The sequence below is a fragment of the Bubalus kerabau genome, chromosome 10 (genome assembly GCF_029407905.1).
Source record: "Bubalus kerabau isolate K-KA32 ecotype Philippines breed swamp buffalo chromosome 10, PCC_UOA_SB_1v2, whole genome shotgun sequence".
NCBI classification, from domain to species: domain Eukaryota; kingdom Metazoa; phylum Chordata; class Mammalia; order Artiodactyla; family Bovidae; genus Bubalus; species Bubalus kerabau.
In genome coordinates this window covers 64,697,348-64,813,663 of record NC_073633.1, presented here as the reverse complement: position 1 = coordinate 64,813,663, position 116,316 = coordinate 64,697,348, and the positions used below count along the sequence as shown (strand labels likewise).

Here is a 116,316-nt window from a genome sequence, read left to right as displayed (position 1 = left end):
GCCTGCGCGGCACGGGGGTGGGCGCTGCGGCCGGCCATGTGCGCGGCGGAGCAGCGGGCTGGCCACGCAGCCTGCCCGCTCGTTTCTGCGGGTCTAGGAGTGGGAGGCTGAAGTACGTGTGCTAACCTTCTGTCCCGCATGAGCGCTGAGATGAAAACATACATGTTCATGTAGCTCCCTCCCTCTTTTTTAAACATTGTGGTGGTTCCTTATACTTTGTAGATCCTAATAACTGCTCGCTGAATTCCCTTGAATTACTGTCAACTTAGAGGTAGAAGTCTTGTTTTTCCGGGGTTGGGATGTTAAGGTGTTTGTTGCATTTTATTAAGAAAGTAGCAAAAGTTTATTTGAGGGCGCTTACCTGGCGGCCCAGTGGTTAGCACTTTGCACGCTTCGGCTGTAGGGCGGAGGTTCGATCCCTAGTCAGGTAAATAAGCTCCTGCATGCTCCGCACCCCCCCCCCCCCCAAAGTTTATTTGAGAATGGTGATTTGCAAAGTAAGAGTCTTATGAGTTTAATTTACTTACAATGGTTAGCTAAGAAACCCATAACATAGATAAACTTCTTAACAGATGAGCCAGAGAGTGACTTTTCCAATCTTCAACCTTAACAATTTTTGGCATCTTATATCTATGAATTGGGAATATGGGAGAGAGCACGAAGATTTTAATTTAGAAGAGTTTACAAATGAAATACATATTGCCCACTGATTTAGGGTGGCCTCAGGTAAACAGTCTTTCTCCACCTACCTATTTGTAATATTGATGTAGAGATTTGTCTTTGTGTAACTTACAAAAATGTTGTGCCTAAAATAAAATGAATGACATAGGAGTCGTATTCTGTTTTTTTCTTTAGTATTTTCAGTGCTTCTTTGGATCCTCACATGCTTTTCTTTAACATTGATTTATCTGAGTAAACATTCAGTTAATGGTTGCAATAGAATCTTTGCTCTCGTTCTTATGCTGCAGAATGTGAACAAGGAGATAGACATCATCAGGAGTATAATGAGGGTAAACTGCTGAATGCTGTGAAATTTCATACAGGAGGAATCCCTTATTTACCTGTGAAGGAGGCATGGCATGTTGCAGGAAAAGCAGTTAGCTTTAGTAAGGGATTTGGGGAGACTTGCCAGACAGAAGTAATGAATGCAAAGGTTAGGAGACAAACACTAGAAATGGTTGAGTGTGCGGAAGATTTTTCACAAATCTTGTGTGCAGAAGATTTTTCAGAAATGCCTAGAGATGTATCTGAAGAGGTCTAGTCATAAAAGCCTTGAGCGCCGTGTGCAGAAGAGCTGAGAGCTTTTGAGAGCTAAGAGGAAGATGTTGAAAGATTTTAAGTAGAAGCATAGTAAGATCAGATTTGTATTTTAGATCACTATTAGGTAAAAGTCAGAGGCAGAGAGAACAGTCTGTGAGAGATTAATGACTTGAACTGAGTGGTGGCAAACAGGAGTGAAAAGTATGACCGAAGATGTTGCTAAGAGCTTGGTGATTTGGTTGACTGGATAGGGAATGACAGAGGGCTGTGTCAAAAATGACTCCCAAGTGTCTTGGAGGAGCAGTCTGAAGGATATCTTCATGGAGATTAGAAACAAGGGAAGAGGAATACATATTAGGGGAGGAAGATGGTTCTGTTTTGACCATGTAGAATTTGAAGTGCTTATGAGGCAACCAAGCAGGTATATCTAGTAGGTAGTTAGGTATTCTTTCATTTAAGTTGTTTCGAGAAAAACTGTAACTGGCACTCTGCTCGTTTGGGCAGATTAAGCAGGGAAAAGACCAACAAATTTCCTGCTCCTGTTTTCTGTGGAGGGAACAGACTATAAAGTTTTATAAAAGAAGAGGAAAGATAATATCACTATCTTTCATGAAGAAAATGAAAGGGTATTTGGATGAAGCATTTCTCTGGGAGAGAGAGCCAGCAGAATTTTGGAGCTTGTTCAGAAATGGCCTCTCTCAGAGTTCCCTGATAGCCTAGTAGCTAGGCTTTACTGAGTGGGCCCAGGTTCAGTCCCTGGTTGGGGAACTGAGATCTTGTAGGCTGCATGGCCTCTGAGAAAATATTATTTGGAGCTAAGACTGGAATGGGAATAAGTTAGTTGAGGCCAGTATTCAAGACCAAAGGAATAGTAAGGCAAAAATCCTAAGGTGAGAAAGCAAGAAAGGCAATGTGGCTCAAGTCTAGAGAGCAAAGAAAGGAATAGTAGAAGTTTACATCCTTAGTAAGTTTCAGAGCTTTAAAGCCATTGAAGGATTTTAAGGAATAGTGGTTGTTTAGTCACTCAGTCATGTCCAACTCTTGTCAGGCTCCTCTGTCTATGGGATTTCCCAGGCAAGAATACTGGAGTGGGTTGCCATTTCCTTCTCCAGGGGATCTTCCCAACCCAGGGATGGAACCTGCATCTCCTGCACTGGCAGGCAGATTCTTTACCACTGAGCCACAATGGAGTAACATAAATAGCAGTAGAGATAAAGTGAATGTATTGAAGAGATATTTTGTGATTAGACCTAACCTATATTGCTAATGAGTCAAACAGGGAAAGGGAAAAATCAGGAGATGTGGGACTTGATTATCTAGTCTAGCACTGTCCAGTATAAACATAACACAAGGCATATATGTAATTTTATAGTAGCCACATTGAAAAAGTTAAATGATTAAAAATTAATAATCTTTTATTTGACCCAGTGTATCCAAAATAGTACTATTTCCTGTGTGATCAATATTTAAAAGTATTAAATATTTTAAAGTGTTTTGCATTCTTTCTGTTATTACTAAGTAAGTGTTCAAAATCTGGTATGTTTTTTACATTTATAGTATATCTCAGTAATTGATTTCATAAAATTTACAGTTGAAAAAGTAGATTCACATACTCAAATCATTCCAAACATTTCAAAAATTGTGCAGTAATTGAATTATGTATAAGTTGTTTTCATTTTAAAAATTAAAATCTTACTTCCTAAATTAGCCACATTTCAGCTGTTCCATAGCCACTTGTGGCTAGTTGCTACTACATTGGACACTGTAGGTCTACTGGAATAAAGAATAGTAAAAAATGAGACCAAAAAAGTGTGGAACCAGTCTGGAAGGCCTTTGGTGTCATGTTAAAGGATTGGGATGTTACCCTAGAGAGAAAGGGAACAGTGGATAGTTTTTAAGCTAGGGAGTAACACAGCATTGTGCTTAAGGCTAGAAAAAGGCAGCTAGGTGACCAGCTGACGACTCAGGATCAAGAGCGACGCTTCAGATGAGTCCCCACATTCCAAGACCTGACCTCAGTCTCCAGAAGTCTGATTTTTGTCAGTGCACTGGAGCGGTGCTACCAAAAATGTGGGCCACAGGCTAGTGCCAATCGACAAACCCGTTGTTATTGATCCAAGACAAGGCATTTATAGAAATCAAGAGTAAGAATTTAGAAACTTACAGCCATTAGTGTTACACTAATTTTACATCTGTGGTTGTAATAAAAATTGAGGGTTTGTATTGTTGTATATGCCTTTGTTTTCTTTTTTCCCTTTTCTAGTCATTTATTTTTATATTTTATAAAAGCGTCTATGATCTTTCACAACAGATAAATTTTGAAGCACTGCTCTAGAGACACTCAGCTGAGGGGAGTCAGAATGACCAAGTAAGTTCCCAGGCGACTTATCTAAACTCATGATTTTTCTGTTTTTTTTTTTTTTTTTTTTCCACTTTATAGTGAGAACTATAATAGCTAAGAGGGCTTCCCAGGTAGCTCAGTGGGTAAAGAATCTGCCTGCAATGCAGGAGATGCAGACAGATGCCAGTTTGATCCCATGTTGGGAAGATCCCTGGAGGAGGGCATGGCAACCCACTCCAGGATTCTTGCCTGGAGAATCTCAAGGACAGAGGAACCTGGCAGGCTACAGTCCATAGGGTTGAAAAGAGTTGAACACGACTGAAGCAGCTGAGCATGCATTCACTCATAATGGCTAAGAGGGAAATAGATGTACGCTCAGCTGTTCCTGCCCTATCTAAATTGAAGACTACATGGAAATAACCAAATTTACAATGGCTACCACTTATTAATTATTCTTATTTGCCAGTCATTATGAGAAGCCTGTTAACATATTACTGTCTCATTTAACCTTCATAATAACTCTTAAAATAGGTATTATTAACCCCATTTTTCCAAAGAGGAAACTGAGTCTAAAACAGGTAAATAACTTGCCTAAAGTCACCAAGTTGGTAAATGTTAGAGACAGGGTTCTAATACAGGTCTCTTTTCAAAGCTATTGTCTGTAATCACTTTTTTTGCCATTATAATGCAAGTATCTAGCAGATTCCCTGGCACACATTGTTTTAGAGAGAATATGTGAAGTCAACTACATTACCTCCCAGAGAATCATTAGTGAAATTGGGGCCAAAGTAAGGGGAGTTCGTGGTATTCTAATAGTATCAGAAAAATGCATTCATTTTTATAATACAAATATGTGTTTGTTCCTATTCAGAATGTACTGACTCCCACAAATCAATAAAAAATAAAAAGACAACACAGTAGACACTGGTAAGAGATTTAAACAGTCACTTCAAAAAGAGGGTATCTAAATGGCCAGTAAACATATAAAGATGCTCAACTTCCATCACTAGGGAAATGTAAATTAAAATCATGAGGTACTGTTGCACACCCACAATAATGGTTAAAATGGAAAACACAGGCAATGTCAGTACGGGAACAAATGAAAATTTACACTGTTGGTGAGAGTGTATACTGGTATAGCCAATTTGGAAAATGCAAACTTAAAAAAAAACACATGAAACCAAACTTGACATAGAGATTTAGGCTTAGGTAGTAAAATCTATAAAGAAAAGAAAGAAAATGATTGTCTTTAGGTGGGGAGTGATGCCTAGGCGGGTATGTAAGGGCGCTTCTAGGGTGTTAGCAATGTTCTATTTCTTAAACTGGGTGAGGGTTGCAGGTGTTCACTTTTTTGTTGAGCTGTCTGTTTAGGGGTGAATGACTTCTCAACTACCAACTATTACCTTGCTGACTGAGCCAATCTTTCTGAGCCAAGCATTAAAATGTGAAAGATAAGGTAGGTCTGATTTCTGGGGATGGCAATGGTGAAGGAGAGGAGAGACAGATGCAAAAAAATACTGCAAAACATGAGGCAGTTTGAGAAGCTGAAAGGGGATGGCCGTTAGAGTAAGAAGCCCCAAGTTCAGGACTTAGCTGGTTTTTCAATCTAGGCTGTAACCACTCTAGCTTATGACCCAGGTATATCTCCTAACTTGCCTTAATTTCACTTTTCTCACCTGGGGCTGAGGGAAGTTTGATAAAATGGATGTTTTTGTTTTGTTTATACCACTTTGTAAGCTATTAAAATGCCATATAAAGTTTTGCAAATTTTTGATTCAGTGTGATCGGAAAGGGGAAGGAGTGAGGATGACTGAGATTTTGAGTCAGAGTGATAAAGGTTTTGGTAATAGCATGAACTAAATGATTTGGAAAAGATACTCTGTTTATGTGTTTATGCCAGAACATCAAGGTGGAATTATCAAACAGATTTAGAACCTAAGTTTTGGTACTCTGAAAAAAGGTCAGAATTGGTGAAAGAAATTAGAAATTACCTGCATAAGGTTAATAATTAAAGCCACAGGAGTGACTTCGTATCGTTGGAAGAGAATACAGAAAAACAGTACCGAGGACAGAAAACGGAGGAGGAGAGGAAATCAGCCTTTATTGAGCACCTACTGAACTGTATGCCCACTGGTCTACATTTATTGTCTCATCTATTCCCCTCAAATTCCAAGATAATGAATGAAGCCTCATTTGGCCAACTGCCTGTGTAGACTCACAATAAGGTAAAGAACCAACATTTCAAACCAGCTTGACTCCAGCTTGTATGGTGCACTACACCATTCCTAGAGCCAAGTGTTTCTCATAGAAGTCCTGGCAAAAATCTGAGTCAAGGAAGAATATGCTCTAGAAAAGACCATTGGATTTACATGATTTGTGACCAAGGAGTTTCTGGAACCCAGAGCAGTGTCTGTACCCCATCTGTTGTGCTTCTGTGAGCATGGTTAATCCAGACAAACATTTGTGTCCTAGACCTCTGGCAATAAGAAAAAAAGTCAAGATGGTAACTGTGAAAATTAGTGTAATAAAAACAAAGTCACTTATTAAAGCCTAGCTAGATACTCTTTTTGCCAAGTGCTTTAAATCATGCCGAAGCTTGAAAGAGAAATGGGAATAACTCAGACATGATTCAGCGTTGTTTGCTGCTTTGTTCATGTACTGCCGAGAACTATCTTGAATATCACCAGTAGTATGAGTCCTTCACTTTGGAAAACACTGAGAAGTTATACAATAATATTCACTGTTTGGAGTGCACTTTCAGTCACCTGAAATTTTAAGGAAAAAGATTGAGATGGCTTTGCCAGCCAAGGACATTATAACTTAGAATGAAAGGTAATTTTGCTGGTGATAAACACATGGCTTTTGGAAAGCAGCAATATCTCCTCAAAATTTAGAGTAATTCACTGTATCTATGAGGAAAACTTTTCCCTACTAAGTTTATTAAAACTATTTACTCTTGGAATAGCATCTTAACATTGAAAAAAAAAAAAAAGTAAAAGAATGTTCCACCCCAGTATAATTACTGGTTTCTTACTGCATGTTTTTAGATTTGCAGATGAATAATGTGTGCATTTTTGGCAGAGACTGCTGTGGAATTTTTGATTGCAGGAGCATGATGTCTTCTGTCTTTATTTACTCCCTCTTTCTGAGTTCTACAGAAGACCATATATATTATTCTGCTCTTTGTACTTAAGACATCTTGGGCTTTTCTGTGAAAATGCATAAAATGCATACTCTTTTCTTACCCCTGCAGATTATTTAACTAGTCATTATCCAATTGAAGGACGTGAGTTTCTAATTTTTCATGTTCTAATTAGTGTTTGGATGAATATCTTTGTATATACATCTTTTCTTGTATATTTAAGCATGTCTCATCTCAGTTCCCAGAGTGGATTTACTCTGCACAGGGGCATCTGGGATTTTTAATTTTGATAGGTACTGATGTCTTGCCTCCATGTACCAAATGTTTCTCCACAGAGCATTACCAAATTTTTGGATTTTTCCCTGTGAACTTTGGAAGGGTAGATTATTTCAAGTCCTACCTAATATTTTTCAGGCCCAATAACAGAATCCTTTGGTTAAACTGGGGGAAATGAGATTTGGTTTACACAATTTGTTCAGGGTGCAAATTCCTTGCTGCAGCTCCTGCAGCTACACACCCACAACTAGTAGAAACATGGTTGCTTATGCAGTCAAAGCAGCTAGCAAAACCTGGGAAAGTGCCAAGAATGACTGCAAACACCTCCACCTACACTTTTTTTGTGTGGCAAATTTGCAAGCTTAGCAGTATCTAAAATGTCCTTCAGCCTTTGAATTACAGAGAATCAACCTGGTAAGAGGGAGGGAGTTATTCATTTTGTGAAAAATTCCTCTAATATGATAGGAGCTGAAAATGATTTTTATTTCATTTTGCTTCAGTGCTGAAGTGGCACTGAGAGGAAGAAAGTAGAGCTATTAGGCTCTTAGCTATTAGCTATTAGGGTCCATCTGCACTGGGAGACACAGAAGAAAGGCCATGTGAGGACCCAGTGAAGAGGCCATCTGCCAGTCAGGAAGAGAGGAACTAAAATGGCCAGCACCTTGATCTTGGACTTCCCAGCCTCTAGAACTGTGAGGAATAAATTTGTGTTGTTTAAACCACCCAGTCTGTGGTAGTTTGTTGTGGCACCCAAAGTTGGCTAAGAGTATTTCTTTCGGAGCCTGGTAGGCTACAGTCCGTGGGGTCGCTAGAGTCGGATATGACTGAGCGACTTCACTTTGACTTTTCACTTTCACGCATTGGAGAAGGAAATGGCAACCCACTCCAGTGTTCTTGCCTGGAGAATCCCAGGGACGGGAAACCTGGTGGGCTGCTGTCTATGGGGTCGCACAGAGTCGGACATGACTGAAGCGACTTAGCAGCAGCAGCAGCAGCTCAGTCATGTCCGAATCTTTGTAACTCCGTGGACTGCAGTACACAAGGCTTCCCTGTCATTTAGTCTCCCAGAGTTTGCTCAAACTCATGTCCATCGAGTCGGTGATGCCATCCAACCATCTCAACCTCTGTTGTCCCCTTCTCCTCCCTCCTTCAATCTTTCCCAGCATCAGGGTCTTTTCCAATCAGTTGGCTCTTTACCTCAGGTGGCCAAAGTATTGGAGCTTCAGCTTTAGCATTAGTCCTTCCAATGAATATTCAGGATTGATTTCCTTTAGGATTGAATGGTTTGATCTCCTTGCTGTCCAAGGAACTCTAAAGAGTCTTCTCCGGCACCACAGTTCTGTATCTCTAGTTTTCCAGATTCATGAAAGTCCATCGGAAAGAAAATTGTCATAACTCTTAATAGTGTTCTGTCTTTCTTTAAATTGACTGCAAACAACACATTGTGTAGTTTTTGCAAAATTTGGAAACTGTTACCTCTTTAGGCATGGCAGGTAACTATTGGGAATTCTTCAGTTTATTTAATATACCCAAATTTGCATCTCAGGAGTGGCTTGCATCTCAGGAGTGGCTTGAAATTTGGAATTGTTAGGTAGGAAGTTAGGCATGAGCAAGGAGGGGGTGGAAAAAGGTGCAAGCTGATCTCTAAACCCCATCCCAGACACGTCCAGAAAAGCTCAGATATGCTACAAAAATAACCACAGAGACTTATCCAACTCCTGCACATGCACCCTAGGCACACAGTAGATACAAATTAACCACGGGGGCTTTTCCAACTCCCAACACACTAGCTCTAGGCATACAGTGGATACAAACTAACCACAGGGGCTTCCTCAAGTAACCTTAGGCAACTAGGGGCCCATGACTGGTTCATAAACATTGTTTACATACTTCCATCTGATTATCAGTTCAGTTCAGTTCAGTCACTCAGCCGTGTCTGACTCTTTGCCACCCCATGAATCACAGCATGCCAGGCCTCCCTGTCCATCACCAACTCCCGGAGTTCACTCAGACTCACGTCCATCGAGTCAGTGATGCCATCCAGCCATCTCATCCTCTGTCGTCCCCTTCTCCTCCTGCCCCCAATCCCTCTGACTGAATTATGGGAAGATGTGAACAACAAAGCCTGTTGTTATGTAGCTTGCAACTGTCAATTGGCCTTTAGCATATGTCCATTTGCATTCCCTTTCTTGACTGGTGGCAGGTATAAGACCTATTTTGCACAGGGCACAACCAAAAGGAGGAGACAGGAAGTAAGAAAAGGGTGATGCCAAGAGGGATCTTTATAACTCCTTTGGGGCTGGCTTGTTCCCATGTCTTGGGAGTACCTGTTTAATAAAAGATCTGTCTACTTAAACTGTAACTGAGCTGTAACTTTTCTGTTGGTTCAAACCCTTTAGTCCATCGTTCCGAATTTTTGTTGCAATGAACAAGGGAGAGAAAAATCAACCTGACAACCATTCTGTCTCTAGAGTTGAAATAAGAGGCATATAAATGCAGGTCTAAACTCATTCACTCGATGGACTATAAGTAGTGGTGCTGCTGCTGCTGCTGCTGCTAAGTCGCTTCAGTCATGTCGGACTCTGTGCAACCCCATAGACAGCAGCCCACCAGGCTCCCCCGTCCCTGGGATTCTCCAGGCAAGAACACTGGAGTGGGTTGCCATTTCCTTCTCCAGTGTATGAAAGTGAAAAGTGAAAGTGAAGTCGCTCAGTTGTGTCTGACTCCTAGCGACCCCATGGACTGCAGCCCACCAGGCTCCTCTGTCCATGGGATTTTCCAGGCAAGAGTACTGGAGTAGGGTGCCATTGCCTTCTCCGGATAGTGGTCTCAGTTCAGTTCAGTCACTCAGTCGTGTCCGACTCTTTGCAATCCCATGAATCACAGCACGCCAGGCCTCCCTGTCCATCACCATCTCCTGGAGTTCACTCAAACTCACGTCCATTGAGTCGGTGATGCCATCCAGCCATCTCATCCTCTGTCGTCCCCTTCTCCTCCTGCCCCCAATCCCTCCCAGCATCAGAGTCTTTTCCAATGAGTCAACTCTTCCCATGAGGTGGCCAAAGTACTGGAGTTTCAGCTTTAGCATCATTCCTTCCAAAGAATACCCAGGGCTGATCTCCTTCAGAATGGACTGGTTGGATCCCCTTGCAGTCCAAGGGACTCTCAAGAGTCTTCTCCAACACCACAGTTCAAAAGCATCAATTCTTCGGTGCTCAGCTTAACTGCAAAAGCTAGATGATGGATACAGGGTGTTCTTTGTATTCTTTTCTACGTCTGTATATGTTGACATTTTCTGTACTAAAATGTTGTTAAAATATGATTATGTATAACTAGTGACTTATACCTGCTGAAATTAACATGTAAAGAATCATCTATTCAAATGTCTTCTGAAGCATGGAAATTTAAATCCTGGCTATTAGCATGAATTGAACTTCACTTACCATGCATTTATCCAGCAGCCACTAAATGCTTTCCTGTAGATTTTTCTCATTTAATTTCTGCAAAGGTAGGTGTCATCCCCATTTTACAAAGGAGGGAAATGCAGACTCTAGATAAGTAATACACAGGTAGAAAATAGCATAATTGGAATTTTTCCTTCATTTAGTCCGTCTCCCCAAATTCATGTTTTATTTCTGCTATACCATGCTGCTTCTCAGACATATCTGACCACCTTTTCCTCCATGCTGTTTTTCTTTTAGTAGTGAAAGCCTGGCACAACAGGTGGACAAACGTGTGGAAGATTTCTGGAGTCTTTGTCCTCTCCTTTCCTGTTAAGGCAGCTAGAGGTCCCAAAAAAAGTGTAGGTGAAAAGTGAAAGTCACTCAGACATGTGTGATTCTTTGCAACCCCATGAACTATACAGTCCATGGAATTCTCCAGACCAGAATACTGGAATGGGTAGCCTTTCCCTTCTTCAGAAGATCTTCCCAACCCAGGAATCAAACCCAGGTCTCCCGTCTTGCAGGCAGATTCTTTACCAGCTGAGCCAGCAGGGAAGCCCTGAGTTCCAAAGCAGAAGTTAAAAGTTTACTGCACCTGAAGGAAACCATGAAACAAAGAATTGATAAAATTCTAGACCTAACTCACCAAGCTTTTGTTCTCCAAGAGTCCATTTGACCATTATTGCATACATTTGTGTCAGTTACTGTTCAAGATACCAAGCTGATATCCTCATCTCACTTTCGGAACATAAATTAAGAGCTCAGCCTTGAGGACTTTATGCTAACCTTGAGAGCATTATGCTAAGTGAAATAAGTCAGATAAAGACAAACTCTGTATAATCTCACTTAATATTTGGAATCTAAAATAACCAAACTCAGGGACTTCCCTGGTGGTCCCTTGGCTAAGACTCAACACAGGGGGCCCAGGTTCAATCCCTGATCAGGAAACTAGATCCCACAGGCTGCAACTAAGACCCAGTGTAGCCAAACAAACAAATACATACATAAATACCAAACTCTTAGAAATAGAGTAGATTTGCAATTGCCAGGGGTGTACTGAGGGGCAGGGGTGTGGTGAAAGAAAGAAGAATGGGTAAAGGTGGTCAAAGTGTGCATCCTTCAGTTATAAGATAGATGAGTTCTGGGGATCTAATGTACAGAATTGTGACTATGGTTAATTCTGTACTGTATAGTTGAAACTTACTAAGAGAATAAATCTTAAAAGTTCTCAAGGCAGGAAAAAAAATGGTAACTGTAAGGTGATGGATGTGTTAACTAAACTTACTGTGGAAAACACTTTGCAATATAAGCTTATGTCAAATCATCATGTTGTGTGCCTTAAACTTAATGTTATACATCAGTTATCTTTCAGTAAAGCTGGTGGGGACAGTGGTCTTAATCCTAACACAATTACCTCTCTCCTCCTCCCTAACATATCCCCACTCCAGCCTCAGTCGGAAGCAGCACCTACACAGTTCAGGAAATGGACAAGGTACAAGATAGGAATGGAGTAGCCTGTCCAGCCGCCCCTTGCTTTCTCCTTTCTCTTAGTAAGAACATACCAAGTTTGCAATCTAAGGAAGCTTGGGACAGCTCCCTAATTCCAAACCAGTTATTAACAGTGGGCCTTTAAGAATATGTAATATAGAGTGCAACACAGTTTAAAAGCCCCATCATAAAGTGTGTGGAGGAAAGAGACCAGATTTTGTAAACACTCCTGTTTAAAGCAAGACTTGAATCAAAGAAAGGCCTTATGTGGGATCTGGGTATTTACATTCCCTTTATTCTCCATCACCTACCCATCCTGCAAATAAAAATCACCATACTTAGGCAAATCTAGACTTACCTATGCTTAAAATAACCCCATCTGACTAGCCTACAGAGTGGGTCATGTGGGGTAGACTTAACTCCATGGTGTACTTTCCCTGCCCCTGGATTTCTGCAACTCTGGGCCAGAAAAACCTAAGATGACAGAGTAAGAGCACAAACTCCGGTTTTATCCAGAGAGCTGTCCTTTGACCTAGCAAGAATATACTGAGTCACCAGAGAAGCTATAACATATTTGATTCTTTTTAAAAAATATTAGATGCTTGAACCTTAAGAGTTGGAAAACTAAAATATGAGAAATTGAGAATTTCAAGTAAGAGTGAGAGAATACCTACAGATTATTTAAGGGCATAAACTCAAAAATGCCCCTGCCTAACCTATTGAGAAGGCTTTCAGTAGGATGAAAAGGTGAGAGCTGCCTTTTCCCCTGGCTAACACATCTCTCTAACAGCAGAAAATTAATAGCTGGGGTAAGGTATTATTTGGGACTTCCCGGGTAGCGCTAGTGGTAAAGAACCCACCTGCCAATGCAGGAGACAGAAGAAATGCGAGTTTGATCCCTGAGCTGGGGAGATCCCCTGGAGGTGGGCATGGCAACCCACTCCAATATTCTTGCCTGGAAAATCCCATGAACAGAGGAACCTGGAGGGCTACAGTCCATGGGGTCTCAATGAGTTGGACACTACTGAAGTGACTTAGCACACAGCACGAGGTATTATTTAGTAAAGAACTGAAGCCCATACCTTGATTTAAATTTAGATATTTAGTTTTTCACATGTACTAAAAACTGATTTTTCCATCCTTCTGCCATCTGTACACATGTGCACAAGATCTAGAAGGAAGTACTCAGGTATCCCTCTTCCCCTTGAGCTCTTCAAATGAAACTCATTTTGCTTTTCCCCTCCCCAACTTTTTTATCTTTAGCAAGGTACCGCCTTTTGTAAATAATCCAGGCTCAAAACTTTATCTTCATTTTTCCGATTTACTTTTCATTTCATAATCCTAAACTTAATTCTGCAATCCAACTAGACTAGGAGGGAAATAAGGAAACTACAGAACCCAAAAAGCTGCAGCACATGAATAGATGTTGAGTATTTTCAAATAGCCCAGAGATTATAGGATGGAGTGAAGAGATGAAGTTGGTGGGGTACACTCCTGAGCTACAGAAGGAATGGTACAGAAGCTAAAACACAAGTCATTTATTGGAGTTGTTCATTCGTGTATGCATGTTAAGTCACTTCAGTCGTGTCTGACTCTTTGTGACTCCATGGACTGTAGCCCGCCAGGCTCCTCTGTTCATGGGATTTCCCAGGCAAGAATACTGGAGTGGGTTGCCATGCCCTCTTCCAGGGGATATTCCCAACACAGAGATCAAACCTGCGTCTCTTATGTCTCCTGCACTGGCTGGTGAGTTCTTTACCACTAGTGCCACCTGGGGAGGCCGAGTTGTCCACAGTCAGCGTTAAAGAGCTTCTTGGTGGTTCTGCCATTCCCGGACCATAGCACTCCATGGCTTCCACGATATTCATGTCCTCTTCTGCCTTGCCAAAGACCACAGCTTTGCCATCCAACCATTCAGTCTTGACAGTGCAAACTGGGAACAGTTTGTGTCGGATCCAGTATTTGCCATGGAGAAGATGCTGGGACCCATGTGCTTCGGGATGAAAGTCTCCTCATCATATCTCTCCCCACAGATGGATTTGCCATTAGTGCCATTATAGTGTGTGAAGTCACCACCCTGGCACAATCATTCACAATCTTTTCACAATCTGTGAAAGCAGGAACCTTTTTAATGAAGTCCTTTCTCCCCAGTGCTCAGAGTATGAAAGTTTTCTGCTGTCTTTGCAACTTGGTCTACAAACACCTCGAAAAAGACATGGTCCAAGGGCTTATCACGCACAGCGTTATCAAAGAAAACAGCGGAGTTGACTGGCTGGGAGGTGGTAGTGTCTGCAAAGCCAAACTTTCTTCATTCTTTAGTGCAAATTGCTTGTCCTCCTGGAAAGGAACCTCTTTTGCATTTTAACCTTTATCTTCACAAGTAAGGACTTCAACTCAAACAACTCTTTACCATATTTCCTTAAGATGACTGAGTCTTATTGCCCTCTTTGAATTTAACCTTTCCTGTCTGCCCCGACTATCTTGCCTGACTTCCATTGTGATCGTCTTCAAATATTGCTTTCATCTTGAGACTCCTCTGAACATTACCCTACAGAGTGTCTAGGCCCTATCCAACCCTGGGTTTGAGCAGGCTTGTGGACAAGGATGATAGCATGTGAAAATACTTAGCATCATCCCTGGCATATAGCAGGCACTGTTGACTTCTTTTTCTTTTTATCGAGCTAGTTTCTTTACTGTCCCAAAGACTACCAGTGGTAGTCCAAGGCCTACCTTGGAGATATTGTAGATTTGGTTCCAGACCATCACAATAAAGTAAATCACATGAGTTTTTTGGTTTCTCGGTGCCTATGAGTTATATTTACACTATCCTGTAGTCTATGAAGTGTGCAAAGCATTGTATCTTAAAAATACATACCTTAATTTAAAAATATTTTATTACTAAAAAATGCTACCCATCGGGCTTCCCTGGTGGCTCAGTGGTAAATAATCCTCATTCCAATGCAGGAAACACAGGTTTGATCTCTGATCTGGGATGATCCCACATGCAGCAGAGCAACTAAGCCCGTGTGCCACAATTATTGAACCTGTGCTCTGGAGCCTGGGAACCAATACTACCAAGCCCATGCACAACTACTGAAGTCCAGGCATTGTGGAGCCCATACTCCTCAACGAGAGAAGCCAACACAATGAGGAGCCCACGCACCACAACGAAGAGTCGCCCTCCACTTGCCGCAACTAGAGAAAAGCCTGCACAGCAACAAAGGCCCAGGACAGCCAAAAATAAATTAAAAAATATATTTTTAAATGAAACCCATCATTTATGCCTTCAGCGAGTTGTATTAACATCAAAGATCACAAATAAAATGTGATCACCATAACAAATATAATGAAGGTTTGAAGCATTGCAAGGATACCAAAATGGGACACCGAGACATGAAATGAGCAAATGCTGTGGCAAAAATGGCAACAGTGCACTTGTTTGATGCCACAAGCCTTCAATTGATAAAAAACACAATATATGTAAATTGAAATAAAGCTCAATAAAATGAAATATATCTGTATTCTCCCTCCAAGAAGTGTATTCACTTCAACCTTCTGCCTCTCCAAATCTAGCAAATGTGAACAAATTCAAATTCTATGTTCAAATTTTAAAACTACCTTAAAGGTCACAGAAGTAGGAGCAAATGGAAAACCACACCTTATTTTTGGCTAAGAAATTCAACATCATAAAAATAATGTTATTTAACATGTCCAAAAATACTAATAAGGTTCTAGGAGGGACAAAAGAAATGGGAGGAGGGGAGCTAGCAAGGCTGATTCTAAAGCTCATATGGAAAAAATAAACAAGAATGGCCAGAAAACTGGCAAAGAAGAGTGATAAAGGGAGATGAGCATCTGGTAGATATAAGACCATAAAGCCTCAGTAAGGGCACTAATCCATCCTCAGGACCTAAACACTTCCCAAACATACCAGCTCCAAATACAAATGCATTGAGGATTAGGTTTCAACATAAGAATTTTGGGAGGACAAAAACTTAAGTCTGTAGCACCAAATGTCCATGGATAGGGAACTACAGAAGAAAAAAAAAGCAGTGATAGTATAATATAAACGATATATCATTAAGTTAAGAAGTAAGGTGTAGAAAGTGTATATACTGTGCTACTTTTTAATAAAAAGAGAAGCTATATAGATAAATACACATACCCACGAGGACAGTAATGCAAGCAGGACTTTTCAGTGTATACCTTTTGATACTGTTTTGTTTTTTAAACCATATGAGTAAAGTGTATTACTTTTTTTTTTTTTTTTTACCTTTTTTAAAAGAAGATAATGCCTTCCTAACTATAAACAGAAATTTAAGAGTTGGGAAGAGGACTTGTCTGGTAGTTCAGCAGTTGAGAATCTGACATCCATGGAAGGAGAAGTAGGAAAGGGCCTGCTCTAGGGCCTGGGAGCCTCAACTACTGAGCCCACACGCTACAACTACTGAAGCCTGCACACCCAGAGCCCATGCTCCACAGCAAGAGAAGCCACTACGATGGTTGGGGAACCAAGATTCCACGTGCCACAGGGCAACTAAACCCCTGCACCACAACTACTGAGTCCACACTCCGAAGCCCATGCTCTGCAACAAGAAAGTCCACTGCAATGAGAAGCCCACGCACGGAAACAAAGAATAGCCCCAGTTTGCTGCAACTAGAGGAAGTCCGGGCACAGCAAAGAAAATCCAGTGCAACCAAAAATTAATTAATTAAACTATTTAGAAATTACTATGTATAAAATATCAAGAATATATTAAATACCACAAGGAATTATATTCAATATCTTGTAATAATTTTAAATGGAGTATAATCTATAGAAATACTAAATCACAGGTTCCCCTGGTGGCTCAGTGGTAAGGAATCCTCCTGCCAGTGCAGGGAACATGGGTTCAATCCCTGGTCTGGGAAGAGACCACATGCTGCGGAGTAACTAAGCTCATGTGCCTCCACTATTGAGCCTGTGCGCTATGGCTCGGGAGCTGAAACTCCTGAGCCCATGTGCCACAACTACTGCAGCCTACGCACCTAGAGCCTGTACTCTGCAACAAGAGAAACCACCGCAATGAGAAGCTTGTGCATCACAACTAGAGGGGAGCCCCTACTCACTGCAACTAGAGAAAAGCCCATGCAGCAACGAAGACAAAACACAGCCTAAATAAATAAAAAATTTAAAAAATGACCAGATCACTATGCTGATATATCTGAAACTAATACAATAATGTAAATCAACTATACTTCAACAGAAACAAAAGTGTTTAAGACCATGCTTTCTATGCAGGGGCCACAGGTTCGATCCCTGGTTGGGAATTAAGATCACCACATGCCACAGCCAAATGGCACAACCAAATTAAAAAAAAACCAATTTTTTAAGAGAAAGACAGATACTGTGTAATCTTTTATTTGGGGAGTCTTATAAACTCACAGAGAACAGATTAGTGGTTGTCAGGGGCAAGGAGTGAAGGATGGGCAAAATGGATGAAGGAAGTCAAACAAACTTCCAGTTAGTTATAACATAAATAGGTAAGGGGAATGTAATGTACAGAATGGCAAATATAGTTAATATTGTATTGCATATTGAAAGTTGTTAAGAGAGTAAATCTTAAAAATTCTTATTGCAAGGAAAAAATATTCTTTATGTATGGTGATGGGTGTTAACTAGATTTATTTTAGTGACCATTTTGCAGTACATACAAATATAAAATCATTATGTTGTCCATCTGAAACTAATATAATATTTAATGTCAATTATACCACAATTCAGAAAAAGATAAAACTTGGCAAGTTTGTTTTTGTCCCTCAAAGAGTTCCTCCATATAAAAATCTGATAAGAAGCCTGATTCTTGGTCCTGGAAGGTTATGCTCCTCTAGACTCAAGGATTTCTCCAGTGGTTTCTCTAGAAACCTTCTGAGTATATCACATGATGAAGTGGGAGAAAGCTTACGCTTGAGACTCCTGTATATTGTTGTTGTTCGGTTGCTGAGTCATGTCTGACTCTTTGTGATTCCATGGACTACATCATGAAGGCCTTCCCTTGTGGCTCAGCTGGTAAAGAATCCGCCTGCAATGTGGAAGACCTGGGTTCGATCCCTGTATTGGGAAGATCCCCTGGAGAAGGGAAAGGCTACCGACTCCAGTATTCTGGCCTAGAGAATTCCATGGACTGTATAGTTCATGGGGTTGCAAACAGTCAAACACGACTAGAGCGATTTTCACTTCACTACAGCATGTACAGTCTTCACCTTCTTCCACTATCTCCTGGAATTCGCTCAAGTTCATGTCCATTGAGTCAGTGATGCTATCTAACCATCAGTCCCTTATACTACTGTCTTTCAAATCCTAGTTCTGTCAACAACCAGTTCCATGATGTTGAATATTTCAAATCACTAAAGCATTCTGGTGGCTGAGACCTTAATGAATCTGCCTGCAATGCAGGAGACCCAGGTTCAATCCCTGGGTCAGAAAGATCCCCTGGAGAAGAGAATGGCTACCCACTCCAGTATCCTTGTCTGGAGAATTCCATGGACAGAGGAGCCTCGCTTTACCATCCATTGGGTCGCAAAGAGTCAGACATGACTGAGTGACTAACACTTTCTAACAAACCAATCTGAGCCTTGTTCTCCTTATTTGTAAATTTAGAAATAATAATGCTCATCTCATAATGTTATAGTGATTTAGAGATAAGGCATGTGAAAATCCCTGATATGGTAACTGACCCAAACCCATCCCTCTTCTTATCCACAAAGTGATTTACAAATTGATGAAGAAACAAGTGAACAGCTTCCCCAAGCAGTAATATTTGCCTTATTTATCGAAACCTGTACTACCAGTTTCTAAACACAGGGGCAAACCAGGTCTCTTAGAAGTTTGCCTTGGCTTGTCTATAGCACTTTGGTTTTGAAACATTGTGCTCTTGAGGTGTGTCACACTATGTCCTGATTTTAAATGTTAAATCTGGCTTTGTCAAGGATATTTGGTTTGTAAGGATCTCTCAAGTTTCCATGAGGTCCTCAGGTATGACAAGGCAGAGTCTCTGCCCCTTACGTGATAACCATCTATAGAGAATATAAGATATTTAAATAAATAGCAGTTACACAAGGCAGAAAGTAATGTGTGTCTTAAGGACAAAAGAGATGTACATAGAAAATGCTATGGAGATTTAATAAGGAAAAATTACTTCCAACTGGAGACAATAAAAAATGGATTTACTCAATCTTTCGTTAGACATTTATCATAGATGTGTCTCTGCAAGGTATTAGGCTAGACACAGAATACAAAATTTAAATTTTATCACACTTGTTCTGGGGGAAGTAAGAACTAAGGGGGAAAGCCATAGGAAAAAACAATTGCAGTACTATGGGTTAGGGACTGTTTTATAAGAGGTATGTTCAATGTGCTTTGGAAGTAGAGATCAAGAGTGATTAACTCAGTGTACAGAGACTGAGCAAAAAATGATGTTTGAGCTGGTTTTTGAAGGATAAGGAGGAGTTTGCCAGATAGAGAAGATTGGAAAAGATATTTATTAAGACGTTGTCTTTTTATTTTGAAAAATGGGAAGACTCTAAATATTCAGAAGTAGGGTAAATCCAGAATTGATCAACAAAGATCAGAAAATCAGAAGAAAGTATGAAGTGAAATAGTTCTTACTATGATATGTGAGTAGAAATTGATGAATCTGATCCAGTTTATGGTGGGATTAAAGACAGTGAGGAACACTATTAAAGACATTCAAACTGGGACAGGATAAGGTTAGAACTTTGAATTAAGGATATTAAGTTTATAGTTGTATACAGGATAAGTTGCTTAAGGGTACACTAAGAGCAAGGAGGACAAGTAGGAGACTATTGAAATAGCTAGGTAAGAAGTAACGAAATCAGACTTCCCCGGTAGGCCAGCATGGGTTCACCTAAGCCAATGCAAGGGACATGGGTTCAACCAAGTCCATGCGCCACAACTACTGAGCCCGTGTGCTGCAACCACTGAAGCCCGTACACCTAGAGCCTGTACTGCACAAGAGAAGCCGCCGCAATGAGAGCCCCACACATCGCAACAGAGTAGCCCCCATTAGTCTCAACTAGAGAAAGCCTGTGTGCAGCAACAAAGACCCAACGCAGCCAAAATAAATAAATAAAATACTAAAAAGTACCAATATCATGTAGAAAGTGGCAGGAGGAACAGAAGGGAGAGGCCAAATGACAGAAGTATTGCAGACATGGGGTGTGGTTATTGGCAACCTGCGTGCTTGAGAGGACGCTGTACCATTAACAGAAATAAGAAATGTAAGGCTTGGGGGAAGTCAAAAGTGGACACACTAGTTTTGTGAATCTACAGAAGATCAGTTTCCATACAGCAATAGAAACAATAGGTAAGATGGGACAAGTGGTTAAGGAGTAATTGGAAGTGAGAAAGTAGAGGCAGCAAACATGGCTACTTTTTGTGAACTTTGGCAGTGAAGGAAAAGAGTGTATGAGGAAAGATATTGAGGGTTTTCATTGTATGATGAACTGGAGAGATTGAGCTTACTTGTAGATGGAAAGGGAAAACGAAAAGCTGACCAAAACTTGACAAAAGAGAATGGGGTAAATGATAGAGCAAGGTTATGGTTTCAGAGGTATTAGTGGAGAAAAAGATAGGACCTATTTGTGTGACAATAATTTCTAAGCATAAGAGATAAAGAATTTCAGTTTCTACTTCAGATGATCTCAGATGATTTGCAGATAATTTTTTTTCCTGTATGGAAAATCTCACCCTGCTTTTTTTTCCCAGTCCCTTGGCAATTAAAGCAATTTCAGATTGGCTTGCAACATAGCCTACTTAGTAAGAGACACTGTTAAAGTAGAATGGGAGTTCTGTCATTGTTTTCCCTAGTATTCCTGCTGTAGAGAACCGCTTGTTCAACCACCTCAGATTTGATATCACAATACTCTATGACTGGCTCTTCAAAAAAAGCTGTTCAATCTGGATAGATGTTGATTTTCACAACTTTCCCAATTCAGACATTTTAAAAGCCAGGAGTAAAAGAATAAAACTTCTAGAAGAAAACATAAAAGAATAGCTTCATGACCTTAGAATAGGCAATGACTTCTTAAACAGGACAAAAACACACTAATCATAAAGAAAGGGAAGATAAACTGGATACTATTAAACAATTGTTGAGTTTTGTTTATCAAAAGACATCAATAAGACTAGAAAAAGACCAAAACACAGAGTGAAAGATGTCCTCAATATGTAAATAGACACATACTCAGAATACATAAGGAGAAGGCAATGGCACCCCACTCCAGTACTCTTGCCTGGAAAATCCCATGGACGGAGGAGCCTGGGAGGCTGCAGTCCGTGGGGTCGCTAAGAGTCGGACACGACTGAGCGACTTCACTTTCATTTTTCACTTTCATGCATTGGAGAAGGAAATGGCAACCCACTCCAGTGTTCTTGCCTGGAGAATCCCAGGGACAAGGGAGCCTGGTGGGCTGCCGTCTATGGAGTTGCTAAGAGTTAGACACGACTGAAGCGACTTAGCAGTAACAGCAGCAGCAGAATACATAAAGAATGTCTATAAATCAGTAAGAAACAACTAAAATGAAAACAGGAAATATTCAAGTGTTGGATAAGGATTTGGAGCAACTAGAACACTCATACATAGCTGGTGAGAGTCTATATTGGTACAACCACCTTGAAAAACAGTTTACTTGTATCTCATAAGCAAATCCAGCACTAAGCATCTATAGAGCAGAAACAACTGGGTTCTATGCATATGTCCTACAGTAGAATGAATGAATAATGTAGCACACTTATATAGTGTAATACTACTCAACAATGGGAATGAAAGAACCGCAACTACACACAACAATATATATGAATTATACTACACACATCATAGTGGGCTAAGAAGTCAGAGTTCATACTGCATGATTAGAATTCAGAAACAGGCAAAGATAATCTAATCAGTTAGAAAAGAGGATAGTGGTTGTCCCTGGTGTGTGTGATGGGGGAGCAATGTAGCAACCAGAAAGGGGAGCAAGAGAAATTTCTGGAGTGTGGATAACATTTTCTTTCTTGATCTGACAATAGTTATACAGGTGATTTCAACTTGTGAAATTCACTGAGATGTACATTTATGATTCATGCACTCTTCTGTGTATATGCTATACTTCAGAATTTATTTTTTAAGACAGAGATCTCAAGTCTGTCAACCTTGTCCTCATGATAGGCTCAAATCAAGACATGATCAGGATTGTCATTTATTATTTTCTTTCCTTTTTCATCCATTTATTAAAATTATTCACATTTTTCATTAGTTTCTGCCTTCCAAATCTCTAACTGGCAAGTTCTCCACATCTTGAAACCCTTTAATGATTTCCACACAAGAGAATATTATGCCAAGTTCTGTGCTTTGTGGTCTGTGCTTTTGTGTTATAGAGAACAGAGTATCTCCCTTAATCCACAAATCTAATGAAATTGCTCAAATAACCAAATGGGTAATAACAAACACTTAGTTTGAAATTCACAAGCATAAAATCCTTACAGCACTACTACAGCTACGGAATCCTTGGTTTGGTCAGTTCTCTTGACGCCTTTGTTGCCACATTCTAGTCTTCCGGTCTCCTTGAGAACATTTTGGGTGATAACACCAAGTTCAAGGAACAGTAATGATAGTGGAGGCATGTTGAGGTCAGGAGGTCCTTGTTCATTAGTTATTCAGCATTCTGAAGAGACCACGAACTATGCAAAAATACTTTCAGTATGGACATCTAGGTACTAGAGGAAAAAAAACAAAACATGTTACCACAGTAGTAGAAAATAAAAACAAGCTTAATGTCATGGATTCCTAGGATTCAAAAAATACTACATTCCTGGTTCAGAGGGCATGCACATTTTGATCGGTATTGCATTTCACCAAAAATGTGATTTGGAATAAATGACATTTTTAATAACGTTCCATTTCTAACCCAGGAACATGATATATCTTTTCATTTATTTTCTTGTTCTTTGATATAAAGTTTTAAAGATTTCTCATTTAGTCCCTGCCCATTTCTTACAATGTTAATTTCTAAATAAAAAGTGAATCCATTTTCCTCTTTAAATTACATCTCTTGTAGTATAATTCAGGAAGGAAAGACTTTCTACTAATAGTCGCAGATAAATCTGTCTTTTAGTTTTGGCTAGGACAAAGGGAAGAAGAGGAACGAACACATGGTTGTGTTTCAGCCTTTTTTGTTTTGGTGGTGAAAATCTGAATGTGTTATCTCTAATCAGCTAATTTTCCATTATTATTGCTCTTCTACAGTACTGCCATTAGGCCCAGGAAAAATAAATTATTAAAGAACATGCAAGTGTCTCTGACACTCAGGATGGTATAAAACCCTTAACAGTCACCTGCATGATTAATTTCGTTTGGTTTTCAGGGAAACATGTCACATTTGTTGCTCTGTCTTTGAAATAAAAGGCAACTATGTTCAAATGCCACAAAGCAGAGATTCTCAAACTTCTTAACTCAAGACCCCTTTACATTCTTAAAAATTGTGGGCCCTAAAGAGCTTTTGTTTATGTGGATTACATCTATTGACATTCACCATAATCTAAATTAAAACTGAAAAAATTATCATTTAGCAATAATAATAAACCCATTATGTGTTAATATAGATGACATTTTTCTGAAAAATAAGTATATTTTCCCAAACCAAAAAAATTTCATGAGAAGAGTGACACTGTTTTATGTTTTGCAGATCTCTTCAATGCCTGGCTTAATAGAAGACAGATGGATTTTCATCTGCTGCTGCACTCAATTTGTTAGAGTATCACACATCATACAGCCTCTAGAAAATTCCATTGTACATCTGTAAGGGAATGAACATGCAAATGATGTCTTAGTATTCTTAGGAAAGTAGTTTTGACTTTGTAAACCTCCCAAATGGAAGTGGGAACTTCCTGCAATCCCCAGACCACAATTTGAGAGCCACTACCACAGAGGGTTGGCAACTTCACATGGTTCAACCTTACATAATCTTGTTCCTCAAAATATTCAGCACCCATATGTCAAATAATTACTTACATTTCTTTAAATATGGTATGCATTGCTTCTTAACAATTTTTATACTTTTCATTCTTTCAGTAATGTGTGGGTAGTATGACACATATATTCAACTTTCACCCAAATAAATTTCTGATTTCAGAAAATACGCTAGTAGAAAAGTGCTAAAGGATAAATGATACATATGAATACATGAACTTCCTGATAAATTCAGGAAAAAGAATGACTAATATGAAAACATTTTTTCATGTTATCACCACTCAAAGAAACCCAAATAAAGCAACAAACTGACAAACTCTTGGGGTTTTTTAATTGTAAAAATATGAATTCATATCTTTCATCATCACATTTAATGTTATCAAGTTTTTGGGAAAATGCTTGGTAATGGGGTATGAGCTGGTTCATAAGAGCTCAGGGGTACCTATTACCAAACTGCCTTTTAGTGAGCTCATCTTGGGATTTGCCCTGCCCTTTGTCCCAGAAACGCCACTTCTGAAAATTATTCTAGGGAGATTTTCATGGATATACACTAATATTTATGTTACAAATCCATAAGGCTGTATATTTTTATATTAAATGCTTTTTATAATATTGTTTTGTTGTTGTTGTTTAGTCGCTTAGTCATGTCCAACTCTTTGTAATCCTGTGGACTGTAGCCTGTCAGGCTCCTCTGTCCATGGGATTTCCCAGGCAAGAATACTGGAATAGGTTGCCATTTCCTTCTCCAGGAGATTTTCCTGACCCACAGATTGAATTCTTGCATCTCCTGCATTGGCAGGCAAATTCTTTACCACTGAGCCACCAAGGAAGGAATAATCTAAGTGTCCAGTGCTAGAGTTAAATAAATTAGGAAGTTATTGAGTAATATTCTGCAGTCATTAAAAGTGAATTTTAGAATTCAATAGTGACCAAAAAAAGTGTTCATGAAATAGTAAGTGAAAAGGAGCATGACAAATCAGTGGGTATAGTATGACACAGCACTGTAAAATATACATGTACTTTGTAGAGTAAGGAGGTTAGAAGACATGTGTGCCATGTCCAAATCTCATGTCGAATTCTCCAGAGGGAGCTTAGCAGGAGAGTTAGAGCGAAGGTCAAGTTCCTACTCTTCACCTAGTGTTGCGTCTTGGGCACAGGGCTGCCTACAGCCAAGGCAAGGAGATACATTTTTCTGAATTGTTCAAAAACGTCAGATAGACTATTGATAGCCCTGGGATTTCATCAGGGTACAGGTATTACTTTTGTGAAAAAAACAAAACAAAACAAAAAAAAACAACTATTTTTAAAATATATCTTTTTATAAGCAGACAAGTGATGGTAGTTGAAGCTGGAGAGTGGGTACATGGATATTCATTACACTGTTCTTTTTCTCCCTATGTTTGACATTTCCTTCAGTAAAAATATCTTTTCTGACACTCTTATGAACATAATACTTTATATAACTTGCTATTTGTTAAAATATTAAATCCATATCTCTTGTCATAACTGGGGCTTTTGGTCTCAAAATCTCTGACTTAATCCAAAGCCTGAAGAGTCTCTAAAAAATTAAAGCTTCACAGCAAATACAAGCCACTGTTAATTTAACTTGCAATGTTTCAGCAAGATTAACAGTGACCTTTTAGACTCCCACAAAGCACTATACTTACCTCAAGTACCCACTTAAAATCTAAGCCTGTGGGGGTTTTCGATTTGAAAAGATGAGTAGGTCTTGGTTGATAGTTCTGACCTGCGTCAGAAAAGTATTCAAAACTAGACACAGAAACTCTGTCCTTTTCCCCCCTTTCTTTGAGTAATTAAAAAATCCTTAAGTTGATGAGCTATTTATTTGACAATTATCAAAGCCTAAGTTGTCACTTAGGAGAAGGTAATGGCAACCCACTCCAGTACTCTTGCCTGGAAAATCCCATGGACAGAGGAGCCTGGTGGGCTGCAGTCCATGGCGTTGCTAAGAGTCGGCACGACTGAGAAGCTTTACTTTCACTTTTCACTTTCATGCATTAGAGAAGGAAATGGCAACCCACTCCAGTGTTCTTGCTTGGAGAATCCCAGGGGCAAGGGAGCCTGGTGGGCTGCTGTCTATGGGGTCGCGCAGAGTTGGACACGACTGAAGCGACTTAGCAGCAACAGCAGCAAGTTGTCACTTGCTGAAATGTTTGCTTGAAATCTGATCTTTCTAAGCTAATTGTCCCTTGTGCTTCAATCAAAGTCACAGGAAAGTTTTTCTCCTCTTACCAAATGTACTTATTTTGTGATCACTGTTCCATCCCTAACTGAAGTTGTTAACTTTAAATTAAATGGGAATTTTCTTTTTCACCTTGACCCCGCACATTCAAGAGAGATCAAATCAAATTTTATCTGTAAGCTTTGGACACATATATTCAATTTCTTTAACTATCTATCTCCGTTTGGAGGTCTCTTAGTCACTACATATATAGTTGTTCATGGGGAGGGGGAAGGCAGGGCTGACTAAATTAAAAATTTTTATTTTTATTTTTTTGAAGTATAGTTTTTATAATACTATATTAGCTTCAAGTGTACAGTGGAATGATTCAGTATTTTTACAGATTATATTAAGTGTTACTACAAGATAGCACATGTTCAAAAGTGATCCCCTTCTCCCCAAGCCTGATTCTCTTCCAATGTTTCCCAGCTTTTTTTGGTGGGGGGAGCCTCATTGTGAGGCACAAAGGATTTTAGTTCCCTGATCAGTAATTGAACCTGTGCCCTCTGCATTGGGAGCGTGGAATCTTAACCACTGGACCACCAGGGAAGTCCCTCCTTATCTTAATGAATGGCTCCATCATCCACCCAGTGGATGTTAGTGTCCTCAGCAGCATTATTTTTTCCCCTCACCTGATCTCTTCATATTTCCTCTCACCTGCTTCAAACTATTCTTTCCCACTGTGGCAAATGAGATCATGTCATCCCCTTGTTTAAAACCCTCGAGAAGTTTTTCATGGCTTTTAGGATGACAACAAAACCCTAAATCCTACATATGGTCTATAAGGCCCCAGATGATCTGACCCCTGCCTGCTCTAGCCACTTTCACATCCTATCAATTCTCCCAAAAAACCTGCATCTCCTTCCTACCTCAGGACTTCAAATATGATGTTTCCGCTATCTAGAAAGCTCTTTCTCCCTACAGCTCATTGCATTTCTAATTAATTAGATGACTAATTAGTGATCTGGAATGAACAGCAGTTAATCGTGGCTACTATTTCAGGGGAGCAATTCTGTGCTAAGCACCTCTTGCTGCTGCTGCTAAGTCGCTTCAGTCGCGTCCAACTCTGTGTGACCCCATAGACGGCAGCCCACCAGGCTCCCCCGTCCCTGGGATTCTCCAGGCAAGAACACTGGAGTGGGTTGCCATTTCCTGCTCCAATGCATGAAAGTGAAAAATGAAAGTGAAGTCGCTCAGCTGTGTCCGACTCTTAGCGACCCCATGGACTGCAACCCACCAGGCTCCTCCATCCATGGGATTTTCCAGGCAAGAGTACTGGAGTGGGGTGCCATTGCCTTCTCTGAAGCACCTCTTAGGTACTAAATAATTTAATTCCCTGAGCCACTGTATGAGGTGGGGCTCTGGGATTATAACTGAGGTGACAGTTAGAATCAGGTGAAAGTTAGAGTGTTAGTTGCTCAGTCATATCCGACTCTTTGTGACCCCATGGACTGCTCCTGCTGGGCTCCTCTGTCCATGGAATTCTCCAGGCAAGAACACTGTAGTGGGTAAACATTCCCTTCTCCAGGGCATCTTCTCAACCAGGGATTGAACCCAGTTCTCCTGTACTACAGGCAGATTGTTTACCATCTGAGCCACCAAGGAATCCCTATAATCAGCGAGAGGGAGAAAGAAGGGAGGAAGAAAGAAAGAAAGGTGGAAGGGAGGAAAGGATGGGGAAAGAAGAAAGGATTTTAAGGACTTAGATCATGCATTTGTAGAGGCTAGCAAGTCTAAAATTCATAGGACAAGCTGGCAGGTTAGTGATTCAGGTGAGTTATATAGCAGTTTTGAGTCTGAAGGCTGAAAACTTGGGCAGAATTTCTATGCTGCAGTTTGGAGGCAGAATTCTTTTTTTTTTTTTTTAATTCAGTTCAGTTCAGTTGCTCAGTCGTGTCCAGGTCTTTGTGACCCCATGAACCGCAGCACGCCAGGCCTCCCTGTCCATCACCAACTCCTGGAGTCCACACAAACCCATGTCCATCGAGTCGGTGATGCCATCCAACCATCTCATCCTCTGTCTTCCCCTTCTCCTCCTGCCCTCAATCTTTCCCAGCATCAGGGTCTTTTTTTAATTACTTTATTTTAATTGGAGGCTAATTACTTTACAATATTGTAGTGGTTTTAATTTCTTTTCGAATCCTCAGACTTTTGCATTTAAGGCCTTCAACTGATTGGGTGAGGATGAGGCCCACTCATGTTATAAACTGCTTTACTTTAAAACAGCTGATTGCATAATGTTAATCACATCTGGACAAATCGTGACATCACTTATATGAAGAATCTAAAATAGGCAAACTCAGATTGGTTGCCAGGGGCTGGGTAGGGAAGGAAGCATGAAGGTACAAGAGCACCATGTACTCCTTTGATCTAAGGGTACAAAGTTTTAGTTATGTAAGATAAATAAGTCCTAGAGATCTATTGTACAGAATAGACTCTATAGTTAACAATATTGTATTTTATACCTAAAAATGGACTGAGAGGGTAGACCTTATAATTGTTCTTACACTTGAAAAAAATTAATAATAATAAAGAAGGCAAGAGGAACCTTTTAGATGTAATGGGCATGTTTATATCACTACACACTGTAGTGATAGTTTCACAGACATATCAGTTCAGTTCAGTCACTCAGTCATGTCTGACTCTTTGTGACCCCATGAATCGCAGCACGCCAGGCCTCCCTGTCCATCACCAACTCCCGGAGTTTACTTAAACTCATGTCCATCGAGTCAGTGATGTCATCCAGCCATCTCATCCTCTGTCATCCCCTTCTTCTCCTGCCCCCAATCCCTCCCAGCATCAGAGTCTTTTCCAATGAGTCAACTCTTTACATGAGGTGGCCAAAGGACTGGAGTTTAAGCTTCAGCATCAGTTTCCAATGAACACCCAGGACTGATCTCCTTTAGGATGGACTGGTTGGATCTCCTTGCAGTCCAAGGGACTCTCAAGAGTCTTCTCCAACACCACAGTTCAAAAGCATCAATTCTTTGGGCTCAGCTTTCTTCACAGTCCAACTCCTATCCATACATGACCACTGGAAAAACCATAGACTTGACTAGACGGACCTTTGTTGGCAAAGTAATGTCTCTGCTTTTGAATATGCTATCTAGTTTGGTCATAACTTTCCTTCCAAGGAGTAAGCGTCTTTTAATTTCATGGCTGCAGTCACCATCTGCAGTGATTTTGGAGCTCCAAAAATAAAGCCTGACACTGTTTCCATTGTTTCCCCATCTATTTCCCATGAAGTGATGGGACAAGGTGCCATGATCTTAGTTTTCTGAATGCTGAGCTTTAAGCCAACTTTTTCACTCTCCTCTTTCACTTTCATCAAGAGGCTTTTTAGTTCTTCTTCACTTTCTGCCATTAGGGTAGCATCATCTGCATATCTGAGGTTATTGATATTTCTCCCGGCAATCTTGATTCCAGCTTGTGCTTCTTCCAGCCCAGTGTTTCTCATAAAGTTCTCTGCATATAAGTTAAACAAGCAGGGTGACAATATACAGCCTTGACGTACTCCTTTTCCTATTTGGAACCAGTCTGTTGTTCCATGTCCAGTTCTAACTGTTGCTTCCTGACCTGCATATAGGTTTCTCAAGAGGCAGGTCAGGTGGTCTGGTATTCCCATCTCTTGAAGAATTTTCCACAGTTTATTGTGATCCACACAGTCAAAGGCTTTGGCATAGTCAATAAAGCAGAAATAGATGTTTTTCTGGAACTCTCTTGCTTTTTCGATGATCCAATGGATATTGGCAATTTGACCTCTGGTTCCTCTGCCTTTTCTAAAACCAGCTTGAACATCTGCAAGTTCACTTCATGTATTGCCGAAGCCAATCTGATCACAGACATATACTTACCTACAAATTCATCAAATTATATACATTAAAAATGCACTGGTTTTGTTTGTTTTTTGTTTGTTTGGAGGTTTGGGGGTTTTTTTTTGGCCACGCTGTGTGGCATGTGGGATCCTAGTTCCCTGACCAGGGATCCAACCCATGCCCCCTGCAATGGAAGCATGGAGTCTTAACCACTGGACTGCCACGGAAATCCCATGTATGTACTGTTTTGTATTTCAATCATACCTCAATAAAGTAGTTGAAAAAATGTTCGTCACATCTACAAAAATACCCATAATCTAGTTAAGAAATAAAATTAAATGTCACAGTGGGGAAACATAAAAGCATAGTTGGCTAGTGAGCTGTTTATATATTTATGTATCCGGAATCTTCAAGGAGAACTGGGCTGAATAACTTAGAGCCAAGTAGTACTTGAAGTTATAAAACGAATGAATGAAATTCCCTGCAGAGAGTAACAGTGAGATGGGGAGAGGGATGATAGGAGACAACACCATCTTAGAGGGGTGGACGGAGAAAGTGGTATCGTTGAGGTGACTGAGAAAGAGCTACCTGTGAAGCTGGAGAAGTACCAAGAGACCATTAAGCCACAGAAATCAAGACAGGACAGAGTTATAATGGATGCTAGAGACAAGTCAAGGAAAGAAAGGACTAAAATGTCCCCACTGGATCTTGCATTTAGGAAATCCCTGGTGACCTTTAGCAAGAAGAGTTACTCCTGAGAGAAAGGTGAAGAAAGAGAGACCCTGAACTTAAGCTTTCTATTAAAAACGTGAAGGAATCTTGTATGGAAAAGGAAGGAGGGTAAGATAGTGATGATAAAGGAGGATATAGGATGGAAAAAGTTTGGGGGACGTGTGTGTTTGAGATAGAAGAACATGTTCATGTTCAGAAAGGAAAGGCAGTAAGAGAGAGACAGAGACAGAAGTTACAAGGGAAAAAAAGCGGGGTGGTAATTGACAAAGCAAGGTTCCTGAGGAGGCATGAGAGGATGGGATGTAGAACACAAGTAGCCTAGGACTAAAAGTGGGTTGAGTGGTGACATACAACAACTCTCAAGGAAGAGACAGCTCTCTGCATGTAGTAGAATAATAAATCCGTGAGTTGGAATGAACTTCAAAATATCTTCAGCTTCAAGATGTCCCTTGTGTTTCAGTGCTGCCAGTGCAGGAGACACGGATTCCTGGATTCCACATGCCGAGTGGCAACTAATCCTGTGCAGCACAACTACTGAGCCCACGCTCTAGAACCCACGAGCCACAACTATCGAGCCCGTGCTCCACCACTACTGAAGCCTGTGCACCTAGAGCCTGTTCTCTGCAACAAGAGCAGCCACCACAATGGGAAGTCCGCACACTAGAGCTAGAGAGTAACCCCTGCTCGCCGCAACTAAAGAAAGCCCGGTTGCAGCAACTAAGACCCAGGGCAGCCAATAATTAATTAATTAATTAAAAAATATATCTTTGGCTTCAGCCAGGTAGTGCATTAATGTTTCCACTTATCTTCAGAACCACATTTTAAACATTTAGGTAATAAGATTGCTGACATGTGCCTTCCAAAAAGAACAATACTGCTTAACACAGATCTGTGACAAAAACAGGCCATGCCTTATTTTACTATTTTCCTGATTCCCTGTGAGAGAACCCACCACCATTTGTAAGCTCTACTGACTCTTTTGCTGTATTTAAATAAGATGCTAGTAAAGAGGTTCTGCTCTTACGTTAGATATGAAGATGTTTACCTTGTTATTGATATGTATCATTCATGAAAAATATTATTTTAATTGGAAATACTAACTCCTTTAAAACATTTTTATAGAAGCATAGCTATAAACAAGGTTTCTATTTTGCCAAAAAGCTAAATCCCAGTAAAATGTCCTTCAGTCTGTTCCTGACACATAAATTCAGAGAAGTTATAAATGGAATTCAAGGTGCTCTTTAAAACTAAATGTGTACTATTGTGTGTACCTTCTGCATTCTAACAGGTCCTTCTCGCCTTTGAAATGCTATAGGTGGTGTGACTCCCCTTCAACTCAGCATTTTTGTGGGGATTAGAGGTTTGAGCTAGACTCTGACCCTCTCACCCTAAGACAAGGAGTTTTACCCAGCAGTTTGCAGGTTATCAGCCATGGACTCTAATATGTTTCTAATAATGTGTAAGCAACAATTTTATAGTCTTCAAGTGAGCTTGTTACCTGGCCCCCAAAGACTATAGCTTTTTGGAGTTTGTTTCCTGTTTTTAGCCATTTTCCACTTCCCCAATCTGCCTGCTAAGTTATGCTTTGAATCAGACATTAGCCAGGGGTAGATGACTCTTTTAACAGAGGAAAGCTAACCAGAGACACTTTCTTGATGTCATAAATTTTTCTGCACAAGATGCTGCTTTGGAAATAGCTGTTGTCACCTGAGAAAACTCTGTTGTATATGTGAGACTTTGAACATCAGGGAATATGGCTAGAGGACGGGAATTATGGTGGGAGTAAAAACAGGCAAGGAAGCACTGAGGGAGAAACATAGATGTTTTACCACCCTGTGGCCCACTGTTACTGGAATATTATAAAAATTTTGCACTCATGCTATTATGTGACTTACAAAGCAACAACAGCTGAGATGCATGAGGACATGGGTTCCATTTCTTTAATATGTTTCCCTGATATCAGTGAAATGATGTAGTGTTGAAGACATGCCTTTCAGTATACCCAGATGGGATAAGAAAGCAGCTGTCAGTGTCTGGACATTAGCCCACCCTTGGCTCAGGGTTTCTGGCCTGGTCTGACTCTGAAACCTTGGTGCTCTGTCCTTGGACTTAGAGCTCAGCGCTGTGTAACCCACCGGCTCCTGCATAACCCAGGAATACCTCACATGTTACTGCACACTTAGCTGTGAACCTGCTAAGTATAATAAACTAAATAAATTGTTTACAAACAAAAAACTCAGGGAACTTCAGCACATGTGCCTTCCCTTGTGCACTCAAGTATTCTCCTTTGTTAGGGAGGAGATCATATCTCATGGCAAACAGATGAGGAAAAAATGGAAACAGTGACAGACTTTATTTTCTTGGGCTCCAAAATAGCTGTGGACAGTGACTGCAGCCATGAAATCAAAAGATGCTTGCTCCTTGAAAGAAAAGCTATGACAAACCTAGACAGTGTATTAAAAAGCAGTGACATCACTTTACTGACAAAGGTCCATCTAGTCAAAGCTATGGTTTTTCCAGTAGTCCTATATGGATGTGAGAGATGGACCATAAAGAAGGCTGAGCACCAAAGAATTGATGTTTTCAAACTGCGGTGCTGGAGAAGACTCTTGAGAGTCCCTTGGATAGCAAGAAGATCAAACCAGTCAATCCTAAAGGAAATCAATTTTGAGTATTCATTGGAAGAACTGATGCTGAAGCTGAAGGTCCAATACTTTGGGCGCCTGATGTGAAGAGCTGACTCACTAGAAAAGACCCTGCCTGATTCTGGGAAAGACTGAAAATAGGAGAAGGGGGCAACAGATGATGAGATTGTTGGATGGCATCACTGACTCAATGGACAAGAGTTTGAGCAAACTCTAGGAGACAGTGAAGGACAGGGAATTATGGTATGCTGCAGTCCATTGCGTCACAAAGAGTTGGATATGACTGAGCAATTGAATAACAACGTATATTCAAATTTCTCTGTGCTGTCTCTAGGCTACCCAAAACCTTCTATGAAACCTTGTTTCTCACATTACTCCCATCTTATCTTCACTTTCAAAATCCTATACAAATCTGTTTGTTCTCTGTTTCAGGCAGTTCAGTTCAGTCACTCAGTTGTGTCCGACTCTTTGCGACCCCATGAATCGCAGCTCGCCAGGCCTCCCTGTCCATCACCAACTCCCGGAGTTCACTCAAACTCACGTCCATCGAGTCGGTGATGCCATCCAGCCATCTCATCCTCTGTCGTCCCTTCCCCTCCTGCCCCCAACCCCTCCCAGCATCAGGGTCTTTTCCGATGAGTCAACTCTTTGCATGAGGCGGCCAAAGTATTGTTCAGCTTTAGCATCAGTCCTTCCAATGAACACCCAGGACTGATCTTTAGGATGGACGGGTTGGATCTCCTTGCAGTCCAAGGGACTCTCAAGAGTCTTCTCCAACACCACAGTTCAAAAGTATCAATTCTTCATCACCACCCCCCCCTCCACCTGCTCTGTTTAATTCTAATAGAAGGCTTCCTGATTTGGGAAACTAGTTAAATGCTAAGAAGGAAGGTTTTCTCAGAAATGCTACATTTTCATATGAAGTAATGAATAACAGTAACATTTCAGTTGCCATGATAAGTCAGAGGAGGGATTAAGAATGACCTTGTCTGGGGGACTTCCCTGGTGGTCCAGTGGTTAAGACTCTGCACTCCCAAAGGAAGGGGTATGGGTCTAATCTAGTTGGGGAAGTAAGGTCCTATATGCCACCTGGGACAGCGAAAAAACAAGACAACAACAACAACAAAAAAACCTTGTCTGTCTTACCAATTGTGAAAAACAAATAGTGGAAAGAAAGCAACATTATTTCAAAGGCAATACATGTTGGTGAGTCAGAGAACCAATGGCAATTCCACAGCCTAATATGAACCACTGAAAGGATGCATACAGTTTGTGTATTGGGGGGTGGGTAGGGGCACTGGAATTCAGTCCTGTTGGAAGAGCAGGCCTAAAATTCCTTTTACATGGCACTTTGCCAAAATATTGATAAAAATGTTAACTGATCCGATTAAAGAATAAGGTGGGGTGTTGCTGATGGAGTTTACTGCTGCTGCTGCTGCTAAGTCGCTTCAGTCGTGTCCAACTCTGTGTGACCCCATAGACGGCAGCCCACCAGGCTCCCCCATCCCTGGGATTCTCCAGGCAAGAACACTGGAATGGGTTGCCATTTCCTCCTCCAATGCATGAAAGTGAAAAGTGAAAGTGAAGTCACTCAGTCGTGTCCGACTCCTAGCGACCCCATGGACTGCAGCCCACCAGGCTCCCCCATCCCTGGGATTCTCCAGGCAAGAACACTGGAATGGGTTGCCATTTCCTCCTCCAATGCATGAAAGTGAAAAGTGAAAGTGAAGTCACTCAGTCGTGTCTGACTCCTAGCGACCCCATGGACTGCAGCCCACCAGGCTCCTCCGTCCATGGGATTTTCCAGGCAAGAGTACTGGAGTGGGTTGCCATTGCCTTCTCTGTGAAGCGTATTAAGCCACTCCTTAATTTTTCCTCTTAGGTGCTAGCTGCCTCCACAGTCGGGCAGTATATTCATTGAGGACCAGTTATATGCCAAGCATTAGTTAAACCCTTGTTTAACATAAATATGGGATATTTTTTTCAACTATCTGTATCCATGTGTTTATCCATTTTTCAAATATCCAGATTCCTTATGTTTATCCATGTTGAAACATAAGTTGCAACAGTGGGAATCATCTTTATAATCTGGTAAGGACATTTTGCCAGAGAAGGCAATGGCAACCCACTCCAGTGTTCTTGCCTGGAGAATCCCAGGGATGGCGGAGCCTGGTGGGCTGCCGTCTATGGGGTCGCACAGAATAGGACACGACTGAAGTGACTTAGCAGCAGCAGCAGCAATGACATTTTGCACATTTATCCTAAACAGGATAAAAACATAAATCATTTGATCTTTTCCATACAGTCCAGTCATGAAGCAGTAGGAAAAAAAATCTACTTATGCATTTTTACCTTATTCCAAATCATCACACTCCTAGAAACAGATTTTTGAATAGGCTCATCCAGTCATCCCATTTTTACCTATGAATATACTATACAAAGCACGCCTTCCCCATACTATACAAAAACAGGCAGAGATATTCACTCACTCTATGACCTTCTGAAATATGCTCATCTCTCCATATAGGTACTGCCTAATCACTGAGATATTTATGCAGTTCACAGCCCAATAAGACCCACTGAGAGGATGAATGTTCTGACTCTTTGCATATCTCTATATTCATGCCTCTGTAATTAAACTCTAACAGAATAACTGACATGGAAGAAAGATCAACCAGAATGGCATGCTGTTTTTACACATCTCTGCCACAAATAGGATCATTAAAAATGACTTGGGCATTGTACTTCTGCAGATTATAGAATGACATACTGATGGATTTAGAAGTCTAAAATATTGCAGAGAATAATGTATAAAGAATCTCATCCTACAGTTAACATTTCAAAAACCTTCCATAAGATTTCTCACAGCTATTTAAAAAATAAATTCAGATTGAAGAGACTATTTTCTAATTTCTTGAGGTAGACCCTAATGCTGGGAAAGACTGAAGGCAAAAGGAGAAGTGGATGGCAGAGGATGAGATGGTTCGAAAGCATCATCAACTCAGTGGACATGAGTTTGAGCAAACTCCAGGAGATAGTGAAGCACAGGGAAGCCTGGCATGCTGCAGTCCATGGCATCACAAACAGGTGGACATGACTTAGTGACTGAACAACAACAAAGGTGGAGTTCATGACCACCAGCATCAGTATCTCTAGATATGGTGGTGGTAGTGGTTTAGTTGCTAAGTCGTGTCCGAACTCTTGCAACCCCATGAACAGTGGCCTGCCAGGATCCTCTGTTCATGGGATTCTCCACTAGATATACATAGATTTTAATGTTTCAGCCGGACCCCATGGCATGTGGGATCTTAGTTCCCTGACCAGGGATTGAACCTGTGCTGTCTTCAGTGGAAGTGTCAAGTCATAACTAGTGGACTGCCAGGGAAGTCCTTGCCATAGATATTTTAAAATGGAAATTTGCTGTTTTTTCTTTATCTACTCAGTGTAAATGAGAAGTTGGTGCTTATGTCGCCTGCTGGATAACCTGGGTGCTCTCATTCTTCTGCAGCCTAGCAACAAGCTAGCTCAGCAGGGTGTGCTGTGAGGCCTCAGACAGAAACTAGAATTGATAAGGAAAATTCCACAGGCTACTAGTCTCAAAAATCTTGTTTTTTAAGCCAATAAAATTGTAGCTGCAGCTCAGTTTTCCAAATTGGCTGGGTGATCCCTGCTCCCTCCCCACTCCTTCAAAAGTATGTGAGGAGGTAGGGAGTAGAGATTCCTCTTCTGGTACTTTTCCCAGGCCCAGGTTAACTCTCCATGGGCTGGCTAGCATGTGGAGGACCCTAAGAATTTGGCTAACCCTGAGTCTGTAAATTTTTGTTTTGGGTCTGCACTGTTATTGTGTTTATTCAAGCCATATATTGCTTGATAATACTGAAGTTTGAAAACCACTGGGCATGAATTATTTAATTATATTTACCTATAACCTGTAAGAAGTAAATATCTTTTCAAAAACCTCACCCTTACTCCCATAGACAACATTACATTATCTGCCCCCCCACCCCAAACTTTAAACTTTTAATTTTGTATTGTGGTATAGCCAATTAACAATGTTGTGGTAGTTTCAGGTGTTTAGATACTTGAGTTGTATAAATGTGAATAAATTCCACAAAGACTTTTTGGAATTTTGGCTTAAAAAGTATCTTCTTAAAATTAAGAGTTTCCTTAAAATGTCACTATAGCTAAAGCCTAATACGTTATTTTTTTTTGTAAATATGTAGAAAAGACTTAAGCATGTGGGTTGATTCTATGATCTCAACTAAGTACACTGATAACTCGACCATTTCTGTGGTTATTGGATGGGATTCTCTTTCTGCCAGTTAGTATTAACATGACAAAAATGGCAGAGACAATTCTTAAGAAGTTTTACTAACTCTTTGATGACCTCAATCAAGTAGGTGAAAATTCTTTGATAGGGTCAACAAACTGAAAACTCTATCTTGTTAGGATAAAACCATGTGTGTCACCGTTTGTAATATTGTATTCTGAGTATTCTATCTGCAAGGAAAATCTAATGGAAGCAGGAAGATACAGAAGGCAACATTTCAATGGAGAACCACTGAAGAGCATAATAACCAGATTAAAACTTTTCTGTTTAGATAGAAAAACAAAGCCTGAAAGGAGAGAAAACTTGTCTATAAAATCGTGAAGGGGTTAAGAAAAGGATGTATACCTGCTCATTAAATCCCGAAATCATAGCATCAGGATGTATCTCTAACACTTTATTAAGTTTAGGCCAATTAGAGAAAACCATAACTTTACATAAAAAACAGAATTTGAATCACCCTAAATGGTGACATAGTAAATTTTTTACAACTTCAGAGATGAACCAATCTGGTAGAGTCTTAGTGAAGTGCAAGAGTGGTGAAAATATGATCTTTGAAGTTGATATCCAGGAGAATAGTTACGACTTGGCACCACTTTTCTGGTGACACATCCCCTAGAGATAAAATGGCTGATGAGCCATGCAACAGCTCCAAGGTGATGATCATTATGATTTTAGAAAATAAAAATTATGAGTAGAAAAGAATAAGAGATTCATAAAAAACAATCACAGGACATGCATGCTTTGACTAAAAGACAATTGGGATGAACATCTGTGCATAATGTACATTTTATCATACATATGAAATCTACATTTTCTCATAAAATATTAACTTGTGGTTCACTTCTTATGTTATTTTGGGATAAGCACATTTTATTGACCTAGAAGGCCCATATAAACTGTGCTCTATTCTCTCCCCACCCCTCTGAGATCCCCTCCTATCAGGATCTAACTCACTCTATTCCAGCCACACTGCCCTCCTTGCTGTCCCTCCTGCACGCTCACCTTTTCCCGCCTCACTGCCTTCACTGGTACTGCTCCCACTGCCTGGATGCTTTACCCCACAAGCATCCATTGCATGCTCCCTCTTTTCACTAAATACTCTATGGAAATGTCACTTTGTCAGAGAGCTCTTCCCTGACTATCTCATCAAAAATACCACTGTCTTTGCTGGCCCTTTACCCAATTTCATTTGACCTCTGAACAACATAGGGACCAAGGGCACCAAGCCTCTGCAGAATTGAAGAACTGAGTATAACTTATAGTTGAGCACCCGAATGCCAGGTTCCTCTGGATCTAGTTCACTTCCACAACCGCAGATTTGATCAACCTCAGATCGTGTACTACTGTAGTATTTATTACTCAAAAAAATTCACATTTAAGTGGACCCGGGCAGTTCAAACTTATGTTGTTCAAGGGTCAATTGTGTATGTATTTACTTATCATATGTCTCGCCTATCTGAATGTAAGTCAGCTCTGTGTTGAAGAGGGACTTAATAACCTAAGTCTAGAACAATCTCTGGGGCTTCTCTGGTGGTTCAGTGGTAAGGAAATCTACTTGTCAATACAGGGGACACAGGTTCAGTCTCTGATCTGGGAGGATCCCACATGCCGCACAGCAACTGGGCCTGTGCACCACAACTATCGCTTGTACTCTAGAGCCTGGAAGCCAAAACTACTGAGCCCACCTGCTGCAGCTACTGAAAACTGCAGGCCCTAGAGCCTGTGCTCCGTAACAGAATCCACTGCAACGAGAAGCCTGTACATCGAAACCAGAGAAAAGTCCCCACAGCAACGAAAACCCAGCACAGCCAAAAACAGAGAAACAAATAAAAATAAATTAAAAAAAGAAACACTTTAAATAAAATAAAATAACCTGTGGCATAGTACATATATTCAGTAGATACCTCTTGAATAGATGGAGGATGAGTCAGGTTCAGTGATGTTTCAGACTGCTGCTTTTGCTAGATGGCCTGGGAATCAAAGCTATGGTTAAATACAGGCTATGTCTTCTAAACAGCTAGTGACACTTGCTTAGATCCTGGGCATCATAGATACTGCTGTCTGGTTTGTTACAGTACACATTTGAACAGGAGTTAGGGATTCTAATTCCATTTAGTAAGCATAGTGTCATCTAGGTAATCCTGCTCCTTATGAACTCTTGTTCCACTAAGTTTAAAAGTCCAGAGCCTGTCCCCAGATTTCTCGGAGCTTCCCAGGAATGTTCTCGTTTCTTCCTGCTTTCACCAACTCTGTTCAGTTTTGGAATCATCTTGTCATTTTGTGCATTGTTTCTCTCCCACTCCTGTTGACCCACATGTGGGAACTCAAGCAAATGACTTGCGTTTTAGCAAACTTGACTGATGTTTTAGCAAAGTTGGGGAATTCTACCTACTGGGAGGGTGGGGTCAGGATTGGGACAACTAAATCAGAGCAGCAAAAATAACTTTAGGTGGCTGTTAAAGAGTCCTATTTTTAAAATCTGTCATCCCACCATAGGAGACTCTTTTCATTGGTTGTTTCATTCTTATGGGCATCTCCCTTTCTTCATCACCTTATATTTCTAGGTCCTGTCTCCCAGATTGTCCTCAGCGAAATCCAAATTCTTCCTCTATATTTGTTTGGTTCCTACTCCTGAACTCAACTCTGGATTAGCATACTTAAATTCGTCAAAATGCTCAACAGATGCTCCCCCTCCCACCCTGGTTCCCCAAAATCAAACAACCAACAACCAATTTACTTTCTTAAGGTCCACTTTCAAAGGTATATGCAATTTCCCCCCTCAGTTATGAAAAATTTGCTAAGGCTTCCTAGTTAGTAGTCTCCAGTAATAAAGTACAGCTAATATTATATCAATCTTAATCTTTCGGGAAAACAGTGTATATCTTTGCTATAAAAGCAGTACTGTATTTTTGCAGGTATTCCACTGCAAAAGAAAGGAAATTAACATTAATGGGAAGACTGTGTGTGTTTGTGTATGCTCAGTCTCTCAGTGGTATCCAACTTTTTGTGATCTCATCGTCTGTGGGCCACCTGGCTCCTCTGTCCTTGGAATTTTCCAGGAAAGAATACTGGAGAGGGTTGCCATTTCCTCCTGCAGGGGATATTCCTGACCAAGGCACCAAACTCAGATCTCCTGCATCGGCAAGCAGATTATTTACCACTGAGCCAACCTGGGAAATCCAATGGAAAGACTACTACGTGTGAAACACTATTTGACTAGTTGCTTTCATTTATTCATTACGAATTTATTGAACACCTATTTGGCACACCCTTTTACTTAACGCACTTAGTAGATAGACCCCACTTTCCAGCTTTTCCATCCATGAGACGCTTGGATTGTCCCTGAGGACTTAAGTGACCATGGCCTATCACTCCATCCAAGCTACTTTATTTTACATATAATCGGAGCATTCAATTACCTATAAAGAATCACCTCACGACAAAGTTCGGACCACTCTTTTTGCTTTTTTAAGACTAGGCTTTTAACTGTGTGTGCGCATATATGCTTTAGAACCGTATCCATTCTTCTCTTAACAGAGGCGTGGCTTCGGAGAATGTTAAACTTTTGGCCAAAATTTGAGATTCACATCCCCTTTCTAGTCAGCCTTGGTGTTGCTGTTGCTGTTGCCAAGTCGCTTCAGTCGTGTCCGACTCTGTGCGACCCCACAGATGGCAGCCCACTAGGCTCCTCTGTCCCTGGGATTCTCCAGGCAAGAATACTGGAGTGGGTTGCCATTTCCTTCTCCAATGCATGCAAGTGAAAAGTGAAAGTGAAGTCGCTCAGTCGTGCCCGACTCTTAGCGACCCCATGGACTGCAGCCTACCAGGCTCCTCCGTCCATGGGATTTTCCAGGCAAGAGTACTGGAGTGGGGTGCCATTGCCTTCTCCGAGTCAGCCTTAAACCTCCAATTTGAAGAGAAAGAAGCATAGAGTTAAAGGCAGCAATGCCTCCAGCGCTGCAAGGCCCAGGATGAGAGTTAACACCAGGTGATAGAACTAAGTCTGAGAAATGCAGGGCGCAGGGGACGGGCGGACAAACTCGCCCCAACTAAGCGTAGCCTGGGCACTACCCAGACCGTCCAGCCAAACCGTCCTCTTTAGCCCTCCTCGGCCCTCAGGCGAAGCTCCCACAGGCAGAGATGGAACCGGGGAGGAGCAAATAGTCAAGGGCGCGCGCGGGCAACGTGACGTCAGATACGCGACGCGTCGCAACGCAGTGCAAATTGGGAATCGGGGATGAGCTGGGCTGGCTTCCGTCCGGATAGCGATTCTTCCTCGAGTTGGTGGGAGATGGGCCTTTGGCGAGGAGGCCGGCGTTAGTGAAGTGCGCCGGGCTCCAAGGTGAGTGCGGGGCTGGGTCCTGGCCTTTGATCCTTGGGAATCCGACCGCAGCGAAGCCCCTTACCTTACACCAGCTGCTGATCACCCGGGAGACAAGCTCTGTCCTCCGAGAGGGGTGGGACAATCGGCTTTTGGAGGAAGGGCCCAACCTCAAGTCTTTCCTGCTGTCCACCTAGGGTTGCCCAGCCAGTTCCGCGTGGGCTCAGGTTTTCCGGTCTCAAAAGGTGGCCTTGACCATTCTTCCATCTTCTTGGACAGTCAGACCGACTTTGACCTCCTTCCTCTTGCCTCCGTTCTCGGATTTACTTGCTGTCGAGCTGCATCTCCAGGCCTTAATACAACCTCTCAGAGTGTTTTTCAGTCCGTCTTCTGATCCAGTCAAACTTGCTTTTAGTGAAGTTCAAAATTGCGTTTAAAGAAACTATGAGCGTATCAGAGTTAAAACTGTGACTTCCCCAAATAAAAGCTTTTCTTTCCTAAAATGTGCCCTCTCTCCTGGAGTTGTGGGATAAGTTAATTTCACCTCCACTCCACCTTGGAAATGATTTAGAACCCTGAATTTATACCTAAAGCTGCAGGCCACACTTCTCGGTTTATTTCTTGCCTCCAGTTCATTTTGTGACCTTGAAACAAGTCCCTTAATCACTAACAAAATATTTACCTGAAGACAGAGGTGTTGCAGAATCTAAGGAATTTAATACTTGTTAAGAGCCCTGAGGGTTTCAACTATAGGGGATGCCAAAATAAAGATTTTACTCTCTGTAAATCTGCAAACATCCTAATTTTTGTATGCTTTCTACTGCAGCCATGAAAAATGCCCAGTGGTCTTTGTTAGGGAAGTGTTCCTCTTGTAGGCTTTTTCTGTGGCTTTGCTATGTAAGCAGATTTTGCATTTCAACAGATTCTGTTTAAGATTCATTGTTGAATGTCTTTCACGATGTATTTAGATCATTTGTCATGATTCCAGAATACTGGTCTAATCTGTCTGAAAGGTTTCCGGTAGGTTGTGTTATGTTTCTAACATGTTGAAATGAGTATTCCATTTCTTGTGATACATTAGGTGCGTCTTTTAAATTAGATAGTAAGAACACACAACCTGTCACTAATGACATAAATACATGCTAATTGCACATAGGTATGAATTGTAGTTTTTGAGAAAACAATGAGTGAGAAAAACAAAAATATTTTAAGGATGTCTTTCTGTAATTTAATTTTTTAATATATTTACTTGAACTTTGTCAGTTGTTATGGTCTTTTGTTTATTAGTATGAACACAGTAGGAAAGAACCAGGATGGCTTTTGTAAAGCAGAAGAGTCAGTACATCAGATTTTTTTCCATAAAATGTCTGGCATTATATTTTATTATGAACATTATATTTTATTATGAACATGAAAATATACTTATTTTTGGAGAGATGAAAGGGAAAAAGTGTTCATTAAATATGAGGTGATAATAAGTTAAACATTATTGAGTCTTTTTTGTTTTAATCTTGGTTATTGTCCCAGTTGCCTATTGCTATATAACACTTCACTCTAAAACAAAGTAGCTTAAAGCTACAGTTTATTATCTCATGTTTCTTGGGCCAGCTGGATTCAGCTGGTTGCTTCTCAGTGAAGCTTTCTTGTATTTGTAGTCCGATATCCAGCTAGGATTGGAGTCATCTGAAAACTCAGCTGGGCAGAACATCCAGGATGGCTCATTCCCATCGATGGTAGTTGCTGTTGGCTGAGAGTTCAGCTGAGATGTCTGCAATATAGCCTCTTCATGTGTCTTAGACATAGCACAGCATGGAGGCTGAGTTCCAGGAGCAAGTGTTTGAAGGAAGTGGAAGCTTTCTCTTAAAATCTTTTCAAGCCTGGACCCAGAAATTGGCACAGCATTACTTCCAACATTCTCTATTCATTAGAGCAGTTCGAGTCCTCCCTCCACCAGATAATAGACTTTTGAAGGAGCCGGTGCTGATAATAGCTTGTGGCCATCTTTACCGTACCATAATTTTGTTGACAAGGTTGTGTTAGACTAATATTTAGATATAATAGTAGATGAGAGTAAGTTACACTTCTGATTTTTTTTAGCCGTCTCATGGCACATTATAATTTTTGGAGCACTTTTTGAAAAAAAATTTTCATTTGCTACCTTTGAAAACTTTATAGAAGCAGATGGATTATTTCCATTTTGCAGATGAAAATAAACTGAGCAATGGCACTGGTGGCATTGGAGGATTTAAGGAATTTGCCCGGAGTCATATGATAGTAAGTGGAGATGAAACGAAGGCTTGTAGTACTTTCATAATATAGAATTTATTAGTGAATGATGAAATGTTGTATTAAACTTATTTTGGAATTACATATTTATAACCATACTAATTCAAGTAACATAGTACTCATGTGTAGTGAATAAAGTTAGTGTTGAGAGAGCTAAACTTTGTCTTTTCTAACACATTACAGTTTATTCTTTCATAATACTAAATTATCTGAAATGTACCAATGATGATGTGAACCTGCATGTCTTTTTTTAAATTGAAGTATAGTTGATTTACAGTGTTTTAGGTGTACAATAAAGTGATTCAGTCATATATATATATTCTTTTTCAAATTCTTTGACATTATAGGATATTATAAGAATAGAGTATAGTTCCCTGTGCTATACAGTAGGTCCTCATTGTTTATTCATTTTACATATAGTAGTGTGTGTCTGTTAATTCCAGATTTATTCCTCCCTACTCCCTTTCCCCTTTGGTGACCATAAGCTTGTTTTCTATGTCTATTTCTGTTTTGTAAATAAGTTCATCTATATCATTATTTTAGATTCCACATGTAAGTGATATATTTGTCCTGATGTCTCTCTAATGTCATGAAATGAAATTATTATACATTATAATATCAATTTCAAAACAGATTGAAAAGCTGAAGGTATAGGAATCCTGGAGGTTTTACTTTAGTTTTTTAAGTATAAAATATTAAAAATAAAAATGATTTCTCATAATTTTTGGTAGGTTGGGAATGATATAACTTAAGATGTTGATTTCAGCTGAAAACTAATTGTCGTCTTCAGACTATATATTGCTTCTAGTAACATACTTATATCCATTCTTTGTGCTCATGGTTCTCTGTCTTGAGTGTATGTTAGAATTAACCTGAGGAGCTTTATAAAAATTCTTATGTTCAAATCTCACTCAGATTCTAATTGAATTATTTAGGAATGGATTCTGGGCATCAGTATTTTTTTTGAGTTCTGTGGGTGATTCTAATATACAGCTAGGGTTGCAAACCATAGCTTTTTTTCTGGTACTTACTAAGTACAGTTGGGTTCCCAGCTCATCCATTTGGCATCAGTTAAGAAAAATTGAAGAGATAAAGAGGGAGAAGAGATAAGAAATGGAGCAAGGTTACATATGTAGAAAGACACCTATTTATTGTGTAAAACAGTTACCCTTGTCCATTTTCTAGGAATGATCCTTCTTAATAAAACCAAAAAATTTTTGGCGTGGTATGTTAATGCCTATATTAGGGTAGTTGCTTTGTATTACCATTGTGTACTTATCTTTCCTCTTAAGAGGTAGAAACTACATGAGGAGGTATATTCTTTGTATTCCCTCTAACCCCCAGCTCTGCACTTTGTATTCTAAATGTTACCAAATTGAAGCCAGTTTTTAGTCACTCTTCAGAACTAAGGCTAGTTATTTTACTCTGTTTTTCTTTTTAGCAGTGTAAGAACTTTGTAACCTGGAATTCTCCAGGTTCCAGCCCTTAAGGTATCTTGTCAGCTGTGGAGAAACAAGGTATCATTTCCTTAGTGATTCATTCTCCTGATACTAGTTACTAGTGTGAATGATGATTATGTTTTTAAAACTATTTTAGAAGTTTTAAAATATACATAAAAGTGAAGAGAATAGAATTATTTAAACTATCCTACTGCTACTGCTAAGTCACTTCAGTCGTGTCTGACTCTGTGCGACCCCATAGACGGCAGCCCACCAGGCTCCCCCGTCCCTGGGATTCTCCAGGCAAGAACACTGGAGTGGGTTGCCATTTCCTTCTCCAGTGCATGAAAGTGAAAAGTGAAAGTGAAGTCACTCAGTCGTGTCCGACTCTTAGCGACCCCATGGACTGCAGCTCACCAGGCTCCTCCGTCCATGGTATTTTCCAGGCAAGAGTACTGGAGGGAGGTGCCAAGATAACCTATTAATGTCAATACTTTGTTATCTCCCAAAACAATAAGGATTATAAAAGTTAACATTAACGTCTTAATAGTTGATTTAATATCTATTTGGTCTTTCTGTAAACTTGGTATCTAATTACATATTTACATCTCTATCAGGGCATCTTTTTTTAGATATTATTTCTTTTTCATATACTTAACGTGTTCAAATTTTTTTTGTAAATCAGTGGTTCTTATATGGGGTTAATTTTTCATCCCCTCCCCCCCACCCCCATCCCGGACTTTTGTCCGTCAGGAAACATTTCTGGTTGTCACAACTGGAGAGATGTGGATACTACTGGCATCTAGTGGGTAAGGCCAGGGATGCTGCTAAACCTACTACAATGTGTAGGGCAGCCCCACGGCAAAGAGTTATTCAGCCCAACATGTGAGTAGTGCCCACGTTGAGAAATGCTGCTGTAAACTGGTCGGTTTTTTAAACTACAGTATTCCTTTTTGTGTGTTAATAGCACTACCATTGTTCCCATTTCTCAGGGTTTGAAAGTGTGTGTGTGTATGCACTTAAGAGAGAAAACATTGTTTCAGTCAAAGCATCTTTCTACCTTTTTATGTTCTTTTTTCCGGGGCCTGCTCGTTTTTCTTTTCTAGAGTATCATTCCCTTGTTTCTGTTTCCTTCACATCTATCTTACATGTCCCCACTTTGACCTGCCCAGAAGTACTATTTTCCTTTCAAGGAAAGTCTGGCTTCTTACTGTGGGCTGAATTAAATATAGATAATTTTGGGTGGTTTCAAAAGTTCTCCATCATATAACTCCCTTGCTTTACCTAATAGAATTTATTATTGCTAGCCAGGAGTTATTAAAGGTTGACTCTAAGGACTACTGAAGTAGTTATTAGAGATCTAGCATGTTAGAGTAATGACTTGTAAAGACAAGTAAGTATAATTCCTTGATCTAATGGATTATTTCCTAATAATCCCTATTATATTCTTTATTTTTCTCACTACTTCCTGTACTGGTTCCTCTTTTTGTGTCTTTGTGTTGATTTCCTCTTCTGCATGCCCTCCTTTCTGACTCTCTTCCTAGCTAACTCCTGTCCTTAGGGCAGGCGGCTGTCTTCTATCACAGCATCATGATACTGCACGCTTATGACGTATGAGTAACTTAAAGTGTAGCCACACTTGTCATCTGGTCCAAATTCTGTACTGAAAGAATGATATAGGTAACAAATAGTATAGGGTTTAGACCAAGAAATAAACTCCAGATCTGGGACCATCAAGGATGGAAGAGGTGAAACTTAAGTTGTTGCTATTGTTGTTTTGGCCGCACCTTGCGGCATGTGGGATCTTAGTTCCCTAAGTAGGGATCCAACTTGTGCCCCCTGCACTGGAAGTGTAGAATCTTAACCACTGGACCTCCAGGGACTTCACGTAAATTGGTTTTTGAAGGACAAAGGATCAGCATAAATGAGTATAGTCTGGGCTGGAAGAAGTGCCCCCCTCGCCCCAAGTTACACTGAATTTTTCCCTCCTTTTTACTTACCAATGAATGGAGTTAATATATTTGTGCATTTATATATATATATATATATATATATATATATATATATATATGTATGTATATTGTAGGAATTAGTTGTTGGCTTATTATTTAATAAGTATTAGTTTGGTCTTGGTAACTAGACTAAGATATTTGTGACCAGAAGCCCTGTGGTGTTCTCTATCCCCCTAGAGCAGTTACTCAAAGTAGCCAGTCTCTATTATAGGCTTGCAGCTTGTACTAGAATATAAATGATACACTGCTCTCCTCCTAAAGAAAGTCTTGATACTATGAAAAATTCAGTGTGTTTAATTGGTTTCAGTTCAGTTCAGTCGCTCAGTCGTGTCCGACTCTTGGCAACCCCATGAATTGCAGCACACCAGGCCTCCCTGTTATAAGCTTATTTTATCACAGACTGGTAACCAGCAATTCCTCAACCAGCACTGGTCTGTAGACCACACTTGGAGTATAGCATTGCTCTGCAGGACTTCTTCACTTTTTCAGTTGTAACCTATAGTAAGAAATATATTTCATGTTTCTACCCAGTGCTCTGTAGGTGCATACACAGGTACGCACAGCCTAAACTAAAATTTCATGAAACAGTTCTTAACCTTACTATGTGTGACATGGTCTGATATTTTCTCTTTAGGATTTAGTTTGTTTGTTTTTTTTATGATGATTGTGACCTTCTGAATTGATTTTTTAAAACACTGTGCTTGTCACTGGACACACAGTAAATACTCAGACTATAATACTATAAGTTTTGTTTTGTTTTTTAGCAGTGATTTAATCCTTGAAAGAGTTCAGCCCTCAAGTATTGCTTTGAAACAGATTATTTCATCGATACTCACTTGTCTGGGCATTTTAATGGGAAGGGTGTTGAATGGATTATATGAAATTTAAGACATTAAAGATGATGTCTCATGAATACTATTGCTGTCTGAAGGCCAGAGATGGGGGGGAGATGAGATGATGGACGGCCAACAAAGACAAACCACTTTCCTTTCAGTCTTGCCAGCAACCTTGGCAGTAACTGGTGTGAAGCCCTAGGTCAGGTATCTTGACCAGTCTGAATGACCAGAAACCTCAGTTGTTACTTTTTTTACTTTTTAGTCTTTACTCTGTGGTTCAAGTTATCTAATCGCTAATTCTTTTTAGAAGGATCAGAAAGATGTCAAATGGAAAGAGGCGGGGTATATATGCCTGCCATTTTCTCCCTATTATCAACTCACTTTCAGTACTGCCTGGTTTTCGTTTTTGGAGCGTTGCTGTTTGAGTCCTTAGTGTCTGTCAGGTTTACACATCTTAAGCATTTATTTTTTGTTTTAGAAGACCTTTTTTCTTACATACATTTATTTCATTTTTTTGTACTTAAAATCTTTTTTGAAGTGTACATAGTTTTCTTGGGTTATATGTTGTATTTAGTTCTAGAGCTACACAAGCAGCTTTTAAAATTATTTGAGTTCTGTAGTTATTGAACATTCCCATTGTAAGTATCAGTGGGTTTGTTGTTAGTATTGCAGCCAAAGTAAGAAATTGTAAATCCATTCAGTTATTCTGGCCTTGAGTTATTTTATGTCATTCTCTTTTGAGATTTCTTTAATGGCAAAATGCAGCAGAGTGACTTATCAAAAATATAATTCATTAAAGTTTACATGCATTTAAGTTGGATTCGTATTCTTCTTTGCTTTCTCATTCAATTAGGGCAAAATACCTTTTACTTTGTGCCTTGACTTCTCCAGAAATATATGTAATTGTAGAGGCTGAAATAGAAATTGAGGCAATACTGGATGTGTTTTTAACACTAGGGATCTGTTTGACAGTATAACTTACAACTTAATAAATGAAAATGGAAACAACTGTGATCCTCTGATGATGTCATCAGAGAAAGTTGTTCTTTGTTTCAGCTGTTCTCAAAAATCAAATAAGGACAGAAAAGATAACTTTAAAAATCAGAATCTTTCTCCTAGAAACCCTCATTAAAAACTTTGATGTCCTCACAATCTTATCCCTGTACATTGCCCCCGAATGTCTAATCAGTTGTCAAGTTCTGTCAAGAATTTGTCTCAGTCAGAGACACCTTTGTGGTGTCTCTAGTGTTTATCTGCCTCCTCCATTCCATCTCTGCTGCCCTAGTTCTGACCATCATCTTTCCTTAGGATCATTATAATGTGTAACTAATGTCTTCCTTATCTCTAGTCTTTTAAAGCCTAACCTTGTACTGTTAGTTTGGATTGTGTAACTGTTCTTAGATCTTTGCTTATGGCTCTCTGTTACCTTTAGAAAAAAACTAAATGCTTTAACATGACATTCACAGCCTTCCATTTATATGTTTCTAGACTATTTTTCAGGCCTTCAGTTCAGTTCAGTTGCTCAGTCGTGTCCGACTCTTTGCGACCCCATGAACCGCAGCACACCAGGCCTCCCTGTCCATCACCAACTCCCAGAGGCCACCCAAACCCATGTCCATCAAGTCGGTGATGCCATCCAACCATCTCATCCTCTGTCTTCCCCTTCTCCTCCTGCCCTCAATCTTTCCCAGCATCAGGGTCTTTTCAAATGAGTCAGCTCTTCTCATCAGGTGGCCAAAGTATTGGAGTTTCAGCTTCAACATCAGTCCCTCCAATGAACACCCGGGAGTGATCTCCTTAAGGATGGACGGGTTGGATCTCCTTGAAGTCCAAGGGACTCTCAAGAGTCTTCAACACCACAGTTCAAAAGCATCAATTCTTCGGCTCTCAGCCTTCTTTATAGTCCAACTCTCACATCCATACATGACCACTGGAAAAACCATAGCCTTGTCTAGATGGACCTTTGTTGGCAAAGTAATGTCTCTGCTTTTTAATATGTTGTCTAGGTTGGTCATAACTTTCCTTCCAAGGAGCAAGTGTCTTTTAATTTCATGGCTGCAGTCACCATCTGCAGTGACTTTGGAGCCCTGAAAAATAAAGTCAGCCACTGTGTCCATTGTTTCCCCATCTATTTGCCATAAAGTGGTGGGACCAAATGCCATGATCTTAGTTTTCTGAATGTTGAGCTTTAAGCCAACTTTTTCACTCTCCTCTATCACTTCCATTTAGAAGATCTTTAGTTCTTCTTCACTTTCTGCCATAAGGGTGGTGTCATCTACATATCTGAGGTTACTGATATTTCTCCCGGCAATCCTGATTCCAGCTTGTGCTTCTTCCAGCCCAGCGTTTCTCATGATGAACTCTGCATAGAAGTTAAATAAGCAGGGTGACAATATACAGCCTTGACGTACTCCTTTTCCTATTTGGAACCAGTCTGTTGTTCCATGTCTAGTTCTAACTGTTGCTTTCTGACCTGCATATGGGTTTCTCAAGAGGCAGGTCAGGTGGTCTGGTATTCCCATCTCTTTCAGAATTTTCCACAGTTTATGGTGATCCACACAGTCAAAGGCTTTGGCATAGTCATTAAAGCAGAAATAGATGTTTTTCTGGAACTCTCTTGCTTTTTCCATGATCCAGCGGATGTTGGCAAGTTGATCTCTGGTTCCTCTGCCTTTTCTAAAACCAGCTTGAACATCTGGAAGTTCACGTATTGCTGAAGCCTGGCTTGGAGAATTTTAAGCATTACTTTACTAGTGTGTGAGATGAGTGCAATTGTGTGGTAGTTTGAGCATTCTTTGGCATTGCCTTTCTTTGGGATTGGAATGAAAACTGACCTTTTCCAGTCCTGTGGCCACTGCTGAGTTTTCCAAATTTGCTGGCATATTGAGTGCAGCACTTTCACAGCATCGTCTTTTGGATTTGAAATAGCTCAGCTGGAATTCTGTCACCTCCACTAGCTTTGTTTGTAGTGATGCTTCCTAAGGCCCACTTGACTTCACATTCCAGGATGTCCGGCTCTAGGTCAGTGATCACACCATCGTGATTATCTGGGTCGTGAAGAGTTTTTTTGTACAGTTCTTTTGTGTGTTCCTGCCACCTCTTCTTAACATCTTCTGCTTCTGTTAGGTCCATACCATTTCTGTCCTTTATTGAGCCCATCTTTGCATGAAATGTTCCTTTGGTATCTCTGATTTTCTTGAAGAGATCCCTAGTCTTTCCCATTCTATTGTTTTCCTCTATTTGTTTGCATTGATCACTGAGGAAGGCTTTCTTATCTCTTCTTGCTATTCTTTGGAACTCTGCATTCAAATGGGTATATCTTTCCTTATCTCTTTTGCTTTTTCCTTCCCTTCTTTTCACAGCTATTTGTAAGGCCTCCTCAGACAGCCATTTTGCTTTTTTGCATTTCTTTTTCCTGGGGATGGTCTTGATTCCTGTCTCCTTTACAATGTCATGAACCTCCATCCATAGTTTATCAGGCACTCTGTCTATCAGATCTTGTCCCTTAAATGTATTTCTTACTCCCACTGTATGTCATACCTGAATGGTCTAGTGGTTTTCTCCACTTTCTTCAATTTCAGCCTGAATTTGGCAATAAGGAGTTCATGATCCGAGCCACAGTCAGCTCCCAGTCTTGTTTTTGCTGACTGTATAGTGCTTCTCCATCTTTGGCTGCAAAGAATATAATCTGACTAGCAAATCCTTGTGCATTCTCTATCCTGGCTAGTTCCCAAAGATATTCTTTACTTTTTGACTTTTTCCTCATACTTTCTCATCTATCAAAAAGCCTTCTCTCACCAAGACTCACATAAATGCAATCCCTTGCCTGATGCCTCCTAAGATCCCTCTAGTTATACCTGATCTTAATTTTTCTTATTGTACATTATTTATACTTTATAGTTTGATACTTATGGTTACATGTTGTATTAACACTACTTAATATTTTCTCTTTCACATTAGTTTTTAAACTTTGTGAGGAAATGGATCGCATATAATTTTTGAGTTCCTGGGAGCACAATGTCTTCTATGGTAGAATATCTGTGAATGTTCAAATTGAATTTAACTTTGAAATAGCTAATGGTTTTTTAAGTTGCCTAGGTAGCATATACCTTTTAATATTCTTTGTCTTTCAGAGATCCAAGCTTTTAAGGTAATCATGAGAAACAGATTTGACTGAGACATATTCTCGACCTTCAACTTAGAAGGTTCAAATAAATAGCTCTCTTTCCCAACCAAGAAACTTGATTGTCAGGAATCAACAAAATAGACTCTACCTGACTTTTTGAATGTGTGTTCTGTGATTAGACCACTAATATTTAATGACCCAGAAAAAGGATAGAGTTGGAAAAAACAGATACTATCAGACTGGTGCTAAGTTACTCTATCTCTGGCATTAATCCTTATCTTAGTACACTTAATGTTACCAGTGAAAAATCATTGGGCTTTTTGGAAATTATATTTCAAGAGTTAGCCTATATCGGGGGGAGCAAATGTTTCTTATGACTGAGTAAGCTTAAAATCCTAGCTGAGCTAGGTGGGGGTAGAAAAGTTGGGATAAGTTTTATTACCCTTAACCTTCTGTCCTCTGCTGTGCTTTGTTGCTCAGTTGTGTCCAACTCTTTGCGACCCTCTATGGACTGTAGCCCACCATGCTACTCTGTCCATGGGGATTCTCCAGGCAAGAATACTAGAGTGGGTTGCCATGCCCTCCTCCAGGGGATCTTCCCAACCCAGGGATCAAATCCAGGTCTCCTGTATTGCAGGCAGATTCTTTACCATCTGAGCCATTAGGGAAGCCCAAGAATACTGGAGTGGGTAGCCTATCCCTTCTCCAGGGAATCTTCCTGACCCAGGAATTGAACCGGGGTCTCCTACATTGCAGGCGATTCTTTACCAGCTGAGCTACCAGGGAAGCCCCTGTGTCCTCTAGCCTTCCTGAATAGTCCAAGCTCCAGCATTCCTTGCCCTCGGTCACCTTCTGTTGTAGCATCACTAAGGCCTCACGTTTCCTTAAGCACCTTCCAGGAAACTTAGTTTCTTGGCCTCGGTGTGCTTTTCCTTAGTCAGAAGTATTATTCCTCAACCTTTGCTTATGTTTCAGAAGAAATTATGTTTCTGAAGCACTACTCTATCCCATCATTTTCCTTCTCATTGCCATTTTAAAAAAGTTATCTACAATCTACTTCCATTTCTTTTTTCCTTAATGCTGTGCTCTTGCTTCCCGTCATAACACTGTGTAGAAGCTGTGTTCAATGATGTTATATATACCAGACTCTATTCCAAATCTGTTTTGTCTTTTTAATGAGTACTTACAAACATAAACTTTACATTTACTTGTTTCACCCATAACTTCCTAACTTACATCTGTCTGGGTATTCTTTTCATATTTTTATACAGCTGGATATTTTATTCACATTTGCATTGTTAATAGAATATTAATATAATTGGTTTCTTTAAAATTTTAAAATGTTAAGTATATTACATGTTATTTTATATGCTATAAAAGCCTGATAATAAAATGATATCTGGACCATCTATTATGAGCTTCCCAGGTGGCGCTAGTAGTAAAAGAACAAGCTGCCAGTTCGGGATGTAAGAGACTCAGGTTCTATCCCTGGATTGGGAGGATCCCCTGGAGGAGGGCATGGCAACCCACTTCAGTATCCTTGCCTGGAGAATCTCGTGGACAGAGGAGGCTGGTGGCTTACAGTCCATGAGGTCGCAAAGAGTTGGATGTGACTGAAGTGACTTGGCACAGCACACCAACTATTATATGTAAAATAAGCTACAGGATGTATATAGCCAATATTTTCTAATAACTATAAATGGAATATAACCTTTAAAAATTGTGAATCACTGTATTGTACACCTGTAGTGTATAATATCGTAAATCAATTATACTTAAATAAATACATAAATAAAATGATCATCTGTGAGCATCTGTGAATATACCACCCAATTTGAGAAATAAAACCTTACTTTACTGATACCCCTGAAGCTCTGTGTGTGCATTATATCCTCCACATTTCCAGAAATGGAATTTTATGTTTACTGTTCCTACCTTTATTTATAGGTTTATCTGATTTTTATCCTTAAGCAATATATTGCTAGTTTTAGTTTGTTTTAAAACTTCATACAAAAGGTGTCATGTTGTATGTATTCATGCTTTTTCACTCAGCTTTAGGGGCATAAGCAGAGATTGAGGAGGTGTTGAACATAGCGGGTTAGGGAATGTTCTCCAGTTAAACTGTTTATCTTGGGAGATCAGGGGCCATGACTTATATATTGTGAATTTAACATGTAGCATTATGTTTCTTGTAAGACCCTCAATGTTATTATCTGGAAATCCAAGGCATCCCTATCGTATTCTTTCTTTATTGGATGCTCTTCGCTGCTTTGGTGATGCATTGCTTTTTTTATTTTTTTTTTGGTTTATTTTTATTTTATTTTTTTGCTTTCTGGTGGTGTCACTCTCTTTTTCTTTTTTTTAAATTTTTTAAAATTTATTTATTTTAGTTGGAGGCTAATTACTTTACAATATTGTAGTGGTTTTTGCCATACATTGATATGAATCAACCATGGGTTTACATGTGTTCCCCTGGAGATGCATTGTTGATGAGTTAGATACGTAAGGAGAAGGATGTATTTAATGTTGATTAATCCATTTGGGAGTTATGGTGTGGTTCAGAGCTTTTTCTCCCCTATCACTGATAGGTTTAGACAAAGAACTCACAGGGCGGGGGGCAGGGGGGAGAGTAGAAAATGTTTATGTATGAGATCTTTGTTTCTAAATGCATAGATCTGAGACTACTAATTCAAGTGCTTAATTAAATCTGTGTTTGTAGATGCATAGAGATGGTATAGATGGAAAAAACTTTAAAATTATAACAATAACTTTTAGAGAAAAATAGCTAGGTTTGGTGAATAAGAGTGGATTAGTGGCACAAGGTTGGAAGGGATGAGTATCAAGAAATGAGAAAGCATTAATATTTAATGTAAAATGTGACTAGAATCAAAGCAAATTGGGGTACTTTTGGAGTTTCACATAGGTGAGCAGAAGCCTTTTCCCCCCTTAAGTTGTACCTTACTCAGCATCATAGGAGTCAGTGTTCATTGATGTCCATTCATCTAATATTACTAAACTGATAGAATGAAGAGCATTAAGATTGTGGAAATAAGTGATAGAGGAAAAGTTATCTCTTTTTTAATTGAAGTATAAATTGATTTACAGTTGTGTGAATCTCTGCTGTACAGCAAAGTGACTCAGTTATATATATTATACATCTTTTTATATATTTTTTCTGTTGTGGTTTATCACATATTGAATTTAGTTCCCTATAGTTTGCACCCACCAACCCCAAACTCCCAGTCCGTCCCTCCCCCCGGCCCTCCTCTCTACTGTGCCTTCCCCTCCACGATAGCAAGTCTGTTCTTTATGTCTATGAATCTGTTTCTGTTTTTAGATAGGTTCTATTGTGCCATATTTTAGATTCCACATATAAGTGATATCATATGGTATTTGTCTTTCTCTTTCTGACTTACTTCACTTAGTATAATAATCTCTAGTTGCATTCATGTTGCTACAAATGACATTGTTTCATTCTTTTAATGGCTGAGTAGTATTCCATTGTATATATGTACCATATCTTCTTCATCCATTCATCTGTTGGTGGATTTAGGATTATGTGTCTTATTTTGTTTCAGAAAAGAACTCCTTTTAATGAAGTACACGATTCATTGTGGAAGTGGAAGAGTAAAGATTATTCATCATGCCTGCCGTGGCTTCAGTTCCTAAAGAACTCTACCTCAGTTCTTCACTAAAAGACCTCAATAAGAAGACAGAAGTTAAACCAGAGAAAATAAGCACTAAGAAGTATGTATACTTTGCTAGTTTGAGTCATATTCAGGTATCATCTGTTATTGAAAATTAGAGTGTTCTATGAAGTGTTTGGTAAGCTAAAATGGTGTAAAGAAAGGAAACAATTATCTTTTTTTCATGAAAGCAAAAATCCCCTTCGAATTTCTTTCCATTCCTGAAAAAGAGGTATTGAGTTAGGTCTTCTGTAAAAGCAAAGTGATATAAAATAACTTTATGAAACGTGGGGGATAGCTATTAACTTTTAATTTATTTCCATTTTATTAAATGAGTTAGAGAAGTTCTTAATTTTATCTTGGCAAAATACATACATATTCTGCTAATATGCATATTATCTGTTCTCTGGACAAATATATCACATTGTAAGTTTAAGAGGTAAAGTCTGCAAGGATTCTACAAACCTCATTCAGCCACAGTTAATGTCTTTGCAACAGTATAAATGTACTTAATTGAAGATCATTTTTATTCTTGTGTATCTCACATATAAAATATGGTTCTAGCATAGTCTTTCTTAGAGAAGGCAATGGCACCCCACTCCAGTACTCTTGCCTGGAAAAATCCCATGGATGGAGGAGCCTGGTAGGCTGCAGTCGATGGGGTCGCTAAGAGTCGGACATGACCGAGCGTCTTCACTTTCACTTTTCATGCATTGGAGAAGGAAATGGCAACCCACTCCAGTATTCTTGCCTGGAGAATCCCAGAGATGGGGGAGCTTCATGGGCTGCCATCTATGGGTCGCACAGAGTCGGAGATGACTGAAGTGACTTAGCAGCAGTCTTTCTTTGATTAAAAAAAAAGAAATATGTATTTTTTATGCCGTATTCAGCACAGTATTTGTGCCAATTTGACATGAACTTTTAACGTAATGGTTTATTTTTTGTGTGCCTGTTTTTGAGGACATGCGGTCTGTTTATGTTGAAGTCGACTGTATGTTGTAGTAGAGGCTAGAGATAATACCTTCCTGAATTTGCCCTGAGATAAAATATAGTAGAAATGGAGAAGTCTGGGTATTTTGATATTTACTGGAAGTTATTTAGCTTAAAATGGGATATCACTAAAATTGTTAACTTGTTGATAGTTTTATCTCCGGTAAAGGACAGGAGGCAGGAGGGGAACTTTTCTTCTGAATTTATTTTGACCAACAAAGAAGACGATTTGGACATATGTAACTATATTATTACAGAGTTGAGAGAGTTTCAGAAAGAAAGGTGGGTCTTGCCAGCCTTATACCCTACACTTGAGGCAGTCAGATTTTAGAAATTGGGGGAAAACACGTGTTCTGTGACTGGAGATAAATGTAAGGCTCTAAAAAATATATGATTCTAAATGAACCTGCGAAGAGGCATCTTAAACCTGTGATTGCACTGGGACATCTTTATAAGTCATTTTGTAGAGGAAATGAACAAGATGGGAAGAAAATATCAGTACAACATGGATGAAGACAGAATAGTAAGAACTTAAAGAGGATCAGGAAAGAAAAGTCTAGAATGAACTGATACTCTTAAAGGTTACTAAAGATAATATGGGCTTTCAAAAAGATTTTTGGGTGGGGAAGGGGTAGGAAGAATGAGAGAGCGACTGGCCTACTTCTTGAGCCAAGTTGGTGTTGATGGGGTGATAGAGAAAGTAGTTCTGTTAAACTCGCTTGGAATGATTTTCAAATAGGAAATAGTGGGAAGGATAAAACCACCTTGAAGCTTTCTCGGAGAGCTTCATCTAATTTTAAAATAGATAAATCTGTTTTAGCAATGTCTGCTTTAGCTCTAGGACTACCTGACCCACAGAAAGTGGTATCTTGGAGGAACTTCCTAAATGTACCACCACAACTCATATTGTTACAATGTCATAGTACTAGTCTAGCGGATGCTAGAATCCTTTTAGGATGTGTGGCTGGTTCATTGGACTCACACAGGCATTGCAGCCATCTCAGCTAGATCTGGTATGTATGGGCCCATGAGATTTACATGCATCTTAGTGAAAAGAAGTTTGGAAAAACCTAAGGGCTATTGCACCCACTCCTAAACTCTTAGAGAATCTCCTTACTAAGCTCTGGTTTGATTTACCTCTATTCTAGGCCTTCAGCGCTGTGCTTGAGAGGGCATACACACTGACAGATCGTCCTTGTGTAGGACTGCCTTCCGTCTTAAAGACTGCTTTGGCCCCTGTTCCTTTCTGTGGTTTTCTAATTCCTTCACCTGACCAACTTCATCATTAATCCATGTCTCAGTCTTAGAGCATAGTTTGAAAAATATAGAAAACCGGATGCACTGCTTTGTGGAAATAAATTATTGATAAAGCGTATTGTGTATAAGCATTGGTACTATAACTTGGTTGGTGAAACTTTAGTTGTAGGTGAATGAATTCCTCTTGTGGAAATGTTTGTTTTATTAATTTGCTTTCAGAGGACTATTAAATCAGGAAAATGTCCTTAGAATGAATGCCATAGAATCCTCAAATTATTTTATTGAAGTGGAGTTTTAAGATGACATGTTTTTAGACTTTAAATCTCTTTTCCTTTTAGGGCCGGTGAATCATTCAGCTATTGTGTAGAAAACTCTAAAATATTAAACTCATGTCCCCTTTCCTGGCTCTAGTTTCTTGGGTGGGGAGAATTTTACATCATGGTTAGTTAGAAAAGAGTAAGGAGAATTGAAAAGTATTTAACTTTAAAATAGTAACTATTTTATCTCCCCTACTTCAATATGAGTAGTATACAGCTCTGTTTTTTAGTTGTCGAGTATGACTATTATATGGATGCTGGAGGACTGTTTGCCTCAGGATTATCTTTTGTAGTAAATCTTTTAAAAACTAGTCTTAGGTGCATTTTGAACAGTTTGGTGACATACAAAAAATTTAGGAAATGTAAGTATTTAATTGTAGCATAAGGGAAATTTTCATGTTGTATCCAAACTTATATCTAACTTTGTATCAATTCTGAAGTAGTGCAGTCTAAATTATGAAATGTATTGAGATTCTCTGTAGACTTTATACATGACTTTTTCCTCCCAGATGTCAAGTGTTATAATTATGTTTTCCTCTGATTTTAAGTTATGTCCAGAGTGCCCTGAAGATCTTCAAGACTGCAGAAGAAAGCAGATTAGATCGTGATGAGGAAAGGGCCTATGTGCTCTATATGAAATATGTGACTGTTTATAATCTTATCAAAAAAAGGCCTGATTTCATGCAACAGCAGGTACCCTTTATTTCTAAGCTTTTATTTGCTAAGTTATTGTCACATGGTGGAGCTGTTGATCTCTAAAATTTTTAACTAACCCTGAAATTTAGCAGCAAATTCAAATTCTTCTGCAAGCAGAAAAAGCTAACTAAAGATTTACTTTAATTATTTGCAAATTTATATGTGTGTGTGTGTGTGTGTGTGTGTGTGTGTGTGTATACATACTCACACTGTATACACATACTTCATTTGCTTTGGATTAGAACAAGTTTATAGCAACATAGACTCGTAGTTAGTTTTCTGTTGGAATTATTGCCAGGTCAAATGGAAGGATTCAGTTTATTCATGCATTAAGTAAGAAATATATGACTGTAGTTATACTTTTTCAAGAGTCAGGGTTTAGTCACTTGTTTTTATGTGATAGCTCTTGTATTTAATTGACATCATAGCCATATTAAGGATCTCAGCTTGCAAAGTTAATGTTGACCACTTCCATTTTTATATATTTATTTATTATTTTCAGTCCTTTGAGCCAGGTGCCTTTCTTTGAATTTGCTGAAGCACCAGGAGGGATGGTGGGAGAGTTGTTAGTGGGCAAAGAGAATTTTTGGCTGGGATAAGTGTTGCTGGAGAAGATGGTTGCATTTTTATCACACCAGAAACAAACGAAAGAAGAAAACAGAAACTAGGTTAAAGAAATGGGAAGAATATTGTGTTCATGGTTCTACCTTTAACCTAGGAATGATCTTGCTACTAGAGAATAGTAGCAAAATCCTGCTTATAGATTTCTTACCTGGTAGACAAGCCATTCTTGAATTAATATTGTGATTTTTACCTTGATTCACTAGTGGCAGAATTAGCTTGTCTCATTTAAATTGACTTATAGAAGCATAAAAAGAGAAGTTCTCTTACTCTTCAAAATAACCTTTTTTTTTTTTTGTCCACAGTAATGGGACTGATAATTTCTTTTGGTTGTGGGTTATGGGATAATTTTACTATTTTCTTTAATGGTGGCAAATGATTGCTGGTGTTTCTTCTCACCAGCAAAATTATGCTAGTAATCTTTACAGGGTTTTAGATCTAGCTTTGGAAAGGTAGCCCCTTGCATTTGGAGCTTCATCTTCCTGTCTAGAGGTGGGTGGAATGGTACTGCCCTTGGAACATTCTTGAACATACTTACCTTCAGATAAAGATGGAGCCCTGTTTTGCACCCTCTTTGATGGTTTTTACCATATCTGTTAAAAAGATACTGCTTAGAACCAGTATATAATTCATGTAGTTAATACTTCCTGTCATCCCTGATGTTTTTCCTAACTCCACTGGAAGATTTCTGAAAATAACAATTATGTAATGGACATTTTACTCAGAGGGTCTTTGAGTCATGTTGTTTCTGCTCAACATAAAATTGAAGAACAGCTACTCTGCTAAATACATATGTATGGGTTATGAAGGACTACCCACAACTAAAAGCTTTGGCTTATTATGAAATAATAAAAAGAACCCAGTGCTGGAAGACCCTGGTGGCATCACAAAAACATCACAGACGGGTGGAACATACCTGGGTTGGGATTGCGCTCTCTCACTTTGGGCTCCTGAGCAAGTTCCTTCATCTATCCTGAGCACCCCCAGTTCCTGTAAAGGGGAACCTCCTTGGTGGGTTGTGGTAAGAATCAGAGATAAGTCTTGTATTATCATTCCTATCATACTGTAAGTATTCTATAAATATTGGATGGGTGATTGAATAAATGGTGGCAGTTATTCTGCTTATTTCTATTGTAAACATGTTTTATTCATTAAAACATAAATCTGAATTCTGTCAGAAATATAAAAAAGATACTGAAAGATTTGAAGATTTGGAGAACTGCGGTAGTTTTGGTGTCTGCATTTTTGTCTTTTGTGGTAGAGCCAATTTTTTTATGTACTTACTTAACTTTTGCTTTATTTTTCTAACTTAGTGGTTACTTTTTTTTTCTTTGACAAGATTGGGAGTGGTTATGTATTTACTTTTTTTTTTTTTTTTAAGCTTGAAGAGGTTGGAGTAAAGTTTAATCAGTTAGAAATTTTTCCATTTCCACAGAGTATCTATTGCATTTCTGAAGAATGTATCATTAATAGTTGAAAGTGGCAGGACTTGTTCAGGTGAAGAAGCTCCCTGCAAAGGCTCAAGTAGCCCAAGCTTTTACTTCATATGCTGCAGATATTCAGTTCTTGGTTTTCTGTAAAGGGATTGTTTTTTTCTATTTGATCTGTCTGGGGTACCACATCTGCTTCAATCTTAGAACTGTTTTTTGTTTCATTTAGCTCAGCTTCTCTGGTGCAGTTTAAGTATGTGAAGTATTAATTTTAGTAACTACATATTTTCTGGTTTTCATCCTTTAAATCCAAAGGGACAGAATGTAATGTGACCAGCCTTCTTCAGAAACTTAAACATTTTTCACTGGTTTTATACCAAGATTTAGAGAAAACTTGTTAATGTAGCAAGTTCACTAGTAGGAAACATGTTTATTATTTATTCATTGACAAATATCAGTTTATGAACAATTTTTTAGGGTTATCTGAAAAAAAGGGAAGGCAGATATACTGAAAATATTAGTACAGTAAAGTCTAGATGCAGTTAGAATATTTTTATTCCTTTAAAAAAATTTTTTTTACATCTCCATGGTGATCTTGATAATTAATCCTAAATATTATTATTAGTAAACCATTTTGTTCAGGAAGCATAAGAATTGCTTGAATTTGTGTGTTCAGGAATAGGTAAACCAAGAAGCAAATGCTTTTAGTTGTATAAGTATTGGACATTTTTTTTTATTCTAATTATCAATGCTATTGAAAAGTTCGAAAAATGTTATACTTACTTGAGCTGTGTTCCTTTAAGAGCACACAGACAGATAATTATTGACAAGAAACCTCATTGATATTAGGGGAATGTCTTCTGGGAGTTTTTAACAGCCATGCCCAAACATAATTTTTTCAGCATTTCAACAGTGTTAAGTCAGGCTTTTAAATGAGTTCATACCAAAAAATTAACAAAGCAACTCATAGTGTTTTTTTGGTTTTACTTTATATTTTGTTTTTATCAGAGAAATGTTAATGATTATATTTTATTTTCTCTTAAAGTAGTACATCAATAGTCAGAACATTGTGATAATGGAAGTAATTCCACTTCCCTTCCACTACAATTTTTAGTTGATATAATGTTGAATTAACTATACTTTTATTAAAATTACATGGTGAATGCCCTTTTATTTATTTAATCTAGAAGAATAAAATCAACTAAAATACAGTCTGCTTTTAGGCTAGATAGACATATGATAGTTGTTATCAACAAATTTATCCTACCAGCTCTTCCATAACTTTTGAGTACAATGTCATTTGTGATGAATTGTGCTAGTAGGCTCTGTTTGCAAAGTCATAGTGATAAGCTGTGGCAAATCAGTTGCGTTACTTAGTTAGCTGAGTCTCACTATACTGCTGTCATGTCAAACCAGCCGTGATTTGAAAACATCTCTGATTGCAAGATCCAGTGAATGTCCCCTTAGGGAAGTGATTTTTTTTTTAAACTTCATTTTGCTTGTTAATAATTTATGTACTAAACCTGTGTGTGTTTTAACGTAGATACATAGATTATATTATTGATGATTTATTTCCTGGCATTTGATTTTTTGTTATGGTTTCCTCAAGTGTAAAACTTATTTTATATCTACAGTGATTTACCTCCAGTTGGGACGTAGGTAGGTATAAAATACAGGTAGAAGGAAACATCGGAGAAGGCAAAGGCACCCCACTCCAGTACTCTTGCCTGGAAAATCCCATGGATGGGGGAGCCTGGTAGGCTACAGTCCATGGGGTTGCTAAGAGTCCGATAGGACTGGGCGACTTCACTTTCACTTTTCACTTTCGTGCATTGGAGAAGGAAATGGCAACCCACTCCAGTGTTCTTGCCTGGAGAATCCCAGGGACGAGGGAGCCTGGTGGGCTGCTGTCTATGGGGTTGCACAGAGTCAGACACGACTGAAGCAACTTAGCAGCAGCAGCAGCAGAAGGAAACATCTCAGTTTAAAATAAGAAAAATGCTATGCTGTAGATCAGTATAGAATTTGCTTTACTGCTTCTGAGACTAAAAAAACTAAGTAACAAATTTACAGTAGGAAAATATATATTGCTTCTAAAATATGTAGTTTGCTTTTTGGCACTTATTCATAAGCAATGAAAATAGTATTTACACTCCTTAAAGGTGTGTTACAAAGTACTTACTTTTAAGCATACTAATGATATGAAGAAATATTTTTGAAACAACTGGAGAAGTCATGCATTAATGTAGGTTTAAAGTTTTAAAAAGGATTTTATTCAGTCGTAATATTTTTATCTAAACTTGTTTATATACACAGCATGATTTTGTGTTTTTAGCATTAGTGCTATGTACAGTAGCTAGTACCAACAGTATGAAATGGTTTTCATATAATTTTAGGACCACTTTCATTCTATACTTGGACCTGCAAACATCAAAAAAGCTATTGAAGAAGCTGAGAGACTCTCTGAAAGCCTTAAACTCAGGTATGGACACTATTATGAAATCTTTAGAAAAATGTATATTTAGAAGATAAAAATAATGTTTAGAATTTGTTCATTTATATATGACCATGCATATAAATTTCAGTTCCTGGGGAAAAAGTCTTACTTGTGTGTTGCCATTAATATTCTTTACTGAAAATTTTAAATGTTTAGACTGATACATTGTTAAGATAAGCATTGGTGTATTAGATTATAACTCAAGTCCATTTTTTTCTAAGTTTCTGACAGGGTTCTTCAGAAAAACATGATTTTCTCATGTGCCTCATGTTGCAGTGACATGTTGTAACACCATATGTTTCAGTTTTTAGTCATTAGTCACTCTTTAAATAACAAAATTAAAAGGGAACTATTTTTAATTCACTGTTTTTTCTCAATGGATTTTCAATACTTAGATCAGTTAATAGCACCAGCCTGTTATAGTTAAACAGGTTTTCCCTTGCTATCTTGAAAGTGAAGTGTTCTGTGAAACCATACCTAAGCTGAAATGGCAGAGGGCGAAGAAGCAATACCTTAGAAGACATCTTGTTACCAGATGCACAAAACAAATAATCGCGGTACAGCACAGATGCTCACAGACACAGTGCAAAGCTATAACAGTTTGGTGCTGAGATGGTAGTGTAGTTCCTGGGGAAGGAGCTTGGCAGTGCCAGCTCTGCCCAGGGTGTACACTACTTCTCTAACAGCTTGCTGAAAAAAACTGCTAAGCACTTGTTTTTCATTTTTCACCTTTTTCTATAAGTGAAAATCATCTTCAGATTTGTTTCAGTCAGTAAAAACAGGTACTCATGTATACTGCTAAGTCGCTTCAGTCGTGTCCAACTCTGTGTGACCCCATAGACGGCAGCCCACCAGGCTCTGCCCTCCCTGGGATTCTCCAGGCAAGAACACTGGAGTGGGTTGCCATTTCCTTCTCCAATGCATGAAAGTGAAAAGTGAAAGTCCCTCAGTGGTGTCCGACTCTTCATGACCCCATGGACTGCAGCCTACCAGGCTCCTCCGTCCATGGGATAAGTCTTTTGTAAAAGTGAAGTGGCATAAAGAAAACTTTGGAAAAGCAGGGATACTTGTATACATCATAGCCTTTACTTAGACATTATCTTTTCCAACTAATGTGTTCCCTTGGTCCTTTCCAGAATTGCTAATCTTGGGGTTGAAATGTGTTAAGGTGGATGAAATCATTTAGAATCACTATTCCCTTTCTCCTTTAGCCAGTTAATCAACCAAGTAGAATTAGAGTTTCTTCTAATTTTGGGATTACCCATTATTGTTTACTCTTGGATTGCCTAGATTTCCCTAATCATACTACTAATAGCAATAATCATGTTCTTTATTCCTCCATCTTTGGGGCTTTAGGTTCTTTCACTTATTTAAAGTCTGTACTTTTGTATTTTGAGGTATTGAATAATAAGGCTTTATAGTTAGTTTTAGGATTTTAGGACTGTAAATCCTTTGAAAAGGAAATCGCAGCATATTTGAATCTTAAAAGGATTGAAATTAGTGAGAGGCAAAGAGCAAAAAGAATATTAAACAACTTCAACTTGAGAGCATAGAGTATCTTTTCAAGCTTTTTGAGCAATCTGAAATAAATCTACAGAGGGCAAATTTGTGATTTGTAACAACACTGGCAGAATTGAATTTCAGTTGAAAGAATACAGCCATAAAATATCTCAAGGTGAGGAACTGGATATGTTTTACTTTCCACCATTATACCAATAAAAGACATCTTGACTTCTTTTTTCAACTAGATATGAAGAAGCTGAAGTTCGGAAAAAACTTGAAGAAAAGGACAGACAGGAGAAGGAGCAGCTGCAGAAACAGAAAAAGCAGGAAGCAGAAAGAGAGGATGATAGCACATCAGATAAAAGTTCTTTGGAAAATGTACTAGATGCCAAAGACAAAACCCAAAAGGTATTTCAGGTTTATTCTGTGAGCTAGAAAGACTGGTTCTTTTTGTCAGATGATTTGCTTAAGAAAAATTGAAATACCACTATGTCTTTTCTTTTTAGGCAATAAGGATAATATTTAATGGGTTTTCACTAGAAATTGAATTAATTAATTCTAGCTTTAGTTGATTCCAGATTTTTTTTTGATGCTTCTACAGAAATATGTTGTGTATATTGTTAGGTTTTAGCAGTCATTATAGACTTTACTAGAGTTGTGGAAAGGGCATTTGAACTGTGATTCAGTATATCTGAGTTCGGGTCCCATATCAAGTCTTGCTTAACTGTTTTGGGACTTAGTTTGGCCAATGAAGGTCTTAAAATAGATGATCTTTAAGGTCTCTCCTTTTTAATAAATGTAATTTACATTAGGGAAAGATTTGGTACACTGTTTCTTTGGTATGAAACCTTTTTTCTATTCTTATTTTTTCCCTTTTACTTTTTCTTTTTTTCTCGGTCCCAATTTCCTCTTCCTCTTTGTCTTCTTCTGGTTCCATTTTGTTCAACAATTACTTGTAGTTTTTTCAGCTGTATCATTTGTTTGCCAGAAACTGTTAGTGATACCTACCAGTTATCAATATAACTCCCTGCCTTTAACCTCCTCAGAAGCTATTCTTTGTAAAATATAATTCCTTAAGCACGTTTGAAATTCACGTAAAAATTTCTAATTTAATTTTTCCTAAGCATTTTGTAGCTTTCGCCTATCATTTGTATATGGGTCATCACTGATTTCATTAAGTAGTAGTAGTAGAATTGCTTCTGATAGTGGGTGAGGTACTATGTAAAAAGAAGTGAAGAAATCCAATCTTTTGATTTTAGGAACTCATAATGTAAGATAAATAGTACTGCTGTAGAGACATATTCATTTATAGGTCAAATGGCTAATAAAAAAAAGGTCAAGATTCCCAAGAATTATATGAAAGGAACTTTTAAACTTTGATTTTGCTGCTTTTCCAACAGCAAGGCTATCTTTCATTACTTTTACTTTTGTTTAGCCTTTTTATATTGAAAAGAGAATACATTTAAATTCTGTTAACACAGCTTCAATAATCAACTAACGTTTGCTATGGTTTTTATCTGCACCTCTTCTTTCTTCAATCAAATTCTGGATGACATATCATGTTACCGCTAAGTATTTTAGTATGCTTCTCAAAGAGAGGAACGTTTTTCTTAATAACTACCATGCTGTTTTCCTACCTCACAAAATTAATAATAACTCCCTGATATAAATTAAAGCCCAGTCTATACTTATATTTACCCACTTGTCTCATAATGATTTTTTAGAGTTGATTGGTTTGAATCAGGATCCAAACAAGGCCCACTCATTGTCTTTTGGTTGCAATGTGTCTTAAGTCTCTATAGCATCCTGTACTTGAGTCTCCTTTTCATTTTTCATTTCTTGCATTTGGCTTTTGAATACTAGATCAGTTCTATAAAATGAACCACATTCTGGATTTATCTGGTTACTTCCTCCTTGTGTCACTTAGCTTGTTCCTCTGTCTCCTGTATTTCCTGTAGGCTGTAAGTTCAGCCTAAGAGCTCAGTTAGATTCAGGTTCAGTTTGTTTTTTTTTTTTTGACAAGAATGCTTATAGGTGATACTGTGTACTTTATATTATATCATATTAGGAGGCACATAATCTACATTTCTTTTTTTACTTTTAGTGATGCAGAAATAGATCTATAAATTCTTGTGGGTCCTTAGTTTTCCCATCTGCAAAATAAGTTAGTACTTTAGAGCAGGGGTCCACAGCCTCTGGGATCTAATGGCTGATGATCTGAGTGGAAGCTGACATAATAATAATAGAAATGAAGTACACAATAAATGTAATGCACTTGAATCATCCTGAAGCCATCCATACCCCCGCCCTGGTCCATGGAGAAATTGTCTTCCACGAAACCAGTCCCTGGTGCCAAAAAGGTTGGGGACTACTGCCTTAGAGAATTATCCCATTTTATCTTGGTTAGGAAATACAAATTTTGTATTAATTCATTTTCCTTTAAGTCTATACTGGAGGATGCTGAAGGGAATGGAATTTTTATTTCACTGTAAAAAGTGCTGTCTTGTTAAGTTAAAGACTAAGTTTCTCTAATAATTTGTGCTTTGAAATTATATTTCACCTTTAACTGGAGAAAAATTTGAGGAAATGACGTATGAATGTGATGTTACTAGTTGTTTTAGCTGTTGTCAGAGTAGTCTGCTAATGCCATTACTGTTCATCTGTATTTTTATAAAATGCCAATACCCTGCACACTGCATTTCCTAGAAGGCTTTCAGTTTCAAAGTAGTATTACAGTTGGACTTTTTCTTTCTGTAAAAACTTTTGTTTCTATTAAAGTTGAAACTTTTTTTTCCCTATGAAATAGATAAATGGTGAAAAGAGTGAAAAAAATGAGACTACAGAGAAAGGTAAGTGTGTTCAGAAAGAGGGAGTTTTTAGGTTATTGAGATCTTTTGATCTCAGATTTTACACAGTGAGATCTTAGCATTTCGTTTCATCTATATGTGAGCTTCTATCATTTTTCCTAACTTGTACAATAATACTGAAAATGCACTATAGTCTATACTTAGATATCATAGGGAATATTTTTGGTAATATACATTTGAAAACATCAAAATTACAGTTGGTACTTGTCCTTTTTTCCCCCCCCAAGATGTACCTTAGCATAGTGGTTAAGAGCCTGGAGTCTCAGAAGTCAGACTTCCTCAGGTTTGAATACACTCTTCTGAGTTTCACTTTGAGCTTATTACTTCGCCTTTCTACTTCAGTTCCCCACCCCCCCACCCCTGCCCCCATACAATGGGGACAATAATTGCATCTATTTCTTAGGGTTATTGTAAGGAGTGATTGAGTTAATGCCTGTGATACTCTTAGAACACAGTAAACATATAAGTAACTGTTAGTACTTATGACTCTGAGTGGTAGACTTAATTATTCAAAGCCTCTTTCATTCCCCTCAAAAAAAATCTGAACCAGTAATTTGGATGTTATCCATAGGTGGTGTTGACGTGCCAGTAACAAGGGTGTGACCTAAACAATAAGACTTAGGCAGTTACCTAAGTTTTCCTCTCTCAGAAAAGATTTAACTTCAACAGTGATTGTTTGTAACACTAAAATTATCTATTTAAAATATTGCCATACAACAGTTTAAAAAGTAAAACTGAGTGTAGTGAGGTACCTTCCTGAAAGCTGTTACCAATTCATTCTAAGATAGTTTTTATCCATATGTTCTTTTGTATCTCACCCTGCTTAGATTTTACCCTTCTTGGTGGTTTGTTTTCACCCTTTGGACTGTTTTGATGTCAAAGTGATCTTGGTGGTTAGAAAAGGAAGTAAGATGGTTATTAGCAACTGGGTATTTTAGCTTTGGAGGTAGCGTGACTATGTTCTTCACACAGGTGAAATAGTTCTGTACATATTTAAGCCTCCTGGTAGTACTTTTTAATCTTCACTTCAGGTGGTAGAACCTGGAAGGAAAATAGCAACATAGGGAGTATTTATTTTGGCTAAATATTAAAGGGCTCAATATTAAACATTTTATGCTTGAGGAGCCCTGTGGGCCTTGCATGAAAGCAGCCATAGACAATGTAAACAAATGAGTGTAGCTGTGTTCCAGTGAAAACAGGTGACCGTGGTTAACCAACCCCATGTGGGACACAGATAACAAACTTTTGGCTTATTATTCTAGGAAATCTACAAGGTTTTCAGATAGCCCCCAAAAGACCCCAAGGAGACTTTTAAAAAATTTAGAACCTTTCAAGAACTTTTGATTCATAAATTTTTTTTTTCTGGTTGACATTTCTCAAATGACTTAATTTTTTAAACTAGAATATTTTCATGAGACACATATTATTAATATTTTATACAGCAACAGAGCCAACACCAGATGTAGTTGTAATATTCACCAGCAAGTTTTGGTATTTAAGTCTTTATAACAAAGCTTTGAACTAGTTTCTTGATAAATGCCAAAAGCAAACTGTGTATAAAGTTAGTTTAAAAGGTAATAAATAATGTGATGGGACAGCAAGTATACGACACTTCCAGGAAAAACTATGCTTGCCGTGTGGTCAGTGATATGATAGCACATGGAACTGGGTGCTTCTTATCACTTATATTGTCTCTCTCAATTCCAAGGAGCAATCACAGCAAAGGAGCTATACACAATGATGATGGATAAAAACATCAGCTTGATTATAATGGATGCTCGGAAAATGCAGGATTATCTGGATTCCCATATTTCAGATTCTCTCAGTGTTCCTGAAGAAGCCATCAGTCCAGGGTGAGTCATTGTGTATTTAGATAAAATGGTAAGCTGTGGACAGTAGTAAATGTTGCAGCTTAGCATCCATGCTATATGTGGGTCTTTTCTTTTCCTGTGGTCCTTTTCATTCTTTGTTCCTCAGTGGCACACCTTACGCTTTCTGTGGGGTAGTGTAAAAGACATTCCGGTTTGGCTGTTGTTTCCTGTCTGTGGCATTTGGAGCCTTATTAGAAGAGGAATGAAACTGCTTTTGTATGTCTTCTTTCCCCAGGTGTTTGTTGAGTAATTGCTCCTGTTTTTTATTTTTGAGCTTGTGAATCATATCTACAAACCTGACTAAACTGATAAACTAGTTGAATTGTTTTCTATTTTTAAGTTCCCCATACTATTACCTGTGGTGAGAGATATACAAATACTTTCTTGAAGAAGTAGCAGGTTAGCTAAGTGATTAAGAAAAAAATATGGGTTCTAAAATCAGGCTGTGTTCAGACTGTGTAACTCTGTCACTTACTAGCTACATTACTTCTGGCTAATAATCTAACCTCTCTAAGCCCATGTTTCCATCTGTGAAACTGGGATAATAGTACCACCTATCTGAGAAGTTTCGAGAAGTTTAAATGACAGATTTTACATATGCATACATTTAGCGCAGTGTCTGGCACTAGTAAGGACCTACTAATCTTTTTCTTTCTTTTTTAAAAGCCTTTAACCTGTAAAATAATTTAAAGTTACTTGCATGAATATATTGTATATTAGAAACTATTATTATAATAGTGATAGAGCTAAAACTCCAGTTCCATGGCTATTTTCATTATTATGAGTGTTATAAAAATTATATAACTTCTCTAGGTCTTAGTTTATGGTACTGAATTAGTTAAAATCTATGGTGTAACTTAAGAAATCTTAAAAAGATACGTTTTTAAAGTTAGGTAATAAAATTTGCGTAGTTTCTAGCACATTGCTGAGGCTTGTAATTGCTCAACCTGAAGAATAGAGTGCTTTGCAAATATGCTATTTAAAAATGAGATTAGAAAGAAAGATAAAGGCGGGGAAAGAAGAAAAAAAAATTTTTAATAAAATAAGAATTTTTTAAAAAGGAAAAAAATGAGATTAGAGTGCATAATCAAGTAGGTATGAATATTTTTTCTAGGATTTTAAAAGACAGAGTTATGATTAATCTTCAGTGGTTACCTATACTAACAGAATGCTGGTGACTTTTGTTAAGTTTAACTGTTTCCCAAAATGCAAGAATTTGACTAATGTGAAACTCCAGTTGAGTTTAGATTGAAGACTGAAGATCAATGAATTGCATACCAAGAAAATGATTACCTTTTAATTTCTGTTTCAGTCCTTCTGAATAGTTAAAAGATGTTTCAGTTGGTGCTAGCTCTCCTTTTTAGTATTTGTTAATATCCCCTTCTTGCCAGAGGGCAGGCCTCAGAGTTCTCTACAGGTAACAGTATCTACAGCTAGCTGATGGTGAATACCTATTTTACTAGTATTGTATACATACAAAACCACTTTTATCCTAAGTATTTAGCCCAGTCAGTTTTCAAAAACTGAATGTATTCATTTAGCTAGTGTCTGGACCAAGAAACAGAACATTACCATCACTCTAGGAGGCCCCCCTTATGCTACCTATCTGTGGCTATCCATATACCCCATCCACCCAAGGGAACCACCAACAGATTTGTTTTTGTAGTTTATATAAATGGAATTATACAGTCTAAAGTCTTTAACGTCTGGCTTCTTGTACTTGACCTTGTGTTTGTGAGAGTCATGTATATTATTGTGTGCGGTTGTATTTGTTTATTCTCATTGCTATTTGGTGATCTATTATGTGAACATAGCATAATTCACTGATCTGTTTTATTTACTTTTAGGATTATCCTTTATTTATTGGACATGATGCTGTTTTTTCATGCATATAGGAACATACACTTTCCTGTTAAAAACAATTCAAGTAAAGGTTTACTTTCAATTAAATAGTTAAAACATTACACAGTAGACAAAGGAGAGCAGAATTGTAGCAACTTGTGAAGGGGGTATGTGAAAGACTGGAGTTTGAGGAGTACTGACTGATTTTATTGTTTTCTAAAAAAGAGTTCTGAAGAATACTAATGAGTTTTTAGACAAAGTGTATTTAGGCAAATATATCCTTAGAGTCAGAAATTGTCCTTAAGAATATCATGTTTCAGTTTTCCTCCTCCTTTTGTTAACCAAGCATCCTTTTAATCTCTAATCTTTGTATATCAAGTGGGACTTAACTATAAAACAGTATTTTATATTTCTTTTTTTCCCCTTATTTCCTAGAAGATATGGTAACCAACATTATTATATAGGAACAGGATTTTTTTCTCTTAAATTATCTAAACCATTTAGTTTTACTTAAAATACAAGTTTCTGCCCAGGTTGCCAACATCACCAGTTAAATACTGAAATGCCTAGGTGCTTTGTTAGGAATAATGTGGAGTTCCTTACCTGGAGGTACAAATCTCTACTATTTATTCCATCATTTCAGCAGGTATTTACTGAGCACTCATGATGGGCTGAGTTACTGTGGTTCTAAAAGCTGGGGCTAAATCACTGAACAGACAGGAATCTTTGCTTCGTGGAGCTTATATTTTAACAGGATGGTAGGATAGGTGAGACCGACGATAAACCTTAAAATGTTTTGTGTTAAGTGTGTATGTTGGTGTGAGTATTAAACATTTTAATCCATGAAGGTTTCATGGAGAAGGTATCCCTAAGCTAACCTTTATATAAGGGAAATGAGTGATGCACTTACCTGAGGAAAAAGGGTTCCAGACAGAGGGGACAGTAGAAGCAGAGGTGCTTAGGCAGGAGCATGCCTGCATAAACCAGGAATCACAAGGCAGCGAAGAGTGCAGTGGAGTTGAGGGGAATAAGTTAGTTAAGCAGTGATAAGAATGTTCAAGTAATAGGATTTGAGGTAGGAGCCATGCATTGGGCTCTTTAGGTTAGAATTTAAGCTTTTGTGTGAGCAAAGGAGGAAGTGAAGAACATGCTTTAGTGTAGACTTGGTATGATTCACAGATGATGATGATGTAGGCAGCACAGCAAAACAGTTAAGAGTGTACACGTGAGCTAGTGGCAACTGTAACCTTGGATACTAACCCCTTTGTGCCTCAGTTTCCCCATCTATAAGGATAATGCCTATTTTATAGGAGTATAGTGAGGATCTAGTGAGAGTCAATGAGAATAAAACATTTAGAATAGCACCTGGCATATGGTAAATGCTGTATGTGTTTGTTAAATAAGCATTTTGGTATTTGGTTACTTTAATTATCTGTATAGGTATAAGAGAACTGAAATATAAGTGTTAACCCCCTCTCCTCCATTATTTATATTTGACTGAGATGTAGTCAAATGAGTTCCTATGTTTTTATTTTTTGCCCCCCCCACCCCTTTTTTTAATATTAAGGGTCAAGTGAGTCTGTTTCTTTCAGTCTCTAATAATTACTAAAATATATTTTAATATTATGCATTAGTGAAGGTGTTAAACATTTTAGGCTATTCTTAACATATATTCTGACCTTAGAAAGGAAACTATCTTAAAGTTTGCTATGATATGAGGAGTTCCCTGGCGGTCCAGTGGTTAGGACTCTGCTTTTATTGCCAAGGGCTCTGGGTTCAGTCCCTGGTTGGGGAATTAAAATCCCAGAAGCCCCATGACATGGCCAAAAAAGAAAAAACGTTTGCTATGGTATGATAAAGACTGTAGAACAAAACTTGGTGTCTTATAATAGTATATTAGGACCTCTCGTCTACTTTTGCCCCAATACAAATGTTAATACATTTCAGAGTCACTGCTAGTTGGATTGAAGCAAACCTCCCAGATGATTCTAAAGACACATGGAAGAAGAGGGGGAGTGTGGATTATGTGGTCCTTCTTGACTGGTTTAGTTCTGCAAAAGATTTACAACTTGGGACAACTCTACGGAGTCTGAAAGATGCACTTTTCAAGGTTAGCAAGTTTCCTTGTTAGTTTACTGTAATTGCAAGCCTTCTCTGGTTGTTAGAAGGGTATGCTGACTAGTTGATTATCTTAAGGACATGAAGATCCATCATGCTTTGGTTGTAGACATTTAAAAAATTCAAATTTAAAAGACTTGTTTTGAATAACCCAATAATATTAAAATTATCTTAATAGGATAATTAGAACTTTCAGAAATGTAAATTATTTGGAAAATGCTGTTTTTGTTATGAAACATAAAGGAAGAAATCACTAAGAAAAAAAGACTGATAGATACGACAATAAAATAAAAACTTAGGTGTGAAAAAATGAACCAATTTGAAGGCAGAAGGTAAAAATATTTGCAACAGATATGGCACTGATTTAGAACACCTAAAATCTGAAGAGTTTTTGCAAATAAATAAGAAAATTACTTAAGATAAAATGTTGAAGTAAGTAGTAGACACAGATAGACATAAATAGAAGATATGAAAGTGACAAAAACATAAAAATATCAACATGACTAGGAATCAGAAATGCAGATTCAAACAGTTAATGTCACTGTCTTGATCAGATTAACAAAGATAAAAATAATACTTGGTTTAATATGTTAAATTATTGAATAGCACTAAATGCTGGTAAGCATGTGGTAAGAATAAAACTCAGTGTGTTGGTAGGAGGGTCAGTTGATGGAACATTGTCCTCCAGGACAGCAGTCTTAAAAGCCTTGAAACAATCATGCTTCAAAGTAGGAAATCGCAGGATATACCCAGGTATAGGCTGATATATGAAATTGCCAGTATTTACCTACTTTTCACTAAAAAAGTGACAGTTTCATAAAGGTAAGCCTAAGGTACCTGTAAGTTTAGTGTATGATAAAGATGACATAACAGATCAGTGAGGAAAAGATGGATTGAAATAACTGGTTTGAGGAGAGCTGGCTAGCCTGTAAGTAAAAGAAGGAGGATCTCTGCCTTATTTCTTAGACCACACTAGATTCCAAATGGGTAAAAGACATAAATACGTTGATTGAAACAATGAACTACCAGGAAAAACCATTGATAATTGTTTTTATTACCTTGATCCTGAACCAAAGAGGCTCATATATTTGACTGTACTGAAAATACCACAAATAAAAAGTCAGAGAAAATATTTGTAACAAGACAAAAACCTATTTTCCTTAATACTCAGAGTACATTCACTGTTTACTAAGAAAAAGAGCAGTCTGTAGAAAAATGGGCAAAAGATGAGATTAAGGTAAGCCATAGACTATAAAGGGTTAATAAATGTATTAAAAGATGTTAAACTTCACATATAAATGCTTATACAACTCATTGTATGTCCCCCGGTTTGGTAAAAACTATAAAGACTTAAAATGGGTGTTCTCATACACTGATGGTAAATCTGTAAATTGACATTGCGTTTTGAAGGGCAGTTTGATGGCATCTTTTAAGCCAATGGTTTTAGGAAATTATTGTACAGAAATACACAAACATATTTTTAAAAGTTCATTTCAAAGATGAGCAATATGTATTAAAAGCCTTAAAATGTTCTTGGCCTACCCTCTTTACTTCTGGGAACTTTTCCTAATGGAGTCAATTAGGTATATGTATAGGATCTTTAGTATTTATCTCAGCATTTTTTATAATTAAATAGGAAAAATAGTAATTGTTGAAACAGTTGATTCAGTTTTGGGGGGTGTGTGTGTGTGTGTATTAAATAGAATATTATCTGGTCATTACAGATGATGATATAGCTCTTTATGGATAACAGATGATCATATAAAAGAAAAGCAGCATAAGTTTCATTATTTTATTAAAAAAAATGAAAAAGTATATATAGAAAACAGTAAGAATAAACTAAAATGTTGGAGTGTTATTTCTGGGTGATGAGGTTATATCATAGAAGATTTTTATCGTATGTTAAGTTGTGTTCCTATTTTTCTTTTAAGATTATGGATTACTTGTGTGATTTTAAAAACCCGATCTATCCATTTGTTTCATTAAATGCTGAATTTTGAATTCAGCTGTCTCTTTTTTTTGGTAATCATTTATAAGAAATGGATCTTTTAAGAACAGTTTAATATTCAGGTTTGTTGTGTTTTTAGCTGTCAAGAGACTGCTGCCATATTATTAAACATACTATTTCCTTATTTTATAGTGGGAAAGTAAAGCTGTCCTGCGCAGTGAACCTTTGGTTTTAGAAGGAGGCTATGAAAACTGGCTCCTTTGTTATCCACAGTATACAACAAATGCTAAAGTTACGCCACCCCCACGAGGCAAGAATGAAGAGGTGTCTGTCTCATGTATGTATGTGAAAATTTTTGTTTAAAATTCCTTTGGTAAAATTTTAAACGTTTTCTGTTCTCAGGGTAGTGTTGGTTGTGTGTGCATTTGTCCTGTTAGATAGCAGTTGCTTTTAGGCATAAAAAATACAAGATGTCCACAGTCTGAAAGTTAATGTTTATCAGTTCATTAAGACTCTTGTGGTTGTCACTGCTTACTTGATGTTTAACTATGACATAGAACATGCATGAGACATGAAGTACTGTTTATGGGGTTTGCTCTTCTTTCAAGAATATTTTTATCTTTTGGGGATTTTAGTGGACTTTACTTACCCTTCACTGGAAGAATCAGTTCCTTCTAAACCTACTGCTCAGATGATACCTCCTATAGAAATCAGTGAAAATACAGAAGTGATAAACAGTCAAGATGAAAGAATGGGACCACTGAATATATCAGCTCCAGCTGAACCAATTGCTGCTTCTAAATATGATGTTTCACCCATAATTCAGCCAGTGCCTATTTTAAAGAATATTCCACAGGTATGTTTTTGGTTTTCTTTTAATTTTATTATGTCTTTTCTTTTAATATTATATTAAGTGTATAGTATAGCAATATGTATCCAGTGTATATGTACCTTCAGTATTTTAGAAAGAAAAATATTGAAAAAATCTATATTCCTCTATTTTTGGTATATTGGTACATTTTTGCCATTAAAAAACTTCATTGTAATTGTCTTACTGCCACAGCAATTTCAGAATAGATCATTGAAAGAATTTTAAACCTAGCTGGGTCCATTTAGTATCAAATCAGATCAGATCAGATCAGTCGCTCAGTCGTGTCCGACTCTTTGCGGCCCCATGAATCGCAGCACGCCAGGCCTCCCTGTCCATCACCAACTCCCGGAGTTCACTCAGACTCATGTCCATCGAGTCAGTGATACCATCCAGCCATCTCATCCTCTGTCGTCCCCTTCTCCTCCTGCCCCCAATCCCTCCCAGCATCAGAGTCTTTTCCAATGAGTCAACTCTTCACATGAGGTGGCCAAAGTACTGGAGTTTCAGCTTTAGCATCATTCCTTCCAAGGACAGTATTAGCACAATGAATTTGAACAACACTTGCAGGTGTTTATTATAAATTTAATTCATAGTATTTTCCCAGATGGTTTGGCTTACAGATGATAGATATATGATGTCAGTATTTTGGTTTTGAAATAGTTCTTTAGTTTGATTTTCTTAGACTTTGACACATAAATTACAGGCATATTTTAACAATAATTGTTTAAAAGAGTTTACATAAAAGATGTTATAATAAAAAATTATAATATCTTTCTTGTCATTAGATTTTACTTAAAGGAAGATAAACTAATTCTTTCCTGTGTATTTTCCAGTAAGATTTTTTTTTTACCATTTTTTTTTTCTCAGATATTTAAATAATATTTCATATTTGAAATAGGTAACATCTGGTTTGTGGAGCAGGCTCTGATTAGAAAATTTAGTCATTTTGGGGGGATATAAAATAAAGCAGTTCATTTCTTCATGTTTTAAGGCCTACTTTTAATATTTTGGATTAAATCTTAAGACTAATTATTTGAATAATTTTTTCTTAAAATGAAAATTTAAGAAATTTTAAAAAGAGCTTATGACATTGCACTTCCTTTCAGTTTAATCATCATGTTATTTAAACCATAATCCCTGTGTGACTTTCTGAGATATGTACAATTTATGAATTATACCTTGATAAACATGTACTATTTAATGCAATCAATAATATGTATCAATAATATATACTGTTTAATAGTCACTGGAGCACACACACATCAAGAAGAGAAGTTCTGACTGAGAGTGGGTATCATCAGGGAGGTCTTCATGGAGGTAGTAGTTTTATCTGGGCTTTAAGAGTGGAGTAGGATTTAAGGATGAAAGAAACAAGTGGAAAAATTTTATGACTGAAGGCACAAAGCATGTTCTGGGATTGGTAAGTAGTTCTGACAGGCTTGGGCACAGCTCTCGGAGAGAGGTGAGTGTGATGATAGATAAGATTGGAAAAGTGGACAGAAGTCATCAAGAGAGACTTTGATCTCTCTTGGAATTTTGTCCTGTAGGCGAAAGGAAATCGTTAAAGAATTTTAAACTTGAAAGTAACATGATCATAGCTATGCTTTTAAGATGAGTGGAAAATGTGGATGAAAACATTTATTTTGATCCCTGTTCACCTTTTATTGTTAACCTCATCCTCATAGTGTTTGTTCTAACTTTATTCACAAATAAATTTAGAAAAGGGTGGGGGCAGGGAAGGTTTTTTTTTTTTTAAGTGAAGAGGCAAAAAGAGCAGAGCAGAGAAATGATTCCTTCTTGTGGTGGTGTTTTCTAATGGGAAAAACATACAGTTCATTTTGTAGGAACACTATACAGGTTGTTACTGGCAGACAGTCTCATTTTTATTTCAGTGAACGTCTCAAGAAATGATGTTAGGGTCATTTTTAACAATTTTGTAGGGTTAGTATATTGTTAAATTGAGGTAAATTACTCAATTTTAATTAGTATCTTATCTCTTATGGAAGTTGTTCTGGAATATTTTATTCATTCTCTCTGCAACATTTTATTTACTGTCAGGCACAGTCTCTACCCTCCTGGAGCTTATGTGCTAATAGGGAAGATTTTAAACAATTAAAGTTGTTTAATCAGAATCCCAGTAATGAATAGAGTATTATGACAGCATATATCAAGAGGCTTAGCTGGTCCTTAGGGATCAGGGAAGTCTTTTCTAAGGGAGAGATATTTAAGCTAAAACTTAATGTTGTGGGCATTATCTAGCAGAACAACTAGTATAAAGGCCTGACTTGGGAAGAAGCATGGCATCTTTGAGGAATTAAAGATGGGGGCAGGGTAAGTATGGCTGGTATATCAAGTAGTATGAGATAAGATTGGGGAGATAAGCAGAAGAGAGACCACACAGGCATGGCAAGACATTTAGATCTAAGTCTGTGTAATCTAAGTACAGTCAGTGGTTTTTGACAGTAAGATTTTAAGTCAGTGGTCAGATCTATGTTTTAAAATGATTACTCTGGTAACAGAATGGAGAAACAACTTTGAAATATATGAAACTCTGAGTTTTTTTATTTGAGCAACACATAGTGGGTATACCCATGTGTTTGTTGGGGGAAATCATGAATTCGGTTTTGGCTGTATGAGGTTTGTGGTATATGTGAGATACTCATGTGAAGACACTGAGTAGGCAGTTGGGTATGTGGAAATGGAACTTTAGGGGTGCTCAGGTCTGGTTTTTTTGTTATAGAATGAAATCTTCATACACAGAACATATTAAAGTGTGGAATCAAGAGGATGTAAGTGCCAAGTGCCTTATGAGAAATCTTGACATTAGGTCATTTACAAATGGATGTTTTTGGCAGATACTGTCTCCACAGAGTGATGGTTCTTTTTATCACAACTTGATATCAAGAACTGAGGTTATTGTGTTCCTGGATTTCAACAAAAGGATGTTTTTCTCTGTTATTTGTTGATACAGATTGATCGTAGTAAAAAACCGGCAATCAAATTGCCTGAAGATCATAGAATAAAATATGAAAGTACAGATCATGAGGAACAGTCTCCTCAGAGTGAAATAGTTGTTCCTGATCGTTCCACAAAACCGGTATTTCCCCCTCCAACTGCTATGCTAACAGACGAAGAAAAAGCTCGTATTCACGCAGAAACTGTCCTTCTAATGGAAAAAAGCAAACAAGAAAAAGAACTTAGAGAAAGGCAGCAAGAGGAACAGAAAGAGAGACTGAGGAGGGAAGAACAAGAACAAAAAGACAGAAAGGAACAAGAAGCTGAAGAAAATGAAATCACAGAGAAGCAACAAAAAGCAGAACAAATGGAAAAGAAAGAAAGTGAACAGGCCAGGAAAGAAGATAAAGAAACTTCAGCAAAGAGGGGCAGAGAAATAACAGGAGTAAAAAGACAAAGTAAAAGTGAACATGAGACTACCGATGCCAAGAAGTCTGTAGAGGATAGGGGGAAGAGGTGTCCAACCCCGGAAGTGCAGAAGAGGTCAGCAGGAGATGTGCCTCATGCCTCTGTGGCAGGAGATTCAAGTTCAGGCAAGGTAAGCGGAAACAGTACAGATTGCCAACTAAGTGTAAAAAAACATACGTAAAAAGTGACATCAGTAGCATTCCATAAACAGGGTAGACATTTCAGTTGATTTTCTAGGAGATGATCGATTTGTACTGATCCAATTACATTTGCTTACCTGCTCTTGATTGGTTGGGACTGGAATTGCTTTTCATGTCTATGGAATGCAACATATTTTTGCTACTTGAGATAAATAGCTGCATTCTTCATTTTTATGCTTGATGTGTGATCATCAAAAGACTAGAGTGAAATATAATCTTCTGATCTCACAATGGAGGAATTAGGTGCCAAATATTTATATGATGAAGTTTGTGTCTGCTTAGAATATGCCCAGTTTATCTTTGTGTGTAATGGTTTTATTTGTCATCTATGTCATTTGTTTGTTCATTCATCTGATCAAAAATATTGACAGTAATCCCATTAATGTTGCCTTTTCCTACCCTTGGCTATTACTCTTCATTGATTTTCATAATTTTGGAGATGTTTTTTTCTTTTTGGCTACCCCACACAACTTGTAGGATCTCAGTTCCCCAACCAGGGACTGAACCTGGGCCTCGGCAATGAAAGTGCCAAATCGTAACTGCTAGACTCTAGGGAGCTCCACTTTTTCTTTGTATTGGGATATAGCCAGTTAGTAAACAGTGCTATGATAGTTTCAGGTGAACAGCAAAGAGATTCAGCCCTACCAGAGAAGGTTTTTTTAACCTAATAATATCATGTGTGCTTTTCATGGGCTTTTTTTTTTGGTCTGTTATGCAATTAAAAGTGCCTTTTCCTTTTGAACTCTTAAGTGTTTTGGGCTTTTAAAAATCCTCCTTTATTCTTTTCCTTCCAGTTTTATTGAGATACAATTGACATATAGCACTGTATAAGTTTAAGATGTACAATATAATGATTGTATCTCATGGAAATACAAAATTTTAAAGAGTAAAAAAATAACTTGTGATAAGAACTCTTAGGATTTACTTAACAACTATCATATGTAACATACAGCAGTGTTAGTCATGTTGTACCTTATATCCACTTATAACTGGAAGTTTGTTTGACTACCTTCCTCCAATTTCCTGTTCTACCTACCTCTGATAACCACAAGTCTGATCCTTTTTCCTTTGTATTTGTTTTGGAAGTATAAATGACTTATAATACTATGTTATTCCTGTTACACAACATAGCCATTTGGTGTTTCTATACATTTCCAAATGATCACCATAGTAAGTCTAGTTATACTATGTCATCATACAAGGATACACAGCTATTGACTGTATTCCCACAATGTATATTTCATCCCTGTGACTCATTTATTTTGCAACTGAAAGTTTGTACCTCTTAATTTTCCTCATCTATTTCTTTTCCTCACCGCCACCACCCCACCAACCCGCTGCCCCACTCCTCATCTCTGGTGGTAACCACTTGTTTGTTCTCGTATCTATAACTTTGTTTTGTCTTGTTCATTTGTTTTTTAGATTCTGCATTAAGTGAAATCATATATTTGTCTTTTGAGGCTGACTTTTTGCTTAGCATAATACCCTCTAGATCCATCCATGTTGTCACAAATGACAAAATTTCATTCTTTTTTATGGGTAATATTCCATTGTGTATATATACTGTACATCTTTATCCATTCATCTATTTATGGGCATCTGGGTTGCTTCCATATTCGTGGCTATTGTAAATAATGATGTAATGAACAAAGGGGTACATATATCTTTTCTAATCAGTGTGTTGTGTTTCTTTGGATAAATAACGAGGAGTAGAATTGCTGGCTCATATGGTAGTTCTATTTTAAATTCTTCTTTAACAATCTCCATACTGTTTTCCATAGTGACTGCACCAATTTACATTCCCATCAACAGTGTGGTACTAGGCTTCCTTTTTCTTTGCATTTGCCAACACTTGTTATATGTCATCTTTTTGGTAATAGCCATTCTGATCGGTGTGAGGTGTTATCTCATTGTGGTTTTGATGCTTTTCCCTGATGACCAGTGATGTTGAGCATCTTTTCATGCGCCTATTGGCCATCTGTCTTTGGAAAAATGTCTATTCAGATCCTGTGCCCATTTTTAAATCAGAGTTTTGTTTCTTTGATGTTGAGTTGTATGAGTTCTTTGTATAATTTGGACATTGACCCCTTATCAGATATATTGTTTGCAAATATCTTCTCCCATTCAGTATAGGTGGCCTTTTCATTTTGTTGGTAGTTTCCTTCTCTGTGCAAAAAGCTTTTTAATTTGATGTAGTCCCATTTTTCTGTCTTTGCTTTTGTTACCTTTGCCTGAGAAGACATATGCCAAAAATTATTACTAAGATGAATGTCAGAGTGTTCCTCCATTGTTTTCTTCTAGAAGTTTTATGGTTTCGGGTTTTACATTTAAGTCTTTCATCCATTTTGAATTTATTTTTGTGTATGTATGAGAGGATATACTAGTTTGATTCTTTTGCATGTAGCTGTCCAGTTTTTCCAAAACCAGGTTTTAAAAATATTTTGGGGTTTTTTCGTTTGTTTTATGTCTTCTCTCTTGGCTTTTTTGTTTTTGTTTGTTTTGGCTGCTTCATGCAGCTCGCAGGCTCTTAGTTTCCCGACCAGAGATTGAACCTGGGGCCATGGCAGTGAAAGCGTTGAATCCTAACCACTGAACTACCAGGGAACTCCTGTCTGTTTTTAAAATTAATAAAATGTCAGTGCTCTTTGTATGCTGAAATTTAGAATGCCTACATATTTTGAATTATTTTGTTCAATAAAGAGATGTGGAAAAAATTATATGCTTGCCTATATAGCTCAAAAGTGTGGTGCATCTTTAATACTATTCATTGAAGACGTTGACTTTTCTTCATTGTCTAATCCTCCTTGTGTGGATATACTACATGTGATGGACACTGGATTGCTTCTGTTTGGGGGCTATTATGAATAATAATTCCATGAACATTTGCATCCAAGTCTTTGTGTGGAAATAAATTTTCTTATCTTTGGAGTTGACACTTAGAAGTGAAACTGTGTTGTTTTTTTTTGAGAAACTTTAAAAAGCCACCATCTTTATAAGCTATAAACACATACTCCTTCCCCTTGCTGTGATAATGTTAGGACTTTAAGAAAACATGTATAGTTCATCTTTTAAAAAATATTAAGGGCAGCCAACACAAGGTTTGTGGTTCTTTGCTATGGCAAAATTTAATATAAAAATCCTTTTCCTTCTCTTTTTAAAACTAGTCTCGAGAGCCTTTGACAAGAGCGAGAAGTGAAGAAATGGGGAGGGTTGTACCAGGACTGCCGTCGGGCTGGGCCAAGGTAAAACTCCAAATTAGCACAGAAAGAAATTACATGGCACTGTTTTGTTTAAAAAAAAAAAAAAAAAACAACTTATGAACTTGTTTATTCTGCATCTTCTCTAACGCAGAGTTGACTCTGTTTCTTCATTATAAAGGACATAGCTCATTTCCCTAATTACAGCATGGTTAGATTTCTGGATAGCCAGTCAGGGATGCTGGCTATAATATATGAGCATTCTGGCATGTCATTTAAAAACAGTGTTATCATTTTAAAACCTAAGGTTCTTTGAAAGTTTAATTATAGAAGTGATTATCACCATTTTATTCAAATTATTTTAATCCAAAAGTAAACTTAGTAGTGGAATACTTTTCAGTTTTTGTTGTTGTTTATTCAATGTTCATTGTTTTTTGACCTGTGCTTTCTTTCCCCGCCTAAGTTTCTTGATCCCATCACTGGAACTTTTCGTTACTATCATTCGCCTACCAACACTGTTCATATGTATCCACCGGAAATGGCTCCTTCATCTGCACCTCCTTCCACCCCTCCAACTCATAAAGCCAAGCCACAGATTCCTGCTGAGCGGGATAGGGAACCGTCTAAACTGAAGCGCTCCTACTCCTCCCCAGATATCACCCAGGCCATTCAAGAGGAAGAGAAGAGGAGGCCAACAGTAACTCCAGCAGTTAATCGGGAAAACAAGTAAGTTTATCCTAACTTCTAGGAACAGAATCATTTGCTGTATTTGAAAACTTCTTAAACATACCAGTTTACTAATATCAGGGAGACAGAAAATTCTGTGGATGGCTAACCCAGCTGTTTTTGTTTACTGTAGAGGAAAAAAATAAATGGATTAAATGTCCTTGGTTTTTCTCCCAAATGTCACAGACTAACTTAAATGTGTCAAAAAGGATTCTGTGATTCATTCACTAATTCATATGTATTAATGTAGATATAAAAGTATGCACCTTGTTATCTTTTCAGTGTGCGACTACATAGATGTTTTTTATAAACTTCATATGATCCCTAAATTTCCCTTTGAGAACTATAATTTATAGGATTGTTGAATATGTCTTGTTGTAGCTCTTAAATTCCAAACTTAAAAAAAAAAAACACTCAGTAACATGGGGGCAAACTTAATGTATTAAAATAATAAGCATTATAGTGTGTATCAGCTTCTAATCCTTATTCTGTTCCCTTTTCTTCATTGCATTTCTGTTCCTCTGTTCACCAGTGGTGATGAATAGGTTCATTTAAGTTTTCCCAAAACAGTATCTCATTTAGATGTATTCCTGGCTTTATCAGTTATTGAATACTCTAATGCTCCTGGCTTATGAGATAGTTTTCTAGTCTTTATCACTTCTGATCATTAATTTTGGGGGATGTAGGGTAGATAGAGGTGAAAATAAATGGGATTTTTTGATTTGCTAAATACACTCTTAATTGCTGAGGAATTCTAACTAGGCTGTCTTTTTGGCCTCTTCAGAATCACATTCCCCAAAAGTAGTTAATATATTTTCCTCTTAAGAACTTACCCTGCCAGGTACAAGCTTAACTGGAGGAGATTTTGTAAATTCTGAAAATCTGTAGATTTCAGGGCTCACTATTAAAACTGGTAAGAATTTAATTCTTTCTTGAATCATTATTCTTATTAAAGTTTGTTAATGTGACAATTTAAAAACTACAGCATATGTAGTTTGTATATTTTTAAATATATATTGAACAGTGCGTACACCTGAGCCATGTGTAAACAAAAACTGGTTGGAATATAATGTTTAATCTGTTCTCAGTATTCCTTTCAGAGGTGGAGATATACTTAGGATCAGTAATAAAAGAAAGACTTAGCAATTAGGAGTTTTCTTAGTGTCCTTATACAGTTAAAAATTACATATATAAATCAAATACACTGCATGACGAAAGTCTTGTAGGCATTCTCTAGTTCAGTGCTTCCAGTGGCCATGTTGATAGACATGTTCTTTACCTGTTTTGTCCAGTATGGTAGTGGCTATTTTGAATTGTGGCTACTATAAGAGCTAAAAAGTTTTAAATTTATTGTGGCTACTGGTTGCTACCATATTTGTCAGCACAGCTCTAGACTTCAGGTTATAGTACCCAAATAACCTCTGCCTCCTGTGTGTGCTCCGCAGTTACTGGCATTCTGGTTGAATTCAACATTTGGTAATGCTCAACTTCCTGGGATCATTTAAAAACATTTGAAAGAGCCTTCTCTATTAGAACACTCTACCTGTTCATGAGAAACCAAAGAACCTATTGATCTCTCAGGGTATCTGTAAGAAACATGTGCTCACGTAAGAAGTTAAAGACCCTCATGGGAGCATCACCAGTGTCACTTAGATACTAAATGTTCTTTAAGACCCAGTACCTTATGACCTAACTTAGTAACTATCTGCAGGATTACCATATACCATGGTACAGATGCTGGAGTTTGCTGCCCTTTGAAGTATGAACCTTCATGTCACATGCCCTGCATTTTAAGATGTCATGTGCACTTTTTCTTCCGTAGGCCAACAAGCTATCCTAAAGCTGAGATCACAAGACTTTCTGCTTCTCAAATTCGGAACCTCAATCCTGTTTTTGGAGGATCTGGACCAGCTCTCACTGGACTTCGTAATTTAGGAAATACTTGTTACATGAACTCAATATTACAGTGCCTGTGCAATACGCCACATCTGGCTGATTATTTCAACCGCAACTGTTACCAGGATGATATTAATAGGTAAAGAAATATCATACTTTTCTGCAGTATCATGTTAAAAGGGTGCTCTAACCACACTTCCTTACCACCCAGCTCCAGAGATGTCAGATTAGGAAAGAACAATGTAGAGAACATTGTTCTTAAGAAAAATGTAAAGAAAAGCCTTCTTTGATTGGTGAAGGACAGACAGGAAAGGAACAGTGCAGGAAGGCAGAACCTCACTGTCATAAATTGGAGCCTACTGGTAAGGAACAGGAGACTGCGGAGGGCTGATAGACAAAAAGAAGCAACTTGGAGGGGTGTCATCAAAGTAAGATTCAGGTAAGTATTTGGTGATAAACCTATGAATAAGCATTTTAGTGTAGGGTCACATATTACAGTATGTGAATAGTTTAATGATATCAAGAACCTGCTGTATCTTAGCTTTTTATAATTTGTTTTTTGTAACTTTAATTATGTTTGCAAAGGTCAAATTTGCTGGGGCATAAAGGTGAAGTTGCAGAAGAATTTGGCATAATCATGAAAGCCCTGTGGACGGGACAGTACCGGTACATCAGTCCAAAAGACTTTAAAATCACCATTGGGAAGATCAATGACCAGTTTGCAGGATACAGCCAGCAAGATTCACAAGAACTGCTTCTGTTCCTAATGGATGGTCTCCATGAAGATCTTAATAAAGTAAGATTGTTTTTTTCTAAGTTGCGAAGGCTCTTTAGGGTTGCTCAGTGTTGCACTCATTTTTGTAGCAATTTAAAATTATAGCTGTTGATTGTTCAGTGCTAATTTATTCAAATCTAGGGACTACGGCATGAAACTTTAAAATAAATACATCTGTTAGGTTTACTCTTTGAATGGCTGCTAAGTGACTTCAGTCGTGTCCAACTCTTAGCAACCCCATGGACTGCAGGCCACCAGGCTCCTCCATCCATGGGATTTTCCAGGCAAGAGTACTGGAGTGAGGTGCCATTGCCTTCTCTGACTATTTGAATGGAAGTCTATACAATTTGTATTTACTTGTGAAAATGTTAACAGGCTGTATTATTGTGAGGAATTTATAAAAATTGTAAATTTGTAAACACAGGTGTCAGAGATCCTGCGTTTGTGACCCATATGACCAAAGGATTCATGTGAAAAGTTACTATTTGTATACAATGGCTTCTTTTTAGCACCAAGCTGTCTTCTCTTTTGAATACTTTTGCTATCACCTCTCTTACCAGCGAACATAGACATACACATATACACACACATATATGTGTATGTCTGTATATGTTTATGAAGATAGTGTGTATCCATCCGTGAGACTAGGGCCAGAAAAATGACATCTAGTTGTAACCCTAACTCCCAGGTATATGTGGAATGTCTTTTCAAAATCAGACTTTGCAGCTTTTTAAATAAAAATTTATTAAGAAATTGAAACTAGTTACACCCTTTTGATAAAGTGGGTTTTGGTTTTTTGGGGAGTTATTTTTGATTAGCATTTTTTTGTAGCATCAAATTTTTTGATTCAGTCAGTTCAGTTCAGTCGCTCAGTCATGTCCGACTCTTTGCAACCCCATGAATCGCAGCACACCAGGCCTCCCTGTCCATCACCAGCTCCTAGAGTTCACCCCGACTCATGTCCATCGAGTCAGTGATGCCAAGATTTATATTGAATATACTTTCAATTTTATATTTAAATGTTGACTTTGAGATATTAATACAGAGTTTAAATCTTATTTTCAGGCTGATAATCGGAAGAGACATAAAGAAGAAAATAATGATCATCTCGATGACTTTAAAGCTGCAGAACATGCATGGCAGAAACACAAGCAGCTCAATGAATCTATCATTGTTGCACTTTTTCAGGGTCAATTCAAATCCACAGTACAGTGCCTCACCTGTCACAAAAAGTCTAGAACATTTGAGGCCTTCATGTATTTGTCTCTCCCACTAGCATCTACAAGTAAATGTACATTACAGGTAAACTAAGATTGAGAGAAAATGATTTATTGAAGGAAAAAATTTTTTATACGCACATAGAGTTGTACTTGACTTGGTAATTGATTTCTGCTCTTTATCCCTGTAAACATTTTATAGGTTAAACCTCACAGAAAAATTGTTTTAATTAAGCCTATGCAGATTTGAAGAAAGTATGCATTTTTAAAAGAAATTTTCAAAATATTTTCCTATTAAATATTCTTTTAGAGTTGATAATGTTTTTCAAAGTCTGTATTGAAGTTTTAGAATTTGGGAAACTGTATGTTGACTTTAATTCAGGTACACTTTTTATAAGAAATTGTTCTACATGAGGTATCAAATAAATATCCTATTTTGCACACAACAGCAGTGTGATTTAGAGAGCTTGTTGACACTTTTAGTGTTAGCCTCTTGTTAGTCAGAACGTCCTGAACCACCAGGTAGAAGTTTTCCCTTGATGCTCTCAGGACATGTAGACGTCTTCCCTCCTCCATGGGCACAGCACCATCACTCTCCACAATTTGTCCCTATCAACTCCTCCCATCTGCTTCCTCAGTAGATCATAACTCTGGAGGTGGGGGGGGTTGGGGTGGGGGAACAGGAGCTGCTTTGTAAATAGCTTATTCCTCATGCCTGACAAAGTAACTTATTGAATAGATGCTCAGTAATAAAAAAAATAAGTTAACAAATATCTACTACTTATTTTTGCCTCCAGGATTGCCTTAGGTTATTTTCCAAAGAAGAAAAACTCACAGATAACAACAGGTTTTACTGCAGTCATTGCAGAGCTCGTCGGGATTCCCTAAAAAAGATAGAAATCTGGAAGCTGCCACCTGTGCTTTTAGTGCATCTGAAACGGTAAAAGGGACACATTTTTCTACCTGTTTAGTACTTTTTAGATGAAGGATTTCTATGTATTTTATTCTAAACTTTATTGTGCTCTCTGCTTAGGATGTATAACAAAGAAAGATTATCAGGTTAGGGTACTTCTAGGGGGAAATTAGCGGAGAAGGCAATGGCACCCCACTCCAGTCCTCTTGCCTGGAAACTCCCATGGGCGGAGGAGCCTGGTGGGCTGCAGTCCATGGGGTCGCTAAGAGTCGGACATGACTGAGCGACTTCACTTTCACTTTTCACTTGCATGCATTGGAGAAGGAAATGGCAACCCACTCCAGTGTTCTTTCCTGGAAAATCCCAGGGACGGGGGAGCCTGGTGGGCTGCTGTCTACGGGGTCTCACAGAGTCAGACACGACTAAAGCGATTTAGCGGCAGCAGCAGCAGGAAAATTAGGCAGAAATGAAGAGGCTCGTTCACTTTCGTTTTTGCAATAACTGCAAAATGACAGCACCGCTTTTTCATGTAACTCTGTCTTTAAAAATCACTGAAACTGGGGCAGGAGGGATAGATTGGGAGTTTGAGATTGACACATAAACGCTGCTGTATTTAAAACAGATAACCAACCTACTGTATAGCACAAGGAACACTGTTCAGTATTCTTTGATAACCTAAATGGGAAAAGAATTTGAAAAAGAAGACAGAAGTATAACTGAATCACTTTGCTGTACACCTGAAACTAACACATTATTAATCAATGATACTCCAATATAAAAAATTTTTACAAATCAGTGAAACAAAATTATTTTCAAATTATTGGAGATTCTTAGGCAGTTATTTATGTTAATTTCAACACTGATATATTCAAATCTCTTGTGTAGATTTTCTACAAAAGCTTATTATATCAGTTGTCCTTTACTGCTTGTTGCAGATTGCAAAGGTATAGATAAACATTCTACAAATGATTACACATTTGTTCTGTTAAGATTATTAGTGCTGTGTATTATTCTTGGAGAATATCTTATTAAAGTATAAATGGTTCAGAGTTCACTCTTTAAAAAATAATTTTGAAATAAACATATTACACCAACCAGTATTTTGGTGTTTAAAGCAGTGTGTTAGGATAATGCCATTATCTAGGCTGTCACTAGGCTGTGTGCATGCAGTTTCTGGTTCTAGTTTCTTCAAGTTCAGTTCAGTCGCTCAGTCGTGTCCAACTCTTTGCAATCCCATGAACTGCAGCACGCCAGGCCTCCCTGTCCATCACCAGCTCCCAGAGTTTACCCAAACTCATGTCCATTGAGTTGGTGATGCCATCCAACTATCTCATCCTCTGTTGTCCCCTTCTCCTCCTGCCCTCAATCTTTCCCAGCATTGGGGTCTTTTCAAATGAGTCAGCTCTTTGCATCAGGTGGCCAAAGTATTGGAGTTTCAGCTTCAACATCAGTCCCTCCAATGAACACCCAGGACTGATCTCATTTAGGACGGACTGGTTGGATCTCAAAGTACAAGCTCAAATCTGGAGCCACTCTCTTCTGTTACTTCTCTGTACTTTGTGGTGATTAGCATTATAAATGGGGGTGTTACTGACTTCTTGCCTTTGTCTAAGACTCATCTAATGGCTCTAGCTGGTCTGGGGATTAAGGGACCAAGGTGTGGCTCTACCTCCATCACTGTTTACCTGGGCCAAGACTTTTATGCACCTCAGTTTCATTTGTAAAACAGAAATGAAACCAAGTATCTTTAGACAAGTCCCTCCACTATTAAAATGCTGGGTGTGTGTTTGAAATAGATTTTATGTCTAAACATAAAAACTGTCTAAAACTCTGGATTGTTAATGAATGAATTAGGGTTCATTTTGATGTCTTTGGTCTGTCAGTGTAACTGCTGTAATGTTTTGCTCTGCAGTTTTTCCTATGATGGCAGGTGGAAACAAAAATTACAGACATCTGTGGACTTTCCATTAGAAAATCTTGACTTGTCGCAGTATGTTATTGGCCCAAAGAACAATCTGAAGAAATACAACTTGTTTTCTGTTTCAGTAAGTATCTCATTGACCAAAATACTTTTCTTTCTAAGCAAACTGAAAAAACAAGTTTCAGGTTGTCCCTTACCTCACAGGAAAGTAGGAACTACATTAAGGCTTTGAAATTATTGACATTTTAAATAATTCAACTTGAATTGATTTTCTGTCTTGTTTGGCACAGAATCACTACGGTGGGCTGGACGGTGGCCACTACACTGCCTATTGTAAAAATGCATCAAGACAGCGGTGGTTTAAATTTGACGATCATGAGGTTTCTGATATTTCCATTTCTTCGGTGAAATCTTCAGCAGCTTATATCCTCTTTTATACGTCACTGGGACCACGAATAACTGATGTAGCCACGTAAGGAGAAGTAGGTTTTAAGCTAGTTATCTTTTAACAGGCTGAGCAACACAACTCTTGAATTGCTTATAAAGATTCTGGATAGGCATAGCTGACCATTTAAAGGACTTGTAGGACACTGAGAGCTGTGTTACTATACCATATACTTCTGGTCAGCGCCATTATCAAAAAACTGACCAAGAACATTTAACAAGTATTGCAGTAAGCATTCCTTACAGGTACCATTTATTTCAAAACAAGTTTTTTAGTTTGCTCCAAAGTTAAATTAATTAACTAGCTAAGCATTATTATTCTGCTGGTCTAAAAATCATTGTATCCTTTATTTTCCTATTCACTGTTATGGCCTTTTCACATTTCTAAATCCCAGCTTGATCTACTGAATACTCTAGAATGATGTAAAGCAGATAGGAATGTATGTGTATATATTTATTGCACACTTGCACATCAAATCAATGTACATAGTATAATATGTGGTCCTTTTGTGAAGCCTAGAACTCAGAGGATTGCTACCCCCCCACTTTTGGCCTATTCTGAGTAACTGCAGTGCTTTCTTAGGGACATGACAGGGCAAAGCTATTTTTCTGTTGGCTTTGGGCTGTATTTGTGCACTAAATCTTTATTCTAAAAAAATAAATGGAAACTTTTCTTTAATTTTTTAAATGAGAATTTTCATTTACACCTACATTAAAATCTTAATGAGAAAAATAATTTAAAACCCTATAAGTGTTCTGTCTTTAATTTTTGTTGTTGAACAGGACAGCAGAATTATAATTTTTACACATACTTTATCCCAATACAGTGACTTAAAATTTAGTACACTTACTCTGTTGCATCACTTGATTCCATTCTTCCTTCACCTTGACCATGAACTGCATATAGCACTTACGATTCTCTCAAGAGTTGAAAGTCAAAGTAGGATATAAAACCTTAACACCCAGGCAGACTTATTCTATCACAAGTAGTAGAATTCTTAGGATTAAGGTAAAAAGATAACTGCAAAGTGAACTGCATTTTAAACCACATCTTTAAAAACTGATGTATTAAAAGGGATAGAGGGGCGTAGAATTTATCATTTACCTCAGGGACTCGGTTGTTACAGGTAAAATCTATATAAACACTCCACATAAAAACAAGATTATAAAGGTGTTCCTGAAAGATGTTGCCATTACTGGATTCCCAGGAAGAAGATGCAAGAATCAGTTTTGAATTGTGAAATGGACGACTTCTCATGTTTTGCAATTAGTCTGAGTGACTTATAGCTTCTTGGCTAAATTATCAGATTAATATTTTCAAATCACAGAGCCACTTGAACAAAAGTTATTTCAGTTTAGCTCCATGAAGTATCCTTGGAAAATAAGTTTATTGGATATATCTAATTATGAGATAATCTATGATAAAAATACACATTACTAAACAATGCACTTTGAAATATGCACACAGTGCATAATCTGAGTGCTTTAAAGGTCCCCATCTGTTAGTACTGCATCATTTCTTTGCTGCCTTTTTCAATGGGCTAGGACCCATGTTTGTTATAAACTTACCTTGTAAAATGTTGCATAATATGCCAGAAAGACTTAAAAATGTCAGCGAATCCAAGTAAGTTGCAAGACTTTTAATGACAAAGCAAAACTTAAGTACCAGGTTCTCACTGCTAGTTTTGCGGTTTTCAGGAAACACCATTTTCTTAGGTCTTGCATTTTTGTGTAGGTATAGAAAAGGGCTGACAGCTGTAGAACAGGAGATATGCTGCAGCAGTTTGGACTGAAGTATCTGGAATCTCACTGACTCGTGTGTCATCAAAGCTGTACCAGGCCTGGGTCACTGAGTTCTTGGAGAAAGCAGTGTAGTGGCCACCATCCAGATCACCAAAGTGGTTCTGGGGGAAAGAGGAAATGTCACACTTAGTGTTTACATTCGAATACTTAACTGTTACAGCCAAAAATGTAGGGCTACAAAATATTTTTAATAATTGTCCTTTATATTGGATTAAAAGGAAATGACAATTTTAAGTCAAATCATACATATAGCCTGACTTCTCTATTTTTTGTGTCACTGAAATGGTTATACATTATGTTCATTGACTATTTAATAGAATATGTGAATGAAACAGGATAGTATTTGACAGCAGCTAGTATTTATCAGTTAATACTGAGCACCTACCATCAGTTCAGTTGCTCAGTCCTGTCCGACTCTTTGCAACCCCGTGGACTACAGCACACCAGGTTTTCCTGTCCATCACCAACTCCTGGAGCTTATTCAAACTCATGTCCATTGAGCCGGTGATGCCATCCAACCATCTCATCCTCTGTCATACCCTTCTCCTGCCTTCAATCTTTCCCAGCATCAGGGTCTTTTCCTTTTTTTTTTTTTAATTTTATTTTTTAACTTTACAATATTGTATTGGTTTTGCCATATATCAAAATGAATCCGCCACAGGTATACATGTGTTCCCCATCCTGAACCCTCCTCCCTCTTCCCTCCCCGTACCATCCCTCTGGGTCATCCCAGTGCACCAGCCCCAAGCATCCAGTATCGTGCATTGAACCTGGACTGGCGACTCGTTTCATATATGATATTATACATGTTTCAAAAAAATATGGAACACTTCACGAATTTGCGTGTCATCCTTGCGCAGGGGCCATGCTAATCTCTGTATCGTTCCAATTTTAGTATTTGTGCTGCCAAAGTGAGCACCGCACCAGGGTCTTTTCCAATGAGTCAGTTCTTCACATCAGGTGGCCAAAGTATTGGAGTTTCACCTTCTGCATCAGTCCTTCCAATGAATATTCAGGACTGATTTCCTTTAGGATGGACTGGTTGGATCTCCTTGTAGTCCAAGGGACTCTCAAGAGTCTTCTCCAGCACCACAGTTCAAAAGCATCAATTCTTCGGTGCTCAGCTTTCTTTAGAGTCCAACTCTCATATCCATATAGGACCACTGGAAAAACCATATTTTGACTAGATAGACCTTTGTTGGCAAAGTAATGTCTCTGCTTTTTAATATGCTGTCATATTAAAGTTGGTCATAACTTCTCTTCCAACGAACAAATGTCTTTTAATTTCATGGCTGCAGTCACCATCTGCAGTGATTTTGGAGCCCCCCAAAATAAAGTTTCTGTTTCCATTGTCTCCCCATCTATTTGCCATGAAGTGGTGGGACTGGATGCCATGATCTTAATTTTCTGAATGTTGTGCTTTAAGCCAACTTTTTCACTCTCCTCTTTCACTTTCATCAAGAGGTTCTTTAGTTCTTCTTCACTTTCTGCCATGAGGGTGGTGGTATCTGCATATCTGAGGTTATTGATATTTCTCCCAGCAATCTTGATTCCAGCTTGTGCTTTATATAGCCCAGCATTTCGCATGATGTACTCTGCGCATAAGTTAAATGAGTAGGGTGATAATATACAGCCTTGACGTATTCCTTTACCGATTTGGAACTAGGCTGTTGTTCCATGTCCAGTTCTAACTGTTGCTTCTTGACCTGCATACAGGTTTCTCAGGAGGCAGGTCAGGTGGTCTGGTATTCCCGTCTCTTGAAGAATTTTCCAGTTTGCTGTGATCCACACAGTCAAAGGATTTGGCGTAGTCAATAAAGCAGAAGTAAATATCTTTCTGGAACTCTTGCTTTTTGATGATCCAACAGATATTGGCAATTTGATCTCTGGTTCCTCTGCCTTTTCTAAATCCAGCTTGAACATGTGGAAATTCATAGTTCACATACTGTTGAAGCCTGGCTTGGAGAATTTTGAGCATTACTTTGCTAGTATGTGAGGTGAGTGTAATTTTTCAGTAGTTTGAACATCCTTTGGCATTGTCTTTCTTTGGGATTAGAATGAAAACTGACCTTTTCCAGTCCTGTGCTTAAGTTCCAGGTATCTCTTGGGAGTCAGGAGTTGCCTATTACTCCAAGAGATACCTGGAGTCAAGAGCACCTACCATACACAGACCGCTGCTGCTGCTGCTGCTGCGTCGCTTCAGTCGTGTCCGACTCTCTGCGACCCCATAGATGGCAGCCCACCAGGCTCCGCCATCCCTGGGATTCTCCAGACAAGAACACTGGAGTGGGTTGCCATTTCCTTGTCCAATGTATGAAAGTGAAAAGTGAAAGTGAAGTTGCTCAGTTGTGTCCGGCTCTAGCAACCCCATGGACTGCAGCCCACCAGGCTCCTCCATCCATGGGATTTTCCAGGCAAGAGTACTGGAGTGGGGTGCCATTGCCTTCTCCGATACACAGACTATTAAACATCAAAGGAAATTTTAAAATAATAATCATCTCTCCTAAATGAGCTTATAGTGTAATTTTGAAGATAGGCTAAGATTAGACATGAAAAAAGACATGTAACATGGCAACATGACATAAGACGACTGCATATTGTGACCACACAATTTGAGGGGGGTGCACAGCAACAGCTCCCTCAGTCATTCAGGGCCCAAAGAAGAATCTGTTCCATTCGTCTTTCCAAACCCAGTAGATGAATGTTTGAAACAAACACATTGGAGAACCTCATTTCTCAGAAGGTAGTATGGCATATAGCAGGGGTCAGCAAACCGTATCTGGCCATGGGTCAGAGCCAGCCCACTGCCTGTTTCTGTATGGCCTGTGAATTAAGAATGCATTTTATATTTTTACATGGTTGAAAAAAGTAAAAAAAACCAAACTTGTGACATGTGGAAGTTATATGAAATTCAAAGTTTTCAATGTCCTTAAATAAAGTTTTATGGGAATACAGCCATGCTCACTTGTTTATAAGTGGCTGCTTTCACACTACAACAGTAAAGTTGAATAGTGATTAGATACATGGCCTGCAAAGCATAAAATATTTACTGTCTAGCTTTTTACAGAATAAGTTTGCTGATCCGTGGGGTAAGGGGAGGAAAATGGATTTTTCTAGTCAATTCTGACTATGAATTCAGCTTTAATACTACACAATGACCTTAAGGAAATTATTTAAACTTTCTGAGCTTTAATTCTCCTATCTTTTAAGATGGGTAAGAAGACCTTATATACAACTACTATTGTATATATGTCTTATATACAACTACTATTTCTCTTGTAATGCAAGCACATAGGAGGTACTTTTTAAGTGTCCCCATAGACCTGCATCTTCCTCACATCTCCCCTTACACATTAGAGAAATATCCCAAAGCTAATATTTAAAAGATTCAAGCTCTGGTCCTGATGTTGGCCATGTGACCTTAAGCTGATACGCTTAAATTTCCTTATTTATAAAATGGTGCCCAGAGACTTCCTGGTGGTCTAGTGGTTAAGACACTGTGCTCCCAATACAGGGAGGGCAGGTTCAATCCCTGGTCAGGGAACTAGAACCCTGTCACAACTAAGACCCAGCACAGCCAAATAACTAAGATAAATACTTTAAATGTCCATAATAGTGTGATGTAATTTGGTTGAGAAAAACAAAATGTCTGGTGGATACAGATGATGAGTAATGTTCTAAAGTGACTAGACAGATCATGGGTAGAATATGTTCAGTTTTGATGGCTTGCTGTAAAAAACAAACAAAAAAATGAACATAGCAGAAGCAGGTGAAGCATCATTCTTGATTTCCATTCCCAGTATTTTCGGCAAACAGCTAGCCTGAAAGCCTTCGTATGAAACTGTAAGGAATGCTGAATGAAACACGATAAATACCCATTGGAATATACGGGTAACTTTAAAGATGGTATAGTGAGAGTAATCTCAAGGGGCCAAGTACAGAGGAAATAAAAGATGAGTGTGATATACGGTTGATGCTGTGACTGGGAGCAAAGGCAGTTCCTGGACTCTGGAACCACTGTGCTTGGGTTTTAAAGGTAGCACAAGGGTTGGAGGTAAAGTCTTAAGTCCCTGCAAGGTGAGGCGTTGGAATGCAATTCACATATATAGCCACAACCTCTTAAAAGAGATTGACCCTCGATAACAGAACAAATGGGACTTCCCTGGTGGTCCAGTGGTTAAGAATCCACCTTGCAATGCAGAGGATGCAGGTGAGATCCCTGGTAGGGGAATTAGGATCCTACATGCTGGAGGCCAACCAAGCCCGAGGGCCTTAACTACTGAGCCTGAGCTCTAGAGCCTGTGCACCACAACCACAGAGAAGCCCACTGCTGCACCAAAAGATCCTGCATACCATGCTGCAACTAAGACCTGACACAGCTAAATAAATATTTATTTTTAAAAAAGAATAAATGACAGGGGGGAAATCTATCCTCCAGTGTTTAGCTTAGCTTGGGCTCTGGGTACAAAAAATAAAAGAAATTCCTAGAAATTTGTTACCACAGACCTGGCTTCTTTGGGGGATTCAAATTTAAACTGTTAATGCCTATGTGTGTCAGAATCCTGTGAATTTAATGTGAGAATGAGAATTATTTTGGGGTTGCTTGGCAAAAAGAATTAACTTTCTAGATTGATGGACCTTAATTCAAGCTGTACAGGATAAACACACATTAAGAAAAAAAATCCAGTGATGCTGAACTCACAATTCAATATTACAGAACACACAAGGAAACAATTCACCATGAGTAAGAAAAGGCAATAAATAACAAGATTAAACCCCAAGCACTTGAGGTAATAGAGACTATACAGAAAGTATACAAACATTTTAAGAACAGGAAGCAAACTCTGGAAACTTCAAAAGAACTTACAGAAATGATAAATACTTGAAATTTAAAATGTCAAGTGTTGAGAGTACATGGTACATAGAATTGAAGAGATAATGAATAAATTATACAGATGAAACTGAGGAAATTACCCTGAATGGAGTATTCAGCATATACTTAGAAGTGCTAGAGAATAGAGCACAGGAACAAGGCATTATTGAAAGTGACAATGACTAGAAATGATTAAGGAAAGACATGAATCTTCAAATTTAGAAAATATGGTGAACCAAGGATAAATAAAAATAATACTGCAAGACAACAAACACAAAGTTTTAAAGTCAACAGGAAAAAAGGATTATCCACAAAAGAATAACATGGCAGAACTCCACGGCAGCCATATAAACCTGAAATAATAGTTTTAAAACAATAAAACATAACTGCATCCAGAATCTGCTCTCTAGTTAAAGCATTCAAGAATCAAACAAAAGATTTTTTTCAGTCAGAGACATAAGACTTCAGGATAACAGACTTGATGTAAAGTCCACTGAAGTATGTCCTACACAAACAAAATTGAGTACAAGTGAAAAAGTGATAAGTAAGAGAGCCTGAGGACTTCCCTGGTGGTCCAGTGGTTAAGAATCCACCTGCCAATGCAGGGGATATGGGTTTGACCCCTGGTCTAGGAAAATTCCACATGCCCGTGGAGCAACTAATAAATAAGCCCATGCGCCACAACCCCTGAGAATGAATGCCTAAACTACTGAAGCCTGCATGCCGCAGAGCCCGTGCACTGCAGCTGTGCCAGAGCCTCGCGCCAGAACCACTCAGTCTGTGTGCTGCAACCATCGAAACTCATGCGCCCTAGGGCCTGTGCTCCAAACAAGACAACCTCCACAGTTACAGAGTAGCTCCTCCTCGCTGCAGCTAGGGAAAGCCTGCAAGTAGCAGTGGAGACCCAGCCAAAAGCTAAAAACAGACAAAAAAATTGATATATATCTGTCAGTTATTCATTTTGTTAAAGCAGATAAAAACTTAAGAATATATACTTGAACAACGCAACAAGTTTTATTTAATGGACATATGGAACTCTGAACCTAATTTAAAAATTCTTTTCAAGCACACATAAAACTAGTACCAAAAGCAAGTATCAACCCGTACTATGAATGGATAATATTGGACTGTATTTTCTGATAAGAATGCACTTAAGTTAGAAATTAGTGACAGAAATATGACTATATAAAATTATGTTTGGAATTTTTGAAATGCACCTCTAAATAACAAGTTGATGGAAATCAAAGGAAGTTGAAGATGGGAAATAAAGACCAGAAATCAATGAAATAGAACACAAAGAAATAATCAAAAAAACATAAGCTGGTTCTTTCAGATAATAAAATAGATAAACTATAGTGTTAAGGATAAACAAAAGGAGAAGTGACAATTCAATTATGTTGTTTAGTCCCTCAGTCATGTCTGACTCTTTGCAACCCCATGAATGACAGCCCGCCAGGCTCCTCTGTCCATGGGATTTCCTAGGCAAGAATACTGGAGGAACTGCCATATTCTTCTCCAAGGGATCTTCCTGACCCAGGGACAGAATCTCCTGCAAGTCCCCTGAATTGCAGGCAGATTCTTTACTGCTGAGCCACTTGTAAACAATTTTCTGCCAATAAATTTGAAAATGTAAAAAAAAAACAAAACAAAAAAAAAAAAGGTGGATTTTAAATATCCTTAAAACCATGTTAAAGTAAAACAAAGCTTTTATAGGTTATAACAGATAAGTGTCTTCATGATCTTTGGGTACAGCAAGCTGTGGTATTTTCACACAATGGAATATTATACAGCAATGAAAGTGAAAGTGAAGTCGCTCAGTTGTGTCTGACTCTTTGCGACCCCATGGACTGTAGCCTACCAGGCTCTTCCGTCCATGGGATTTTCCAGGCAAGAACACTGGAGTGGGTTGCCGTTTCCTTCTCCAGGAGATCTTCCCGACCCAGGGATTGAACCTGAGTCTCCCGCACTGTAGGCAGACGCTTTACCATCTGAGCCACCAGGGAAGTCCAATGAAGATGAGTAAGCCACAATACATGCAATAATATGAATGAATGTTGCATAATTTTGACTGAAAGAAGTCAGACACAAAAGAGTCCACACAGTAGGATTTCACTTCTATAAAGCAGAAGAACTGGCAAAACCTGTCAGCAGCCAGTGGTCTCCTGGACCAGAAGGGGCCACACAGGCAGTTAGGGTACTGGTAATATTCTACTTGAACTATATTCTGGTTACACTGGCAGGTTACCTTTTTGCAATTTTACTGAGTTTTACATTCATGGTTTCCATTTTTAGAAAATAGACATGGGGACACAGGGAGGGGAGGGTGGGACAAAGTGGGAGATTAGGATTGACATATATACACTACCATGTATAAAACAGATAGCTAGTGGGAAGTTGCTGTATGGCACTGAGAGTTCAGCTTGGCGCTCTGTGATAACCCAAATGGGTGCTATGGGGGAGGAGGGTGGTGGAAAGGAGTCCCAAGAAGGAAGGGATGTATGTATACATATAGCTAATTCACTACTGTACAACAGAAACTAGCACACTGTAAAGCAATTATACTCTAATAAAAAAAAAAAAGAAGTAACAGAAACTCCTGGATAGATTCACCATGGCTAAAGCAAATTGATCAAATATTTCAAAATCTATTCACCAAGAACAAAAATTCAAGGACCAGATAGTTTTTTTGTTTAATTATACCAGACTTTCAAGAAACAAGTTATTTTTATCTTATACAGGCTGTGACAGAGAATAGAAAAGAATGGCAAACCTATTTTATGAGGCTAAAAACAGACTGATCCTAAAACAAAACAGGCTGATCCCTAAAACAAAAACAGGAAAGGACAGTATGAGAAAGAAAGTTACAGGTTAGTTTCTTGATTGTGAAAATGGATATTAAAAATGTGAAAATATTTTTAGCAAAAAAAATTAAGTAGAAAATCAATGTTGTTTGCTATGTTAATAGAATAAAGGAGAGATTCAGATCAGTAATCTTCAAAATGTGATCTGGAAGAAAAAAGTTTCATGTGTTAGCACATGACAATGCATTATACAAAGTTGTGAGAGCAAAATATTAGAAACAACCTAGATACAAAGAATTACTAAAAGCAGGTTAAATGTATGCACTAAAGCTAATCTATCAATATGGATTAATATCACAAAAGTAAAGCTGAGGAAAAAGTTACAGAAAGATATGTAGGATAATGATACTAGATTTATAAAACATGCAAAACAGACTATATCACACATACATGTGTGACAAAAGTATGAAAGAATGCATGGGAATGTGCTATGCTGTGCTAAGTCACTCAGTCGTGTCCGACTCTGCAACCCTATGGACTGTAGCCCGCCAGGCTCCTCTGTCCATGGGATTCTGTAGGCAAAAATACTGGAGTGGGTTGTCATGCCCTTCTCCAGGGGACCTTCCCAACCCAGGGATCGAATCCGTGTCTCTTATACCTTCTGCATTGGCTGGCACATTCTTTATCACTAGCACCACCTGGGAAACCCTGCATGGGAGTAATTCCTTCCAACATCAGGACAGTGGTTACAACTGAGAAGGGTGCGAAGTGGAGTTGTTGAAGATACATAGAGGCTTGATTTTTTTCTACAATATTCTATTCTTAACATCTGTGTGTGTACATATTATGTTTTCTTTGCCTGAAATATTTCATAATTTTAAAAAGTTTTCCTAGAAACCAATCATTTGAAGAGGGTTGAAGGGGGTAAATGCTGTTAGTGTATGATCACTATTTTCAAATATTTGAAGGACTGTCACATATAAGACGTATAAGATACAAGAAGGACAGGGAAGCCTAGTATGCTGCAGTCCATGGGGTTGCAAAGAGTCGGACACAACTGAGTGACTGAACAACAACAACACATATAAGAAATAAGAATGAGTTCTGTTTGGCTAACACATACGTGCAAGCATTTGTTAACCAAAAAGTCACATAGGTATTAACTGTGCTGTGTTCAGTTGTGTCCGACTCTTGCGACCCTGTGGACTGTACCCTGCCAGGCTCCTCTGCCCATGGCATTTTCCAGGCAAGAATACTGGAGTGGGTCGCCATTTCCTTCTCTAGGGATCAAACCCACTTCTCTTACGTCTCCTGCACTGGGAAGTGGACTCTTTACCACTGCACCACCTGGGAAGCCCAAAGAGTTTGGGCCCAACGTAGACAGAAAAGTTAACAGTCAGAGGCAGCATAACATAGTAGTGAGAGCAGGACTGTTTGCAGCAGTCTGCCTGGCTGCAGACCCTGGCTCTGCCCTTTGTAGGTATTAGATTAGAGCAGATTATTTAACCTCTGTTCCTGTTTCCCATTCTGTAAGATGGGGATGATAATACTGCCCATGCCTCACAGGGCTACAAAAGAATTAAATGGTTGATTATTTATAAAGTGCTTGGAACACTATCTGGTACATAGCAAGCACTATATATTTGTAAAATCAAACAAATCTGGCAGATAAAGAGCCTTCCTTGTAAAGCAGAGAGCTCTTTAAGGGTTTATTCGAAAGCTGGATAAATATCTGTTAAGGACGGTGTGAACAGGCAATCCTTCCTTTTTGGGCCAGGGTTGAATACTTCTCAAATTTCAGTATGCATTCCAATCATATGGGGATCTTGCAAATTTCCAGTCAGTAAGTGTTGGGTGGAGCCTGATATTTCTTATTTCTACCAGGTGTTTCCTGGGGAATGACACCTTATGTAGCCGAGTTCTGGATGGCCTTTCCCCACGACCATACATCACAGTTTCTAAGATGCTTTGTTCTTGCTTCTGATCAATCACCAATTTTCAGTAAATTCTAGGTATATTTCTTTCAAAATCAATTTTTACCCTTCAATTAACTAGTAATCATTTAAACAAAGCTTGGGTGTCTCTTTTAATATAAACATGTACCTTTTCATACTGCAGATAATTATCATACAAGTTTTTATAAATTCTGCTTTTGGATTTTTTATTTAAAGCAGAAACAGTTATAATGAGAAGTTAAAACAATAAAATACGGAGGTGGAGCAATTCCTATATCATTTTGGAATTCACATTAGAGTCTATTATGATACAGAAGAGGATGTCACTCTAGATTTCCAAATTGGCAAGTTAGAGAAGGAAAACCATATTAAAGGGCAAGATAAATTAGAAAGAAGAAGAATGTCAAGGATCAACATAAAAAGGATAAAGTAAAGAAGGATCTTTTTTAAGTTTGAAGTATGGTTCTCAGTTGAGAGATGTTAAAGAGAAAGACCAGTTGAAACAATATTTTATATTAATTCAGTGATAAGCTTCATAGCAAATTAGATTTCAGCACACCAGAGGACTCTGGTGAGTCACACTGGGATCGAGTGGGAGCCTTGCCCATCTGACACCGGACACAACCGGACCTCCAAGTTCAAGTGAAACTGGAATGTTCAAGTGAAACCTGAATGTTCTGAAGAAGATAACACTGTGATCCAGAACACAGAGATGGCCTTGTGCTTGGGGTGGGTTGATGCTGTGGGAAGTTGTAGAAGGTATGGTCTGAATTATACTCCATGATTTCTTTCCTTCATGGAATCCTCAATGATGACAGTTGATTCAGAGCCAATGGAATCCCCAGAGTTTCCTCAGGACTGATGCTCACAGGCAGGGATTATGTTTGGGGGGCTTTCACCATAGAGAGGCTCATGATTATTCAACATAAAGCTACTGGAACCAACTTGTGCTGCCCACTGCCCAGAGCACAGCTCACAAATGTCCCTAGATCTGAAATAACCATGGAGCAGTGGGACAGTAAGGAGCCAGTGTAGAGGACATTGTATTCTTTAACTCTGGTACTGTTCAAGGTCAAAGTGGGCAGTTTCCAGGCTCTCTATTTTGTTTTTAAAAGAACAGTACAGTAGAAGTCAGGAAGAGATAGGAGTAGTCATTCAAGCAAATAATTCTACAGTTTTCTTTAAACCTGTGTTACTTTGTATATTTCAGCATTTTACTCACCACCACTGCACAGAGGTTATATTTAGGATGTTTCCGAAAAATTGGACAAATGTAAGGAGTAAGGTCCAAGTTAGTGAGCGGGTAATGAATATCTGTCCTCAGTTTCCTTTTCATTGTACCCAGAATGTCAAACCTGGAGAGATAAAATAAATGTGTGAGATAGTAAGTTTGTAAATCACTCATGAATGAAGTGCACATACTTTCACAAGTTCATAGTTAAAAGTAATTTCTTGGAAAGATTATTTGGTGCTGACCTTTACAAAAATTACTTTGTCTCATCTACATATATTTAGAATCTTCACATCCACAAGCCTTATCAAAACTGAGGCTGGAGTGGGCCAAGGGCCTGAGTCAAGGAATGAGACGGATTAGAGTCAATCTAGCAGGAGTAAAAAAATGGAATTAAAGCCAGGATCAGCACTGGAGGAGTAGAAATCAGGCTGGTGGCTTCCTGAAGTCTTCTCTCCAGTGGATGCTGTTTACCCTAACCAAGCTGACTCAGCTTTTTCTTATCTTGCTTTCCGCACACACTGTCTTGGCAGTGTCCTGTTTTCCAGCTCTGAGGTTTTAATACATCTTTAATAAGATAAAACTTGGTGAAAATCTTGTCACATTTTCTAGGTGTTACATAGATCAGCAAATCTGAGGTCATATCAGAATCACTCCAGAGCTTTTTAAAAAATACATTATGTTCATTTTGGAAAAATGGCTGATTTAGGTCTCAGATCAGATCAGATCAGTCGCTCAGTCGTGTCCGACTCTTTGCGACCCCATGAATCGCAGCACGCCAGGCCTCCCTGTCCATCACCAACTCCCAGAGTTCACTCAGACTCACGTCCATCGAGTCAGTTATGCCATCCAGCCATCTCATCCTCTGTTGTCCCCTTCTCCTCCTGCCCTCAATCCCTCCCAGCATCAGAGTCTTTTCCAATGAGTCAACTCTTCTCATGAGGTGGCCAAAGTACTGGAGTTTCAGCTTTAGCATCATTCCTTCCAAAGAAATCCCAGGGCTGATCTCCTTCAGAATGGACTGGTTGGATCTCCTTGCAGTCCAAGGGACTCTCAAGAGTCTTCTCCAACATCACAGTTTAAAAGCATCAATTCTTCGGCGCTCAGCCTTCACAGTCCAACTCTCACATCCATACATGGCCACAGGAAAAACCATAGCCTTGACTAGACGAACCTTTGTTGGCAAAGTAATGTCTCTGCTTTTGAATATGCTACCTAGGTTGGTCATAACTTTCCTTCTAGAGGAGGGAAATTACTGGATGAGCCTAAGATATTCTTGTGCCAGAAAGTAAAGAATCTTGTTTGCAAAACCTAAAGGAATATCAAGGGGAAAAGGGGGAAAGATTGAAGGCAGGAGAAGGGGATGACAGGATGAGATGGTTGGATGGCATCACCAACTTGATGGACATGAGTTTGAGCAAGCTCCAGGAGAGTTGGTGATGGACAGGGAAGCCTGGCGTGCTGCAGTCCAGGGGATCGTAAAAAGTCGGACACGACTGAGCAACTGAACTGAAAGGAATATCGTTATCATCTGACCCCATATGATATGATATCATATGATCCTATGCCTAGGTATCAGCTCAAAAGAAATGAAGAGGTTTTATATCCACATAAAAACCTATATGCAAATGTTTATAGCAGCTGTATTCCTATCTGCCCCAAACTGGAAACAACCTGAATGTTCATCAACTGGTGAATGGAACAATTTTGTTACATTCATAAAAGGGTATATACTACACAGCAATCAAAAGAAGGAACCACAGCTACATTCCACAGCATGGATTAGTCTCATTGTTCAAAGTGAAAGAAGCCAAACTCAAAAGGTCACATATGGTGTAACATAGGACATTCTGGAAAAGGTGAAACTATAACAATGGAAATCATATCACAAGTTTCTTTAGTTCATGTATACAAATAGTTGATTCATGCTGTTGTACAGCAGAAACTAACACAACACAAGGGAAGCAATTATCCTCCAATTAAAAAAATAAAGTTTCTAGGGGCTGAAGGTGGAAGAAGTGATTGACTATAAAGGAACACGAGAAAACTTTTTGGGGTGATGGAAATGATCTCTCTGTTGGCAGCAATGGTTATATTACACTTGTCAAAATTCATAGAACTATACACTTAAGGATACATTTTATATATTTAATTATACTTTATTAAACTTAAATTAACTAATCAGGTGCTCACAGGAGATGGCTTGAAGCGGATCCCACTGGCCAACCTGAACAATTTGAACATCAAGAAGAATAATAGGGCTTCCCTGGTTGCTGAGTGGTAAAGAATCCACCTGACAACGTAGGAGACATGGATTTAATCCCTGATCTCGGAAAATCCCCACAAGCCATGGAGCAACTAAACTTGTGTGCTGTAGCTGCTGAGCCTGTCTCTACAGCCCAGGAGCCATAACTACTGAAGCTCATACGCCCTAGAATCTGTGGTCTACAACAAGAAAAGCCATGGCAGTGAGAAGCCAGCACGCTAGAGAGTAGTCCTCTCTCTCCACAACTAGAAAAAAGCCCATGAAGCAATGAAGACCCAGCACAGCCAAAAATAAATCAATAAATCATTTTTTTTAAAAAGAATGATAATAGTAATGGATATTAAACCCATTAAAATTTAAAATATCCATGAGTTCAAAGTGATACTAGTTACAGAGAGGAAAACTATACCTTTAAATGGTGAGATCTTACAGTTGCTACCTTAACTAAGGGATCAAATTTAACATTACCAATAATTTTTGGACAAATTTTCCAAATATTTTTTGGGAAACTGGGACAAATTTTCATGATTTGCCTCCTGATGTAATGTAATGACAAGTCCATAACATCAGCTGTGGCAGATTCTTGCTACAATAAAACAGCTTAGCCTGAATCTAACCAAGGGGAAACAATCAGACAAATTCAGGAGGAGGCAAAAATGGCTCAACAGGAGGAAAAAAAAGTTTAACTATTAAAAAAGAGGGAAGGATCAGTCCAGATTAAAAGAGGCTGAAGAGATAGCCAAATGCAATGTATGACCCTTGACTGGATGGACTGGAAAAAAAGTAATGAAAGACATTTTGGGGATGGGGGAATTTAGATACGGACTGTATCTTAGGTGATACAAAATTATCGTTACATTTTTTGGACTATTTGATAATGGTGGTGTGATTATGTAGGAGAATGTCCTTTTTCTCAGGTGATAGATACATGCTAAAGTATTTAAGCATGGAATGCCTTGGTGTTTGCATCTTACATTAGACGGTTCAGCCAATAAAATGGAAGGGACAGAGAAAGGGAGAGCTGGAAGGAGAAAGACTGGAAGAATGGAAGGAAATGTCAAAAAGTGGCACCAACTAGTGAAGATTTTAGGGTACATGGATACTCATTGTATACCTTTTCTATGTTTCTGTATATATAAACTTTTAAAAATAAAAACTGAGCTGGGGGTAGAGATTAAAAATTAAAATAGTGATGCTCAGATTCCACGTCAGACTTATGGGATTAGAGTCTCCAGTGGAGCTAGGGAATCTATCTTTAAAAAGCACTCAAAGTGAGCTCCAAAATGTCTATCAACAGTTAAAAAGATAAAGAAAACATGATGTACATACATATGACGGAGTATTACATAGGTGTAAAAAGGAATGAAATTCTGCTACAAGGATATCCGACCTTGGAAACATTATGCTAAGTGAAACAGGTCAGCAAAAAGGACAAATGTTGTGTGACTATACTTATGTTCAGTATCAGAATAGGCAAATTTACAGACACAGAAAGCAGACTGGAGGTTACCAGAGGCTAAAGGGAAAAGGAATGAGGGGTGGTTAATGATTTCAGAGTTTTTGTAGAGGGTGATGAAAAAGTTTTGGAAATACTGATATACAACATTGTGAATTGTAATTAATGCCAGTGAAATTATACACTTAAAATGGCCAAAATGGCAAATTTTATTATGTATATTTTACCACAGATTAAAAAAAATTAATATACCCAACACCATTGAATTGTACACTTAAATGGGTGAAATGCATGGTATGTGAGTTACATGTTAAAGCTGTTCCAAAAATCTGCTCACAAAATGTTAAAATCCATACCTTTTTAGGTGAAAGACAATTGTTTTTGGCGCTTTGGAAATAGTGGCCCTCACAGCTGCTTCTTGCTTGGTTTCACAAAAGGAACAGTGAATCTGGTTGTTCCAGGTCAATGTGTCTTGTTGGAAAAAACACTGGAGACAGTCCTATTGAGGAAAAACGCATTTGATGACCAAATCGGATCCACAGTAATCTGGGCTACTGTCTATATTAGAACTCTGAAAGAGCTGCAGAAACGTAATCCCCGGTGCTTTTCTCAAAGTCAAGTCCAAGAGATGCCAGCACCGCAAGATGCAGTTTGGATAGAATCCACCTGGCAAAGGAGGTGCTGCTTTCTCACTTAGTTACTGCAAGGGATCCAAATGTCCATCTCATTTCTAATCTCTAAATCATCATTTTACTATTTCTGATTTGTTTCAGAATAATACCAACTATGCAATTTCCACTAACCAAGTCAGGCTTTATTTGTCTCATCACAAAAGTGATCTGGTGACTAAAAATGGCTGTATCCCAGTATCTGGGGGTGGCCCATATAAAGACAGCAGAACAGAGAGAATCAGATCTCATGCCCACAGGAGACATCACCAACCATCCAAGCCCCCTGCTCTGCAAACCACTGGCCTAAAGAAGTGAGCACAGATTGCCAGTGCCTCATTTAGAGGCTTTGGAATTCATCTCCAGCAGGCTTTACCAGTTTGATCTGAGGAAAAAGTACAGGTCTGAATAAGCAGAATTCTTTTCTCTAATTCTGGTATGTGAAAAAAGTTTTAGCAATAGATGTACTTTCATAATTGTGGGAAAAAAATATTAATGCGTGTTTTTCTGCAAGGAAACTTACTGCTCCCTGCCTCCTAACAGCCACCTACCTTTCACCAACACCTCCCACCCCTGCCAACCCCCCACCCACTCCCTGACCCTCCCCACTCCATTTACATATTAACTTTTGGTATTACAATAAAGAGGTAAACTAAGACACCATTCCATTCTATCTTCCCCCTCAAATTCCTCAGCTTATGTCCAAATATAAGTGGCACAAGACTAAAAGTCAAATTTATTTCTATCTAGTTTTCAATCTGGACCTACAGACCTCTGGGATGAAAAGGGGCCATAGAATTTTTATAAGTTTAAATTTCCTGTATGCACCAAGCCATCTCAATAGGTTGAATAAAGCCCACCTATCTATTTTACAGTGAGGCTGTTTTACTGAACGTCATCAGAGATACAACTGAATTCACAGTAACTTTTGGCTGTATGTCGCTTTTCTACAAAACACTGTCATCATGGGCTTCCAATTTTTTTTAGTTATGAAGTGGCTCCCCTTATACTAGAAACTATAGGAAACAATGCTGAGAAAAATCCAGGGCTGGGGCAGAGAGAGACAAAAGAGGTCTCCAGGAGTAAGAATTCTTACCTGAAGAGAGCACTCGTATTCGGATGGAATGGGGAGGGAGATGATGGTGAAAACTTCGTTCTTGTAGGTGCAGTTCTCACACTTTAAACATACGATGCTATAACTGAGCTGCCCTTCAAACAGCCGGGTGATGATGGAGGACTCACTGGCAATCATTTTCCTGCAGCATCTTGGAATGGATCTTTTTTCATATGCTTTTCTCTGGTGGTACTAATCAAGGGACAAATTCATGCCAAATCAACTATTGGTTATCAAAGTTGTTTTAATAGAATGACCCGATTTTTCTATCAGAATGCTACCCAAAACTTTAGTTTTGGATTCAGATAATAAATAGAATAAGATCTTAAGAGTATATAATAGGTATAATTTCTGATAATTCATTGATTTGCCTCTTTAAGTGAAGCCGAGGATGAGGATACCCTAACCCTGGTAAAATCCATGTCCGTGGTGCCATAAGCTGACAGCCAATGATACTGTGATATGGGGCTCTGGAGGCGGGTTTTCCTGGGAAGAGGGTAAGCTGCAAACTGGCTTCCGGTCATGCAAGTTTATCTAGCGGTAAGATAAAGGAATTGGATCTTTCCTCCAGTCCCTTCAGGTTATGTTTGTTCTCTAGCCTCCTATTGTTAGGGAAAAAAAAGTTTCTTAAAGAGCAAATGTTAAACTCCTGAGATGGCCCAATTTTGTTAGGCTTGTAGCCTGATGTGAATCTAGCTGATGCCCAGGAACAGCATTTCTGGGAGCACGTTCTGACTGTCCAGTGATTCTACAGCCTTAGCGAAATGTTCTAAAGGCGCTATGCTTTCAGTTGGTTCTGCTTTGGCAGCTTCTTTCATCACACCTCCTGCCCACGTCTCCCATCATTAATTCCACCTACCTTTTTCAGAGCTTCATGAAGTTCATTCAGGACATAAATCAAGAATTCCTGAGCATCTTGCTGCGTCTTTTTCATAAATACTGGGTAGAGGTTGCCAAGAGCTGACCGAAATATTTCTGGTGAGACACAGTCAGAGTCTCCAAGCCACATGTCTGTCATCACATATGCAAAGGCAGTGGCAACCTCACTGCAGTCCCTAAGAAGGAGGGGAAATGTTTCTGGCTGATCATGTGGCATCAGACCCCAAGCCTGATTCATTTCTTGGTTGACCTTCTCGTTTTACTCACCCTAGAAATGGGATCTGGGGCGCTGCAGCCTCTACTAACTGGTTTAGCCCTTTCCAGAAGGTCCCTTCCCTAACCTCACCTTGGAGAGCAGGGGTGGGGGCCGGGCCACAGGTAAGGCAAATGGTCTTACTTTTGAAGAGCATTAATGTACTTTCCCGAGAGAAAGTATTCCACCAGTGGTGAGATGCTGCAGAGACACTGTAAGATGGCATTCATGTAGCATGTGTTGCCCAGGTTCCGCAGGCCAGTCACCCTCTGGAGATGGGGCTGGTTCTCTTCAGCCTCGTTAACCGGGCACGGGTCATAGTGATCTGTGCACTCTGAACTGTGTTGGTGCCATGTGGAAAGAAAGGAAAGCATTTTGAAGAAACAAAATATGCACAAATGAAATCAGGCCCTCTCAGCCTCATGACACAAAAAAGAGTTCTTCCTAAGATTTATACCAAATACATTCCCTATCAAAGACAGAAGTATTTGGACTTGGAGTCTAAAACTGTGTTACTTGGCTCAGGACTCTCTGAACAGTGAAAGTGAAGTCGCTCAGTGGTGTCCGACTCTTTGCGACTTCATGGACTGTAGTCTACCAGGTTCCTCTGTCCATGGGATTTTCCAGGCAAGAATACTGGAGTGGGTTACCATTTCCTTCTCCAGGAGATCTTCCCAAACCAGTGATTGAACCCAGGATTCCCGCACTGTAGGCAGACGCTTTACCATCTGAGCCACCAGGAAACTCTGAACAGTGCCTGCAGCCAAACAAACAGAGATAAAATTTCTTCCTAAAACCAAAGCAAGAGGACAGAAAACACTGCCTTTTCAGGGTCCTAGAATCTGCTAAAAATGCAGACTTTCTTTCTAAATACTATTTAGAGTATTTACATTTTTGCTGGACAAGTAATTTAATTATTATTACTAGTAATAATAATAATAGATAGCAGTTAATAACAATGATGGAGAAGGAAATGGCAACCCACTCCAGTATTCTTGCCTGAGAAATCCCATGGACAGAAGAGCCTAGCAGGCTGCAGTCCATGGGGTCACAGAGTCGGACACAACCAAGTGCACGTGCAGAGTAAAAATGAAAGTGAAAGTGTTAGTCACTTCTGTGAGCCCAAGAACTGTAGGCTGCCAGGCCCCTCTGTCCATGGAATTCACTAGGGAAGAACACTGGAGTGGGTAGCCATTCCCTTCTCCAAGGGATCTTCCAGATCCAGGGATCGAATCTGGGTCTCCCACATTGCAGGCAGATTCTTTACTGTCTGAGCCACCAAAGAAGCCAGCTATCATGTATTAACTGGCACTATGTTAAGCATTTAATATGAACTTTCCTATTTAATTCTTGCAACAATTCTATGGGGTAGTACAGTTATTTTTGAATCCTGTTTTACAGGTGAGATATCATATGTAAATGGTCTAGTCATTTGCCATGGTAATATACTAATGCATGTGCAGTGACTTGTAGAGAGAAGGGATATTTATCTATCTACCTACCCATTATCTGTCTGTCAAGTTATTTGGATTTATATATCAAATATTAGGAGTCTATATGTGTGTGTACACATGTATATGCCACATATACATTCAAGAGCATAATATATACACATATTAATATACATATATTAAGAGCACATACATGGATATATGTGTATAAATTATACACATATACATATAAACACACAAACATACATAGAGGGAGAGAAAGAGCACATACTTTGCAAAAAAAAAAAAATAGATCTTACTTTAAATTCTGACTCTGGCACTTACTAGTTACATGATCTGGGACTTTTATATGTCTGTTTCTCATCTATAAAACAGGATAGTGTTACTTGGCTTACAGGATTGTTCTAAGGATTGGATTAAATGATGCAAGGTGTGAAGCACAGATTACATAGTTAATAAATGGCAACTTAACTTAAATTTTTAAAGAAATGACTGATCCAGAATATCCTTAACAGTAGCTATGGAATTCATATGTCCATATGGATCAACCAGACCCACACAGAAGACAGTCCTTTCTCCACACAGAGCTGCTTTCTGTGATTGGGCTACTGCACCAGGCAGCCCAGTATCTTTGTCCCCTCGATTTTTCTTTCCACGCTTACTATCTCAAATTGGGTCTCCAGGAGACAGCTACCTCACCTCAGTACCTCTACTTACAATTCTGCCAGTTTGACAAGTTCTCTCTGTTACCTGGATGGACATTTCCCTTTTATTTATCAATATCATGGGAGGCCTAGACCTGTCACTCTTTAGGCATAACTATTAGCTGGATATTAAATAACATCTTCCCTTCCATTTGGGCAACCCCCAATGAGTCAAACCTGGAAAAATCATTCAAAATGCGGCATGTACCTCCTGACCCCTTAAGCATGGCTTCTTCCTACCACTCTAACTAAGCTTATCTAAAAAACTATAGTAGACAGAAGCTCACAGGACATAGTAGATACTGAAGTCGTCTTCAGGGAAAGACCGCTGTGAAGCCATTTCATGAAACCACATTGGTCTTTCACTTCTATTTAGGAGCTGTGTCTAATCCTTTTAGCTTCATTTCTCCAAGCCTGTTACTCGGGTTCTTTCTGTTTCTAATAAACAACTTGTATGTTCCTCTCTACTTTCAGTAGCTGCAAACTGATTTCATCTGTACTTCAGTTACATTCCAACTTGGATTTCCCATACATCATAATCCTTTACATTACACTTCAAGATTCTGCAATGTTGCCATTGATACTGTTAACTTGGCTGCTTTAAAACTTTCAAAGGTTAGATTTCAGAGAATTTACAGAACATATGACCCCTTTTCCTCCATCTTTCCAAGTGTTTATTGTATGTATATATTATACATTCTAACAAACACATTCACAGAAGATTTGCCTCCACATCAGTGGACACTATGGAAACCCTACCTGCTTAGGGCACTCATCCACTTACCCAGTGACCACACCTCTTCTAGGCCTTTGAGGGACTGTTTCCTATGGTGGAAAGAGAGACAGCAGTTTTTGCTGCTTCCCAAAACATATAACATTAGGATAGACTACAGTATTTCCCTTCATGCTCATCAACTAGAGTGCAAAAGAGGTTCATATTCACACACACACACACCACACTAGTGCCACACGGGGCAAATAAAGTGTTCATCATAGAAGAATTTATAAGCTGAGAAACAGCAAAGCACACATGGTCTCCTGAGCTCTCATTTTCTCATAGAGACCCATGCATAAGAAAGAACTTCAGTAGAGAGGGAACCCCTTGCAAAGAACCCCCCCACCTTAACGCTCTGTCTACAAAGCTAATACCAACCTGTTCTTCCTCTAAGCACACTCAGAATCTGTAAGCAGTAGGTAAAGAAAGAGCCATCAGGGCCAATTCAATTCCTTTCTTCTCAACTCTACATCAAGTAAAATGAATGAGATTACAGAAGGGGCTAACCAGGTGGCTCAGTGGTAAAGAACCCACGTGCCAATGTAGGAGACACAAGAGACACGGGTTTGATTCTTGGGTTGGGAAGATCCCCTGGAGGAAGAAATGGCAACCTACTCCAGTATTCTTGCCTGGGAAATCTGATGGACAGAGGAGCCTGGTGGGATACAGTCCATGGGGTTGCAAAGAGTTGGACACAACTGAGTGACTAAGCATCAGTTATACAAGCATACAAATGGAAAAAGCTCTTCAAAAATGTCAATATCAGGAAAGAAAGTAGGCTGACAACTATTTCAGATTAAAAAGAAACTAGAGAAACAAGACCAAATACTCAATCCTGAGTGGGATCCTGGATCAGGAAGAAAATTAGTATAAAAGGGTATTATTAGGACAATTGATAAAATCAGAATATGGATTATATATGAGTAATTTTGTATTTTGTTGAATCTTCTGAATTTTATAACACTGTATTCTGTTTATTAAAGAGAATGTCCTTGTTTTTAAGAACTACATACTGAAAGATTAAGGGGTAAAGGGGCATGATTTAAGCAACCTGCTTTCAAATGGATCAGAAAAATACACAGACACAGAACCATGATGAAAGAAGGGAAAAGGGAGTGATAAAGCAAACATGAAGCAAATGTAGCCCAAATGCCTACAACTGGTGAATCTGAGTGAAGGTATACTACAGTACTCTTCTTGCAATTCTTCTGTAAGCTTGAATTATCTCAAACTAAACAGTGACAAAATTAAGAATGTAGTAGACATACTTGTCATTTGGATTTATCGCCAAGATATATCACCATTAAGTCAAAAAGCAAGATGCTTAAGAGTTGCCTGTAGTATATCCAAATGGTTATCTATCTATCTATCTATATAGATATTTGTACATTAATATATACCTTTATACTTATGTTCAGGCTACACAAAGACAATAAGAATACATTAAGACATTAAGAATTCAGGCATCATTTATGACACCTGAAAAAGGGATCTTGGCAACTAGAGAGGCTAACTCTTGCAGTTATTTGAACTTTGCAGTCTATTTACAGATGAGTTTCTTGAAGTCACCACAGTGGTGGTTCTGGAGGACTTGAATGCTATCATCCTGCTCTTTTTGGAGATGAATTTCTCCCAAGACCTTGTTTCTCCTAATCAATGTAGTCTGGTTAAAATTTCATTTTATATTTGATACTGGAAGATAAAAATAAACTTCATATTCACATATTGATCTTATATCCAGGAAGCTTTCTAAACTTTAGTATAATTTTTATTAATATATAGGTTATTTGGATTTTTTCAATTCTTACGCATTTTATTTTTTATCTTTCAAACTAGCTAGCACCTCTCATAAAATGCTGAATAAAAGTGAGATAGTAGGTATCCATAGCTCATTCCTGAACTGAGGAAAAGTATTAAATAATTCACCATTAAAAATAATACTTACTAAAAAAAAGAAATAAAAATAATACTTACTAAAGGCATAATTTGTTTTTTGAGAGTAGCAATCATGAATGGATTGTGAGTGTGATGAGGTTTTTCTGTATCTTTTGTGGTAATCATGAGATTCTATCTTCTTCATTCTGTTATGGTGGTTAATTATTGATGATGGTCATAC

General features: G+C 38.4%; 2 protein-coding genes, 1 long non-coding RNA gene, 1 other non-coding gene and 1 pseudogene across 4 annotated transcripts; 1 reads left to right on the top strand and 4 right to left on the bottom strand.

Moving 5' to 3' along the window:
- Positions 1–13,332: 13,332 nt before the first annotated feature.
- On the bottom strand, positions 13,333–22,616 carry LOC129622108 (peptidyl-prolyl cis-trans isomerase A-like; annotated as a pseudogene).
- Positions 22,617–38,112: 15,496 nt separating this feature from the next.
- Positions 38,113–68,914, bottom strand: LOC129621483 (uncharacterized). Its single transcript, XR_008699391.1, has 3 exons — positions 68,843–68,914; positions 39,630–39,695; positions 38,113–38,371 (listed from the first exon to the last, which is right to left on the bottom strand). It is a non-coding gene; the product is annotated as an uncharacterized LOC129621483 (long non-coding RNA).
- USP8 (ubiquitin specific peptidase 8) lies at positions 41,906–92,650 on the top strand. Its single transcript, XM_055537985.1, has 19 exons — positions 41,906–42,067; positions 56,324–56,492; positions 59,544–59,688; positions 64,139–64,224; positions 65,988–66,150; positions 68,549–68,591; positions 70,318–70,462; positions 74,270–74,432; positions 76,581–76,725; positions 77,024–77,244; positions 80,231–80,812; positions 84,047–84,124; positions 84,543–84,805; positions 86,628–86,840; positions 87,287–87,497; positions 88,542–88,778; positions 89,491–89,633; positions 91,519–91,651; positions 91,818–92,650. Exons 2-19 carry the CDS (start codon positions 56,389–56,391, stop codon positions 92,001–92,003), a joined length of 3,261 nt encoding a protein of 1,086 aa, XP_055393960.1. The 5' UTR covers positions 41,906–42,067; positions 56,324–56,388; the 3' UTR covers positions 92,004–92,650.
- A 946-nt stretch (positions 92,651–93,596) lies between these two features.
- Positions 93,597–114,521, bottom strand: USP50 (ubiquitin specific peptidase 50). The gene is made up of 7 exons (XM_055537986.1): positions 113,713–114,521; positions 111,415–111,609; positions 110,998–111,193; positions 110,121–110,330; positions 108,713–108,855; positions 104,626–104,758; positions 93,597–93,875 (listed from the first exon to the last, which is right to left on the bottom strand). Exons 1-7 carry the CDS (start codon positions 113,778–113,780, stop codon positions 93,684–93,686), a joined length of 1,137 nt encoding a protein of 378 aa, XP_055393961.1. The 5' UTR covers positions 113,781–114,521; the 3' UTR covers positions 93,597–93,683.
- On the bottom strand, positions 94,590–94,693 carry LOC129622213 (U6 spliceosomal RNA). The gene has a single exon (XR_008699884.1). It is a non-coding gene; the product is annotated as a U6 spliceosomal RNA (small nuclear RNA).
- Positions 114,522–116,316: the final 1,795 nt, after the last annotated feature.

What these genes read in the sequence shown, in the direction of transcription:
- USP8 (XM_055537985.1), top strand. Translation starts at nt 56,389, where the DNA reads ATGCCTGCCGTGGCTTCAGTTCCTAAAGAACTCTACCTCAGTTCTTCA. An exon ending in GAGAAAATAAGCACTAAGAA is followed by an intron (nt 56,493 to 59,543) that starts GTATGTATACTT and finishes TCTGATTTTAAG; the next exon opens with TTATGTCCAGAGTGCCCTGA. An exon ending in CCAAAGACAAAACCCAAAAG is followed by an intron (nt 66,151 to 68,548) that starts GTATTTCAGGTT and finishes CCTATGAAATAG; the next exon opens with ATAAATGGTGAAAAGAGTGA.
- USP50 (XM_055537986.1), bottom strand. Translation starts at nt 113,780, where the DNA reads ATGTGGTTTCATGAAATGGCTTCACAGCGGTCTTTCCCTGAAGACGAC. An exon ending in TTCAGTATCTACTATGTCCT is followed by an intron (nt 111,610 to 113,712) that starts GTGAGCTTCTGT and finishes GCACCAACACAG; the next exon opens with TTCAGAGTGCACAGATCACT. An exon ending in TACATTAATGCTCTTCAAAA is followed by an intron (nt 111,194 to 111,414) that starts GTAAGACCATTT and finishes CCTCCTTCTTAG; the next exon opens with GGACTGCAGTGAGGTTGCCA.